This window comes from Diadema setosum, chromosome 7 (assembly GCF_964275005.1).
Source record: "Diadema setosum chromosome 7, eeDiaSeto1, whole genome shotgun sequence".
NCBI lineage: Eukaryota > Metazoa > Echinodermata > Echinoidea > Diadematoida > Diadematidae > Diadema > Diadema setosum.
This window is the reverse complement of record NC_092691.1, coordinates 16,178,211-16,318,073: the sequence shown is the minus strand read 5'-3', so window position 1 is coordinate 16,318,073 and position 139,863 is coordinate 16,178,211. Positions and strand designations below refer to the sequence as shown.

The 139,863-nt window shown below is 38.6% G+C and overlaps 1 protein-coding gene across 1 annotated transcript; it reads left to right on the top strand.

Moving 5' to 3' along the window:
- Positions 1–25,014: 25,014 nt before the first annotated feature.
- Positions 25,015–100,122, top strand: LOC140230914 (E3 ubiquitin-protein ligase RNF126-B-like). Its single transcript, XM_072311055.1, has 9 exons — positions 25,015–25,118; positions 58,011–58,099; positions 59,592–59,664; positions 61,818–62,179; positions 70,054–70,119; positions 72,120–72,195; positions 81,782–81,878; positions 97,621–97,736; positions 99,813–100,122. The coding sequence occupies exons 1-9, from the start codon at positions 25,041–25,043 to the stop codon at positions 99,876–99,878; spliced, it is 1,023 nt and encodes a 340-aa protein (XP_072167156.1). The 5' UTR covers positions 25,015–25,040; the 3' UTR covers positions 99,879–100,122.
- Positions 100,123–139,863: the final 39,741 nt, after the last annotated feature.

Genomic DNA, 139,863 nt, shown 5'->3' with positions numbered 1-139,863 from the left:
TTTTTTGAAAAAAATTACATATTCCTTCAACTCATTACTGATGTAAGTTTAAAGGGTAATATTATTCCCCCTTGTGAAAGAGGCAAGTCAAGTGCTCTTTTATCATGAGAGAAAAGTGAAAATATGTTGAATTTGTAATATTTTCTTTGTATTTTATGCATGTGGCATCACAAGCTGTAGCTCATACAGCGATGGCAGCACTGAAACTTCAAAAATTAATTACTTTTAGACGAATTGTTCAATTTCCCTCAAACTTTCAGTGATGAGTTCTACTGATATTGCTGCATTCTCTCAATCCACATGTATATTAAGGTGAACATGTCCTTTGATTTAATGACAAACACAGCAACCATGTGTATACCAAAATGAAAGTCTTCTGTTTTTCTCTTCTTTGTTTGGAGTGTGTTTACAGTCTTTAAGCATTATTCATAGGTATTGAGAACTGTGTGTGTTTATACAAGCAAGCATCAACTTACAAGATGTAGCATTACTTGCAAAGCCTTTGTTGATACGCCCGTCACACTAGAGGCGGAATGAGCCGGAATGCCAGTGGAATGAAAATTCTTCCTGCATTCCTGCATATTCAAAGTGCATACTAAAAATTCTGACAACATTCTGAATGCGTTCAAAACATTCAGGCCCATTCTTGTGACCCCCGTCATACTAGAGGCGGAATGAGCCGGAATGCCAGTGGAATGAAAATTCTTCCTGCATTCCTGCATATTTGAAGTGCATTCTAAAAATCCTGACGACATTCTGAATGCATTCCAAACATTCGGGCCCGTTCTTGTGACCGCATTTGAAATGAGTTTGTGCTGCATTTGAGGCGCTTTCTGACCATCAGACTTCGGGCAGCAATCGAACTGCGCTCATGCAGCAATCGAAGTGCTTTCTAAAAATTCTGACTGCATTCTCACAGCATTCTGAATATTCCTACAGCGTTCCAACTACATTCAAGCAGCATTCGAGAGCCAATTCATTCAGAATGTGCAAGAATGATTTGAGATGGGTTCGAGGTGCATTCCAAGTATTCGAACAGCATTCCTACCAAGCTGTTAGAATTTGAATTTTTCTCCTGAATGTGGTGCGAATTTTGAAAATCCTTAATTCCAGCTGGTTCTGCTTGATTCATGCTGATTCTGAATTAGTGTGACCAGGGTTTAAGGGTTATGATTTAAAACAAGTTCAGTAATACATAATGACAACTCGTGATGGAGATATCAAAATGCTTAAGTCTTGACTCTCGTTGTAGGATGTGCCTGATGAACATGCGTGGCCCATTTCCCCTTGAACATCTGGAAGAAAGCAAGTTGTTAAAGAATATTGAAATGACTTGAATTCATCAGTCTTTTCTTGTTCACTGCCAAGCTGAAAGATACTCTGAACAGAAAGTTTACATGAAATTATTATATTCAGATAAGAGTCTGTAGAAACTGGGAAAGCTATCGAGAGGGTAAATCGCCACTTGGTCCAACCCTACTTTGTCAAATGCCCAAGTTTTGGCGTGATCTCACATGGTCTAATCCTATTTCATCTACAGCCAATTCATCTTTGGACAGTAACCATTTGGTCTAATTGCCATTTCATCTTATTACCACTTATGCCCATTTTGTCTAATATCCAACTGGTCTATTACCACTTAGTGTATCTACCAGATCATTCAATCACCTGTTTGTCTCATGTATTATTCCCTTGTATTCATTTTGTCTACTGGTAATTTAAATTACCATTTTGTGAGATACAGTAGACTCCATTCATTTTGGCTTCTGTCTTCATACTAGGCAGTTTATCACATAGTCTGATCACCATTTTGGCAAAGTTTCATTTCATCACAAGTTGGGCTACTTCAGTTAGTCTGCTGGCCAGTTGGTCTAATGGCCTTTTTATACCCCCGCCAAACGAAGTTTGAAGGGGGTATATAGGAATCAGCGGACGGTCGGGCGGTCGGTCCGTTGCAAATCTTGCGTCGCGAACTACTTCCTCAGTTTTCAACCGAATCCCATAAAACGTGGCACAGATGTGTGCCTTGGGTTGTAGATGTGCAAGACGTATTTTTTGACAGTACCCAAAAGTACGTTGCCATGGTAACGGCATATTATGGGCAAAAATGGGTACAAATCTTGCATCGCGAACTCCTCCCACAGGTTTTGATCAATTTTTATGAAATTAGGTACAGATGTTCATCTGAATATGTTAATGTGCTTGACACATATTTCCGCAGTGGCAAAAAGTGCGTTGCCATGGTAACGGCATGTTATTGGTAAAATATAGGGCAAAATGCTTCATGGCAAAACTGCTTCATCAGTGTTCTTCCAATTCTCGTGGAATTCATATTGAATGTTTGTCTTAGGATATAGGTCAGCATGACACATTTCTTGACAGCGACAAAAAGTATGTTGCCATGGTAACAGCTCACATATTATGAGCCAAAATGATGGAAAATTTTGTGTTGCAAACTACTTCGTCAGTTTTTGCCCAATTTCCATGAAACTTGATACAGATGTGTGCCTTTGGTTGTAGATGTGCAAGACGCATTTTTCGACAGTACCCGAAAGTACGTTGTCATGGTAACGGCATATTAATGGCAGAAGATCAAGGAAAGATCTTGCAGATTTAACTACTTCCTCAGTTTTTTGACCAAAGCTTATGAAATGTTGTTTTGACCAAAGCTTAAAAAAGTCCTTGGGACCAGTAATTTTCTTTGGTTATAAAGAAATTTCATTATAACTGAACAAAGAAACATGCTGCACCCACACTGTGGAACACTGTTCCATGTTATATAAGGAAACTTTCACAGTTTTAAAGTTCAAAACTGTTCTCAAGACATTTCTATTTAGCAATATAGGCCAACATGATGCATGCAGTTTACTTTTTGTACATGATTGTTGGTCAAGTTTAAGCCAGTGTGCTGTGCAGTGCACACATACATCTATGCTACAACTGTACTTCACTTGAAGCTATTGCAGATGTAGTGGTAAAGACTTGATTGACTGCATTGAGGTGGTGCTATCTGCATAAAATTTAATTAAACTGCTAATACTGCCTTTCATTCATACTTTTTTTTTTTTTTTTTGGTGCCACTTCCAGGATTTAAAAAAAAAAAAAAGTATGGGCACCAAGTGGTTAGACCCTATCTATGTATTCCTGTGTATTATGCAATAAAGTGGGCCTGTGTTGCAAAACTAATGAGTCACGCTTGCTCAGATTTTAAATCTGCCTAGAACTTGTAACTCGTAGATGAAGCGGGTAGTCCCATCGGTAATTAGACCAAATGAAAATCAGATTAAATTGTAATTAGCCGAAACAGTGTTTGAGAAATTTAGACAAAATGATAATGCGACAAATTAACTTATACACCAGATGGAAACAAGATCTAATGGAATTGTACAAAATGGAAATGGATCAATTGAATATGAAACCTTGTGAAATTTACATTAAATAAATTAACTGCCCATAGACCAAGTAAAAAAAAAGAGACTAAACTGAGAGTTGGAGAGACTGGTAATAGATCAGATGGTATCACACAAAATGTGGGGGGGGGGGGGGAGCGGAAATGAGGTGGCAACTGGCCAGTAGACCATTCGGTCATTAGGCGCAATGACGGTTAGCCAAATTGGGTTTAAGACCAAATGCAGATTAGACCAAATGGCCATTAGACCAAATCGACAATACCAGGTAGACCAAGTGGATTTAGCTGTATTGGTGTCAGATGATCTGGGAATTAAACCAACTGGTTTTATACCTAGTGACTATAAGTCAACATTAGGAGGTGTCGGACTTGATACTGTACCTTACTCACAACCACTCATTTGGGCCTCCACACCAAATGATCTAGAAGCACTATTTAGGTAAAATCCCCCTTTTTCTGTGTACTTGTTTACATTTTGTTTTGTTTTATTCTGTATTTTCAGTTGTTGTTTTGTTTTTAATAGGGTCTATTTTGGTGGTTTCTTTCAAAATCAGTTGCAACTGGGTTGGTAACATATTGGAAGTGCAGTAATCATTTTGTACAAGATGTCTATGCAGTCACATATATGTTGTACTTACTCAAGATGAAATGAAGTATAAATACTTCATAGCTTTCTTCTGAAATGCTTATCAAATTTTATCCATGGAAATTTTATGATAAATATAGGATGACCTGTCTATTCTGTTGATGTGTCTTCACAGACCTCTATGGATATACAATTGCTATGACAGCTATTCACTCTCAAATCAAAGAATGAAACCATACTCCAGTATTAGAGCCTCAAGATGAGATAATTTGACACTCCCTTTTAAAAAGTCATTCTCTCATAGTATTACAGTGTGATGAAATTCAGCATTATTTACAGAATCTCACAAGCAAATTGATACTTTCATATGCATATATTCCACTACACAGTCAATGCATCTTCCTGTCGGCTGTGGTAAGAAGGTTTTTTTGAATAATGGACCGAGCTTCCCATGGGAGCACACCTCACCCACTTGTTATAGGAGTGGGTTTTTCAGTATAAAGACATGTAATGTGCGACAACTATTTACTCTCAGATATTTGCATTAAAACAGTGCAAACTATGAAGACAGTTACCCAGGTATATTGTATACTGTCTCTTATGACTGGTGGCAATGCACCCCTGTCGAAAAGTGCTTCATTCTTAGTTTAAGGATAGAGTCGCATATTGTAGTGTACTGTCTTGATGCCCTAATTAGGTTAATAATTCAGTTAGTAGTGCACAGTAGAACAACCTTTGTAGTGATTATCGGAAATTGTAAATAATGGTTGTTTGTGTATGAGATGGTGACTAATTTACTGAAATTCTGTCCACTAGTTTGAAGTATTACCGAAAGTGGGCAATGTGAGCATGTTCTTGATAATGGCAACTATTCATAGGCACTGGGTAGACCTACAAGCTTGTGTCTTTAGTGGGGCATACTATCCACTGGAAAGGAAGAGATGGTGAAAAGATGAAAGTTACATTGATACGTATGTGGGAAGTGATATTTTGTATGAGGGGAAATTTTGAATTGCATTATTTGATGTAAACTCTATAATGGCTCCTTCCACTGCATATTTCAAATCAGATGGGTTTGAAGACATGACAACTGTGTTTACATTGAGAATACAAGCTTTTGTATGTGATGTTATTTTCATTTGCTTTCTTGTAAATGTAAGTTGTCAGGCACTACTGCCAATTTCAGTTGGGCATCACTTAAAACTGGTCTGCTTATTGATTTGTCCGCACAATTTGCTTGCAGCCTCACAGAGGACATACTTGTGAAGTATTCATAAAGATTAACTCCCACAGCATATGCAAGTATTAGTAAGCTGGTTTTTACTTGCCTCAAAGCATCCACACATACAGAAGGCAATGTTACCCATATTCCAGTGATTATCAATGACAATTCTTTACTGGCCAATGCCACTGACAGAACCTCATGTGCTGATTATGGATCAGATAAGACACATTAGCTATTTTTAGAGTTGAAAATTTTTGTTTTGATAGTATACTCCTTTCCTTTTGCATCTGTGCACCAAAGGTGCAAAGGGCATTATTACTAAGATATTACAGATTAATATTCTTAAGATATGCTGTGTTCTGCCAAATTTACTTAAAACATTGTGTAGTTAAGTTGCATGCATACATGACACTTCATAGCTCTATGATGCCACAAGGTATTAGTGAGTTCAAACCAACATTACCGAGTGTACTTTGTGCTGCATTTTAGTAGTACAGGTTATCTGGGACCTTGGAATTTGGCCAGGATTATGACATAATTTGTAAATATTACTTGTTCTGATGACATGAATTGTAAATATTACTTGTTCTGCTGTTTTGGCCGTGAAACATCACCAGATTTCACAACCAGGGATTGAAGTCTGTTATGCTAGGCTGCTACAAAGCAAATTTAGTGTTTCCATTGGAATGACACACAACATGTAGATTGAATGCATTTATTGATGGACATGAAGACAGATTGTTGGCTGATGTAATGCATGTGTATGGGATTGAAGTGGACTTTATTGATGATAATGATAATGATATGACGATATATATATAGCGCCTCTGAATAAACAAGTTTTTAAGCACTTTACAATTAACAAGAAAAACATATAAATCAAATATGAGTCCAAATAATCCATGTATTATTAATCATCAGTATTGTTTTTGCTTTTTTAATCTTAGTTTCATGTCTGTAAGGACATCATATGGACATTATGCACAAGTCAGTTGTATGACAGAGATAATGACCCCTGGGAGATATGCTCGTGAGTGGCATGCAGCATGTCTAGTTTCTTATTCTCTGGGTAAATTTTGCTGGTGGTTGATCCATCACTAGGACAGGAATAGTTTGTAAAAATAAAAAATGGTATTCCACAAAATTGATTAAGGATACTGTCATGGTAGGTGAATGTCTGTTGTATGTATGACGCAGAGGTGCATCATGGTACAGTATATGAAAATCTGATGCACATTGAACAAGTGATGCACCATTTCAAAGTATCATGAGGTATGTCATACAGTTAACTGGTGTATTATGATGGTATGATATGCCACATGACCACAATTTAAGCATTCTTATAGCTCCAATGAATTGCTGTACAAAATAAAAGTGAAGCCCTCATAGCACATTTATCCATGCATATAAGTAATAGTAACTTTATATGTTATATCTAGCAAGATTTATGGCATTTTTTGTCTGATTGTCCATTGCAGCCTATGATAAATGGCAATTGTGGTTTCATAGTTTTAGTGGAGTGCATACGTGACCCTGCATCACGAAACCAACACACACACACAAACAAAAAAATCACCAGACATACATTTTGAAAGAGCAGGCTCTGAGCTTTATAATTATATATAACTCAGTGCAAATGGGCTTTCCGATTAAACCTATCTAAGTAATGGGAAAGTGTAAACATTCAAGAAAAATGTTTACTGAGGAAAAAAGGCTTTGAAGCTTATGGTCAATTCAAGTACTTCAACTCACCAAGTTGTGCTCTGTGCAATGAATGGGACAGAAGACAGCGTATAAAACTTCGAAGCAACCACAATGAAGGGATTGTTGGATTAAGCTGAAATTTCTCACACTGAAGAAGCACATTCAATGCATGACTAAAGCTAACTTTCAAAGCAGTGACATCATCTTTTAAAAAATTATTGAGATGAAAGTAAAGAGTGTGTAAAGGTTGTGGGTTTGTTTGTTTGTTTGATTTTTGAGAAATTATGATAAAATGCCCAAAAGACTTACCTAACCACACAATTCTACAAAACAACTGCTGTAAACAAACTGCAAAAAAAAAAAAAAAAAAAAAAAAAAAAACAACACACAACTTTCCATTCATTTTATGATCCCAAACTTTAGGATTATTTAGAAGAATTGCTCTTTCAGAAAATGTAAAAAGCTAAAGTTTAACTAGGTTGACCCCTCAGACCTTTTTTGAGTCCTCACATAAAATCAGATTGTGCAACTTTTTTGTTGGTTTTGTAATGCACGATCACATACAGTATATGAAAAGTGCACTCAGAATATTATCTAGTACACAGTTCATACTTGCTCCTTTTTTGTCACTTGTTCCTTTTTTGTCACCATATATAGCCAGAGTAATACTTTTACCATATCAGTTTCTTTCATGATTAATCAATGTGTGTGTTAGTTTAACTGTGCCAAAAAGTTAAAAGTCTGAAGCGTTGCTTTAATTTAATGATACTTGCACAAAGAAGTTGTGTCAACTGTCATTGAATTTGCATAAAATCAAATATCTTCCCACCTCTAGTGTTGACTGCCAGATTGCTTCATGCCGACAAACACACACACACACACACACACACACACACACACACACACACCTCCCTGCACACACACTCACTCACAGCTTCAGCATTACATTGCACTGAAATGGTGTTGCAAAAAGATTGTTATAAGTAAGTTATATTAGATTTTACATTTGACCTGATAAATTACAATGCTGATTGACTTGCATAGCTGTCAGTAACACCCAGCCTTAAAGGTGAAAGGCTTTCAAGTGCATCAGTACCCTAAGAATTTACTTTGTGACATGGAAGAGCACCTGAGAGTTACCTCAAATATGCTCCTCATTATTTGTCACTTTCCTCCTTAAGTTACAGAAATAATTGATTTTATACCCAGCACCCTAATACAGAGTTTATTCTCAAATGAATGCCATTATTGTTCTTTTCATGTGTACATGTTTTCCTTGTGTCTTTGTGTCCGCTTATTGCAGCTGCTATGAAATTATCAAGACCTTGCAAGCATGAACATGAATGCAGGATGCATACTGCATACATTGCATCTTGCCTCAATACCAAGGAAAAATCATATTATGTGTCATGTCTAACAAAATCCAGTGGGGTTTTCAACATCCTTTCAGGTTTTGTGCTTCCATATACATGTGCAGCTATGTCCAATATATATCCAATGTCCAATATACAGTAATAAACTGATAGCACGCATGGCTTGTGAGCAACATATACATTGTACTTCCGTACATATGTATAGCTGTCAGCATCTAGGCTTTACACATTTGATCGAGTATCAAATGTGACCGTGCATCACAAAACAAACAAAAAGTTGCATCCCTTGATTTTATGTGAGGACTCAAAAAAAGTGAAATGGGTCAACTAAGTCAATATTGAGTTTTTCATGTTTTCTAAAAGAATTGCCTTTCTTCTACATTATTTTTAAGCTTGGGATCATAAAATGAATGGGAAAGTGCATTTTCAGCAGTTTTTCTACCACTCTTTTTGTAGAGTAGTGAGATCAGATATGTCTTAGAGACCCCTTTTCTTTTCTTGATAATCCTTTGCACACTCTTCACTTTCAAGTCTGATAACTTTTGAAGGGATAATGCTACTGCTTTGAAAGTTAGCATTAATCATGGACAGAATGTGTTAATGGAACATGCTTAATTTCAACTTAATCTGACAATCCCTTCATTGTTGTTGCCCAAGTGGTTTACGTCCTGTTTTTTTTTTTTTGTTTTTTTTTGTCCCATTCATCGCACAGCTAGCACGGTTTGGTAAAGATTAACCGCTTGAATAGACAGATAGACCCTGTACTTCAGAGCCTCTTTTCTCAGTTCGCACTTTTCCAGAGTGTGTGCTTTCTTTCCAATATTTAGATAGGTTAGGAGAGTCCATTTCAATTGAGCTATACATCATTTTAAAGCTTAGAGTCTGCTCTTTCAGAATCTACCCTTAACTAAAAATCCACGTCTGGCGACTTTTTGTTTGTTTTGTGGTGCAGTGTCACAAATAGTGAGTTTGCCTGTGCCATGTTACAGAAGTTTCGAAGATGTTTAGTAAATGCATAGGAAAATGCAAGGTAGCATATAAAGCATCACATGCCTGAACCCACTCTTGGCCAATCGAGTGAGTGCAATGTACGTAGCTACATCTGGCCAAGCCATCATGCACATATGTATACTACAGTTGGTACACACAAAGATCCATACAAAAATATCCAACCTGTGCACCTATTGACCCATATCAACGCCTATCAATAGTGCTTGTCAACTAGTCTATATCCAAGACATGCATTTTTAGTGCATTTTGGAATATTCTTATTCCATTAATGAAGAGCTTCACCACTCTCATGTTGTCAGAAAACATTATTAAAACAATGCTCTTCCATGTGACAAAGTTAATATTCAGGATATTGTTCTACTCTAATGCAGCTATGTATAGCACTGACTGTGCAATGACTTTGCCAGTACCAAAACTGTTTACCTGTTCTGCATGAAAGTTTGAAGTGTGAGTGAAAATGTTATTATCAATGGTAATGGATACTGAGATTGAGGCCATGTTTGAGAATAGCACTTGCAGCAAATGACCCTCTATCAAGCTAGAAGGCATGTCAGAAAGACTCCTTCATATGGACACATGGTTCAGGGGCAGATCCAGGAATTCTGTAAAGGGGGGGGGGGGGCAATACTAATATTTCTGGTGCCACTTCTGGGTTTCATTTCATGTTTTTCTTTTTATTTCTATTGTTTTTAACAAAAAATAAAGGGGGTGCACCGGTTGCGCCCCCCTCTGGATCCGCCACTGTGGCTTATGTAGATGTCTGTTTAGTTGTGTGTGTGTGTGTGTGTGTGTGTGTGTTTGTTTGCTGTATAATGGTGATTGTATCTACAAGTGGTGGTGAAGCGAGCAAATGCTTTCAAACCATTATGTAAACACAATAACATATTAAAAACGTTCCCTAGATAAGCTGTGTTTAGTTGTACATATTGCACTTTATACCTGTAGTGTATGTGCTTCATATGTTGATTATCACAAAAGCTATTGATTTTATGTTTGTTTGTAACATTTAGGTTGTGATACACTCAAGGTCACACTTGCCTTCAACTTTACTTTACTCAGTTATGACTTGTCTTCCACAGGAATTCACTGTGTACTTTATGTTTCAATATCGGATGTACTCTTTATTTTTCATTTTGATTGTTACTGTATTAAAGTTTGCTATATTGCTTCTGTGATGCAGAGCCTACATGTGAGTGGGAAAGAGAAGATACTGCAGAATCTGAAGACAAACAGGAATAAAATCCTCCATTTTTTTTTTATTCCAAATACATCAAATGCTGTGCAGATAGTTAAAACTGAATTACTGTAATTGGTTTCTGCCTGGTCAGATTGGCATAGTATTTTTCTCGTGAAGACATATATGCATTGCCTCCAGGTTTTTTTTTGTGTTTTGTTCTTGTTTTTTTAAGGGTTATGCACAATCACATAAATTTTTATTTTTATCATTTGTACTTAGATGTCCATGTGCATTGTTTAGACACTGTTTCCATAGTTAGTTTAATACTTTGATGCTGTAATGACAGTGAAATAAATATTTGCCCATGCACTTTATTTACCATACATATGACATTGCCTCTCCTTCAGATAAAAAGATGACTTTACACATTTCATAAATATGTTGTAATTATTACAAGGTTTACTTATCATTCACATTTGTTTTTGAAGTCATATCTTGTATGACTTGTATAGATTTGTTTTTCCTTCTTTCTTTGCAACCACATTGCAACAATTCTAAGGATTTATATGATACTCAAGTACTGTGCTCCTTATATGAAAACTACAGTAAATGTTACGGGGGCTTGAGTATAAAAATGTGTTGTATTGTCAGAGTGCATGTGAAATGAAATCCACTCAGAGATATTTCACTGATATATCTTTTTCAACCAAACAATGGAGGATTAAAAAAGGTCTATCCAGTTACATTAGAGTGTCACATACATGTATATCTTCAAAGGGCTTTTCAAAGAGTGTAATTTACATTTGTCCCTTTGTCATATGTATAATTTTTAGTTTCACTGGTATGCAAATTATTTGTGAATCAACACTTGGCCCTTCTGCTCATTATTTCACATATAGAAATGTAAAACAAAATGTGATGCATTTTGTGAGCAGTGATTTGCTGCAATTCTATGTATTACAAGTCTTACTGTCCTAAAAATTGAGATCAGCGTATTGCTTTTATTGCATTCTGCGAACTTATTTCCTGGAAGTTGGCAGTGTCATGGAAATGTGCATTTTTAATACAAACACATCTGTAGAGCTATTTGCAAATGTTGAAGGGATGGTTTAGGTTTGGTTGAGATGGGGATTCAGATTTTAACTTTTTGCAAAGTAATTAGAAACCGCTTACAGGAAATATCTAAGACCATACAACTCTAAGCGGAATTAAAAGTTTATTTGATGAAAATTGCTTTTGAAATGGCTGAGATGTCCAAAAAACAAAGGAAAACAGTGGTCCCAATCAAAGGTGGGACCCTCTTTTTTCGCAAAATGTTAAAACCTGAATCCTTGTTTCAACCACAACTATACCATCCCGTTAAGGTGTTATCAAATAAGGTAATGGTGGTTAGAATGGCTCATTAGTGCATGACGTGTATTAGTATGTTAGGGGGAAAAACAACTAATAGAGGCATTATATCGCTCATGACACCCTGACAGCAATATTGCAGTTGGGTTCACCTCGATATGTCACTGAACAGAATAAGAAAAACGGTGATATCCTGTTTGGTCAGAAGGCTTTGGTATGATTGAGTTCTATCTGTGTGTTGTTAATGTCACTGTTTGTACATAGGATATGATATGTATTATAATGCAGTTTGTGCAACCATACGTAGGTAATATGTAAATGGAATGTTTCATCATGTATTTGTGTATTTATTATTTAAGGAATGATTCAAACAAGAAAATTCATGAATTAGTCTGCATTATTTAGATTTATTCATGTATTCACAAGACAGATGTGTTGGTAGGAAAATCCAACACGTGGGATTTAAAATTACTCCCGTCAAACTAGGAATGAGCTAGAAATGGAGACCAAATTCATAGCATGCTGAAGGAAAATGTAATGATAACATAAATTGATTGTAGCCAAGAGGTTGATATTATCATTGTTGCTTATAAGCCTTGCAACCTCACAAAGCATATTGTCATGTGGTGATGGTGTATTTCTGTACAAATCAGTCGCAAAACAAAATTGATTTTTTTTTTATTAAAATCCAAAGTGCCCAAGAAGTAACTTTTTTTATTCTGTCTTATTTTGAGTCTCACATTGTTGATGTTTTTGAATTATGAAATAGGTCTTGTGATCTCCTTGGTTGAATGCAAGTAGAAAGAGAGAAACCCTACTACAATCTAGTGGATAAGGATTTTTACCTCATATAATGCGGTATATAGTCTAGCAGAATAGTCAAATATTTGAGACTTATTCAATTTTGTCTAAAATCACTAAATTGGTACACATGTAGGCATCTAGACCCATCTTACCAAACATGAAGGTCACCTCAAGGTCAAAGGTCACAGGCGGGGTTAATGAACTTTAGGGCCCAATGTTAAGTTTTTACAGTGCGTTTCGATTATGGCTCATAGCTTTTGATTCATATGTTTGTTTGTGACCAAACTTGGCTGGTAAAAGTCCCTTGGGGAGTTGAAGGTCACCACAAGGTCAAAGGTCATATGCAGGGTCAATGAACTTCAGGAGTTAGAAAAACATTAATTTCTTCTACGTGAATGGTCGAGACATTTTGGCACTTGCCTTGTTTGGATATTAAGTTCAAAACAGGACATTTATTTCATTATTCCTGATAGGTATTGATAAATGCAGTATGCAAATTACATGTATTTGCATAATAGAGACAGTTTGTCTCTTTAGATGAGTCATTTTCTTTTGATCCAAGGAACATACATCCCATGCAGGAACAAATTTTGTACTGATTAGAAACATGCACAATTATGTTGTGTTGATCCAAGAGTATCTGAATACATTAAGAACTTACAAGTTTAAAGGAAACCAAGACCCAAAGAGAAATGTTGATTGAGTGAAAGCAGTAACATTAGATGAGCACATCAGTGAAAGTTTGAAGAAAATTGGACAATTGATGCAAAAGTTATGAATTTTAAAAGTTTTGGTGTTGGAACAACTGGATAAGGAGACTACTTGAGTTTTATGACATGTATGGACAACAATGTAAAGAAAATTCAACATGCTTTCACTTTTCTAGCGTAATGAAAGAGCACTTGACTAACTGCTTTTAGAAAGCAGGGGGAATAATTACTACCCTTAACATATGTCAGTATCAAGTTGATGGAATGTGTAATTTTCATGAAAAATGACTTTTTGTGGAATTCTTTATATTTTTCTTTATATTTTCCACACTTGATGTCATGAACTCTACTAGTCTCCTTATCCAGTCCTATACAACACCCAAACTTCAAAAATTAATTTTTTGCATCGATTGTCTGATTTTCCTCAAACTTTCACTGATGTGTTCTACTATAATGTTGCTACTTTCACTCAATCCACATTTCTCTTTGGGTTTGGGTTTCCATTATTAAACTCAGTCTATTTCTAACGAGAAATGTTGCTATGGTGACTGGCATGCCTCTGTCATAATTCATAGTTCTCCCAATAGGTCTATAGTACCAGTACATCTTGACAATATGAGAAAAATTTCACATAATTGGCAAAAATTAAAATGTTTGTCACAAATGTGTTGAATGTGTACTTTCCTTGAAATGCAATATTGTGGGTTTTCTTTGGATGGATGACAATAATTGCTTTTCAGGTATGTGGGGATTTGAGGATATTTGCTTGACCTTTGGCCCTTTTATTAAGTGTATGCAGTGAGTGATCTCCACAGTATGAGTAAAAAGTGTAATCTAAGCATTAGATACAAGCCCATTTTAGCATTTCAACCTGACCTTTGACCCTTGATTTTGACCCCATGATCCTGATATTCCCAAGAGAATCACTGTCAGGCAGTACATGCATATTTCCTAAGTTTCATAATAATTATGTTGAGCCATTTCCGAGATATGGAAAAAAAAAGTGAAATTTTAGCATTTTCACTTGACCTTTGACCCTATGGCCCAAAACTTTCCTGGAGAATCCTTATCTGGCAATACATTAATAGACTAAGTTTCAAGAAAATACCTTCAGGCATTGTATAGATTTGGGGATTTGACCTTGACCTTTGACCCAATGACCCAAAAGTCCCAAGAGAATCAATGTCAAGCAGAACATGCACTATGTACTAAGTGCTTATGAAGACACCTTGAATCATTTCTGAGATATGAAGAAAAACAGTGAAATTTTAGTATTTTCACTTGACCTATGACTCTGTGGCCCAATCTTTCCCTAGAGACCCCTTATAGGTAATACATTGTACATGTACAATGTATAAAGAAAATACCTGTTGGCATTGCAGAGATATGGGGGGAAATAGTGAAATTTGAGCATTTGACCTTGACCTTTGGCTTTTGGCCTTATGCATGTGCACCCACAAGATCATATAATAGGCACAACTTTGTTAACTCATACACAATAACTCAAACCATTTTTAAGTTACGTTTTCCACAAAATTGATTACGGACGAATGGGCGGACGGACGGATAACCCAAATACATAATGCCTCCGGCGACACTTCGTGGCTGAGGCATTTAAAAAAAAGTGTCCTCAGTATGAGCAGCTATGGGCGTGGAAACTGTGTGTGTGAGTTTATGCACCCTTCAAGACTTTGATAAGGCAATATAGTATGCAAAAACTATCATAATTGTGAATAGTGAAGGTGATATTAAACTTTGAGCCAAATAAATACATCTAGATCTCTAACTTGAAAACAATCAATTTCAACATTCACCATTGGTGGTGCGATAGCGATGAAATTTCGCATGCGTGAGACCCACGTCATACTCTACAAGATTGTGTCATAAGATTTTGTGAAACAATCAATTTCTAATTTTAATTAATTAATTATGCAAATTAAGCTCAAGATGATATTTTAGCCTAATTAAAAGCATTGAGAGTCTAATTTTTGATCTGTAAATCTGTTTTTGCATATTCAACAATTGTACCTCACAAAAACTTCCAAAACTCATTTCAATTCTTATTTATTTCATTGTTTTCAGAATTTCTTATGTATTTCCTTGTTTTTTAACTTTTGGGGTTTTTTGTTTTTTCATTGGAAATTGTCACTGACCACTCTTTTACCATAATTAGCACAAAATTGATAAATGAAAGTGATTAATTGTAAAAATAATCAGGTTTTTATGACTTTCATGACAGAACATTATTTTCCATAGGAAACGTACACAAAATCACAAAATTGTGCCCGTTTTGGGGCGACATTCCGTTACAAAAATGGGCGTGGCTTCGCAAAAGTATGCGCGGACGTTGCAAATTTGGTCTCAAAAGTTGCGCGAGACTTGAACAAAGAAAATGAAGAAGCCTCGCGACGAGGCCTTCTCGCGTTACAGATTACGTCGAGGGGGGGGGCGGATTCCGCCTCCCCCCCCCCCTCGCCCTTTTAGGGTTAAAGATATTGATGACAGGAGTTCACGTTTAATGGCAGATCCAGGGATGCAGGGCACGGGGACATAAGTGGGGAGGAGTCTTCAAATTGAAGCCTCAGAGTCCCTAAACTAGTGCTATGAAGACATTAATGACTGAAATTGCATGTTTGATTATGACGGATTCAGGGGTGTCCGGATCGCGGGGGAAGGGGTGAGGGGAGGAGAGGGATTTTCTCATTGTCAGTATCTTCTTGAAAAGTCTAGGACAGATTTTCCCGAAACTTGTCAGATAGCCTCATTACGGTGATATGATTTTATGAATTGAAATTGGCCCCCAATCCTCCCCCCCACCCCCGGCCGAAAAGGGGGGGGGGGGGGGGGGAGTTGAAGCCTCAGAGTCTCTAAACTCTGGATTTTTAATAGTCTTTTTCTGTCGTAAAAAAAAAGAAGAAGATAGAGCTAAGTTAGTGCCTTGTATGACTGAAATTTCATGTTTGATTATGGCAGATCCAGGGGTGCCCTGATTGGGGGTGGGGGGAGGGGAAGTGATGGAGAGGAGGGGGATTGTACACATTTACTGCATCTTCTTGATAAATCCCAAGAAGGATTTTCACCAAACTTGGCAGATACCATCTTTACGGTGATATGGCCTTATATGGTAAACTGAGCTCCACCCCCTCCCACCGCCGGGGGGGGAGGAGTTGAAGTTTTAGGTCCCTAAATTCTGGAATCTGTAATCTTCTTCTGTTGAACCGAAGAATATGGAACTATGTTATATGAAGACACTACAGTTACTAAAATTTCAGGTTTGATTATGACGGGTCCAGGAGTGCGCTGATAAGGGGTGTGAGGGGGATTTTCCACATTTTCTGCATAGTCTTGTAAAATATATGACGGATATTTGCCAAACTTGGCAGATGTTATATTTATGGTGATTCGGTCTTATTTTTTTTTTTAAATTGAATCCCCCCCCCCCCCCCCCCCGCTGACGAGGAGGGGGGGGGGGGCAGAGTCCCTATTCTCTTGATTTTTTTTTTACTTCTGTCGAACCGAAAAAGTTAGTGCTGTAAAGACATTCATGACCGAAATCTCGTGTTTGATTATGGCGGGTCTAGGTGTGCTCTGATCGGGGGTAGGTGAGGGTGAGGGGGAGGGGGTGCTGTTCGTTATTCCGAAGGTTCGCTGTTCAGAAGGTACGTTATTCCAAAGGGTCGTTATAAATCCGAAATACGCAAAGTCCCTATACCCAGAGGTTCGTTAATCCGAAAATGAAAAAGGGTTCGTTAATCCGAAAATTTGTGCCGTTATTCCGAAGGTTCGTTATTCCGAAGACTGGTTAATCCGTAAATGAAATTCGGAACAATGAACCTTCGGAATAACGAATCTTAGGAATAAAGAGCCTTCGGAATAACGAACCTTCGGAATAACGAACTGTAACCAGGGGGAGGAGGGGGATTTTCACAATTTTCTCCATCTTCTTGAAAAATCTATGACGAATTTTCACCAAACTTGGCCATAGCATCTTTATGGTGATAGTACTGTAAATACAGTTAATGCATGATGTAGGCTCAAGTTTACAATGACAGATGAAGGAATGCCCAAAAAGGTGAGTGGGTAGGAAGGAGGCTTAATTTTCACATTTTTTGTCTTTTTCCTGAAAACTCAAGACGCATCCCTCGGATAATAAAATTATATATCAGCTTAAAAAAAAAAAAAAAAAAAAAAAAAAAAAAAAAAAAAAAAAAAAAAAAAAAACCTTCTGTACAGAAATAATGGAGCTAATAGAGTGCTGGTGCCTGTTATGGTAAGTTAATTCATGAATATTAATGTTAAGTGCGGCGGAGGCGGATTTGTCACATATTCAGCTTCTTCTTGAAACCCTTATATACTAGATATTTGCCAAGCTTGAAACGCAGCGTAGCGTATTTATCTGGTGATATGACCTCAATTTGTCTAAATGAGCACTGCCCCAACTCCAAAGCGGGAGGAGATGGAACCCCCCCCCCCTCATCTCCGCCCCTTGAACTTGAAAGGGACCAACACGAGGGGGGTGGGGTCGTTTGGGTGGAATTCAGAATTTTATTGAAAACCCTATACATATGGAAAAAAAAAAAACGGAATACATACTTTTTAAAGAAATTTTCTATACAACCAAGAGTAATAGAACACAATCTTATCACATTTTTAGAAGGTAGATCTATACTTTGATGAAATTTCACTTCTGCTTACTAAATGACGTGGGGGCTACCCTGGTCTTATCCCTAGCTTTGGGGAAGGGGAACAACTTGGACTTGTTGCCCCTTCGAACAAAGTGGGATTCTATTACCCTAGAGATGCTACCTCTCACGTTCCGTGGAAATCCGTCAAAGATTTCTCAAGAGGATGCAAAATATGTGAAAATCCCCCTCCTCCCCCTCAACCCCCCCCCCCTCCCCGATAAAGACACCCCTCGATCCGCCACAATCAAACGTGAAATAAAATTTCAATGTCTTCATAGCACTAACTAAGCTCTCTTTTCCGGTTTGACAGAAGAAGATAAAAATTGAGTTTAGGGACGCCGAGGCTTCAACCCCCCCCCCCCTTAAGCAGTGTGTGTGTGTGTGTGTGTGTGTGTGTGTATGGGAGGGGGCTCATTTTAACAAATTTAACAAACCGTAAAGAGGAAATCTGCCAATTTTGGTGAAAATCTGTCGTAGATTTTTCAAGAAGATGCTGAAAATGTGGAAAATTCCTCTCTTTGCCCTCACCCCCTCGATCTGGAGACCCCTTGATCCGCGCCATAACCAAACACGAAATTTCATTCATTAACGCTGTGTCTTCATAACACTAACTTAGCTCTATCTTTATCGGTTTGACAGAAGAAGATTACATTCCAGAGTTTAGGGACGTTGAAGCTTCAACCCCCCCCCCCCCCTTCGGCGGTGGGGGAAGGGGGGGGGGGCTCATTTGAACAAATTAAGATCATAATTATTACCATAATCTTGCTATCTGTCAAGTTTGGGGAAAATCCCTCATAGATATTTCGAGAAGATGCTAAAAATGTGGAATATCCCCCGCCACCCATCACCCTCCCCCCCCCCCCCCCCCCGATCTGGGCACCCCTTGATCCGCCATAATCAAACATGAAATTTCATTCATTAATCACCTTAATGTCTTCTTAGCACTAACTTAGCTCTATCTTTTTCGGTTTGACAGAAGAAGATTAAAAAAAAAAAATCCAGATTTTTGGGATGTTAAAAGTGAAGCTTTAATTCCCCCTCCCCCCTTCGGCGATGGGGGGGGGGGGGGCATTTTAACAAATCAAGATTATATTACCATAAATATGACTGTATTTCACAAGTTGGATGAAAATCCGTCCTAGATTTTTCGAGAATGTGCTGAAAGTGTGGAAAATCCTCCTCCTCCCCCTCACCCCCGATCAGGACACCCCTGGGTCCGCCATAATCAAACATGAAATTTTAGTCATTAATGTCTTCATAGCACTAACTTAGCTCTTTCTTTTTCGGTTCGACAGATGAAGAAAAAAATCAAGCGTTTATACATGGTATAGGGACTCTGAGGCTTCAACTCCTCCCTCCCCCCCCCCCCCCCCCTTCTTAGGACTGGTGTGAGTGTGTGTGGGGGGGGGGGGCTCATTTTGACAAATTACGATCATATCACCATTAAGATGTTATCTGCCAAATCTGGTGAAAAATCGTAGGGTTTGCAAGAAAATGCTGAAAATGTAATAAAAAAATAGAAATGTCGCTATGGCGACTGATGCCTCCGCCATAATGCATGATTTTCCCAATAGGTGTATAGTACAATGTCTTCACAATGTGTGATGATAGTTTCACATAACTGGCAAAATATTGAAATGACAGGTTTGTCAGAAATATCTTGAATGTTCACTTTCCTTAAACTGGGTTTGCTATAATATTGTCTAAGAGTGTAGCTAGGTACATACGTACACATATTTAGGGAATTGAGAATTTTTACTTGACTTCTGACGGACCCATTTATAAGTTTATGCATTGAGTAATTTCCAAGGTATGAAAAAAGAATGTAATTACAGTACAAAATAGTTTTTTTTTTTTTTGGGGGGGGGGGGCATTGAAACCTGGTCCTTGACCCTTAACCTTTGACCTTTGACCTTCTGGCTGGAAATTTCCCGGAAAATCTCCATTAGGTAATGCACGTATATATTAAGTTTTAAAACTAATAATGCAAGCATTGCATATACTAGTATATGAGGGAAATAGTAAAATTTTGAGGAGTTGACCTTGACCTTTGACCCCCTGACTATTGACCCACGACCCCTAAATTCCCTAGATAATCCCTGCCAGTCAGTACATGCGTATGCACCAAGTTCCATGAAGATACATTGAACCATTTGCGAGAAAAGTGATATTGCAACATTTTCACTCACCTTTGACCTTTTGACCTTTGACCTTATGACATGAAACTCTTTGGAGAATCTTTACGCAGTAGTACATGTCTACACTAAGTTTGAAGAAAATACCTTTGGGCATTGCATAGATATGGGGGAAATAGCAACATGTTTAGCATTTGACCTTGACCTTTTGACCTTTGACCTCTTGCCAATGTCACTAAGATCTACTCAACTAATTGTCTCATCATACATCATCCTTGGACCAAGTTTGGTGAAAGCTGCTTCATCCAGTTTTGAGTTATCACGTAAACAGATAAATTTTAGGATTTGACCTTGATCTTTGACCTTTGACCTCTGTCCGATTTCACTAGAATACTTATCAAGTAATTGTCCCATCATACATCATCCTCCGACAAAGCTTGGTGAAATTTGCTCGATCCAGTCTTGAGTTATCGCGTAAACGGATACAATTTCATGATTTGACCTTGACCTTTGACCTCTGACCTTAGGCCGATTTCACCCAAAATCTTATCAAATAATTGCCCCATCATACTTTATACTTGGACCAAGTTTGGTAAAATTCCAGTGCAATATTACTCAAGTTACCGCGTAAACGAAAGCGGACGAACGTACGTACGGACGGACGGACAACCCGAAAACATAATGCCTCCGGTACCACTTCGTGGCGGAGGCATAAAAAGACAGATGGTCGTTAAGACAGGTGGTAAAGATGGTAATGGTTCGTGCGCAGCTTTGATTGAGAGTTTCTCTTCCATCTCTACATGTATTGACCGATTCTGTGACGCGCTATGTGTATTTTTGGCATGGGCAGCGCCATTACTGCGGTGTCTCAGCCGACCCCCCCCCCCCCCCTCCTCTCTCCCCACCCCTCTCACGCGCGCAGAATGAAAAACTGATGCATGGTTGTTTTAGCCAATGGGCATCTCGTACTGAGTGCGCGAATGCTTGCTTAGTGCGCGAACCTTTGTTACAGTTGCGCGATAAACATGTTGCCCGTGGGGTGGGGGAGAGCAGGGGGGGGGGGGGGGGGTCGGCTGAGACACCGCAATTTGAGCTCATGGCTGCGCCCAGTGCCATAAAACAGAGCGGGTTGATAGATAGAGTTGCGACACTGGGGTACAAAGGTCACGTCAAATAGTTCCCCCTGGTCGTCGATGTCGACGAAATATTTCTACAGGGTTTTCACATAGGCGCGCAGTCGCTACCCGGACCCAGCGGCAGTGTGAGATACCATTTTTGCTTGCGACGGGAGTGTGACTTGTTGAGAAAAATGTCCTGTTTTTACGGCAATCATGTAAACATAATGAAGTAGAGAAAGGAGTACTTACTGTCAAAGTTAAGGAAACGGATGCAAATAACCGGAAAGGATGAAATATTTTCAGAGTTGTTTTAACACTCCTGGCTGATGTTGATGGGCGAACGTCAAAATGTAAGGACGGAAATATCATGTAGTCCCACTCCTTTACAATTGTTGTTGTAATTCAAAATCCCGGGTTGTGGGTCTTTATTGTTGTTATGACGACGAGGGGAAGCTATTTTGCACTCTCGCGCAAAACCCATGCGCGGAGCGCGTAACTCTACTCTGCGCGAGCCACGGAGCAAAATAACAATGAATGCATTGTTTGCGTCATAATAGGGTACGCGGTTTTCTAAGGTCTTATCGACATCATACGACCAGGGGGAACTATTTTGAGGGATTGACCAATCAGCAAGAACTTCCGGTGTCGCAACTCTATCTATCAACCCGCTCTGCCGTAAAATGTCTGCTGCCCTCAACGAACCCGAATCGGTCAATAGGTGAAATGAATGGTTTGCACATTTCCCGGCGACGTTTTGCACATTTCCCGGTAAAATTGAACATTTGCACATTTCCCGGCGTCACGTTTGCACATTTCCCGTTGATGAAATTTAGAGATTTGCACATTTCCCGGCAAGACGTTTGCACATTTCCCGGCGAGACGTTTGCACATTTCCAGGCGTTTGCACATTTCCCGGCGTTTGCACATTTCCCGGCTCCACACAATTAAGGCCTACACGGTGATGTCGCACACTCGGAACGAGATACCACAATAAAGATTATGTCATTCAATTATCTGTGAATACATGTATTTCTTTTTCTTACTTTTTATCGAAAAAAAAAATCAAACTTTTTACCAAAGGTGTACACCAGATCGCTGACTTTCAGGTCTAAAAATGCAAAATCTTCCTCTCGTGGGAGGCCCCCCTCCCACACCCTCGCACAGATATTTTATAGTCTGGGCTCCGTCCCCTTTTCCGTGGTGCGATAAACCAAGAGAGGGCGCAAATTTTCTGATAGCGATACAGTAATCGAGAGACTGCGCGCCCATAGGGCTCACACCCATAAATATTTCCCCATAGGCAGGGATGTGTGTTAAAAATCAAATTTCAAAAAAATTCTGTAAAATAGCTGGGAGAAATGAGGTGTTTCAGCTTCACTAACCTGGATAAGTTAGATATACCCTTTCATCCATCAAATTTTCAGGGTGGATTCTTCAGTTCAAATTCTGTCCAGGGGTCCGCAAAGCCAGACTACGAGTTCTTGTCACTCAAAAAATCACCCATTTTCCGTACACGTACCCAATGAAATATAGTCCCCTCAAATTCCACCAGAAGAGCTTTCATCTTCCAACCAAAATGCAATTTGTAGAGGAATTCATACTCAATATCTACAGCTATTCAGTTTTTTGCCAAACTACATCATTGATTTTTAATGAATTTTTTTCTTCATTTATTTTGGTATCTTTGGTACGAATTTGTGAAGGGGTCTGGGACATTCCATTTTATTTACGGGTGTGAGCCTCATATCGCAGTTCTCGCTCGGCGTATCGCAATCCGCGGGTGTCACGCCCTCATACGGCTTGTCGCGTATGCTGAATCACCCCTACGAATAAAAAGAGTCCAGAAGCTAGACTAATATTTTAACTCCAAGTTCCCCTCCCCCAATCGTGAAAACGGATCGATGCCCCTGTCCCTTCCATTCCCTTCACCCTCACGGTCACTCCGCTCTCTCGGCCCCGCAGATTTTTTTTTTTTTTTTTTTATGTTTTGGCCCACCCCCATCGATTAAACTGCCGAACAATGCCCCTGGGTATTATTGCTTTAATTGACTTAAATCAAGAAAATTTAGAAACGCAGTAGGTATAAAGAAATATCTACTACATTATTACATACAAAGAAATGAATATCAATACTACTATTTTATTGAGTTCTTTTTTGCATTATGCAGGGCGAGGCTATGTTTTTAAAAGTGAGGGTGTCAAAATTGTCTTTCAAAACGAAAAGAAAAGTAAAAGGAAACAGCAATCGTGATTGTTATGTGACGGTGACTATCATCATCAATCACTATAATATAATAGTCGACTATGGCCACACTTTGAACATCATTGAGAGTTTTCCAAATATGCAACAAAATGTGTGCACCAAAACGTTTAACTGCAATTAGTCTCCCTCGTGTTGATAGGAGGGGGAATAGGGCTTATCCCCTCCCACATCCTCCTTCTTTGTCTCCTTCCACAGACTTGCACTTCTCTGATTGACAATTCCAGTAAAAGTGTGCGCCACATCGTTGAATTTCATTTCTTAAGAATGAAAAAGCTCCCTCGAATATGGGAGATGTATCTTGCCACCTTCCCATTGCTTGGTCCCCTCTATAATAGACTTAGTACACTTTGGGGAATAACAATTTCCGAAAACATGAATCCCCACCTCAACCAGTACTGTACCAAAGGTTTTGCACCAGATCGGTGAATTTCAGGTCTGAAAAGGCAAAATCATCCTCCTGTTGGAGGAGATATACTCCTCTCCTATACACCATCCGGCGTTTTCATGCTTTTTCTGTTTGCTGAATAGACAACGTTCATGATATTCATCGTAATACAAGAAATTTATCTAAATGATAACATTTTTAGGGCAAATTGTTCAATAATACTAGTAATCTATTATATCAAAACTGCTACCAGTGGGACCGTTTTAAGTTGGTAAAACACGCAAAAACTGCATCAAACTGCACCGTTTACAACATCAAAGTGCAACAAGTTCTCATTGTGTGTGTGTGTGTGTGGGGGGGGGGGGGGGAACACCCTCCTCCCATACCACCCCCTCCCCCCGTAAGATCAAATCCTGTCTCCGTCGGTGCTAATAATATAGGCTATTATAGTTACTGTGTGTAAGAGTATAGGAACCTACATACAACCCAACTTGGAAACGTGGAAATCGAAATAATGATGAACCTGTTGATGGTTTGGTGTAGCTATTGGTGCAGATTAATGCACTGCACCAATTCCTATATTTTCTCATGATTCTTTAGATCTACAGAAAATTCCTTCTTTTTTGTCTTTATAGCCTGTCTTGTATCGCGAAAGTGCATCCATGCTCAGGCACCACAGTGTGCCGGAAACTCCACCCGCTGAAATCTATCCCCGCTGAACGCTAGTTGGCGCACTCCTCGCCGACGTTTCACTTTTCGACCTAGAGTTGGCCATCTTATTCAGTGTGCGATCTTTGGTAATAGCTCTTTGGTATGTACATGTACCATACGGCACACAGAACTCCTACACAAGAGTTCTGAGATACGGCACTATGGTCACGTAATATACAATTGTACGCCCTCTATCGATTTCTTACCACAATGGCGCCTGTATTTCTCCCATGAGCGTACGCGCGTATGCGTATTGTACACGAAATCGCAGGGGTAAGCCCCAGAGGCAGTGCAGTGGTAAGCCCTCTTAGCTTCTACTAACGTAGATTCTACTCTGTTTTAACTATATAGCTGCTGCATGCATAGAATTGCAGAACCAGTCTCAGAGGGAACGATGGCAGAAGCAAGTTCTAGAGACCAACCGACATTTTTTTGTCATAAGTGTATAACCGAGATCAGACCCGTTCTACCGGTAAGTTCGAAAATCCCGTTCCAACTGTCAGTAGACAGAAAAATCCGTGTGTCCGAAGGAGTATTTTAATAGGCACTGTTTTTGACTTTATCGGTTCTCTTCCTCTCCGGTCAAAACTGTCAGCAACAGTAGCATTCTTTCTCAATTCTAACATGTTATTGTTAGATCAAACGTTACGTTAACATGTATTGTTAGATACCATTACAACGCATAGCACTAACAACGTAGCCGTAGGCCTATGCCCTAACTAACTTTGCTTTAGACCTCTAACGTTAGGCCTAACCGTTAGAGGGATCTATAAATTTACACGGCCCTATCGCTGTAAACAAGTGTTTAAGTGTCGCACTGTGCGTCTGGTCGGGCGTCTGGTCAGGCTATTAAAACGACGACAACTGTAACGTTAGAAGTTGAGCGTTAGGTGGAACTTAGGCCTAAGCTAAGTAAGGACACAAGGTCAAGGTCAACGTTTCAACAGACACTGTCACTATTAAGAGTTGTGAGACAGTCGAGAGATAGTGATGAAGGTGACTGTGACTAGATCTAGCATGTCTAGTGTGAGTGTTGCCCGACCAGACGCTGTTAATACGCTACGCGAATACAGCGTCTGACCAGCGAGCGGGCACCTTCAAAGTGGGGAACCACAACACAACTACAAAACTTAAAGAAATTTATATGTTCTTTATAAACAATGTACACGTTACCAAACGTTACTCACCTTAAGTGCATGCTTGTATTACAGAAGGTTCGTAAGTCCATTGAGAGCCCTCGTGATAAGTCCGTGGAACCAAAAAATTTTCTGGCGGATTCCCTAACACCGTCGGGGTTCATCGTTGCAGAATTCAAAATGGCGCCTTGATCTCTGCGGAAATCTTTTGCGTGCGTGCGATGCGCTTCTTGAGTGTTGGTGTAGCAGCACGGTCGACAGCGCGACCTTTTGAAAGGGCATTCAGATCATGTGACCTCCCGGATATTGGAAATGGCCTGGTGTGAAAGACGATGTACCGTTCGTGAACCATTCACACATGCTGCATATAACCATCATTTTAGGTAAGTTATTAAATCTAAATTTCAATATTCATAGCATAGATATGAAGTCTCGTTATCATTTTGTTCGTCAGATGAGTTTGAAGTGACAAAAGAATTATCTAAAGTATCAAAATTCAATCCGATCGCATGCGATTGTTGGACCCTCTTCGTGTTCGGAGCTTCGCTGGTACAGCCCTGTCGCGCTACGTATGTACAGCGGCGACTGGGCTGTGTATAGTTAGTGTGAGTGAGGTCACTGCAGTTTATTGTCTAGATCTAGATTCTAGGCCTAGACTAAGTGAAGTTGCTAGCAAGGGGATGACACTTGATTAAACCTGAGAATAGATAGGCTAGATCTAACTTTAACTTGTTAGACAACTTCTGCTTGGGACTCTTCGAGTCTTAAAGGCGCATAGTCCCGGTAGTGTAGAGGGCGCTGTTGATGATACTGCCGATCACCGTTAGCATTGATACAAAGATTACCGAAGTTGAGCTGTCATCAAGAGTAAAGTGTGTAGGTGTTGCTAAGTAACGTTGCCTTCGTTGTCTTCTCTGTGCATCGTGCAGTCTGTAGTAATTAATGCCAGGGTGCGTGTATATGTGCTTCTTACTTTTATGACATCACAAAAGAAGTTTGCTGAAGCTGTCATCCCCCTCAGCCGAATCATGAGCCGAACTGTGATTGGACCACTGACTGCAGACTACAGTGTCAGTGGATCGGACTTCTTTGGAATCGGGGAAGTGGGTCACAGCGTAAGCGCTAAAGAGGAGTCGATAGCATAGGTCTCTAGAAACTTGCACCGTGCGCCCGCGTATGCATTCGACTATTATAAACCACCGGGACCATGTGCCTTTAACAACGCACTCGACGCACAAGCATGATGACATGTATTGTAGATCACTACGGGTACACTTGTATGGTTGGGTGTCCAATAGCAATACATCAAACTGTAATGTTTTCCTACCCAATTTTTTTTTCAAACTTAAAATATCTCACAATTTGCCTGAAATTTTACTCAAGGACATGTAAAGAAAATACTGTAAATTCAGGTGCATGCTTTGAAAATGTGATTTGCGATAGATCTATACGCTCCAAGATCTGCTTTGAACGCGTTGGGTATTATTTATCTTGATGCACTCAGTTGCGCCATAATTTTAAAACCAACACCCCTAATTGGCCCTACCTTCTATTGACAATACGTGTGAAATGCACGTACCGGTAATGCTTTTCCAATGTGCATTTATAATCTACGGTATCATGGATCATTGTTTTGCTGTTGATTATGTTTGTTAGCGGGTTTTTCAGTAATATTTGGACATCTTCAAATTCCCAGTAAAGAATGCAAAACCACTGCGCGTGACCATGTTCTTTACGCGCAATGCATAGAGGGGTATCAGTTTCAGTGTACAGTGTTGATGTGTTGGACACCTACAAGCATGATTTACTGTAAAAGTGTATATTTTCGCGCGACTAATTTTTCGCGTTCGGCGGGGTTAGAAAAGTTTCGCATGTTTTTAATTCCGCGGAATCAAGACGTCAACTACTGAAACATATGATAAGCAAAAATATTCCCGTGCTTTTATTTTCGTGCTAGTTTCTGGTTGCACGAAATGCGCGAAAATTTCAACACCGCGAAAATTTCCACAGAATAACAAACTTAAAATGACACATACTGATATTTCATACTACAGACATTTTATTATATGTTTCAGCTTCTCAACGATGTCATTGTGAGTGAACTACAGCCATCAAAAAATAATTCTTGCTACAAACGCTGCCAGATTTTTGCAAGATCGCGTACTACTATTTCTGAGTCTCTTCTCCACCCTTGCTACTATTCTCCAGCTGCTGCATTGTGCAGGGCCATGTATGGGCAGTCGGCTGTATCAGGATCGTACACGAGTACGTACATGTATTTGAAGTGCGCTATTTGCGGAATCATCTGCTCTTTATGGGCAATTCCATTTGTGTCAACCAGCAGGCCAATTTTCAAATTGAACACACCAAGCTAAATGACACATCAACTGAAAGCTTATTGTATGAACTTTCAGAAATCACACATAAGAAATAATTTGTGCCAAGGTCAAGGTCACAAAATCCTTTTCAAACAAGAGAAAATATTAGGTGCATTTTGATCTCTCCAAAATGCTGTCTAATTGTTTTATTATACTTTTCTTCAGTAAATGTGAAATTACTACTTTTGGTTTTGTATATGAAGAGTTTAGTTAAGTGAACAAAAATTTGTTAGTGACAATCAATTTGACCTGTGTAATTACTCGTACTAATCGTTAATTTCAGTCCATTGGGCCATGTACATCCGTAACAAAAAAACATGTTTTTTTAAGTTTTCAAAAAAATAAAGCACTCAGTAAAAAGGAAAATTCTAATGCAAAGCAAGCAAGCTCATAACCCTCTTCTGAAAAACTTCCTCTCTGTTAAGTTAATTATTGTAACGTGTATGTCTGTAACAGACACTCGGGTAATTCCATTAAAAAGGGTCCCACTAGTTAAATGCCCCTTCTATTCGCTTCATATTGTCATTGCTTAAAAATTACATACCCTAAATCAATTTTCCTTCTGAATACTCTTATTCAGGTAAGTATCTTCCTTTTCAAAGTAAAATATAGAAATTGCTTCTTCAAAGTTCCACATGAATTTTGACAAAAAGTGCAAAATCACAACGTTTTTGGGCAAAATTGTGTGACATTTTACTGTAACACCAGTTAGACAGATTTACAGCTTGTTTTTGGATTAAACTCTATTTTAAGGGGTCAAAAATGATAAAAGACGAGCAAATTTTGAACACTATTTCATGCATCAATTGATACACATTTGCGCACGTAAATCCCAAGAAAGACGTTTCACGTGTAAGTTTTGGTGTCCCCATAATTGCTTCAATACACGAGAAACCTTAATTTATGAGTGTGGAATCCATATTAAGGACCAGTGTTGAACTGTTTGTTGTTATTTTGGTAGCAATCACGTAGTTTAAAAGATTTCAAGAGAAAATTGGGGTAAAATAGATAAATTTGAAAAAAAGACCAAATTAAAATTTTCACACACGTGGCTTTGGTGTCCCCCTAAATATTACGTCGGGGCACAGTGATAGCTATTTTTTGTGTGTCTTATCACAACAATAATCGCTGTGGTTTCTTTGTTAAAGGTATCAAAAATTAACCACTCTATTAATTTGAAAAAAAAAATGCAAAAGTAATATTTGGTGTCCCCCTTACATGATAAACATTGAAGAATCTTTTTCCTGGCCAAAATAGGGGTAGTGCCATTTTTTCAATAGCATAGTTCATTTCTTACTTCAAAATAATCACTTCTATTGAAACAAACATAGAACTAGTTTGAAATATGTGGTAAGATGCCAAAATGGATGGTTCACCGTGTAAGGGGGATACCAATGGTGTCCCCCTTTACATGGTGAACCAGTTTTTATGCCTCCGCCACGAAGTGGTGCCGGAGGCATTATGTTTTCGGGTTGTCCGTCCGTCCGTCCGTCCGTCCTTCCGTCCGTCCGTCCGTCCGTCCTTCCGTCCGTCCGTAATGAATTTTGTGGACAAGGTAACTATCAAAACCCATTGAGGTATCCTAATGAAACTTGGCATGTATGTGTATTAGGGGGTGAAGTTGTGCCTATCAACTTTTGGGTGCACATGCTCAAGGTCAAAGGTCAAAAGGTCAAGGTCAAATACATAAAATTTCACTATTTCCACCATATCTATTGAATGCCTGAAGATATTTTCTTGAAACTTAGTGTATACATGTATTACCCAATTAAGATTCTCTGGTGAAAGTTTGGGTCATGAGGTCAAAGGTCAAAGGTCAAAAGGTCAGGGTCAAATACATAAAATTTCACTATTTCCACCATATCTATTGAATGCCTGAAGATATTTTCTTGAAACTTAGTGTATACATGTATTACCCAATTAAGATTCTCTGGTGAAAGTTTGGGTCATGAGGTCAAAGGTCAAAGGTCAAAAGGTCAAGTAAAAATATTAAAACTTTTTTTTTCTCCATACCTTAGAAAATTGTTCAAGGTATCTTCAGGGAACATAGTATATACATATACTGACTGGAAGTGATTATCTAGAGAATGTAGGGTTCGTGGGGTCAAAGGTCAGGGGTCAAAGGTCAAGTGCAACACTTCAAAATGTTACTATTTCCCTCCTATCATGCAATGCCAGCAGGGGTTTTTTTTTTAACACTTGGTGTATGCATACATGTGTAACCTAATAGAAATTCTCTGGAAAGTTTTTTTTTTTTCTTCTTTTTTTGCCTCAAAGGTCAAAAGGTCAAAGATCAAGTGAAAGTGCTGAACGAACTTTTTCCTCCATATCTCGGAAGTGGCTCAAGTTATCTTGAAACTTAGTACATATTTTGCATGATCTACCTGAAAGTGATTATCTTATGAATTTTAGGGTCAAGGGCCAGATGAAAATGGTAACAATTTACTATTCAATTCAGAAATTGCACTTTTTCTCCACACCTGTACCTTGAAAATTACTCAATGCCTAAATGTATGAATAGGTCAAAGTCGAGTTAAAGTCCTTAAATCCCTAGATACATGCTCTCCTATTCATCCAATTAAACCTAGGTCAAGGAAGGTGAACATTCAACACATTTGTGACAAACTTGTCATTTCAATATTTTGCCAATTTTGTGAAAATGTAATCACACATTGTCCACATGTACTATCTAGACCTATTGGGAAAATCATGCATTATGGCGGAGGCATACCAGTCGCCAAAGCGACATTTCTAGTTCCCCATACACTGCAGTTTGATATGCTGACTTCCTTCAATTTCAGTTTAGAATGTTAATTTTCAGTCAGTTTTCAAGGGACTTACTCAATATGAATGTTTTTAAAGTTATGTTGAACAAAAATCTGATTTTCTGATTTTATTGGCAAAATAGGCATGTCACAAAGTGGGTCCCTATTTTATGGGAGTTACCCACATACAGTGTGTATGTGAGCTTTATAATTTCATGAGGATTGATTTGTTGTTTTTTTATGCCTCCGCCAAGAAGTGGTGCCGGAGGCATTATGTTTTCGGGTTGTCCGTCCGTCCGTAATGAATTTTGTGGACAAGGTAACTATCAAAACCTGTTGAGATATCCTAATGAAACTTGGCATGTATGTGTATTAGGGGGTGAAGTTGTGCCTGTCAACTTTTGGGTGCACATGCTCAAGGTCAAAGGTCAAGGTCAAATACATAAAATTTCACTCTTTCCACCATATTTATGCAATGCCTGAAGATATTTTCTTGCAACTTAGTGTATACATGTATTACCCAATTAAGATTCTCTGGTGAAAGTTTGGGTCATGAGGTCAAAGGTCAGAAGGTCAAGTAAAAACATTAAAACTTCTTTTTTTTTTCTCCGTACCTTGGAAAATTGTTCAAGGTATCTTCATGGAACATATGTGACCCGCTACAACAAAAAGGTCCTAAAGTCGCGCACGGTCGAAGCCGTGAAAATCGAGTTTGAAGTCAGAGCATCATAATTGGTCAAAACTTACGATTTTCTGATTTTGACATATTATTGGAGTCTGACATGTCTTCTATCATCTGTCGAAATTTTGAAGCAAAATGATGAAAGGAAAGACCAAAAAAAATAGCGTTTTTCTGGGCCATGTTTTTGGCGTTTCAACCAAGCAGAAACCGGTTCGAAAATTTGGATTGAGCGCCACAGATAGGCTCCGCCCCTAACAACGACCGGAGTGATCTCATTGGTCACTTTGCTGTCTGCCGCTAACCGAAGCGTGAAGCTTGCACACTGCCAAGTCGACTGGTGCGTGCGGGCGGGGTGCGCTATGCCCAGCCGCTTCTCCTGGCATCCTGGTCACTGATTGGTCGGTGAGGAGACCGCCGACGCTGTGCTTGAATGAGCATTTCGGGGGTTGCTAGGGTTTACCTTCTATTGTCCGGAGGTGAAAACTGACTTGCGTGTCCCTTGATCGCGATTGCGTGGCAGGGAAAACTTTTAGGGCGCTTTTCTCGAAACAGTGGTCTCCCATACGTCTTGACATGCTCTCTTTTAAACATCGATATCTTCGCAGCCGTTTATTTTCATAAGATGTGTTATATATCAATTTAAAGCAGAAAGATTAGGGAATTTTGTCATGCAATTTTCAAATAATCGACCTCACCCGACTTTAGGATCATTTTGTTGTAGCGGGTCACATATACTGTACATGTACTGACTGGCAGTGATTATCTAGAGAATGTACTGTAGGGTTCATGGGGTCAAAGGTCAGGGGTTCAAAGGTCAAGTGCAGCACTTCAAAATTTTACTATTTCCCTCATGTTCTTTTTTTTGCCTCAAAGGTCAAAAGGTCAAAGATCAAGTGAAAGTGCTGAACCAACTTTTTCCTCCGTATCTCAGAAGTGGCTCAAGTTATCTACATATTTATGCATGTTCTACTTGAAAGTGATTATCTTATGAATTTTAGGGTCAACGGCCAGATGAAAATGGTAACAATTTACGATTCAATACAGAAATCACACTTTTTCTCCATACCGGTACCTTGAAGATTACTCAATGCATAAATGTGTGAATGGGTCAAAGTCAAGTTAAAGTCCTTAAATCCCCAAATACATGCTCTCGTATTCATCCAATTAAACCTAGGTCAAGGAAGGTGAACATTCAACACATTTGTGACAAACTTGTCATTTTGATATTTTGCCAATTTTATGAAAATGTAATCACACATTGTCCACATGTACTATATAGACCTATTAGGAGAATCATGCATTATGGCGGAGGCATACCAGTCGCCATAGCAACATTTCTAGTTATTTTCTGATGTTTATTTGTGATTTAATTGAAAGGTACACTGTAGTATGGAACATCTTGATACCTACAATTAAATGGGAATACTTGTTAATTAAACTAATTAGCAGTGTTTTTTTTTGGTAAATTATATTGTACACATATTCAAAATTTCCGAGAAAGACCTATGAAAATGCTATAATTGCATAGATCTCTCATCTTTTGATCACGTTGTATCAGGAGACAGATAGTTAGAAGTGGCCTCTTAATGCCATAAAACAAAGAGCATTGTTACTGTCTCAGATGAGCTATACAACACAACATTGTAAGCAAACATCTATAGATCCATATGGAGCATATCTTGATTAGGATTTTAAAAACAAAAATACCCTAAACTGCCCACAGTCCATGTGGTTTCAGATGGTGCATGTACCCAGTTCAAGCCATGTCTTACTTGATATAAAAGTAAAAGGAACATATCAATGCAGATAATGATAAAGTGACTTTTTGTTACTACTACTCTTGGTAAGGGTGTACAGCGAAAGTGTATTCTAAGTGGATGGACAAGATAGAACTGTTTAAAAAAAAAAAGAAGAAAGAGCATTTTGGAGATACATGACATACTGTATGTAAAAATTGGGCAGGCAGCTACATCAACTCCACAAACCTTCTATGAGGTAGAAATACTAAGAATTCCACAAAAGATGTGATTAATAAAGGGACTAATCAACAGAGAGAGAAGTTGGATGCAAAGGCACCCCTACTTGCAAATGGCTGTACCTGTACCAAATGCTCACACAGTCATTATATAGGGAACAATAATTATATAGCATTATATAAGGAGCAAGGAGTGATTGATAAACTTGATGTTAATGTTGGGGATTTAGTGTTTTAGATGAATATCACAGGCAAACACTTCCTCATGAGGTTCTACTTATAATTGGGGCACTATGAAGGGGGATCTCAGGATCAATATCATGCATATTGCAAGTGGTCATTGGAGGTGGCCTCAGCCACCAGATCAGATATTTTCCTTAAAAAAACAAACAAACAAACAAACAAACAAAAAACCATTGCCAGAAAAATCACACTGCAAATAGTTGATGGCAATCGTGGTCAGTTTAGCTTGAGTCTGGGACTCGCATTCAAACTCTTTGCTCTGTAAATTATGTCCCTCTTTCCATTAAAGTCTCCATCATTCCGTGTTACACTATTTCAAGACAAAAAAAAAAAAGAATGTGAAATTAGTACTTCAGTTTAACCATACAAACTAGTATAATTTTGTTTTGAACATTGCTGAGAGAGAAAAGATTTTTGGAATACTTACAGTTTGTAGGACAAGAGACACTGGTGTTTTCATCATCTGCATTAAAATAGATTCATCTTGGTAATGGCTTTGTTCTCACTAATTCTGGTCATCATGATAGTTTACTGCCAATTTCTTTTTATGTACAAATGTATATTTTTTTTTTAGTTTTTTTTTTTATTACAGAACTTTGAACAGGTATAGCAACAATTCAAGATATGTTTAAAAGGATTTTGTTTAAAATGCTTGCAAAATGTAGTAGGTCTACACCATCAATTTTCATGCGTGGTGCAAACCATTTTAGCACTGCTTTGTGTGTACTGCATGTACATGAGCAATGGCTCTAGAATGCAGACTTTAGTCTTATGGTGGCAATTAATTAAATTTGATTCCAATATTAAGTGAATTCATTTTCTACAAATTAATGTCTTAGACCATAATGTGTCTGTCAAAATGATACAGGCTATTATGACCAACTGACAAGCTAATTTACCAAAATGGATATTTCTTTGGTTAACGTAATCATCCTGTTGCTCAGTGAAGCAAGAACTGTATGCAAGGTGATGATTTTGGGAAGGTATTTACAGATTTCAGTAAAAAGTGTGATTGTCATCTAAAATTATTATAAAGATTAAGACCCTACAGCATGAGAAGTCACTGAATTCTGGTAAAAGGATCGTAAAAATCCATCAAAATAATGAAATTAATAACAATTTCAAAATGTACATCTGTAACAGAAATTTTGTATGTCCGTAACTGTACGTCCGTAACACAAATTAATGCCTAATTAGAAAAGAAAATAATTCTTCATTTCTGCACTTTTGGGTTGTTTAACATCTAATTGATATGAAAAAGAATAAACTTGCAGGAAAGTGCCCCACAATTCACAGAGTTTTCCACTTTAAATTCCGATGTCAGAAAACTCAATTCGTGCGAGTATGTCTGTAATGGCACTATTTTCCATCATTTCGAGGTCAAAGTATTGATCATATTGAATATGATTTTGTGATCACTTTACCTTAGATGGATGTTAGAAATTAAAAGTATTAAAATCTTGTGAATGAAATCAGGTCTAGTTGTGAGAGCTTTTTAAAGGAGAAGTCCGGACGATTTTGAATAAATTTCACCATAATCTACATAAATCAAGGACCATAATGACTAAGTTTCATTGAAAAATACCCTCCCAACTCGTCACAATCGATTTTTTAGCATCACTAATTTTGAATCGTAGCTGTTCAATTTCTGTACGCCGGCGAGAAAGATCACGTGACGGCGTGACGTATTAGAATCACATTGCTTTTTGTTTGGAGCGTCAGCTGGCTCGGGGAGCCCTGCTTGAGCAACGGCGACACGGGCTGAGCAAGCGGTAGCGTTCCGCGTGGTTCCGGCCATGCAGCGGATGCACGCGGCATGATCGAAAATGTTGATGTGTGAGCGTTTGGGTGTTCTAATAAACCGGGCGATGGCCAGAAGAAGAGTTTTTTGCCGTTCCGAACCCAGAAAATGAGCGGGAAAGGTGTGCAAGATGGCTCTCCAATAACCGGAGATGTGTGCGCACAGAGATGTCTCTTTGTGTGTGCGCCTGTGCTGGCCGTCAATAATTCAGTGTAGCTCTTCAAGTTTCCTCTCGACCGAGTCACATTAAGTCATCAATTTGAACGGAAAAGGACTATTGGCAGAACCAAACGTTGCCCAAAGCCTGTTGTCAATACTTTAACTTTACTGTTAAGTCTTCAAATTGAAGAAATATTTCGATTTTAAGTTGATATTTATCCGCGATGCTACCCGATCATGATCCTGAATGCTACAGTACGCAGTCCCATTACGCTATGTGTATGGGGCTGCTTGTGGCAGTTACCGGCGGCAGTACTATGATGAAGCTGGCGCTGGCGTTTCTTCCGCGGTTCAAGTTATACTGTCGTAATTTACCACCGTCAGACATACTCAACAGTCTCAGACAACAAGAGAGGCAATAATTTTGAAATTGACAGACTGATTTCAGATTGTTTACACTCAGAAGTTGAAAAAAATGATCGCGGATTGTGATAGCATTTGGCAGCAGCAGACGTACATGTATGCCTGATCACTCTGATGACGACAATAGCCAATGAATTGTAAATGATGGGGTGGACTCTAATAAGTACGGCAGTATTACAATAATATATGATATTTCAATAAAATGAAAATGTTATAACATTGCAATTATTTTACATGAATCTTTGACGGATTTTATATGGATATATACCGAAGATCATTTGAATAAAGGAATACAGCATTTGGCAACAGCACTCCTAAAACAGTGTACGGACTCCTGCGGTAGCGCCAACTAGGCAGACCTCAGCAGGCATGCAGATACCGCGCCGCAGTCAGCAGTGCAATGGGAGATCGATTCGTAGCTGGGCTGCGCTCGCGGTGCTCCGCTGAGGAAAGTTAGTCTGTGACGTCACGCGCAATGCATACTGGGACAGATAGTACGAAGGGCTGCTCACGACGGATTTGAACATGAAGAATTGCCTTATTTTTCAAGAAAATCATAGTAAATGTATCTGACGGTCTTTTCTCTTCGGGAATTTTTCAAGAAAATCATAGTAAATGTATCTGACGGTCTTTTCTCTTCGGGAAAAGGGTAATAGGTTCATGAAATATTGTTCTTTACATGGGAAACGGCTGATAATCGTACGGACTTCCCCTTTAAAGTGTACGAGATGTACGTCTGTAATTATGGAAAATGCAACGCTGCACACTGGCACTGGTCTGATGGTCCCTGACCAGTGAAAAACATTGACGGACCAGTATTTTTTTCAAGAATGGACCAGTACAAAATGCAAAAACTGGGTACCTGCTGGTCCAACAGACAGGTCAGACAAGGAAAAAAAAAATGGGTTAATGTGCCGCCCTGCTTTATGCCAGCCTCAATATGAGTGTGAAATATTGTCAGATGGCATCTAAAACATTCATAAATTGTGGGATGTTCAGACAAACTTAGAAATTTTCCTGCAAAGTGTTTTGATTGAAAATTGCCACGTTTTCTATAGAGAAGTTCAAAGAAGCTTGGAGTGTGGTCGCTGCTCAGCAAATAGTCCACGCCAGTGTGACCAGCAATAGAAAAAAATGGGATTGTGCTTGAGGCGGCCTAGAATTATGTATGCTACTCGTGTGAAAATTCTGAAAATTGGAGCTTCAAGTTGTCAACTTTTCTTTTTATTTTGTGAAACATTTCAGTTATGTTAGAAATCTAGACTGAGAGCCCTGATACAATCCTATCACACTCTGACTGGAAATTACAACTTTATGTTAAAAACATATTTTTTACACATTTTCTCGATAATTGAAGGATGGTAAGTAAGAAAATGATGAGTAATATTTTTTTGTTTCAAACACTTGTATTCTAGCAAATTAACAATTTTCATGGAAAAATATGCAAAGCAGTCCCCATGACAGTAAAGAGTTATTGATCCTGAACTTCACAAGTCAGTTATACCAGATTTGTTGTACTTCCCTAATGTTAGGCACATCAAGGGTGCTTCTATAAACAGGTAAAGTGTGAATATCATACGATAAATGATTACTGAAATACGAAGTGTCAAAAAATCATTCGGAGAGGACATTTCTTATTCGGAGAGGACATTTTTTTCCTTGACAATTTGAGACAGCTGTACAGCTACACTGTACGCTTTATATACTAATTATTTTACAATTAAAGGTCCATAGTCCCGGTAGTGTAGAGGGCGCTGTTGATGATACTGCTGATCACCGTTAGCATTGATACGAAGATTAACGAAGTTGAGCTGTCATCAATCTAGAGTAAAGTGCGTAGGTGTTGCTAAGTAACGTTGTCTTCTCTGTGCATCGCGCAGTCTGTAGTAATGCCAGGGTGCGTGCATATGTGCTTGTTATTATGACATCACAAAAGAAGTTTGCTAAAGCTGTCATCCCCCTCAGCCGAATCATGAGCCGAATTGTGATCCGACCACTGACTACTGTGAATCGGACTTCTTTGGACTCGGGGGAAGCGGGCCAAAGTGTAACAGCTAAAGAGGAGTCGATAGCGTAGGTCTCTATAGGAAACTTGCGCCATGCGCCCGTGTACGCATTTGACTAAAAAACATGCATCTTTAAAGAATATTAAATTCCCTGGAAGATTTATGGACAGTATGATTATTGTGTTACATTTGAGAAAATTTTCTTTGGTATGTTTCATCCAAATTCAGAGCATATTGACGAATCTCATGCAAAAAACTCATTCAGCACCCCTAAAAAGGCCAAGTGACAGCAAAAACATAACCGGTAGGACTTAATCCTCACTCTGAACAAATCAGTCATGTCAGATTTCTTGTACTTTACAAACGCACTTCATGAGGATGGTTTTACATGTGAAGTTTGAATTTCAGGTGATGAATGGTGAAAGAGATAATTAGTTGAGATTTGAATTTTCTTCGGTTTGTCTCCCTCTATCAAATGAAATTTGTTAGAGGGAGCTTGGGTATTTGTTCCAAGTTCATCGTGTCACTGCCGGCAACCAGGGATAGCCTGGTGGTAGTGTCGCTGCCACACCCCTCCCCCCGCTTGGTCGCTTTGCTTTCTCGCCGAGGATCTCACACCATCACATAAATGTACTCCCACATGTTATATTCATAGACATTGCACTAATTTTTTTCCACTATCTTTATGTTCAATTTCCTAGACCTGCTAGAAATTTGCTTTTAAATGCTGTAAACGCGACTTTTGTACTCTGTTTTATTTTTTCAAAGTCCCTACAGTGGGAGGGGGAAACCGTTCAGTCCCTTCGCTCCCTCGCCAAGGATCTTACACCGTCACATAATGTGCCCCCATCAAGATTTTGCCCCCCCCCCCAAAAAAAAAAAGAAAAGAAAAGAAAACAGGAGTGTTCTGACGTGCTTGTTTCAGATTTTTTGTTTACACATCCAATTCCTTTGCCTAGCATAAACAGTTTAACACAAGAAGCTGCTTTCATTAAATGAAATATATTTACAATCATGCAAGATGACTTCATACAAGTACATTGTAATGACAGCATCATTTCTACCTGTGAATTCTCAAGAAACTGAACCTTGCACTCTCACACATTTGGAGGCATACAGATTGAATGTAATTGAATGTAAACCCCCCCCCCAAAAAAAAAAAAAAAAAAATCATTTCTTGAGTACAACCCAGTGGAACTGTGAAAGCAAAAGTTCTACACATGGCATCAGTTCTTTCTGTCACTTTGTAAGAAAACTCAGTCTTGCACTCTCACAAATTTTGGAACATACAGACTGAAAGTAAAGAAACATCATCATTTGTGAGCATGTATTGAATGTATAAACGTCATTCCTTAGGTAGGCCTACTAACTATGTGGATTGGAAAAACAAATTAAAGGTCTGCAGACAGTATCAGTTCTTTTTGTCACTTTAGAAGAAAATCGAGTCTTGTACTCTCATATTTTGGAGCATACAGCATGCATTGTATATTGTGTAACAAGAACCGTATGTCCAAAAAAAAAAAAAAAAAAATTACAACGGGACCCTCCGCAATGATATCTTTAAAAATAGTGAATCAGTCTAAATACAAATTCAGGGTATGAAACTATAAGTCATTAGGCATTTTCACATCAGCCCGATGTTTCGAAATAGCGCGCTATTTTCTGACTTGGGAAATTTTCCTGATAGCGAAATAGCGTGCTATTTGATAATGTGAACACAAATTAGCGCGCTAATTGTATCGCTCTGATCGAGAAAATTTCTCGACTCCAACTCGGGAAATTTCTGAAATAGTGGGATGGTAGCGCGCTAGTAAACGACTCGAGAAATTAGCGCGATGAATCCCATCATACCTAGCGTGTGTGACCAGATTGATCGAGGCAAACTGCACACAAATCATGAGGAATTTTTGAGAGGGCACACACATTACTGATGCTGTTTGCACATACTCAGCTGTCGAATTAGCTATTTTAAAATTTTGAACTATTCGGGCTACCCCCTCTTTGGGCTGATGTGAATAAGAAATGAAATAGTGCTCTAATTCGCAATCGCGGAAAATATTTCGAGCTTGGATTTTTATCGGGCTGATGTGAAAACGCCTCTTGCTCACATCTTACAGAAAACCCCATTCAGTTTGCTTCAGTGGTCAAAGAGAAATGAGGAATTTTGTAGAGGATGTCAGGAATCTCTTCCCTCCAAGTTTTATCTATTGTATTCACACACAAGAGCATTGAAGTGCTAAACTTGGAAGAATCAGACTCATGATATGCTTTACAACAATCTACATTTCTCTGTGACTGCTTAACCAAATTGAATGGGGTTTTCTGCAAAATAGAGAGCTAGAATGTTATACCTTGAAGTAGCATTTAGACAGTTTAATCATATTTGGGTGTTATCAATGCGAAAATCTGATTGTAATTTTTTTTTTTTTGGGGGGGGGGAGGGGACATATTGTATATCTTGTGATTTTGAGTGTATACTCAAAATATATGCTGTGTATATACAGCTGTATTTTTTTTTTGATACATCAACCAGTTTCTTTTTTTCATTGTGCTTGTGCATTAATCTCAGCTACTGTGTGTCTCTATTTTGTCCTAAATTCTTTTCACAATGATATGGTACACTTAAATACTGTGTCAAAATGATTGTCCTTCCTAAAATTATTGAATGAAATGTACTTACCATCAATGTCAATGAAGCTACCAGAAGGACTCTGTGTGTATTTGATATGTGATAAATATAAAAAAAGAATGTGTACCTACACCAAAAGAAAACAAGGAATGACTAGTGTTCTTCGTTATTTTCATAACACTGGAAGGAGTCATTGGGAGTTAGAAAAACAGAGATTGAAAGAAACATCTTCCCACAAAACCCTTATATCATGAGAAATTGAGTAAGTATGGTGTCGGAGAGTGTTTATTAAACAAAAGACATATTTTGGTAAGAAAATTTATTCTTTAAACCTCATATACTTGTGTTCATAAAAATACAAACTGCCTTTTGAAGCGGACATTTTTTTTTGTTTTTTTAAGCCTCTGCCAGGAAGTGTCACCGGAGGCATTATGTTTTCGGGTTGTCCGTCCGTCCGTAATCAGTTTCGTGGACAGTGTACTAGTAACTAAAAAACCGTTTGAGGCATCCTAATGAAACTTGGCATGTATATGTGTATGGGGCGAAGTTGTGCCTCTCAACATTTGGGCACACATGCTCAAGGTCAAAGGTCAAGGTCAAATGCACAAAATTTCATTATTTCCCCCATATCTATGCAATGCCTGAAGGTATTTTCTGAAACAATAGTGTGTATATATTATACATGACCTACCAAATAAAGATTCTCCAGAGAGAGTTTTGGGTCATGAGGTCAAGATCAAGTGAAAATGTTAAAATTAAACTATTTTCTCCATATGTATCTCACAAATGGTTCAAGGTATAATCATGGAACCTATTGCATATGCATGCACTGACTGGCAGTGATCAGCTAGGGAATGTAGGGGTCATGGGTCAAAGTTCAGGGTGTCAAAGGTCAAGGTCAACTCCTCAAAATTTCACCATTTCCCTCTTATCTTGTATGCTATGCCTGCAGGATTTTTTTTTGTTGAAAATTAGTGTATGCATGTACAGTCAAACCTGTCTTAGCGGCCACCTCTATATAGCGGCCACCTGCTTATAGCGGCCACTGAAAAATCCCCCGGACGAAATTCCTGTATTATGGACCCTTTATATAGCGACCACCTGCCTAACGCGGCCAGCGGTCACTCATTTTGTATCCCGTGGTGAATGTCTACCTGCGTATAGTGGCCACAAAAATTTATCGGAATGGTTTAGTTTTTGAGAAAGCCACGAATACAATGTCTTTTACGTTCATTGCGTGAATTCTTCCGAGTCCTAGCTCAGACACAATCATACAGACACGATTGACAAAATTAAGGAAGCTCTTTGCCACGAAAAGTCGTCTTACCACTAACTTGACTAGATTTGATCTAGGCTTCAGTAATGCCGCCCTCAATAGATGCTACAAAGACAAAGACAACTCCTAATAACATCTTAGAATTTCACTAAAATGCTGAGTAATTAGCGTTTGAGTTCCTTTGAATAAGGACAATGCGGTACTTGTCTGGGTATTGTTGTATAATTCAGCTTCACACATTATCAATCTCCATCGAACTCAGCACTCGTGAACCCCATTCATGCAACCGGTATGAAACAGAGCAGTTCCTCAGGCCCAAAATGTTGTTTTTAAAATCAAAAGAACAGAAGCAGGCAAAGAAAAAAAAATGAATTGAATTGTACAACAAAAATCCTGTTAGCTACACGCATGCAAACCTATTTGCTGATTGTTGTTGTTGTTTTTTCACGCAGTATTTTCTGCTATTATAAATTATGCAAGTGTTGAAATTCAAAATGGCCACCAACCTGTCTATAGCAGCCACTTTTCTTGTTTTCCTTGGATGGCCGCTATAGACAGGTTTGACTGTATTACCCAATAGAGATTCTCTAATAGAAGTTCCTTGCCAGAAGGTCAAAGGTCAAAAGGTCAAGTGAAAGTGCTACATTTCACTTCCTTAAACTTATGAAAGCGTCAAAAGTCAAGTAAATATCCTCAAATCCCCAAATACCTGCACTCTTAGACAATATAGCCATTCATCCAATTAAACCTTGTTCAAGGAAGTGAACATTCAAAACATTTATGACAAACCTGTCATTTTAGTATTCTGCCATTTACGTGAAACTCTCATCACATATTGTCAAGACATTGTACAATAGACCTATTAGGAGAACCATGCATTATGGCACAGGCATAACAGTCCCCATAGTGACATTTCTAGTTTGACGTAAATGTAGGAAAGCAAATGAATAATTTTTGACATTATATGTAAATGATAAACAACTACTGGCACTGCTAATGACATACCCAGGATCTAAAACCTTGTGTGCTATGTACTGAATAAATTTTATGTTGTTTTTCGGAGAGGATGCTTTTTGACGGAACTGCAACCATGAAAATTCATGCACTACCTGACAATTAAACAAGTGTGGGTTACACAAATACTTAGTACTATGTGTTGTTTGAAGGTTTGCATGGTGAAGTAAATGAGGGAGAAAGATTTGCGGTGACACCATGTGTATGTACGTCTGTAGTCCTTAAACCGGATCGGTGTTTGGCAGAAGAGCCTAGAAAGAAGACAATTGAAGAGGGAAGCGACATATGGGACGTTCTCCACAAAAGGGCACCAACAGGGTTGGACAAACTATAAAATTTCGGCATTAAAAAAATCATGAAACTCATTTGAATTCAGAAACTTTGAGAACACATAACAACCAACAGGTGATTTTTGACACCAACACATTTTTCAAGAAATAGCATTGAACTTGAACACATTTTTTCATAGTTTTTACCACCTGTCAGATACGTAACCATTAGGCTTTAGACAAGAAAATGGCTGTGGATGTATCATTGTGGACCATTAACTAGTGTAAATATCTATTTCAATGAAAACGTAACTAATATGCGCACATGATTAAAAAGTAATTCTTGAACTTTGATCGGTCCAGATGTAAAAAAACGATTGACGTTTGAAGCCTGTAAGTCAAAATCAGCACAAAAAATTATTTATTTTCGTGTGAAATACATAACCCTAAATTGCAATTAATATCTCTAATACACTTTGATCTTAAATTGCTTTGACACAGTAATAAAAATCATACATAAGTATTTGAATTACAAGGAAAGAGAAAAATGGTAACGTATCTGACATACTTCTTCCACAAAATTTCGTTACTGTGATTTATATCTCAAGATGACGATAAACTCAATCTTGCATTATATCTTACATCCAAATGAAGTATCAACCATGAACATTCATTATAACCCTAGTTAATCGCCTTAACACTGCTCAGTAATACAAAGTCATATATTCATCAATAGCATTATGTGCATGCATATGTATAAACAAAATTTAACGCAATAACATAATTATGTTCTGTTTGAAATGTATGACTGAAGCTTGATTACAAATGTACAATATAGTCCATTTCCTTCTATTAACTCATTGATTAGATATCTGACATTAAGGTGGAACAATATCATCAAATTTATTACCTATACGAGTGCAAGGAAGATATATACGGTAATTATATGTCGATTTTGTTATGACCAAAGTCACTCGGAGAATGATCGCACAAAAGAAACAATCAACTAATGTTCAGGCGGTTTACTGCTTAACAGTGATATTGTGGGTACAGACTCGTAATCGGTTTTCACGTCAGTACAATAATGATCAATAGAAACAATCATAAATCGGTAATGGAATCACTTACATGCATTACAGCCAAATGTTACATCACAAAGTCCATACAGTTCCCTGGTAGTGTCCAGATCCGATGTTCGATGCACAGATGAATGATCCGCGATGCACCGATGAATGACATCTGGGACTTAAATCCAAAGGCGCAGGTTGCGATAATCCTCGGTTTAAATCCAGGGTAAAGATCCAGGATATGCGTCTACGGCGAAATGTGCAGAATCCAACGTTATGACGACCACATCCAGTTGATGCGTTGAATGATGATTCACTTTATATTGTCAAGCTAGGAATCCAGCCCATCACAGCTTTGCCGCAACAATGTCCATTGACATTAAAATATGGAGTCTATCTCCGATGTGGGCAAATTAATTCTCTGCAGGCAAAATGTCTCCCAGGCCTTATCTCCACAAACATAACAGGTCAGCAGGTAACATAGGACTGACTGTAACAAGTAGCTTCAGAGCCAGAAGTGATGTAACTCTCAGAGCAGTGGTGTTAGGTACTCTGCGTACCTCATAATTTCTCCGGCTTATATACTATCCATTCACCCCTTTCTAGTACATTCTGTAATTTTCTCCAACCTGGGACTACACACTTGAATATTCTAGCAAGTCCAAGTTCCAGGAATCCTGGATGACTCACTGCCTAACTATGTGCATAATATCATTGCCAAAAATAACTGCCAATCACATTGGGCTACAGGGACAGTGCCTCACTCAGCCATATATGTAAGCACTTCCCAGAACATTCTGGAATGGGTGAAATCATTCTAGCCTGAGTGAGCCTATAATATATTTCCTGTCACATGCATGTACACCTAGAAAATTCTCCACTGATCTGGTCAGCCTGTATGTACTATATCTATATCATATAGAATGTTCTCCATTAATCTGGTCAACCTATGTGTACATACACATTAAAACAACCATGCATACAGTCGCAACATCATACATGTACATGACTACTAGTGTACATTTGTGACAATATGGTAACGTATCTGACAGACATCTACGCATACTACAAAATGTTGTTACTGTGACTTATAAAGTAACATGTTGATAAACTCACCCTTGCATATTGCCTTACATCAAAATGTTATAGCCACCTAGAACTAACTTCGGATAATCAATTTGACATAGTTCAGTTTTAATAGTAAAATTATCAATCGATAACATACACAAACAAAGTTCACCCGAGACGTAATTATAATTCTATTTCAAATATAATGACCGAAACTTTTGATTTCTAATGGATAATGTACAGCCTATTATGTAGCTCTGTCCCTCTATTAACTCATTGATTAGATATGTAACATCATTCAGTTTGGAACAACATGATGAAGTTGATTAGCTCCGAGTGTACAGACAAATATATAACTTCCAACCTATAAAGGTATAGCATATTTGACTGCTGACAGTTTAATCTGATAAATACACTGTTATTTCACTTGGGCTACATGTGTTTCGGCTCTGCTCCTAACAAAAAGACCCAAAAGAACCTTCCAAAATAGTATAAAAGATTTCATTCCCAGCAAGTAGTCACATTGCATATGGGTGTCAGAAGCTTTGTATAATGTATTAATGTATTTCCGCATGTCCTGTCATGAAATTTATTTAAAAAAAAAAAGCCACGGAGCAATACTTTAGATAATGGTGGTAATAACGTAACCAACACAACTCTCAAGTAATTAAAACTTCTTTGCAATTGCATTAACACATCTGATTCATCATCCACTCAAATATTTTGGTATATTAAAGCTTACACTACGTGTATATTGACGTATTCCACATCTTCATATTTTTGTACATTCACATAGAGCCGAGACAAAAAGACTAGATTAAGGAATCGTAAATATTCTCCTTCCACGTATCAGTTGACAATTAACATTATGTTGCCCCTGTACAAATGTGGCAAGTATTAAAGGGAAAATCCGGGTCAGAAATTAAAATGATTTAAGAAGGAAGAGAAACAAAAAAATACAAACTGAGTAACAACAAGTAAGGAAGATATTATATTTCTAAATTTCACATTTTTAGAAAACATTTCTTGACCAGTCTTTATGAATATTCTAATGAGCAAGTCGTTGATGTCATCTGCTCATAATTTGTCATTATGTTGTACATGACATTTTGGAAATTCTTATCTTTTTGCAGAATACAGGCAAAAACCATACCCTTATAATATTAAGATCTGTCAGAACAAATATCTCTCATTCATTCTGGATTAATAGAAGGAAAGCTTTATACTGTATCATATCTGATATATTAAATTTTGAGGATGTCTTAAAATAAAATGTGTAGAAAATTGTGAGGGGATTACATCATTAATTTGCTCGTTTCAAAAAAATGTTTTCCCCCCCAAAAATGGAAATTTAAACACGTCATTATTGTCCTTTTTCCAGAGTCGACATGTCTTGATCAGAAACAGGAACGCGATAATGGATTTGTCTTTTCCGCTCCTTCGCCAGAATGTGGGGTCACTCTTTTTCTTTCTCTCCCTGTAGGCCTTCTGTATCTCAGCAAGCGTTTTACCCATGTCTTTTTCTTTCTAAAGTACACGAGAGACAGACAGAGAGGGAAAATATCAGCATGGGAGTTTTATATGTACATAAGTTAATAATAAATAACATATAAAATATAATTTATATAGTCGTCGTGTACATAAGAATAGGACATTACCATCCAATAAGATTTGTTACCAGTCGGGTAAGATACGTTACTGTGCCAATGCTGGGTAATATTCTAACGTACATGCGAGCTATCACACACACGAAACAATATCATGCATACGCAAGATGTCTTTAAGCCGTATAACTGTTCCATCAACATCAAATAACTCTCAAATGTGTTATATTAGTCAAATAAATAAATGAACTATATTTGACGGTAACGTATTTGACGGCCTTAATGGTCAACCTTGTGTTTTCATGAAGTAACAACCTTTTCTTTCGTAACTCCCATGTATGAATACAAGCAATGTATGGTGCTTTAAAGAAAAATGCATTATAACTTTGTCAACAAAGTATTTTTTCTGTAATAGAGCAAAGTTTCAGTAACGTATCTTATTTTACCTTATCATAACATACACAATTGCAAACTTTGTGTCTGAATATGTTTATTATTATAGAGTTTCAGAATACACTATTTGTATTTATATAATCTTGAAATGGACTTCATTCACTACACCGAAATACAGATCACTGCTTTATTGTCTTCATATTTTTTAGGGCGTCATACAAAAAGTAACGTATCTTATGGAGATTTGGAGACACCTTTGCTATTAAAGGTCGCAGAAAAAAAATATACAAATCTTTTTTCACCAAGCATTATGCTTTTTTATTTAGGCACCGGAGGCACTATAAATTAGTGAACAAAACATAAAGTTCTGATATTACAGTAAAGAGCGGGAGGGTGAAATATAATCACAGAGTTCGCTGGAGACATGGGTAAAATCAACATATATATTTCATGCTGTCATATATAATTTTTTCATGAGGTGCTGTGACCTCAGTTGATTTTAATTTTACTCATTATATTCTCTAGTATAAATAAAAGTAAAAAAAATTGGATTCCTGATGTAAAAATCGTGCTTTATGGCCTAGAGAAGGTTGGAGACACAAAAATGCCTTTTGGCGCCCCTTTTCGGAGAATGGCCCATATGGGGGTTTTAAGGAGGGCAAAAAGTGAAGAGTGGGAGACAGTAATGGGCTAGAAGTTAGTACTAAGTACTAGTTAGTGATGTATATTACCTAAATTTCCTGGTTGCATCAATACTAATAGGCCAGCAGCACCGGCATCCATGGAAATCCACGGGTCTGAGGGCCTTTTTTTTTTTTTCATATTTGATTTTCCACGTTTTTATCGATGAAATAAAATAAATCTTTTCTCTGCACAGGATCCTGTAAATTGTGCAAAAATACAAAAAAAAAAAAAAAAAAAACGAGACATGAAACTCGTCACTGAAGACGAGTTGGTGATACACTGGGTTGATATTAGATACCGATCATCCGTGGTTGACAACGAAAAGAATGTGAATATGATAGGTTATCTGAAAAGAGTTAAACAATAATAAAAAACAAAAGTGTCCTGCAAGCATCGATCCCTCAAATGCGTGCATGCGAAACCGTTACTTTAACCACTCGGCCACGGAACATCCATGGAAATGGTAAGACAAAAAAAACAAAACAAAAAACAATGTATAGATATACCGGGGGAAAAGTCAATGCCTACTCAACAAATGTGGCCGCGTGAACATGACCGTATTTTATTGCTAGACGGAAATGCGGCCTTGTAACGACTGATGTTGGTATGCCATTTCTAACAACTTGGGAAAAATACGTCCTGCAGACATAACACGTAAAATCGGCTGATTTTGATACCTTGCCTTTAATCACAATTTTCAGTGTGATGACATCATCAAATTACAAAACACTGACATGGACTTGAAAGACAATTGTTCAAAGTACAACATATCGTACGTCGTCATTATATGCTATGATCAGTTTGACAAACCCAGCCTGCAAAATTTTGCAGCAGTCGAAGTAATGTGGTCTTCAACACAAAACAAAGGGATATTGTGTGTCTGTGTGTGTGTGTAGGTCCGTTTACATGCAAACGTGATTTCCACATGGACGAAGGTGTAATACTCCATTGAAGAAAGAAAAAGTAAAAGATATAAGTATTCTGTTTCGTGCTCTTATGGGGTTCAAACCTGCACGTGTGCAACCTCACGTCTCTGAGACGTCGCCTTTTACCTCTCGGCCATACGTCTCGACAACAAAATATGAGGAACGTAAGCTTATGTATGTGAAAGTTACAGGAATCGTTTTGTCCACATTCCATTCTCATTTTCAGTTTTAAGCTGCAAAATTGTCAACCTGATGAGGAGATTTGAAAAAAAAATAAAATGCATGATTACTGCAGCTTATTGTCTCAGCAGCAACATACTTAAGTTTCAGAGGAAATGGAGCAAAATCAGCTGAGATAAAGGTGCTTAAACTTTGTCTAGTCAATGCATGGTTTAAAAAAATATCACCTCCCATAGACATAACACGTAAACTTTTCTGATTTTGAGTCTTTACCTTTAAAGGGATGGTACAGTATTGGTGGAGACGAGAATTGGGCTTTTAACTTTTTGTGAGATACCAAGAAAACACTTATGACATTGTACAGAGCATACCATTTTAAGAGGAATTCAAAGTTTATTTGATGAATATCAGGTTTTGAATGACGGAAACATCAAAAAACAAAGTAAAACAAAGCGATTGTAATAAAGTGTGGGTCCCACACTTTATTAGAATCGCTCTTTTTGGATATCTCTGCCATTTCAAAACCAATTTTCATCAAATAAACGTTGAACTCCTCATAGAATTACATGCTCTTTCATATTTCAAAAGAGGTCTCTCACTATCTCACCAAAAAATGTTAGAAACCTGAAATTAGGTCCCAACCAAAACTGTACGATCCCTTTAATCACAATTTAAAGTATGATGACGTCATCAAATTTCAAAGTACAACAAAGTACAACATATCTGAATTTGGGATAATATTGAGCTTAAACAACAGAGATACGAGCAAATGAATGTCAGAAACAGTACCTCAAAAAATTTAATTCCACTTTTTTGATTTAAGATGACGATATGATGACGTCATAATGTATTCATGGAAATATTGATACTTGAAATGTTATTTACAATTCATATGCTTTTGTAATATGCAATAAAAACATAGGGTCAACAGATGATTTAACGAGCTATGGCAAAATAAACAAAGACATGTTTTTTTACTATATTTGCAGAAAGACTTGTGCGCTGATTTTTTACTTTGACGCCAGTGCATTCCTTTCTAATAGGTCAAAACCGATGGGAAATCAGTGGATATTGTTATTTGATATATCAGGAATCCAAATCAGTCGAAAAAGTGCATTTTCATGTTGCTTAGGCGCTGTGCGCGTGAAAATGCGCGGACGGACGCGTACGCGCGGAATTGTTTGAAACACTTAGAATTGTCTGAAACTTCGAGATTTCCCATTGGGAAGTCGTTTTAAGTGTTTTAAAATTTTGACGCGCATAATGATGATCTGGGTAATTAGCATCAAAAAGTAAGATCAAGCGTGACCATAACTTTATGTGTAGGTGATGTTATTTAACCAGTACCAAAATCACTGCTGACACCCAAAGTGCCGTTACCATGTCCAATCGAGCAAGGTTCAACCTTGGATTTAATGACAGAAATAAACAATAATAAGCATCTGCATTTCATCAAATAAATAAGTTTGACAATAACAGACAACAACATAATGTGTCATGTGTGAAATAAACTCACATGTATGCTTACTTTGTCTTGTGTATAGATTAGCAGCCTGACCAGAAGGACAACTATCTCTACTTATTTGGTCATGAAATATAAAATATTGCACTAAACTAATAAATGCGTAATTAAATTACACATGGCTGAATTGCACATGTATAAACTAAAGACAAAACAGTGTAATGTCATCCTTGCAAATCCAAGTGATCTTTGTATACAGTGGAAACTCTTTCTAACCAGGTCCTTTGAACCACAATTATTGTTTGTCAATTCCAGTGTATTTCTGCATCAATGATTAACAAGCAATATCTAAGAAAAGAAATTAACCTGGCCGTGACCAGAGAAAATAGTTTGCCATATCAGGCATTTTATCCTATTTGCTCTATAGCGGTTCCACTGTACCGAGCTCACTCTAATCATGAAACCCTTTGTCATGCTATAGATATCATAGGCCAGCTAACTCAGTGACCCTTTGACCTACTTAATACTTTCACACCTTTGTCATTCATGTATCGTTCATTTGTTACTAAATTGGCCCAAATGCAATTATATTGTACTGAATTAAATAACTAGTTAATTGCTATGAAACCTGAGTATCATTTCTTTCTTTCTCAGTCGTTTAAACCCAAAGGTGCTACGACTCTCGTGCATAATCATGTCAACAACTTCCATAAGTTAACTACACCGAAAACCGCACTGCACCGCAACCTATACACATCTCTCATTAACTTCTGTGCATTGCATTTTACTTTACTACTGCACATTATTCAGTCACATTTATAACCAATTTGTATATCAATTTTAAACCAAATATTTTAGAATTTAAAATACAGCATTTTTACCATGAATATGATTAAACAACGTATCAAACATTAAATTTTCATATCCAACCGTAATTGTCTACTTACAACATTGGGCTGACGTAGAAACAGCAAATTAACAATGACTTTTGGTGACGACACAACTCTCTCGTTTCACGTGTCTTGAGGCTGCGAAATGCAAGCGCCCTCTACTGTCCAAGCTATGTTTTGACTAATCAGAGCTAGGCTCTCGCCTATGACGTCACTGACTTAAATTAACGTCTGCTTCATCATGTCCACCAAAAATGATACAGAAATGACATTTACAGTAGTTATGAAGTTATGATCGATCACGTGACATGGTCCGAAAATCATAAAATGGCGCCAAGATGACGTCAGAGATATGTTATTGTCATGAAAAGCTTATTGTGGCTAGATATTGTCATTAGATATGTTGACTGAAAATTTCATGTTATTCCGTCATGTCATTGTTGAGATATGTAGACGACACAAAATTGTCCAGAAAGAAAGAAGAATAAAAAAAATAAAGGAAGATTTTAGCAAACACAATAGGTGATACGCTGATAGCATATCACCTAAAAAAAAATAAAGCATTCGTGGCTTTCATTTCGGTGAAACATATAGGCTCCCATGTATTACCACGGTGTGCGACACAGGCACAATACGTTGTACATCATACAGGCCACTATGCGATACCTGTACACATCTTGTGTACACTGTCTCTGCGAGCAATCTGCTAGTCGATTGAGGGAGAGTCCAGTGCAATCACTGGATATACACGTGACTGCGCACGATAGCCGAAAGAGTCCAGTACGCAGAGAGTGCACCCAAAGTCCCATGTATCGTCTGCGACACAGGTGCAATACATACACAGCTGCAGGCCACACACTCTGCACTTTTCTTTGCCACCCTCGACGTCGACGTAGAGGTGGAGCGCGGACGATACCTTATGCTATAGCACCCGTGGAAATCCACGGGTCTGAGGGCCTCATTTTTAAAATTTTTTATTCGTATTTCTCTTGCCCCGTTTTTATTAGTTAAAAAGAAAGAACTTTACTATTTTCTCCTTCCTTCATTTGCACCCTCTTCTACATGTACCCATGACCATCCCCTCCTAACACCTGAGCTGAGGACCCGGTCCATGGATTGGGACTTAAGCCCCGCTTGCTTTTATCACAGAGCTTGGGTTTTGAGATGTTAGCAGCACCTGTGAAAATCCGAAGGTTGTCATCTTGCTCCTCCCCCCCTCCCCCCCCAACCCAAATCACACAGACACTTCTGGCACCAACATGCATGTAATACCCATGGTAATCCAAGGATTGTCGTCTTGCCGCCCTCTGCCAGACACGCTTGGCTACAAAATGATAATAATTTTTTTTTAAATTTGAACAAAATTTCCCCCAAAAAACAATGCTTATGACTTCTTTTGCCCAAAGATTCTTCCCGTCGAAGCAAGGGGGTGGGGGGGGGGGGGGTTGCCCTTGACATTTGCCCTGCAGATCTCCCCCTCCCCCATGCCATTCACCCTCAGTCTCCCCAGTTGAAAAAAAAATATATACATACGTAGAATCTCCTCTGGCCCCCACGCACACACATCTTTTCTCTTCATTAGAAAGATGAAGAGGGGCTTACATGTCATGATTGATATTTCTTTGACCACGTTTTCATTTAAAAAAGAAAATAGTAATTTTTCCACTCAACGACAATCCCATCTAAGTGGGTTGTCATCCATTCCTAATGTTGGTACACTTGTTTGATGGATCATTACAGACACAGACACACTCACATACACTTTTTTGGTTCATTAAAAAGATGCAAATTGGTTATATCATCATTTATATTTTTTTTCCCATGTTTTTATTTGAAAAACAAAACTATGTTTTTCCACCCATCTGTGCCCCTTCCACCCGATGACAATCTCATCTATTGAGGGTTATGACAGGCGCGGCAATATGGTGCAATTAACTTGGCCAAAGCATATCACACACATCCACAAACACACACTCCACATACAGATGCACAATGAGGAAGAGTATGGGCCACGTGTGGGGAAGGTGACTCGCCATACTCGCATTGAAGGGGTGGTAAGTGCATGCGTAGAAGCAGACAATGCTTGACATGACTGCAAACATCCATGAATGGTTAGAAAGTAAACCTTGTAGTAAAGACATGAACTTCCTGTGATTATTTCTAAGGATTTACTTATAGTTTTAATAGAAATTAATGATGGACTGTGGAAGTGTCTCAGCTAAAATATGTCCCTATAAAGCAGTTTGTGGTTCCATAAAAAAAAAAAGTTTGTTGTGTTGAATTCTGTTGCACATTCGCAGGCTTCCTGTTACAGTGGTTCCCGAATATTGGGTGAGCACTGTACATGTCTTTGATGTCTTTTCAAACTGCCACATTTGTTCAGTTATCAAGAAAATCAACAATTTACAGGACTGCCAAAGTGGTACATCAAAAATTCATGTTTACTCATTTTATGCAAAAATGATGGGGGAATGGAAGAGGCAAAAAAAAAATTTTTTTTTGGATGGGTTTTGTCACTGTGTGTTGTCTCTGTTGTCAGTGCAAGAGATGAATGAGATGGTACAATCAGTTGTACGAGCATGGCTGCTAAACTCTGTGCCCTGCAGCGCTTCCATTCTGAATTTCCCCTAACAGTACTCAGTGGATATGATAATTTGGAAATACAGGTATTATGAACATTCACAAGCAGATGAATCGTAGCCATGCCATCAATATATTCTATTGGCATGGTTTTTGAAGCAAAATCAGATGTTCCTTTTCCTGGAGGTCCCCTTTGCAGATTTTGCCCTCAAAGTTCAATTACTGGTACAGAAACCCAATACAAAACTTTTGTTTACGTGACCTCAAATTTTTGGATGGATTTTGCAAGTACATCATGTAGTCAAATGCCGGTATTCGCAGAAACGTAAAATTTGTACTTTGTAGCTTCCAATATGAATTCGAATAAAATGCTGGATCAATATCAGTAAATGTTCCGTGATATTTAATACAATATAGGGCGTGTATTCATGAAATACTCGCATGACATGACCATTATTGTATGAGGGAATGTATCACAATACTGTAAAAAGAGGAATGTTTGTGTGCATTTTAATTTCGCGAGAGCCAAGATTCGCGAAATTAAAATGCACATAGATGAAAGTTTTTGTCTACACTACACCCATACGGTATATAGACTAGAGGCAACTCGTGAAAATTTCATGCTGAAAAAAAGGCCATCGCCTCCAATCCGCGAAAATTTCATGCCACGAAAATATATTGTTTTACAGTTACAGTACTGTCTTCAAATTCAGAACTGTGATTACTTGTAAAGAACCCTTTTTTCAGTTCAAAATAAATGTGACACACAGCTTTGCAGTTTATTTTTCTACATTTGTTTGTGTTGTCCCAGAAGCAAAAACACTACCAGGTACATGGACTCCACTCTCTGTGCTTCCTAATTTGGTGCGATATGAGGCTGACATTATACAGAAGGGTAGTTGCTATTTCACAAGACCAGAATGACAGGGGATTCCCCTTTCAAGTGTAAAACTTCCCCATTTGCGCTAGTAGCACAATTTAACAATTATGAATGCCAGTGTGTGCATGCTCGAGTTTCTGTGAATAGATCACTTGTGTAGGGCTTGCAACAAAATCATGAAGGGTGCTCTAGTTCAATGATTATGTGTGCAGCTACTAAAAATTACTCCTGTGTGTGCACCAGATGAGCTTTACAATATTCTATACTACTGTAAGACTTTGCTTTGTGATCTACTGAGTGGTTCTAATGCCTGAAGGTAAGGAAGTAATACTTTGAAGGATAATTTACATAATGCAGTAACAAAAACTCTGCACTCTGAAACATCTCATTATGCAAGCTTTTTGATAACAACAGTATTGTATTATATGCAAAAAAACTTTGTGTTAATTTACATTAACGTTCCATTAACGCATAACATTTCAGTGGAATGTTCAGAAAATTAACAGTCTCAACGATAAAATTACTGATCACTAATGCAAGTTAACTTTTGGGGAAAATTAACGGAACTAATGCAGAAAGCTATTGCGAGATATTTTGGCTTCGGAAAGACACCTGGCACATGGCAAGAGGTAGCCAAAGCTTGACATGTCAAGGAAAATTCTGGATGAAACGAGATGCCCAATGATCGGGCCGATAGTGTTTGATTACCTTTATGCTCTAGTCTAGGCCTAAGTTCATGTGCTTCTTCGATGGGGTACACCCTCAGTTTTATTCAAGTGAATCTAAGACGGTTTGTGTGTCATTTTGAGTCGATACTTACTCTATGCCCTTATCCACTTTTTGCCTTTTTTCTCACCTTGCTTCTGGATTCTACATCCTTCTATTCTTTCACTTTTATACCCAAAGCCTGAATACAATTATGTTGGGGGAGTGCTGTGTGATTTATTTTATGTTATTAAAGATGTCACTTTGCTGCAACTAAGATCGAGAGGTGAGTCTCCACTCGTAACTTGCTCAGTTGCATGCATGCTTTCTGGCGATTCGACTGGGTGGCAGCATGCACTCCTGCTCTTTAATACAATCATGCTAGCACGTGTCTATTACTGACATTGATATGTAAGTGTTAGTTAGCGAGTCTAAATTTTCGTGAAACGAGACTTCCTGACAGCTTCGCGAGTGATTAAATTAGTGATTGTCGAGTAAAGTATTGAATGGAGAAAATATATAAATGCATGCACGTACATCACATTCATGTCAGGATAAGGGTTATTGTATCCCTCACAAGTTATTTCTTGTCCTCTGATTGGTCGAGGGCATTGAAAGTGACAAATATTTCCACCATGAAAATCCTAGTCCAAAGATTTCCCTAGGGAAATAGTTAAAAAAAAAACTATCACGCTGTCATGGCAATATTTGCTAAGCGCACGCGCACCACTCTTGTCACAAGCGCATATTTTAGTGCACGAGACATCAAGTCACAGTACGGTTTTCCACCAGATGCACTGCGTCTAGGCTTCGCGAGATAAAGGACGTCGTGCAGTCATTGCATTCACTTTCACATTATAATTTTGTGCAGGAAAAAAAAAACAAAAACAAAAAAACTTTACATCAGTCAACCACCCACTTTACTTTGCTGTTACTCTTAAAGAAAACCAAAACTCTTTCTGGGCCTATTGAGGTATCTGACTGCCGCTACATTGTGGAGCATGTCTTTAATTGGTCCAAGTATCACTGTACTGTTAGCTCTTCTTGCTCAGGATCTAGCGATAATGGGGCTTTTAAAGGACAAACCCACCTTGAGAGACATGTGGGTTGAGTGAAAGCAGCAACATTAGTAGAACACATCAGTGAAAGTTTGAGGAAAATCAGACAATCGATGCAAAGGTTATTAATTTTTAAAGTTTGGGTGTTGTAATGACTGGATGAGGAGACTACTAGAGTTCATGTTGTCATGTGTGGACAACAATTTAAAGAAAATATAAAGAGAATTCCACAAAAATTCATTTTTCATGAAAATTACACATTCCATCAACTTGATACTGACATATGTTAAGGGTAGTAATTGTTTCCCCTGCTTTCTAAAAGCGGTAAGTCAGGTGCTCTGTCATTATGCTAGAAAAGTGAAAGGTTGTCTGTATATTTTCAGTATATTGTTGTCTACACATGGTGCCATAAAGTGTAAGTAGTCTCCTTACCCATTGGTTCCAACAGATACCTCAATAGAGCCATATTATCCATGAAAATGATCTTGTTTGTTGTCCGAAACAAGAAAATTGGGAAAAGGGATAGCAAAGATAATTAATACAACGACCGATGTTGAAGGATTGCTTCAGTGAAAGATAGCGCTTAATTTTGGTCATGAACACACCAAGAAAATGGAGCTGGCAATATGATAGCGCATGCGCACAGGCAGCATTCTTCGCAATGACTACGGAAACAGAATACAAGTAAAATTTATGATTTACAATTGTTAACATTTTATTTTATCCTGGCATTGAAAATATTCAATTGCTTTCCCACCTCCCTGTTGCTGCTATTTGTGAATCGAATGTCCACAACTTTATGCATCAGATTGCACTATATTAAAGCTGAGATACACAAAAGCTCCCTTCCATTTTATTGTTACTTTTTATTTTACTTTTTATGTACAATTGTAATTTCAGTTTTATCCTGGAAATGAAAATATTTACATATTGCTGCAGCTGCTAAGTGTGAATGGACACTGTATGCACTAGCTAATAAATGCCACAGCTCCCTACTGTGGGAGGGTGACACGCCGCACGCCTCCCCTCCCTCCAACCCCCCCCCCCCAGCCTTGTGTCTAATTGGTGTATACTGCTCTTCTATTGTATGATGTTATTTTCTTTCTTACAGGATTATCTGTGTCCTAATTGTAATGGAGGATTCATCGAGCAGATAGAGGACAGTACTGATCAGTCACATTCACAATCAGATGAGTCAAAGTTAGTAATGGTAATGGTAGTGGCTAATGGTTAACGGTAAAGGTAAAGGTGAAAGATAAAAGGTTTATTTAAAAATAAAGGAATAGGTATTTGCAGCGAGATAGCAGAATTGCATAATTTTTTACAGTGGGTAGTGACATACAGGAAATAATCATACAGTCATAAGTCAGTTGAAGTATAAAATGATACAATTATGCAATTAGTGTACTAAGGATCACCAGCCACTCATTAGGATAAGCACGAGTTTTAATCCATCAGCCAAGATGGTTGCAGATGTACAATATGCATCATCCATGAACTCTATCTACACTTTGTATTTTAAGCATCTCATCATGAACTCACAACATGATTTTAACCACACTTGGCAGACATCATAAGGGTAGGGATACTGAGTTGTTAAAGTGGTACAGGTGGCAGTCATGGTGACACAAGATTAGGGCACCAAAGCTATGAAATGTGCAAATTCAAACTTAATCCCTTTCAAATTCAACAGAAGTGTAGCAAAGTCCTTCCATATCTGGACAATGTTAAAAGTAGGCACAAAACTAAGAAGAATGAAGATGACAGTTCTAAAACTTGCTGATGACAATGTTGTTGGTGACACATGTTGTCCTGAGAGGTTAGCATGCTACAGTAGATGTGAACAGATTGATGAAATTTTTATTTTTTTTTTTTCATCTTTTCATGAATCCTTTATCATTGATGTTTGGAAGGAATCATTATTACATGTTGGGATTAACAAAATTACTTGAACTGTGCATGTGACACTTAGGGTCTAGGAGCCCATAAAATTTAAAGTATTAATGATTTCTTTTTTTTTTTGGAATGCCATTTTATGTGTAGATTTCTCTGTAGGGAAAGATTACTGTTCAGAATGGTTCAAAGGGTTGGCTCATTCCAAGGAAAACTTATACTAAGTTCATAATTTCATCTAAAATTCCTTTTTATCAGATTGGGCACAAAGTATACCCAGTGATATTAGCGGGGGTATTTAGGACTGATTTGCTGTCCATACATACTAATCATCTCTGTATCTTGGGAGTACAGGTGTATGTTGTATTGGGTGTAGATGCAATCATACAAAATGTAAATAACAAACAAAAATTGTTTTAGAAGAGGCAGTTACAACTCACAGACATTCCACACCACAGGGAAATTGCATCAAGATTGAGTTATTTTGAGTTCACTTGAGTGTCATCCCCAGCCCCCTGTTCCTGTATTTGTTGTTTTTGGCTGGGTAGGAAAAATGTTTAAAATAATTGACAGGAAAGACAAGGTACACAGGAATTTAAATGACAACGCACTGCACTATTGTAATTTGGATATTTACATATATGCAACAATATATTCCAGATTACATCATTCTTTGATAGTTTCCTTCTAGTGTATGTCAATCACCCAGAAACGCAACCAGAGTCATATAAAAATTTTGTGAACTGCTTGTCTCATGATTAGATATTGATCAGTTCATCACATATTTTTGTCTTCTCAGTCGTTCTGCTGATGAGCGACGCAGTTCAGTGGATTCTGAAAGTGACCCTTTGCAGACACTGTTCGTTTCAACTGTAAGTATCATCGGTTTGTACTCCTTACAAAACACTTTGAGGATGTGCATGATTTTTTAAAGGATGAAATTTAACTCCTTAAGTGATCAGCAGTTGCGATCTTAACAAATTTAATTTGTGGAGGGAGACAAAGTGAAGAAACTTGCACCTGTATGAGAACTGTTCTGCAGAAAATAGTGAAATTTCACGATGTCATAATTTCCCTAATTTTTTTTCTTATTTTGGTCAGATATTCACTGTAACAGGCCTACTTGTAAGATTTGTATCTTTCTTATCAGGCTAACTTATTTAGACTTGAATTTGTCTTTAAAACTCAATTTTTTCACGAATTCTCTAAGTTTTCTACCCTTCTGGAAGGACAAACAGGTAGGCTTGAATGCTTGCAAGCTTGGCCAGCTTGTGATCTAAGCCGAGCTGGGTTCACTCACAGTGCAGTCAAGATTTTATGAAGATACACTGCACAAAATTTGAATGAAATATGTCTATAACTGTGGCCAATAGAGTGCAGACAAGGAGACCCTAAAAAAAGAAGAAGAAATTAGCCATTTTTATATAAAGATGGAACAAGCCAGGGCGTCACCACCAAAAGTTGCAGGTGGGTGGATTTTTAAATAATACACCTCCAAATCGAATTTGAATGAAGTCATTCAAGAAATGCAGCCTGTAGGCCACACACAAGACACTGAACAAAACCCAGTAAAAGTCAGAACAACGGGGCAGCATCAATTAAAACAGTGAGGGGTCTATAAAGTTTCATCATGATGCACCTCCATACAAGTTTTGAAGAAATTCAATCAAAAAGTTTGCATGATATAACATACTTAAGTGGCTGCCTTTGACGCTGTAAAAGGCGGAACATTAGGGGCAGCATCACCAAAAAAAAAACAACAACAACAACAACAAACAAACATAGGAGTTCTGATATGACTGTGGTAAACCTCTGTTTAAAACTTTGATAAAATCAGTTAAAACAGGCCCTTAGGGGAGAAAAATCAACATTTTTGTTTAACAGTGTAAAAGAGGGAACATGCGAGAGCACTAACAAAAATTACCAGTACATGGTAGCTAGATTTTTTTTTTTTTTGTGCAGGGCAAGTTTCCTCATGTTACTATAAACTGTAGTACAGCATGAAAATTTCAGTAATTCCAGTTTTCTTGTAGTTTTTGCTTCTTTGTGTGCATGTTTGATTATATGCTTATACTGTTGTGACTAATAAGCAATTATTTGTAAAGAAGTACTGTAAAAGTGGAAATTTTCGCGTATTTCGCGCAACCAGAAGCTAGCATGATAATAAAAGCAAGTGAATATTTTTGCGTGCCGTATATTCCAGTAGTTAGCAACTGTCCTGATTCCGCCAAATGAAAAAGACACGAAATCCATCTTTTCTGGGCGAGCGCGAAAAATTACTCGCACGAAAATATCCACTTTTACAGTAGCATCCCCCTGTGAAGGAGAGTAATTCAAGAAACACTGGAGAAGGATTCACATACAGAATTTTCCCTGTAGTGATTACAAGCCAATTATGTAGAGTTTTAAGCTGCAAGAGTTCATATCCGAGATGGATGTGATTGAAAAGATCCTGCATTTTGGCAGTATGCTCACACAACTTTACAATAAATGCAGCAGACTCAGTAGTTTGGGATTTTTTAGGCCTTGAGCACACTTTAGAAAGGAAATCACCTGAGAAGATTACTCTACAGCTTTACTATGCGCAAGTAAAGTTTAACCAAGAACAGCACAGGGAGAACAAAACTATGACAGTCAATTAACTAATTGACACATTTTCAATGGAAAAGGTTATTAGATTAGTCTGCAACCTAAATATCCTGATTGTGTTGTTACTGCTCTGTACTTAAACCATACATAGGACTGATAAATTGATATCCTTAGTGGGGATTTGATTTTCCTTCAAATTGGCTTGTGTGCATGATCAGGAATGTGTAAGATTTTATGTAATCCATTACCATGAGTAAACTAAGCAGTTTTCCTGGAAATTGTATTGTTCAGGACCGAAACCATGTAACATATTATCTGGCTTTAAAAATCTATATATATGAGATACAAAATACACCAGAGCATCTTTGTTTTCATTTACTCAATGTTCATATTTGATTTGATTTTTTTTTTTTTTTTTTTTTTTTTTGCATTATAGCTACTCAATGAATTAGGTGATACCGGGAATAGATCCTCGGGGAGAAGCAATCACAGTTCACCATCATCGTCTTCTTCATCAACGTCGCAGTCACCCCTCGGTGGTGGCCCATCCTCAGCTTCAAACTCATCTAGCTCTCAGAACTCTTCTCATCATACATCAAGTATATCGAGCGCATCGGGTTCATCAAATTCTTCATCAAATATGTCATCGTCTAATGCTACATCACGGAGGAGTCCTGGAGCAGCTGATAGTAATAGGTCATTTACAATGATGCACGGCCCTGGAATTAATCGGACAACGTTAACATTTCACCGTCATGGCATGGATGGCCCTCACCCACCCTCTACGGATATGATGGCGTAAGTGCTGGCATGAGATGTGGTTAGCAGCATATGACATGTGAACACAGTCAAGTGGAAATATTTCTACATCATTTAGGACAGTATTTCATTATAATGCCGGTTTTCCCAAAGTCCTACAATGTACTGCAGTTTTGAAGTGCAGTGTATCTATACATTAGGTAATAATTTACAAATGGAAAGGAGCTTTGGTAAAGTTTGTGTCCTCTAAATATTCATAATGATTCATCTTGTAGTGGCACTCGGCATCCTTGTGGTAGTGCATACATCCATGGACAAACATAAATGATGAAAAATGGTGCTGTTCAAAGTAGATGCATGTCGTACAATGAAAGGCAAGAACCATGTGCCAGAAAGCTTCACATGCTGCTACGTTACCCCTCTCTCTATACGTCACGTGCAAGCGGGTGTGACAGCATGTATTTGAAAGGGTGTGTGTGTGCAGAAACATTTCCTGACACAGCAAAAGAGCTATGAAATGACACTCACAAATGCACATACACAGACGCACACACACACATCTATACACACACATGTACTGGCTGATTCCCATCACTGCTTATAGTAGCCTGGATTTGCCAGGTCGCATGTGGAGAGAGGTCTTCATGCTCTCCACAGATGTCTGGCATCCTACCTGTTTCTCATAACATTTTGTGTGCTAACTACTGGACATTCCTGTTGTTGAAACGAAAAAGTTTCTTGCACTACTTATGAGGACTTTCTTTTAGATTTATACCACTCCAGCACAAGTCTGGTCTTTTTTTATGAATATGATAATGATAAATCTACTTACTGCAAACGTCCCAGTTAAGTAAACTCTCAAGTTTGTTTTACAGAGCTTGGAAAATCATAAGCAATTGCTAGCAAGAACAAGCAAAAGGTCTGTTTTATGCATACCTTTATAGACAAATGCTTGGTCTCTAAGCAATTGCTTACTAGCAGCAAGCAAATGCTTGTGCTTGCGAGCAAAAGCATTTGCTCGCAGCAAGCACAAGCATTTGCTCGCAGCAAGCACAAGCATTTGCTCGCAAGCAATTGCTTGTTTTTATGCATACGGATTCAAGCAAAAGGCCAGCACAAGCAATTGTTAGCATTTATGCATCCAGCTCATTGTATCTCTTACGACGTAGCTCGTTTTCTGATGGTAGAGGAGTCATATCATTAACAAAATCTTGAAATCACTCTGACAAAAGGTCAAATGTTGTAAATCCTCTATAGGCACAATGTGCCATTTGACAAAAAAAGGGAACCTGATTTCAGTTTGATGACATGATGATATGCGCAGGTGACCTACCCACATAAAATTGTGTCTATTAACTTTCTCTTTTCCTGTTATTTGTGTCTGGATAAAAAACTGAAAATCTGATTTGCATTAACATACATGTAAGCCAGTTGATAATCTGGCAGAACATAACATGAAATTTTCAACACACCAGCTCAGTGTACTGTACACCAGAACTTTTGTAATAATCCCAGACGTGACTTCACTTTACACAGAGGAAAATAATAGTATAGTGCTCAACGCTTAATTGGGAGGGGTCAGGAGACAAGTTTTTCTCCCATTTAAGCGGTGGCTGATATTGGCCTGTGCAAAGCACACAACATAAAGCCCAATATATGGGCATTACACTAAATCATGCACAGTTAATCAAACCCGCCGATAACCACGGCAACAAGTACACATGCACTATGACACGTGTGTAGACACAAAACGGCGATAAGAAAAGACACATGCAGCATGTAATCTCATAATTCTGGCAGATGCATCATCAAAACAAACCTTCATTCATTTGATCCACAAAATAATTCTTTTTTAGTGTGCACAGTACATGTAAAATCACAATGTCTAGTACCCTATTAATGCACAGTAGTGGAGTAGAAATTTTTCAGACGTGGAAAAGTTTTTAAGTACGAGGTTTTTTTGTTGATTCATGTTCTAGAAGGGTATTGAAGTAAATTTAGTTTGGTTGCCACCTTGGCAACCTTGGGCAACTTTTTTCATTAGCCTCATTAGCATAATTATGCAATTAGCATATATGAAATATATTGCTGATTTTAATACAGGAAGCCTTAAAACAATGGAAATACAACTTTTTACGGGTTTTCTGTAACTAGGAATCCATTCAAAACAACAATTTTCAATTTCGAATGATGCAAGTGTCTCAAATATCGAATTAGCATAATGAGCTAATTTGCATACCAAGTAGTCAAACCTGCGCTCTTTCCGTCTTTTATAGGGTAAAATGCCATATTTTTGTGAATAGTTTATGTGCACTCTAGAGGTCACATTTGTTAACAGATTTTGTTCAAATTTGATATGGAGGTTTATCATGATGTAATGTGTACAAGCCTATAGATTTTGGATGTGCTGCCCCCAGTGTTTCGTCTTTTATGTGGTCAAAGTCGTATTGTTTAATGGATGGTTTGTGTGCGTGCTATAGGCTACATTTCATGACGGATTTTGTTCAAATGTGGTATGAATGTCTACCATGATATACGGTAATCTACAAGCCTATAGAATTTGAATCTGTTGCCCCCTGTGTTCCGTCTTTTATAGGGTCAAAGGTCATATTGTTGATGGATGATTTGTGTGCCCTCTGTAGGCTACATCTGTGAACAGATTTTGTTCAAATTTGGTATGGAGGTTTATCATGATGTAATCTACAAGCCTAGAGATTTTAGATGTGCTACCCTCCCCCCCCCCCCCCCCCCCCCCCCCCGTGTTCTGCTTTTGTAGGGTCAACTGTCATGTTGTAGGGGGATGGTTTGTGTGCGTTCTATAGGCTACATTTCTTGACGGATTTTGTGCAAATTTGTTATGAAGGTCTACCATGATATAATCTACAAGCCTATGGATTTTGGATCTGCTGCCCTCACTGTTCCGTCTTTTATAGGGTCAAAGACCATATTGTTGGTGGATGATTTGTGTACGCTCTATAGGCTACATTTCTTAATGGATTTTGTTCAAATTTGATACGAAGCTCTACCATGATATAATCTACAAGTGTACTGATTTTGGAAGTGCTGCCCCCAGTGTTCCGTCTTTTATAGGGTCAAAATATTACACTTTTTACGATGCAATGCCAGACACTGAGCATTGTTTGAGCAACTGTGTAACTGGGGCATTAGCGGCTATCCTGTAGACACTCTGCATGCAGGTGACATGTCTTCATAGTACTTTTGAATTTTGTATACAGATGCATTATACTCTTATCTATCATACATAAATATTGTTTTGTGAAGCTGCGCCTAGTCTTCACAATATTCACCTTTATGTTTGAAGAAGGGGAGGGATCTTTGCCCCTTGCTCAAACGTGAAGATGAAGCAAAAGCTGCTGCTCATGCTGGGGGATACAATCGCATTGCGGGGCAATGGACATATCTAGTTACTGGTACGCTAATCAGAGATAATTGCCCAAGGTTAAGAGGGTGGCAACCAAGCTTAGCTACTGCATTGTTAGTCCCCATCTAAAACACAAATCTGCAAAAACCTTGTCCATGCCAACTTTTCGAAGTCATATGCAGTACATGGCATATGGTACCATCTACTGGACTATTGTACATTCTACATACACATACATTATAAGAAGTTGTTGGATACAAGATTGACATCTTTTTTAATTATACAACAAAAAGCTATAATTTGCTTTATAGTCAGATGTTCCCACCCTCCACCCCATCAGCCACCCGCCCCCATAAAAACTGGTATCACAAATGAGATAATTAGCATATCGTTGGCCTTATTGTGCTAATTATGGTATTTAAGACAATTTCATCGTTCGGAAGTACAAACTGGTGGTATAAGTGGATTCCTGGTCATAGAAACCCCAGAAAAGATGTATTATACCTGTGTTTTCAGGCTTTCTTTAGTGAAATTAACAACATTTTGTATTACATACTGTGCTAATTAGCTGAATGCTAATGATACTAATAAGAATGATTGCTTAAGTTTGCCAAGGCACCAACCAAGCACAGTTTACTACAATACCCCTCTAAAATATGAATCTACAACAGCAACAACAACAACAGCAAAAACTTGTGCTTAAAAACATTTTCAGGTCGTGTACGTGGTATATATTACTTAACTATAGTACATGTGCATATTGCTCATGCTAATTACAATATTTAAGACACTTCCGTCATTTGAAATTGAAAATTGGAGTTGTGAATGGATTCCTCGTTATAGAAAACCCTTAAAAAGGAGTATTTCCATTGTTTTCAGGCTTCCTGCAGTAACATTAGCAATCTATTACATATTTTACATGTATGCTAATTATGTAATTGTGCTAATAAGTCAAATGAAAGAAGTTGCTCAAGGTTGCCGAGGCGGCAACCAGGCTAAATTTACTTCAATACCCTTCTAGAACATGAATCAACAACAACAAAAAAACCCTTGTATTTGTACTCTACACCATATGTCACTGTCTACTCGACTATAGAAAGAGGCAGCTATGCTAACTTCCACACGCTGTTATAATACCCGTATGTGACCCTGCATCACAAAACAAACAAAAAGTTGCCAGACATGAAATTTTAGTTCAGAGCATATTCTGAAAGAGCAGACTTTATACTTTAAAATGATGTATAACTCAAATCAAATGGACTACCCTAACCTATCTAAATATTGGAAAGAAAGCACACACTCGGGGGGAAAAGTGTGAACTGAGAAAAGAGGCTCTGAAGTACAGTGTCTATTCAAGCGCTTAATCTTTACCAAGCCGTGCTGGCTGTGCGATGAGTGGGACAAAAAACAGGATGTTAACCACCGAAACAGCAACAATGAAGGGATTATCAGATTAAACTGAAATTGAGCATGCCTTATTAACACATTCTGTCCATAGTTCATGCCAACTTTCAAAGCAGTATCATCATCCTGTCAAAAGTTATGAGAGTTGAAAGTGAAGAGTGTGTGCAAGGTCTGTAAGAAATGAAAAGGGGACTCTGAAGACACACCCAATCATGCTATTCTACCAAAAAATGCTCGAGATAATGTGCTTAAAACACACTTTCCTGCCTGTTTTATGATCCCAAACTTTAGCATAATGCAGAAGAATACTTGCCCTTTCAGAAAATATGAAAAAGTCAAGATCGGCTTGGTTGACCCATTTCACAAATTTTCAGTCCGCACACAAAATCAGTGTGTGCGACTTTTTGTTCGTTATGTGAAGCACGGTCACATATGTTAACAATGAACACATTATGACGAAACTGATGGCGATGATCGTACGAACACATATTCCTCATATTCATGCCCCCTTGTTATGCTTTCACACACAAACACACACATACTTCATGCATACTTCACACGAACAGGGAGAGTATGAGCTGCACAAGGGGGTAGTGACCTCTCCGTATCGAACAGAAGGGGTGGTACAGTGTGGAGCCCATGAGTAGAAGCTGATGATCGATACTTGATAAGATGACCACCTCTGCGCTATGTCTCACTGCCTTAGATCGGCAAATGTTTAAATTGCAATCGGCATAATCTATCAGGAACTGGATAGAAAATAATTCTTTGTGTAAAGGAAAGAAAATTCCTGCAATTATTTCGAAGGATTTACTTGTTATTTTTAGAAATAAATGACAAACAATGGAAGTGTTTCAGCCAGATTTGTCCTGATAAAGCGGTTCATGGTTCTGATTAAGCAATGGAAATAACATGAAAAATTTGTTACATCAAGTTTTGATCCACTTGTAAAGCGGGGTTCCCACTAAAGAGGTTCCCGATTAACAGGTGAGCACTGTAATGAGAATCTGGCATTAACCGGACATTGCTTTAACGGACAAGTTCACCTTCATAGACATGTGGGTTGAGTGAATGCAGCAATATTAGTAGAACACATCAGTGAGAGTTTGAGGAAAATTGGACAATCGGTTCAAAAGTTATGAATTTTTGAAGTTTCTGCTCAGTCACGGCTGGATGAAAAAACTACTATAGCTTGTGATGTCACATGTGTACAACAATACAAAGAAAGAAAATTCAACGTATTTCCATGTTTCTTGCATAACAAAAGAACACTCAACTATTCTCTTTCAGAAGGCAGGGGGAATAATATTACCCTTAATATACATCAGTAACAAGTCAAAGAAATGTGCTCTTTATTTAAAAAGTAAAGTTTTGTGAAATTCTCATTTTATTTTCCTTATTTTGTACGCATGTGACATCACACACTGTAGTAGTCTTCTCATCCAGCAGTGACTGCGCAGATACTTTAAAGAATTCATAACCTTTGATGGATTGTCCGATTTCCCCCAAACTTTCACTGATGTGTTCTGCTAATATTGTTGCCCTCACTCAATCCACATGTATATGAAGGTGGACTTGTCCTTAATAAAGCCAAATGTAATTAACAAGAATATATGATCCATGTGTCAGAGTGGACTCAAAAGTTACTGATAACAGACTTTCATCTTGATGCATTTCAGGAATTGTACTTCAATTGTACAGTGTATTATTGTACATTGACCATTGTTGGATCATGATCTCTCAGATCCGTTGAGTAACACTATGTTGTTTCTTTTTACCTGGGTTGTGATAACAATCTCGTCATTTCAGGGGGAGCCAAGAATTGGACTTGTGTCCTTCTATTACTATTACTGTCTTTGCCACTTTGTCTTTATGCCTCTGCCACAAAGTGTCTCCCCAGGCATTATGTTTATGGGCTGTCTGTCCTTCCGTCCTGTCCGTCCGTAATGAATTTGGTGGACAGCATAACTAAAAAACCGTTGGAGTTATGCTAATGAGACTTGGTATGTACATGGTGTATATATACATGAGTGGACAAAATTGTGCATATCAACTTTTGGGTGCACATGCTCAAGGTCAAAGGTCAAAATTTCAAGGTATAAATGCTCAAAATTTCACTGTTTCCCCCATATCTATGCTATGCCTGAAGGTATTTTAAAATTAGTTTATGAAACTACAGCTGTACATGTATTACCCAAGAAACATTCTTTAGAGAAAGTTTTGGAATGTGAGATCAAAGGTCATGTGCAAGTGCTAAAATTTCACTTTTTTTTTTTCCATATCTTGGAAATGGTCCAAGGTATCCTCATGGAACTTAGAACATGTGAATGTACTGCCTGACAATGTTTCTCTTTGGAATTATGGGGTTACGGGGTCAAGGATCAAAAGGTCAAGGTGAACTCCTTAAGATTTACTCTTTCCCTCATATCTATGCAATGCCTGGAGGATTTTTCTTGAAAGTCGGTGTATACATATACCACGTAGAAATTCTCTGAGAAAGTTTTAGGCTAAAAGGTCAAAGGTCAAAAGGTTGAAGGTCAAGTTCTTCCTCCATATCTCGAAGTGGCTCAAGATATCGTCATGAAACTTTGTTCATATCTATGCATGTACAGTACTGCCTGTCTGTAATTCCCTGGATAATTTTAGGGTCATGGGGTCACAGTTCAAGGTCAAAGGCCAGGTTACATTGCTAAAATTTTACTATTTAATGCTGAGATTACACTTTTTCTCCATACTTTGGAAATTAGTCAATGCATATAAAAGGGTTAAAGCTCAAGTAACAATCATCAAATCCCCTAATACCTGCTCTCTTAAACAATACAGCCATTGATCCAATTAAACCTACTTCAAGGAAAGTGAATAATCACCACATTTGTGACGAATATGTCATTTTAATTTTTTTGCCAGTTCTGTGAAACTGCCATCACACATTGTCAAGACATACTATAGACTTATTGGGAGAACCATGCATCATGGTGAAGGTATATCAGTCCCATTTCTAGTTTTAATGATTCCTTCTTTTTTATATTAATGTGAAATACCATATAATTGCTCTGTCAATATTTTTTTTTCTTTTATTAGTTTCAAAAGCTCTTCATTTTTTTCTCAATGTCTTTTGTCTTTGCAGTCTTATACAACAAATTCTAGGCATGGCCAATCCTCCTCCTGGCCCAGGAGGGGTTTATTTCCCAGTGTAAGTACCAAAAGTATACAAATTACATAACAATGGCCCAAATGAGTTCTTTTAAGTCATTGAGGATTGACTGATTTTGCTACGACACGCATTTCCCATAGACACTTGCCCGAGTATGCTCGGGATTCGTCTTCAACGGATTAAAGGACAAGTTCACCGTAATATACAATTGCACATCCTGTGTGGATTGAGAGAATGCAGCAATATTAGTAGAACACATTAGTGAAAGTTTAAAGGAAAATTAGTTTAAAAGTTTATAAGAACTTTTTAAGTTTCAGTGCTGCCATCGCTGGATGGGAAAACTATTACAGTTTGTAATGTCACATGTGTAAAACGATATGAAGAAAATACCGGTATAGAGAAAATTCAACGTACACTGTATTTTCACTTTTCTCACATAATAAAGAACATTTTACTTCCCTCTTTCAGAAGGAAGGGGGAATAATGCCCTTAACATATGTTGTTAAGAAGTCAAGGCAATGTGTACTTCGAAAAAAGAAATACTGTAAAACATGATATATTCGCGGCATGAAATTTTCGCGAATTGGAGCCGACAGCCCTTTTCGTGGCATGAAATTTTCGCGAATTGCCACTGGTGTTCAATGCATGTAGTGTAGACAAAAACTTTCGCGTGCATTTTAATTTCGCGAATTTTGGCGCTCGCGAAATTCGCGAAATTAAAATGCACGCGAAAATTCCTCGATTTACAGTAATTGTGGAATTCTCTCTATGTTTCTTTTATATATTGCTGCACTCACTCAACCCACACTATTAACCCATTGAGGACAAGTCCCGAGTATACTCTTGCAAGCGTGTATGGAAAATGTGTGTTGTAGCAAAATCAAACCCTCCTCAACAGGTTAAGGTGAACTTGTCCTTTAAATATATAATGTCTGACTAAGAAACATTTGTAGGAACTGGTCAAACTCCTCTGTGCCCTGCCCAAAATGGATGAATAAGAGGAGAACTTGAAAAAATATCAAAATGAGAATGCATAAACTGCATATTTGGATTAATAACTCATGATATCTCCTTTTTAGCTCACCTGAGCCGAAGACTCAAGTGAGCTATTGCAATCGCTCTTCATCCGGCACCCGTTGTGCTTAGCAGCTTAGTGCGTAAACTTTTAACATTTTCATCTTCTTGAAAACCCCTTGAGTGATTTTCACCAAACTTGGCAGGTAGCATACCTAGGGGGATAGGATTTCAGTTTGTTCAAATGGGCACCATGCCCCACCTGGGGGCCCCCAGGGGGGCCCAAACCCCCTAAAATTAAGGAATCTTAAAAAATCTTCTTCTCTAGAACCAAAAGTGATAGAACACATTCAAAATACACATTCCTTGTCTGTAATTCTACATGATAAAAAAACAGCTGGTGCTTCTGGATTCCTTAATGCACACATGTCTGCATACATAACATAATAAACAATCAAATGTAAGTTAACAAAGGCATTTGCCCTCCGTAATTGATTACTAGTTTTAATAGATGATAAGGTACTAGATGTATATGGGCATGGTGCTGCATGATAACTCATAATAGTGCAGTTGAAAATACAGAATACGGTGATTCGGTTTATCACAAATGGAACACATTAAGGTAATCAGACTCTAGGAGGCGCACAACTGTCATTATAACCCCTCTTTTAATTCTACCTAATCCTTGCTTTCACTATCAGTGAAAGACCATGAAGCTGATATCGTGTCTGCCGGTACTTTAGAGTGTGTGTACTGGGCATTTGGAGAAAGCAAACAAGATATTTTATACTTGCGCTTGTGCCCATAGTTGTATTACTGGCAGGCAGAGAGTTGTGCCAAAAGTAACAAGTGAGTATGGTGTCAAATTTGGTATAACTAAAAAATGATGAATGATCCAAATTACATTTCACCTTTGAAAATTCAACTGATGTGTTTTTCTTTGTGCAGTTCAGCTTGATATCGAAATGTAACACTTTTTCATTTTCTTTTCTTTTTCGTTTCTTTTTTTGCAATCGTCTTTGCAGTCAGATGTTAAACATCCATGGCAGTCCAAGGGACTATGCATGGGGTGAGGGCGGTCTTGATGCTGTAATAACACAGGTAACACATGTCTATGTTCAGTAATAGCATTTAACACTAGTTCCTGTATCTTTATCTCCGGCATGTATGCCGGAGGATACATTGGATTCAGCAGCATTATGCCGCTGCTGCCATTGCTGCGTCATGTTCTTGTGTGCACTCTAACGGCCACAAACCTTGAAGGATTTCTCTGAAATTTTGTATGGAGGTTCATATCGGTAATATCTCCACACCTATGACTTTGGGTGATGCTGCCCCCTGTGTTCTGCTTTTATAAGGGTAAAATGCCATATTTTTGTGCATAAAAGCCATAGTTTGTGTGCGCTCTAGTGGTCACATTTCTGAACGGATTTTGTTCAAATTGAGGAAATATGGAGGTTTATCATGATTTTATCTACAAGTCTATAGATTTTGGATGCGTTGTCCCCAGTGTTCTGTCTTTTATAGGGTCAAAGGTCATATTGGTGGATGGTTTGTGTGTGCTCTATAGGCTACATTTCTGAACAGATTTTGTTCAAATTTGGTAGGATGAAGGTCTACCCTGATATAATCTACATGCCTATAGATTTTGGATCTGCTGCCCCCAGTGTTCCGTCTTTCATAGGGTCAAAGGTCATATTGTTGGTGGATGGTTTGTGTGTGCTCTTTAGGCTACATTTCAATTCAATTCAATTCAATTCAATTTCAATTCAATTCGTTTATTCATTTCTACGATAAAAAACAAACAAACATGCAATGCATACATACATAAATACAAAGCATACAATAATTGATTAGAATGTATAACATAATAAATATATCAAATTAACAGAATAACACACTTACATGTAGTTATTTAACTGAGGAATACAGCCTTTGGTTAACTTAACCCTAACTAGGCCGGGGGGGGGGGGGGCCTCCGAGGCCCCCCCCCCCTCGACGTTCCGCGCGATGTATCGCTAACGTGAAAAGCTATCGCCGCGACGTTTCATGACTTTTTTCTGTCGAGTCTCCCGCATCTTTTGACACCAAATTTGCAATGCCCGGGCGCGCGGTTGCGAAGTTTTGCATAAATATGTACATGCATGTCAGACCAAAAATTGCTCAAAAACGTGAATTCGTGTACAATTTCAATGGAAATTGTGCTTGCAGTCAAATTTCATAAAAGCATGATTATTTTGGGGTTCTATTGATTAAAATCAATTAATAACATATTTTCTTGTTCGGAACAATGTCGCGGACAAGTTTCATCGAAAAAACAATGAAAAACATAAAGTCGAAAAAACGAGGAAATACATAAGAAATTCAAAAAAACAATAAAATACTTAAGAAATTTTTTCGGATAGCTCAATTTTTTTCTCTTATATTTGCTTAGGACACTGTATTTGCTTAGGACACTATTAGGACACTAAAGAATATTTACACAAAAAAATGTGCCTATTTCGAGCTTTATTTAGTGATTTATACCAAATTGTCCGATTTCAAGCATCATTATGCATAAATTAGCATAATTTAGCATAAATGACAATTTTTTTTTTTTTAAATCTAACTTCGTAGTACTTTAGATTACATCATAGGCAATGTTTGAGCCAATTTTCGTCGCGATCGCGCGGTCAACGGCCGAGATCTGGAGGGGGGGCCTGGGAGGCCCCCCCCCCCCCCCCCCCCCCCCCCCCCCCCCCCCCCCCCCGGCTCTATGATCTACCTAAATAGCCCGGCCTAGTTAGGGTTAAGTATGAAATGAAAAAAGAGAACTTGGAGGATAGCTTCAGAAGCCTTGTGAGGAAGTAAGTTCTCTTAAACCGTCTAAAGAGGTATTTTACCGGCATATGTTACAAGTCAGATTAATGAGGAAACACATTAAAAAAAAAAAAAAAACACACACACACACACACACACACATACAAAATACAAATATATCTATACAAAATAAGAGAGATCAACTTTTCATAAATGATTCAATAATTCAGTAATAATGACCTTTTGAGGGACTTTTTAAATAATCTTAATGTTTGACATGACTTAATGTTATTTGGTAATGAGTTCCAGATGACAGGAAAGCTAAATCTGACAGATCTTTGAATAAAAGTGGAGTTAACTTTAAACAATTTAATTTTATTTTATTAACAAATATTTCATTCTTCTTAAAAGGTAAATGCTTATCCAGCAAAAGCATAAACATAAAAATGTATTGTATGCATCATCAACATCAAGGGCAGAGTACACAGGGGACCAATCTGTATTACAAAGTTCATTATTGAGTGCATTTATACCCTCCATTGATATATTGCGACCGAGATTAGGTAATTTTTTTCTTTTCTCTGATAATTCTACATTAGTTGATAAAAATATAGGGCGATGATCGGTAATATCCACATATAAACACCCACAATCAAAATGAGTGTCTAAAACATTAGTAAATATATTATCAATGAGTGTAGAACTCCTTGCAGTTAAACGGGTTGGAGAATTAATCAAAGGAAATAAACCAAAACATGAATTAATATCAATAAAATTACTGACATACTGATCCAATGAACGCTTTATCAAATCAATATTAAAATCACCTAACACATAAAGATTCCTACGTTCTCTAGATACAGTTGCAAGCATTCTATGATAATATTCAAAGAAAATTTCATTATTACAACTTGGTTTTTTATAAATAACACCAACTGAATATTTCATATTTTCATCAACAAAATCAATAAACAAACTTTCACAACAATCTTTTTCCTCCTCTGTCTGAATAACATCAGTATTAATCATAAAATCTATATTATTAGATATAAATAAACCAACCCCACCCCCTCGACCACGGTATCTATTGACGTTTACAACACTATATCCTGGTAATTTAAAAGGAATCAGTGGTGTTCCTGAAATCCAGGTTTCGGAGATGGCTATAATAGAAAATGAATGTTTTAATGATAATAAAAAGTTCTTCAATTTCATCAAAATTTTTTTGAAGACTTCGTGCATGAATCAAACTAAAACCGGTGGGATTCACAAATTCAACATTAAACTCATTAGCAGTATAACAACTATGTGAATGGGAGGAATTGAATATATGTATATCTGGGTCAATATTTTCTAGGTTATTATCCATAAAAATGATATGACAGTATATTTTGTCAAAACTGGAATATCAATATATCCAACTCTTAGGTCATGAAAACAAGTAATTATATTTACCAAATAATTGTCCCCGCCGAACGAGTTCGAGCAGGGGACTATGAAACGGGCTCCGTACGTGTGTGTGTCCGTGTGTCCGTGTGTCCGTCCGTCCGTCCGTCCGTGTGTCCGTCCGTGTGTGCGTCCGTGTGTGATCAAAATCTTCAATTTGCTACTTCTCTGTCATTTATGAGCCAATTTTGATTCTGTTTGCTTTATATGATAGCACTACATGGGAGCTTTGAAACTTCTACACAGAATTTCAGTCGTGACCTTTGACCTTGACCTTTGACCTATATTGTACATTTTGCTACAAAATGCTACTCCTTCGCCATTTCTAACCCGATTTCGATTCCGTTTGCTTTATATGATGGCACGAGGTGAGGGCTTCAAAACTTCTACACAGAATTTTGACCTTTGACTTCTTTGACCTTTGACCTTGATTTTTGACCTGTATTGTACATTTTGCTACAAAATGCTACTCCTTCTCCATTTCTAACCCGATTTCGATTCCGTTTGCTTTATGTGATGGCACTAGGTGAGGGCTTCAAAACTTCTACACAGAATTTTGACCTTTGACTTCTTTGACCTTTGACCTTGATTTTTTGACCTATATTGTACATTTTGCTACAAAATGCTACTCCTTCGCCATTTCTAACCCGATTTCGATTCCGTTTGCTTTATGTGACGGCACTAGGTGAGGGCTTCAACACTTCTACACAGAATTTTGACCTTTGACTTCTTTGACCTTTGACCTTGATTTTTTGACCCGTATTGTACACTTTGCTACAAAATGCTACTCCTTCGCCATTTCTAACCCGATTTCGATTCCGTTTGCTTTTGTGATGGCACTAGGTGAGGGCTTCAACACTTCTACACAGAATTTTGACCTTTGACTTCTTTGACCTTTGACCTTGATTTTTTGGCCTGTATTGTACACTTTGCTACAAAATGCTACTCCTTCGCCATTTCTTACCTGATTTCAATTCTGTTTGATTTATGTGATGGCACTAGGTGAGGGCTTCAAAACTTCTACACAGAATTTTGACCTTTGACCTTTGACCTTAATTTTTGTCCTACATTTTGTTGTACATTTTGCTACAAAATGCTACTCCTTCGCCATTTCTAACCCAATTTCGATTCCGTGTGCTTTATGTGATGGCACTAGGTGAGCGCTTCAAAACTTCTACACAGAATTTGACCTTTGACTTCTTTGACCTTTGACCTTGATTTTTGACCTTTATTGTACATTTTGCTACAAAATGCTACTTCCGGCGGGGACATATATTACGCACCGCGTAATTTCTACTTTTCCTTGTATTCAAAGGTAACAATCATGACAGTTTTTACAGATCCCCTCGAATGTATACAGAAAGTCACATACAACATTACACAGAATAGAACACAATACATAAAAAGCAAACCAAAAAACAAATCTAATGCTCATAAAGAGAAGTACAAGTATGAACGGGATGAAACGTCAAATGAAAAAAATGTTCAAAGAGTTCAGAATGCAACAGTGATTCCACCGGGATCATAATATCAAAAGCATTGGACATTGTCATACACCAATCATTGTCAATTGAAATATTATACATATATTTCATAGCTTTTTCAGATCATCATTGTTATGTATCAATTTTGTCTGGTTGTTTTTTCCTTTGAGCAGGGCATATATTCGTCCATCCTTGCTCCATGCAGTGTCAACTTTGGCATGTGTTCGCGTTTCGTTGAGAAGTCTTTGATTCATTGCTGTGAGGTCTTCGACAATAGACATTTTCTTGCCCTTCAGTCTGCGTCTCTATGAGAGGAACTCTTGTCTCTTCCTGTAGGATTTAAACTTGATGATGATCCCTCTTGGATGGTCCTTGTTTGGGTGCTCTTTTTTCTGACCCACCCTGTGGGAGCATTCTATGTCATCAAGCTTGAGATCTACCTGGAGATGTTCGCTTGCTACCTTCAGCGCGATGACATCAGTATTTTCCCCGGCCCTTTCTGGGCAGCCAAAGAGTCAGACACAATTCCGCCGTGAGTACTGTTCCTGGGCATCAAGCTTCAGGTTCAGTGAATGAAGGTTGTCATTGTGTTTGTCCATCTGCTGTTGAAGATCTACGAGCTGCCGGGACTTGTCTTTGTTGATGATTTCCAACTCCATGATGAGAGCATTTTGTTTTTCAATTTTTCCTCCATCACTTTCAACCTTTTGGCGACAGAAGATTCCACCAGTGAAAGGAAGCACTGCTCTTACTCTGAAGAATGTCTTTTATCACCTCTTGGACAATCGCAGCATTGGCAGTGTCCACAGATTGTGATCTGGTCTTGATAGAGGATGAAACTGGGCCATTTGACATGCTGGATGAATGAGAAGCTGTCCTCAAAAGAAACTTGAATGCTCTATTGTGACAGGATTAGCAGGGAATTAACTCTGGCAGAATTCCTTCGGAAGACGCTTTGTTTAGGATGAAGAAAGCAGTTTATAGGCGTATAAAGTCCATGGTGTAAGGTGCTCTCCAAAAAGCAGGCATAAAAGTGAGCACATGGGACTGTAGCAAAAGTCTTGACACTGATAGTCAAATAAGACAGTTCAAAATATCATTGAAAATCAGGCACAGCCACAGCTCATTGAGATCATATTTCTCTCCCGGTGGATGAGAACAGTCCTCCAAGTAATTTCATGATGAGTTTAATTCCACAAAGATACATGATGAAGTTCAAATTGAAGAAATATCAAGAGCAATTTCCAGTACATGTACATCCAGCCGGTCAAGATATGTAGCCTATATGTAGCCTATAGCCTTTCTTAACAGATTTTGTTCAAATTTAGTATGAAGGTCTACCCTGATATAATCTACAAGCCTATGGATATTGGATCTTGACCCCTGTGGCTTGCACTACTTTAAATTTATTGGTATTTAAAACAACTGATCAGCAGTAACTGCAAAGGACTGAAAGGATCAGTATACCGAGTATAAATGAGAGTATGAACAATAAACAAATACATGTACAGTTTACATCCAAGCAAATATGAAATGATAGCTTTGGAAACTCTACATTTACACACAAAGACAAATTAGATACAATTGATAATCAATGATGATTGCCTCACGATACATACACCTATTGACACCGGTACATACACACATACTACATTGTACATCCTCACACATAACGCATGTGCGTATACAGACACAAATACAAACACACATGCATACACAGACGCATGAATACAAACAGTATACACATGCGTACACAGATATATAAATACTCACATGCACATATGCACACACACACATAAACAATGACTGTTGAGTAAGTAACTTTTCAGGAATGCTGTCCGACATGACCAGTAATAAATATACCTGAGTACATACAATCTTTATTAGGACCTCTTGAAAAGGTTGTTGATTTACAAATCAGCATTTGCGATCTTAACAAATTTCATTTGTAGAGGGTTACACTTACACCTGAACCTTCACCTCTCTGAATGATATCTTGCTTCCATTAAAGGGAGCGTATAGTTTTGGTTGAGGCCTAACTTCAGGTTTCTGATAGTTTTTGGTGAGATAGTGAGAAACCTCTCATGAAATATGAAAGAACATAGAATTCCAAGAGGGATTCAATGTTTATTTGATGAAAATCGGCTTTAAAATGGCTGAGATATTAAAAAAAAAGAGCATTCCTAGTAAAAAGCAGGACCCACCTTTTATTAGGATCGCTTTGTTTTACTTTCTTTTTGGATGTCTCAGCAATTTCAAACCCGATTTTCATGTAATTTTCACCTAATAAACTTTGAATTCCCCTTTTAATGGTATTCTCTGTACTATTTCAGAAGTGGTTTCTTGGTGTCTCACAAAAAGTTAAAAGCCCAATTTTCATCTCCACAAATACTATGCAATCCCTTTGATATGCCTTGTCTACCTTGGACTACTTAACATAACAATGTCGGAATTTCGGAGCTTGGGTATTTATTCCATGTACATCATGTCACTGCCAGCAACCAGGGACAGCCTGGTGGTAGTGTCACTGCCCAGAAAGCAGTAGATGACAGGTTCGAGTCCTACTGGTTCCTTTTTTCTGACATGTTTGCTAATTTACAGATCAGCAGTTGCAGTCTTAACAAATTGTATTTGTAGAGGGAGACAAATTGAAGACACTCGCACCTCTTTTAAAGTTTTACACAAGTGATCACATCAGGTTTTGTCTGGAATACAGTAGCGATCATATATGACCAGTCAGCGTCTAAATCCCACATTTTGTGCAATAATGTCATGCTGGGTGAGAGGGAAACTTTGCGCCCATGCCATGCCAGCCAGGCCAGGCTTGTGGAAATTTCTGTGAAAGCATAGTAGATTTTTACGTGCATTCCTTCAAAATGGAAAAAACTGAGTACCTATTGGTCCTACAGGGACTTGTCGGACTAATGGAAAATTTGGTAAGTGTGCAGCCCTAGCATATGGAATTAACATCTTTCTAGAAGTACTCCACTGTATAAGTATCAAGGTAAGCAAGCATCCAGAATAATGCACTTCCACACCATATAGACCCAGCATTTAGGTTTCAATTTTCCCGCCAATTGGAGTCTCGTATGATCATGGCAGCAGCTGCCACCTCCTGGGGCCAAGAAACAGCTCCAGACCCCAAAGGGGTTAGACAGTGATACCAGCTATTAAGCCGTGGGTTGAGCGACGAAAAGATGCTTAATTTTTTTATTCTTATGACACTTTCATGTAATATTGTGCTCACATAAAAAAATAGGAAAGAACATATAGGAAATTACTTGCTCCCACTTTCAAGTCTTGCACATTAAGGGCATTGTATTCCATTTGCAGATGAAACAAAAACCCAACTTTAGTGCTTCAAAATAGTTCTGAAATGTGAGTTAGGAATAGAAATAACCAGCGTTAAAAAAAAAGAAAAGAATAAGCATTATAATCAATGTTAGATATTGTTACATATACAAAATGTGAACAATAGTTAAAATGAAATTCTTGAGGTTTTTTTAATTTTCTGCAATTTGTCTCCTTCTCTAACAAACGAAATTTGTAAGATCACAACTGCTGATTGGTAATTTAACAAGGAACCATGATACTTGAACCTGTCATCTATGCATCTGGGAAGATCCTGGTATAATTGGGTTCATATTACAGCTTGAATTATACTCTTTCAGGTAAGATAAAAAAAATTTTGAGTAATTTTTAATTTTTTAAATTTGGTGCTGTTTTGTCTCAGTTGTACATCATTCAAAATTGACCCATATAAAATAGTGAACACAATCGCACAATGCAGCACATGCACAGCTTGAAAAACAAACAAAAAAATAAGAGCAAGCATGACCCTTCCAGCTCAAGCAATATTTCTGCCTTCAGGAGAGTCCCCAATGATGGAAAAAAAAAATCAACCACAATGAAAACACAATTTGTATACAAAAGAAAAGAAAGATTTGTACGATTGTGCCATATGTTCTTGTTATGTGCACACACAGGCATGGTATGTGGATGCCATTGGATAACGCATACACCATACGCATACACCATATGCATGTATACACCAGCAAGCTTGCAATTATTGATGCGCCATCTTGAAAGATGTACTGCTGGTTAACAAACCCAAGTGAAACTTATCAATTGTGTTTCAGCTCGATACGCTGAGTTCCAAGGAAGGTGCCCAGGAATTTTGACTCTCTCAGTCAGCTAGCAGATCGGTTGCTAGAGGCGGAGCTTAATCTTGATTGGCACTATTTTACGATTGGGTGATACTCACCTCACATTGCTGCTTGGACATTGCCTTTTAGCAAGAGGCGGATCTTCAAAGCCTGTATTCTTGAAATTTTTGTCAGGCTAACAAATTAAAAAGTGCATTATATTTCACTTTATATACCCATATACAGTGCCGGCAAATACACGTGTTTTTATATCAATGCAAAGCTTAGAAAATGGGCAATGTGATTCAATGAAAAAATGAATTTTCACAATTCCAGACTTTAGCATGAAACCGTTGTCACTGGTTACATTTTTATGATAGTGACAGGGTGCACCACATCCCCTTCAGTTTTCTCTCAGTGGGAGCCATACCAACTGCAGTATGGGTTGATAATAGCATCTTTAGCAGAAATCTAAAATTTTAGACCATTGATTTTACATTAGCTAATTATCACCTACATGTCAATCTACAATGTTTTTCACCTCTTCTTGTGTAGGTAAAGGTAAAGGCAACTTCTACAGTTTTGTCTAAATGTGGAAGATTTTTGGAGTTAGACAAAGAGAGATGGAACATAGGTGCTAAATTGTGGTATAGCTCTCATAGGGGTAATTTCCTTATCAGGCATGAGGCAAGAATGATACACCATACTCTAACCCTACTGAAGGAAGAGCAATTTCTTCATTATGTTATAGACTTTTACAGAGACTGTTTGGATTCCAACCTGAAATTTTGTGTTTGCCCTTTTCTATTGTAGCTGCTGAATAATGCAGAGGGTGGTCATGGGCCTCCCCCAGCTCCACAGGCAGCCATTTCTCGTCTGGAGACAATAAGAATATCCAACATCCACATTGGTAAGTAGCCATCGGGAATTTTTGAATAGTGGGCAGTGTACATTGTATTTGATTACTTTTCCTGACCATAGGCTGGCATGGAAACCTAAAGATTTGTTTTGTTTTGTTTTGTTTTGTTTTTTGTTTTTTAGCTCACCTGAGCTGAAGGCTCAAGTGAGCTAGTGCGATTGCTGTTCATCTGGCATCCATCGTTCATTGTCCATAAACTATTTACATTTTCATCTGCTCCTTGAAAACCCCATGACCGATTTTCACCAAACTTGGTAGGTAGCATCCCTAGGGAAATAGGATCTTAAGTGTTCAAATGGGCACCATACCCCACCTGGGGAGGCCCCAGGGAGCCCACCCCCCCCCCCCAAAAAAAAAATAAAAAAATAAAAAAAAATTAAGTAATCTTCAAATAAAATCTTCTTCTCTACAACCAGAACTGATAGACCTAACTTAATACTATGAGTTAGTACATTGATGACTGTAGTTTCAAGTTAGTTCATAGTGGAATCAGGGGCGCCCCCTTGGGACCCAGTAGAGGGGCAGGAGGGGTCCTAATGAGGGCCTAAATTATACATATTCATCTTCTTGAAAACCCCACGATGAATTTTCACCAAACTAGGCATGTGGCATCTCATGGGGGATAGGCTTTCAATTCCTTCAAATGGGCACCATGCCCCACTGTGGAGGAGGGGGTGGGGCCAAGGGGGCCCATCCACCTCCAATTAAGGAATGTTGAAAGATCTTCGCTAGAACCAGAAGTGATAGAGCCACATTAACTCAATGAGGTATTATATTGATGACTGTCATTTCAATTTATAGCTCACCTGAGCCGAAGGCTCAAGTGAGCTATTGCGATCGCTCTTCGTCCGGCGTCCGTTGTGTGTCATGCGTCATCCTTCGTGCGTAAACTTTTTACATTTTCATCTTCTTCTTGAAAACCCCATGACCGATTTTCACCATACTTGGCAGGTAGCATCCCTAGGGGGTTAGAATCTCAATTTTTTAAAATGGGTACCATACCCCACCCAGGGGCCCCCAATGGGCCCAAACACCCCAAAATTAAGGTATCTTTAAAAATCTTCTTCTCTAGAACCAGAAGTGATAGAGCTAAGTCAATACTGCATGTATGAGTTAGTACATTGATGACTGTAGTTTCAAGTTTGTTTGATAGCAGATCCAGGGGTGCCGCCCTTGCGGGCAGGGGAGAGGAGTGGGGAGGTCCAAATTGGGGCCTAAAATGTACATTTTCATCTTCTTCTTGAAAACCTCATGATGGATGTTCACCAAACTTGGCAGGTAGCATCCCTAGGGGGTTTGGATCAGGGGTGCCCCCTTGGGACCCTGGGGAGGGGTGGGGAGGGGTCCTTAATGGGGCCTAAATTGTACATTTTCATCTTCTTCGTGAGAACCCCATGACCCATTTTCACCAAACTTGGCAGGTAGCATCTCTAGGGGTGTAGGATCTCAATCTGTTCAAATGGGCACCATGTCCCTCCTGGAGGGCCTCAGGGGACCCAAACCTCACACAATTAATGAATCTTTGAATTTGTTCTTCAGAATCAGAATCAGAAGGGGGGGGGGGGGTAGGGATCCAAATGCATGCCTAAATTGTACATTTTCATCTTCTTCTTGAAAACAACAATCTATTTTCACCAAACTTGGCAAATAGCATTCCCAGGGGGATAGGATCTCACTGTGTTTGAATGGGCACCATGCTCCCCTTGGGGATCCCAGGGGGCCCAAACCTCCAAAAGGAATATTCGGTGATATTCTTCTTTAGAAGTTTTCTCCCAAACTCCATAGCCCAACTTTCTTGGTACAATGTACTTGGCACTGCATGGCAGGTACTCGTACGAGTGTGATGGAATATATGCAAATGGATGCCATGCCCCCACCTTTCAAAGTTGCCCCCTGCTCCAATGTTCTTAGGTAAGAGTCTGCAAAAATCATGGAATGGTGTGAACTTGTGATACTCAGGTGAGTGCAAGACCCCCTGGTCTCTTGTTTGTTTGTTTGTTGTTGTTGTTTTTTTTTTTGTTTTTTTTGGGGGGGAGAAGAATATTAAGTCTATATGATTTTTGACAATTAAACCTCCTATTCATTGACTTTTTACCAGACCAATTTTGTTGTAAATCAAGACAAGAAGTTGTACTGAATCCAAATTATAATGTTTTTTAGTTTAAGATTTTAAAGATATTATTCTGGAAAGGCTGCAAAATATGTCAATTTTCCCTTACTCATGGTCTCGGAATTTGTCTAGAATTCAGCCACTCACTTGATGACATCATTATGTGTACAATGCATTATGACGCCGACCGTTACATTGATGAGTTTGCGTGCATTTTCAGTAGCGAAGAAAGAAGTTGTAGAATACAAGCAATCTAATACTTTGTTATTGAGGCCTAAGTATCAAAAGACAATCTCGACCTGAGTAGAGAGATCTTGAAAGCAGGAGTGATGATAGCGAAAAAGATGATGGAGATTTGGGGGAGTTAGGGGACGTGGAAGACGGCGTGCAAGCGGCAAAAGTAGATGGTGCCGCAGCAGGTAGCCCTGCCGTATCAACATTGCTCCCTGGCAGGCCGGGGGATTGAGGCCAACGAGATGGGTCAGCTTGACAGAATGCACTAGACAAAGGGGCACTTATGTACTTTCGTATCCACGTAGATACAATAATGTATCTCAAATGCCGCAGAATAAAATTACACCAAATTCACAGGGTAAAGCTTATTTCCAAATACTCACTTGAATTTAAATGAAATTGTTGTGGGGAAAGTGCTGCAGAAACAAACACAACCTTCATGACAGATCGCGGCGTACGCTGCCTGCACAATCTAAAACTGAAGTTAGCCGTCTAATATTACAATGTATGTGAAAGAGGACTACCGCAGGAGCTAAAAATCAGCTGTATCCTAGCTGTGATGTGTACCGCACATGTACACACAAGCAAGGAGGTTCAGGATACTAATGTACAGTGCCTTACAAGTCATCGCAAGCAAAAAATACAGCATGTACATTGTACTTATTCAATATAAATACCGGTAAAACTATTCACAGTCCAAGAAAGTCACACTCATGTGGCTGATACACTGCCAATAATAGATTTAGGTGGATTTGTGAAGCGAAAGTACTTGGAGAGGGAGAGTTTCTTCTTCCACTATTAGGGCACCATGGTGGCTTGACCCAAGACTAATTTGGGTTTAATTTTAACAAACACCACCTGGTGTCTCACACTCAATCCGCTTTTTTACCTCATCGCAGAATAACCAACAACCTTCTTCTTCTTGAATCAGATGTCCGTAAATCCCTAATCACTAAACATTACACAGCAGCTATTTTTCTAGATCTCAGCCAAGCATTCGACACTGTCGACCACAATGCCCTCATTGCCAAACTCAAATCCATCAGACTACGAGGTAGATTCCTTGACTGGATTCGCAAATTTTTAGACTCACGGACTTTACAAGTACGCGCTGATTCTACTCTGTCAGACACTTATCACCAAAATATCGGTCTTCCTCAAGGAAGCGTTATTAGTCCAATTCTCTTTACTCTTTTCATCAACGACATCTCTTACTGCAGCAGATCCAATATATCTCTTTACGCAGATGATATAGCGATTTGGCGCACTTCCACCAACCTACGATACATCAATTTCAAATTACAGGTGGACATCGACAACATCGCCTCTTGGCTGAAACAATGGGGCCTCACTTTATCAGGCAATAAATCCAAATAATGATTTTTTATCCACGATCAGTTGCCGCCAGTAATTTCAATATACATGTATCTGATACTCCTTTAGAAATTGTGCAAAATTACAAATACCTCGATGTCATTTTTGACTCCTCGTTAACGTGGTCATCTCATGTAAATTACATACTGAATAAATGTAATAGACGGCTGAACCTTCTTCGGTCTATATCCGGCATGTCCTGGGGTGCTGATACTAAAACTTTGTTATTGTCATATCATTCATTAATTCGCCCCCACCTTGATTACTCGTGTGAAATCTACAATTCCATTTCCCCAACGCTCGCCAAGAAGCTGGACTCAGTTCAAGGCCACGCCCTACGTATTGCCACTGGTGCTCTTCCCTCCACCCCACTACACTCTCTCCAAGTGGAATGCCATGAAGCTCCTTTATACCCCTTCCCCACTGCCCCTCTCGGTGAACCACCGTTGGATTCCCCAATGAATTCACTGGGGAACCTCCCGGTGAAATTTTCAGTGCCGTCGTTTCACACCTACAGGTACGACCAATGCTCTCGGTGAATTTTGTTTGCAACTTTCCCCCTAGATGTGTTTTCTGCTTGCACCGCGGCCGATCCCAGCGGAAGTGTGTAATAATGGTGCAATATTTCGCGCGCTAATTATACCCCCGCCAAAAGAAGTTTGAAGGGGGTACATATATAGGAATCAGGTCGGGCGGTCGGGCGGTCGGTCCGTTGCAAATCTTGTGTCGCGAACTACTTCCTCAATTTTCAACCGATTCCCATAAAACTTGGCACAGAAGTGTGCCTTGGGTTGTAGATGTGCAAGACGTATTTTTTGACAGTACCCAAAAGTACGTTGCCATGGTAACGGCATATTATGGGCAAAAATGGGTACAAATCTTACGTCGCGAACTCCTCCCACAGTTTTTGATCAATTTTTATGAAATTAGGTACAGATGTTCATCTGAATATGTTAATGTGCAAGACACATATTTCCGCAGTGGCAAAAAGTGCGTTGCCATGGTAACGGCATGTTATTGGTAAAATATAGGGCAAAATGCTTCATGGCAAAACTGCTTCATCAGTGTTCTTCCAATTCTCATGGAATTCATATTGAATGTTTGTCTTAGGATATAGGTCAGCATGACACATTTCTTGACAGTGACAAAAAGTATGTTGCCATGGTAACAGCTCACATATTATGAGCCAAAATGATGGAAAATTTTGTGTTGCAAACTACTTCCTCAGTTTTTGCCCAATTTCCATGAAACTTGGTACAGATGTGTGCCTTGGGTTGTAGATGTGCAAGACGTGTTTTTTGACAGTACCCAAAAGTATGTTGCCATGGTAATGGCATATTATGGGCAAAAATGGGTACAAATCTTACGTCGCGAACTCCTCCCACAGTTTTTGATCAATTTTTATGAAATTAGGTACAGATGTTCATCTGAATATGTTAATGTGCAAGACACATATTTCCGCAGTGGCAAAAAGTGCGTTGCCATGGTAACGGCATGTTATTGGTAAAATATAGGGCAAAATGCTTCATGGCAAAACTGCTTCATCAGTGTTCTTCCAATTCTCATGGAATTCATATTGAATGTTTGTCTTAGGATATAGGTCAGCATGACACATTTCTTGACAGTGACAAAAAGTATGTTGCCATGGTAACAGCTCACATATTATGAGCCAAAATGATGGAAAATTTTGTGTTGCAAACTACTTCCTCAGTTTTTGCCCAATTTCCATGAAACTTGGTACAGATGTGTGCCTTTGGTTGTAGATGTGCAAGACGCATTTTTCGACAGTACCCGAAAGTACGTTGCCATGGTAATGGCATATTAATGGCAAAAGATCAAGGAAAGATCTTGCGGATTTAACTACTTCCTCAGTTTTTTGACCAAAGCTTATGAAATGTTGTTTGGCGGGGGTATAACCAGTCACTGTAGCGACATTTCTAGTTTGAACGTGGTCTGGTATATACTGTACTACAGTGCATAGTGGTTCGTACTCGTAACTTCTCTACCTCTATCGATCGTAATTTGCATTTTCGGAGGGCCTTCATTTTATTGCTCACAGTGTTGAAATTCGCGATATTTGCAGCTCATTATTGTGTACAAAAAAATAGAATGAAATTTGCTATCATTGTGTCACTGATGCTTCTGAATCAACTCGGACTGTTCAGAAACCGAGTGATGTTGCAATCACAGCAGTATACTAGTAGTCAAGTACAAAGACGGATGAGACTGTACCAGACTGGAAGAGGAAGAAGAAGAAGACACGGCAACTCGAGTACACTCGAACTAATCAGCTCAGTTTATTTGTATATGGCATGTGTACAATTAAACATTACAACGTGCCGTCGCGGCTGTGAACGTCACACGCATGAACGACACACTACTGTAGTCGTATGTATGTTTACATGGGTATACACGAATTACGTGTGGATTAATTTGGGAGCGCGCGCTAGCTAGCCAAAAACATGTGCATGACCAGAAACAAAACATGACCTTTGACATTATCTGCATATTTTCCCCGGTGTTTCACCGAGACGACCTTTCACGCTGGGCGTTCCTCGGTGAACCACCGGTGGTTTCCCGTTGAACTATCGGTGTTTACCCAGGACGCTTCTAGGGTAAAAATTGTCCAAAATTTAATCGGTGTTTCACCTAGGCTTCACCTAGGTTTCAACCGAGTTTCTTTCACACTGCGGGGTTACCCGGGTGCCCCCGGGTGCACCCAGGGAAGAATTCCTTCAGCGGGAAAGGGGTATTAGACATACACCGTGAGAGGGCCACTTTCAACTACTGTGCATATTTGTTTACTCTCTCCACCACTCACCAAGCCCGGGCTGCCATCTCGGACTGCTGGCAGTTTGCTACAGTCAAATGGCCTGAACACAAAGAACCGTTTGCCCTCCGTACCTCATATTTATTTCCCACTTTCAGCAAACTCATCCCGCTCTCTGACTGCCCGTGTCCGCCATGGTCAATATATCCAACAATTGATCTGTCTATTCATGACCACTTCACAAAGACTTCCCACCTTGAAATAAAAAACAAACTGCTCTCCAGATAATCAACACCACTTATGCTAATCATCTTCATCTCTACACAGACGGCTCTCACGACCCTACCAGCAACAGGGTTGGTATTGGGATTTATATCCCCCACCATGAAATCAAAATTCATGAAAGAATCTTCCGGATATCCATATGCCATGCTGAACTCACTGCAATTTTAGAAGCTCTTCCCTGGCTAGAAACTTCTTTTCCGCAGAAAGTTGCGATATTTTCAGATTCCCTCGGCGCTCTGTCTTTATTAGAAAATTACTCTTCAAATAAACACGATGTAACTTGCGATATTTTATTGAAATGTTCAAATTTATTTTCAAATGGATTTTCTCTTTCCCTAGTCTGGATCCCCTTACATTGTGGTCTAAAAGGTAATGACTGTGCAGACTTTCTTGCGAAGCAAAGTCTAAAAAAAGATTACATAACCATTATGATTCCTCCTACCGTTTCTGAAATTAGACAATTAATCTCGACAAAATGCTTGGATGCCTGGAACGAGGCCTGGCGCACATCCACCCATTGTCGTCATCTATACTTTATTCATAGTAATGTCAAACAGCTTTTCTCCATCGATTGCACTTGCCGTCGAGACGAAATTATCATTCACCGACTCAGAATCGGTCGTGCTCGACTCCCTGCTTTCCTACATTTAATTCACAAACACCCCACTGGCCTTCGTTATACCTGCAACTCTCCAGAAACTGTAGGGCACTACCTGCTATACTGCACACGATTCCTAAAACAACGTACAGCATTAGCACAAAGATTACATAAATCCACCCTGCAGCTGTCTGATCTTTTCTCGAACCAGCAGTCCATGGACTACCTGCTTCAGTATGTAAAGGACACAAATCAGTATTTCAATATTTGATGTTTCTTTCCTTCTTTCTCTATTCCACTGCCTACATTATACCTTGGCCTGATGTTCGCAGAGGTTTCTCATCGAGTGAATTCACTATTAAATTCCCAATCACTGGGAGAACTCCACACACATGTACCATCGATATACTCAACGTCGTCTCTGTTCTATACCAGTACCATCGTCATACTCAATGCTGTCCTTAGTTCTATATCTGCACTTTTCTCTCAGGTCAGGATCATCAATGGCTCGTGACCGATGGCAACGCTTCTTATGTGTGATTCATTTTGACATCCCATGCTTGTAATCTTGGTAACGGGCTGACCCTATGTCAGAGAGAGGAGCTCAGCACCCTCCACCCCCCTAGCTGTATGTTTTCTCTGTTCTGTCCTCACCCTTTCCGCTATTCTTCTATCATCCCTTCTCTTCCACGATGTCTCTGCCTACTAGGCTAATAATAATATAACACTTAGGCCGATAAGACAACTAGAGGCGCCTGCCCCCGGGAAAGGCCAAGACATCACCGGCGTCCGCGGGCGGGTCCTCTACCTGCTTTGCTGACGGGAACGGCGTATCCCTGCATTTAGGTGCAGGAGTAGGCAGGTGACATCTTTTCCGAAATCCTGTCCCCTTTCCTTCCTATGTAAATATATCACTTGTAAATACAGTCAACTTCAGATACCTCGAATTCGTCGGGACTGAAGAAAATGGTTCGAGGTACGCGTACGTACGTCGAATTTTCTTCGACTTATCCGACGTTTATCGATGTTCAACATGGTATCTGTTATAGTGCCTACCGATTGTTTGCATGCCTGTCAATTGGAATTGAATCGACTTTTGCATGAATGAATTGAACGAAAATCGGAATTGAAATCAAAATTTCAGAAATGAAGATTTTTGGTGGCCCTATCGCGCCACCAAAAAAAAGTTGGATGTTTGCCTTTACTTTTGAAAATGAACAGCGGTAACAATCGGCTCCATAAGATACTAAAATAAATGTCGGATGTTTGCCCATACTTATGGAAATGAAAAACGATAAGACTCAGCTCCGTAAGGTGCTAAAACTAATGTCAGATATTTGATTTTGCGTTCGGAAACGAATAAGGATAACATTCGGCTGCGGAAGACGCTGAAATAAATATCGAATATTTGCTTTGACGTTCGGAAATGAAAAACAATATTCAACTCCGTACGATGGTTAGATAAGTGTCGGATGTTTCCTTATACTTTCGAAAGGAGATAGCAATAACATTCGGCTCCGGAAGATGCTAAAATAAATGTCAGATGATCGCTTTTATGTTCGGAAGTTGCAGTAATATTCTGCTCCATACGATGCTAAAATAACTGTCTGATGTTTGCTTTTAAATTTCGAAATGAATAACAATAGCATTCAACTCCTTGCGATGATAAAATAAATGCTGGATGTTTGCTTTTACATTCGAAAGTAAATGGCAATAACATTCAGCTCCGGAAGATGCTGAAATACATCTCAAATGATTGCTTTTACGTTTGGCATGTTTGGAAGTGAATAGCAGTTACATTTTGCCCCATATGATGCTAAAAAAAAGATTGGATATTTGCTATTACATTTCGAAATGAATAACAATAACATTCAGCTACGTTTGATGGTAAAATAAACGTCTGATGTCAGCTTTGACGTTCAAAAATGAAAAACAGTAACATTCGGCTCCGTACGATGATAAAATAATTGTCAGATGATTCATTTCACTTTCGGAAGTGGACAGCAGTAACATTCGGCTCCGTATGATGATGAAATAAATGTATGTTTGAAATAAATAACGGTAATATTCTGCTTCGTACGATGCAAAAATAAATGACAGATTGTTGCTTTTACATTTGGAAATGATTAACGGTATTAATCCCCTCGGTTAGATGCTGAAACAAATAGCGGATGTTTGCTTTCACGTTTGGAAATGGATAAGGATAGCATTTAGCTCCGTAAGATGCTAAAATGAATGTCGGTTGTTTGCTTTTACATTTAAAAATGATTAACGGTAATATTCGGCTCCGTAAGGTGCTAACAGACTAATAAATGTTGGATGATTGCTTTTACAATAAGAAATAAATAACGGTAACTTTCGGCTCTTTACAATGCTAAAACAAATGTCGGATGCTAACAATATTTTGGTAATCGCATTGCTGAAAAAAAAATAAAAAATCAGTGCTTGCGTTCTCGAGGAAGAATAAATGAAACATACTTCGTGAAAGGCAAAAAAAAAAGTAAAAAAAAGGCACTACGCAGGAGATTGATGTTTGGACAGTGGACCGTGATTAATGCCAAAGATATACTATCAACACCTACGCAGGTGCGCCACAATGGTTAAGAAATCTGCGTGCACAGTATGACTATTATGATCAAGAATTAAAACGCAGTGGTTAAAGAAAAGAAGATGATGGGGCAGAGCGTAGTGCTATCGTAAGCACTCCACTGGCAAGGGTGCTATGTGCATACCGTGTACGTATGTGAGTATAGGTGTTGGGGATTTTTCTTGTCAGCTGTGTACCGAGTATTTCTTTGGGCGTGCGATTGTTCTAGCTGGTCGGGAATATTTACAGTCGAGTGTAAAAAGATTTTTGACATGTCTTCTTCGCTGTCCACGCGCGCTTAATCGGAGATGCTGAGTGATGTTTGCAATTTCGATTCGAGCTATGTGCTGGGAAAAACAATAAGTTAATTAAGATCGGGACAGTAGATTTCACTTCGAGGTAACCGAACTTCGAGTTATTTTCTTCGAGCTACGTGAATTTTAATACACGGAAACTCCATAGGAACAATCGGGACTTTCATTTTGCCCCCGAGGTAAGTGATATTCGGCTTATCCGACGTCGAGGTATCCGAAGTTGACTGTATTAAAAATAAGTGTGATTAGTTTTTTGTAAATAATTAGAAGTAGTGTAGGTTTTTATGCCTCCGCCACGAAGTGGTGCCGGAGGCATTATGTTTTCGGGTTGTCCGTCCGTCCTTCCGTCCGTCCGTCCGTCCTTCCGTCCGTCCGTCCGTCCGTCCGTCCGTCCTTCCGTCCGTCCGTAATGAATTTTGTGGACAAGGTAACTATCGAAACCTGTTGAGGTATCCTAATGAAACTTGGCATGTATGTGTATTAGGGGGTGAAGTTGTGCCTATCAACTTTTTGGTGCACATGCTCAAGGTCAAAGGTCAAAAGGTCATGGTCAAATACATAAAATTTCACTATTTCCACCATATCTATTGAATGCCTAAAGACATTTCCTTGAAACTTAGTGTATACATGTATTACCCAATTAAGATTCTCTGGTGAAAGTTTGGGTCATGAGGTCAAAGGTCAAAGGTCAATAGGTCAAGTAAAAATATCAAAACTTCTTTTTTTTTCTCTGTACCTTGGAAAATTGTTCAAGGTATCTTCATGGAACATAGTATATACATGTACTGACTGGAAGTGATTATCTAGAGAATGTATGGTTCATGGGGTCAAAGGTCAGGGGTCAAAGGTCAAGTGCAAGACTTCAAAATTTTACTATTACCCTCATATTTATGCAATGCCAGCAGGGTTATTTTTTTACACTTGGTGTATGCATGTGTAACCTAATAGAAATTCTCTGGAAAGTTTTTTTTTCTCTTTTTGCCTCAAAGGTCAAAAGGTCAAAGATCAAGTGAAAGTGCTGAACTAACTTTTTCCTCCATATCTCGGAAGTGGCTCGAATTACCTTGAAACTTAGTACATATTATGCATGTTCTACCTGAAAGTAATTATCTTATGAATTTTACGGTCAAGGGCCAGATGAAAATGGTAACAATTTACTATTCAATTCAGAAATTGCACTTTTTCTCCACACCTGTACCTTGAAAATTACTCAATGCCTAAATGTATGAATGGGTCAAAGTCAAGTTAAAGTCCTTAAATCCCTAGATACATGCTCTCCTATTCATTCAATTAAACCTACGTCAAGGAAGGTGAACATTCAACACATTTGTGACAAACTTGTCATTCCAATATTTTGCCAATTTTGTGAAAATGTAATCACACAGTGTCCACATGTACTATCTAGACCTATTGGGAAAATCATGCATTATGGCGGAGGCATACCAGTCGCCAAAGCGACATTTCTAGTTATAATTGAATTTAAGGGTATATTTGAATAAATATATTTTTTGGAGCAAATTGCCCACCCGGCAGAGAGCTCCACAAATCTAAAAGAACAACAACAACAAACATGAAGATCACCTCGAGTTCAAAGGTCACAGGCAGGGGTCAACGAACTTTAGGTTTTTACGCCGAACTTTTTACGGCCGAAGTTTTTACGGCACATTTTGATTATGGCTCATAACTTTTGATGTATATGTCAGTTTGTAATCAAACTTGGGTGGTAGATGTCCCTTGTGGATTTGAAGGTCACCACAAGGTCAAAGGTCACTGACAGGGGTCAACGAACTTTTAGGGCCCAATGTTAAGTTTTTATGGCGTGTTTCGATTATGGCTCATAAGTTTTGATCCCTATGTGCGTTGTTACCAAGCTTGGATGGTAGATGTCCCTTGGTTAGTTGAAGTTCATTACAAGGTCAAAGGTCACAGACAGGGGTCAACAAGCTATTAGGGCCCAAGTTTTTATGGCGCATTTCGATTATAACTTTTGATCCCTATGTTTGTTTGTGACCCAACTTGGCTGGTAAATGTCCCTTGGGGAGTTGAAAGTCACCACAAGGTCAAAGGTCATAGGTGGGTAAATGGAACTTCTGGGAGATAGAAAAACGTTAATTTCTTCTACAGTGAGACACATTTTGGCACTTTCCTTGTCTACAAAATGTGCAACTTTTACACATTATATTTTCAGGTTGTCTGTCCTTCCGTCCGTCTGTAATCAATTTTGTGGAGAGTGAAACTAAAAAACCGTTTGAGGTATCCTAATGGAACTTGGCATGTATATATATATGCATGAGTGGTTGAACATGAGCCTATCAACTTTTAGGTGCACCTTCTCAAGGGCAAAGGTCAGGGTCAAATGCTCATTTCCCCCGTATCTATGCAATGCCTGAAGGTATTTTGTTGAAACTTACATGTATACATGTATTACTCAATAAAGATGTATGTATGTATACATGTATACATGTATTACCCAATAAAGATTCTGTAGAGAGAGTTTCGGGTCATGAGGTCAAAGGTCAAAATGTGAAAATGTTAAAATTTCATTTTTTCTCCATATCTCGGTATTTGTTCAAGGTATCTTCATGGAACTTAGTACATATGCATGTTCTGACTGGCAGTGATTATCGAGGGAATTTAGGGTCATTGGGTCAATGGTCAAGGTATCAAAGGTCAAGGTCAACTCCTCAAAATTTCACTTTTTACTTCATATTTTGCAATGCCTGCAGGATTTTTCTTGTATGTATGAATTACCCAATAAAGATTCTATGGCAAGTTTTTTTGCCAAAAGGTCATAGGTCAAAAGGTCAAGTGAAAGTGCTAAATTTCACTTCTTCTTCCATGCTTGTATCTCCGAAGTGGCTCAAAGTATCATCACGAAACTTAGTTCATACTTGTATCCATGCATGTTCTGCCTGACAGTGATTCTCTTGGGAATCTTAGGGTCATAGGGTCAAAGGTCATGGGTCAAAGGCCAGGTTAGAATGCTAACAATTTATTATTCAATACTGAAATTACACTTTTTCTCCTTACCTTGAAAAATTACTTGATGCATTAATTAAAGGATGGTCAAAAGTCAAGTAAAAATCCTCAAATCCCCAAGTACGTGTACATGCTCTCTTAGAAGATATAGCCATTCATCCAATTTAAACCTAGTTCAAGGAAAGTGAACTAACATTCAACACATGCCAGTTTGATATTTTGCCAGTTATGCTAAACTGTCATTACACATTGTCAAGATGTACTACAGTATAGACCTATTAGGAGAATCATGTATTATGGCGGAGGCATACCAGTCGCCATAGCGACATTTCTAGTTTCAACTATTTCACTCGCTAAAAGATGTAGTAAGACTCCTGCAAACTGGAGGCAGGCTGTGAGATTGTCATGGATATTGCTTGTATAGACAGTATCTGGAAAAAAAATATGTTTCAACACTGAACTTTTGTGTGATGGAAATGATTAACTCCTCATATGCCACATTCACACGCCCGACTTCGCATATTTTGCTCAAACGCACAAACCTGCTCAACACGATTGATAAATTGCCAAATGCGATGATACAATGAATGTTTCACTCCCAATTCCATACCTGTCACATGTAGCATGCATTATGTGGTGATTATATATGAAGTGGTGTTCCCATATGGATTTGCGATTTACTTCTAAGCTTCCGTATCTGCTTTGTGCGCAAAAGTCATGCGTAGACAGTATAATAGTTTCTAGTCATATGAAAGAAAAATTATCACACATTTGTCTTGAACCGACTACCTGTTGAAATATCTTAAGTATGGCAAATTATACATTTAAAATAGAAAGCTAAGAGCATGCACAATGTTGATATATCAGGGCGCTGCATTATGAAGAGTTATAATTGATTATATAGTTAATTTCTATCATAAGTCTATGGCAGCCTGTGTGGTAAAGGAATTTACAATCGATTTTATCTTTTGATAAAACAGGGTGCGGTTTTGATACCCAAAGGATATCCATGACATAATCAGATGCAATTAAAAAGCTTATTGTTTTTGCTTTGCTGAGCGTGAGACTGTAACCTTTTTGGCTCCCTTTTGCATGACGTAGTTATGTGTATGAAGTACCAGCGGCCAAGTGCTTGCGGTGAACTGCGAAACAGCGTGCACATACACCCGGCCATGCACAGCAGCAGTTGATTTGAATGGCACTGTGTTTTGGAAGACAGCTGCTAGACCTGTGGCTGTGCAAGAAAAAAATAACATTAATTTTTCAGAATAATTCATAAAATCAGTAAGCCAGACATCAATTAGGAATAATGCTTCTAGATGGTCCACTAGAGCTGATTCAATGAGGCTGAATTGCCCTTTTTAGGGCATTTTTAGCTGAAAAATTTACGGATCTGTAGACCTAGTTCTGCATAGCAATAAAGTGATACAAGAAGATTTGTCTCTACTCCTGACTGACCATGTTAACATGATCAACCATGGTTAGATAAGAAGCCCAACGAGAAGAGATAGATACCATCTGTCTATTTACTAAGATGACAATTAATTTTCTATTTCAACCATACTAATCGACAACATTGCGGGTAGACCTGCCATGTAAACACTATTCAGTATCACTCTCTGGACAGCCAGTAGTTTAACATTTTTTTTTCTCCCGCATTTGAGATATCTACATGGATACAAAAGTACATAAGCGCCTGTTTGTTCAGTGCATTCACTCAAGCTGACCCATCTCGTTTGCAGTGGTTGGCCTCAACCCCTCGGCCTGCCAAGGAGCAATGATGATAAGGCCGGGCTGTGGCACCACCATCTACATTATGTACTTTTGTCTCTTGCACCCAATCTTCCACGTCCCATAACACCCCCAAATCTCCATCATCTCTGTTGTTGTCATCACTCCTGCTTTCAAGATCCTTTGAGACTTCACCCTCATGGACTTCAAAACTCTGGTCAAGATCGTCTTTACTTAGGCCATTTTGCGTTAATAACAAATCATCAGATTACTTGTACTACTTCATTCACTGTGACTAAAAATGTAAGCAAACTCATATGCGACAGCCGGCGCATTGACGCCAGTGGAATGCGTCATACACATAATGACATCATGAAGTGAGTGGTTGAATTCTAGATGAATTCTGAGGCCCTGAGTGAGGGAAAATCGACACACTTTTGCAGCCTTCTAGAACAATTTTTGAAAAGTCTTCGACTAAAAAACATCAAAAATTTGTATTCAGTACAACTTCTTGTCTTGATTTACACATATAACAAAATTGACCTGGTAAAAGGTCAAGGAATAGGAGGTGTAAGATGTAAATCATAGGAAAGCTTGACATTTTCTCTTCAGCTTAACCTATTGCATGTCTAGTGTAACAGAAATCTATGAAAAGCATGCCTACATTGCAGTTTCAGAATCATGTAGCACACAAGGGGTTTACACTGGTGCATAAAGAGTTAATCCTGTACATCTGATTGTGCATGTGTAGAACAATCTCAAGAGTGTCCTGTCTGCAAGGAAGACTTCAAGAATGAAGAGTCTGCCAAACTGCTCCCTTGCACCCACTTCTTTCATCCAGACTGCATAACCACTTGGCTAGAAATGGTAGGTACCATCATGTTTATCTCAGTTAGCCCTCATTTGCACTTTGTCACCGTAGTTTTCTTTCACCTACAATCTCAAAGGCTACTTCAGCTGGTACAATTCAGGTAATGCAATTTGTTGACCCATCAAACAGTAATATAAGGACAAGTCCACCTTCATATACATACGGATTGAGAGAATGCAGCAGTGTCAGTAGAACAGATCAGGGAAAGTTTGAGGAAAATCTGTAAAAAAAAGTTATGAAATTTTGAAGTTTCAGTGCTGCCATCACTGGATGAGAGGACTGTTACAGCTCTTGATGTCATGTGCATACAACAATGTAAGGAAAGTATAAAGAAAATTCAGCATATTTTCACTTATCTTGCATAATAATAATAATAATAATAATGAAATTTTTATAGTGCATATAACAAATGAATGTTCCCTATGCGTTTTACAATCTCATCACAAAACATACTGTAAGTAACAATTTACTTTCAATACACACACACACATATACAAAAAATATCAATTCACAAATAAATAAGTCTTTAAAGAAGATTTGAATGAGACCAATGAAGACGACTGACGGATATGTTGTGGTAATAAATTCCACAATATTTATTATTTATACAAATATATTTTTTTTCTATAAGGGCGAGAATAATCAACATTTGTTATTTAACAAGAGATGTTGTTTTTAGGAATCAGAAATGTGAAAATGTAAGGTGACAGTGACAAAGATCACGATAGTGCTAAATATTGATAAGAGGAAAAGTGTTGATAACAATACATTTTCATTTCATTTCATATCATTTATTTACTTCAGCACGGGCACATGATTCAGCCAGAAGGGCTTTTCTTATTTATGTCCGTGCATCATAACAATATATAATAAAAAGAATACCACTCATCCGTTTGGTCCATGTCAATTCAAAAGTGCAACCACAGCACAGTGAAAAGGCTCACATGTTTTCAGAGATCTACATTACCCCATCCCCAGCAGCCCCCTCTGAAAAAAAGAAAAGAAATACAAATATCCCCCACCCCAAAGAAGAAATAAGTAATGTTCTGTAGCTTTTTTGTAAAAGTCTGTGTAGAAAGGATATTTTGGCCGCCTACAATGATTTCTGTTGATTGTTCTAGGGAAAATCATATTAGCCTACATCATAAATAAAACCAACCAAGAGAAGGGCTGAGAGAGAGGGAGAGAGAGAGCTGTGAGCACCCCATGCATATCAAACACCATGGTTTAGGTATACTCCCTATCATTAGGTCATTTATATAGTTAGCTCAGTTTTTTTAGGGACTACAGATTGGATGATAAAGGGCATTTTTTCATTTATATTTCGTGATCAGGCAGGAATGGTAATTCAAAATGTTGTAATGAGGTCCGAAGTACATCTTTTACCCTGTATGCCCCCCCCCCCCCCCCCCCCCCCCCCCGAAAGGAGAAAATGAGAGCGAGGCAGATACGCAGATACCACCACAGTGACTCCATTATAGGGGCAGGAAAATACACCCTCTATCGATCACTTTGTTTCCTAAAATGGCGCCTGCACCTACCTATGAGCGTACTATGCAAAATAAAAGCATAAGCCCTCTATAACAGCGCACTGTGTGCACTTCTATACTCTGTGCTTGGTAAATACAATTTTGTACATGCATTACCACACAGTGATTACATTGTATGAAGGGAAAGTTTTGGGCCATTGGGTCAAAAAGTGAAAATGCTAAAATTTCACCTTTTTTGCATTGTTTTGAAAATGGCTCAGGGTATTGTCATGAAAATTGGTGTACAATTACGAGAATGATTATTTGCCTATCTTCCTATGAACTTGTCTCATATTGGCAATATGTACTGTAGACCTCTGTTACATGAATAATGTGATATGGCAAAGGCATACCAGTTGCCATAGCAACATGTTCATGTTTTTATTAATCTATTCATTCAGTATTCATTATTTGTTTGTTGGAATATTTGTATGAATGCGTATATTAAGTATGTTAATTTTTGAATGAGCATGTGGACTCAATCATTATTCCCCCCCCCCCCCCCCCCGGTATAACATCTAGTACATTTTCTGTTCCTTTCAGCACAACACTTGTCCCGTTTGCAGAAAGGCCATCTCAGACTCCACTTCAAGCTCACATGCGAGGTAGAGGAGGAGGCAGGCTCAGACTGTACACAACATATTGTTTTTGATAGAACTACGTTACCATGATGCTTACTGTATCTCTCACTTTTTTCTGTCTGTCATACTTTCTCTTCCTCTCAGTTTAACGTTCCCTTCATGTCATACCCATATAGGTTTGCACATCAGTATGTAAAATGCTTGCCACTGGCTCTCAAGATCAATAGCGGATGAAATTTCTTTGCAATCATATCTTAAGGACTGTGCCTACTCATATCCATCAAAATGTTGTAATGTTCTTTCTCTATTTTCTAATTTTATGTTTGTGGTTCTCTGTATGCTACACAAATTATAAAACTGAGTGGAAAAAAAAATGATTGTCAAACAGCTGTCATGGTATGGAGAAAATATATATAAATTTACATTCATCACTCATTTGGCCCACAGATAGGGGTGTTTGAATGCTATTATTCAACATAGTCTGCTGTGGGATGAATCAGTCATATACAAACTGATAAATCAGAAATGGGTTTTTCCTATTCAAGTGGATCCTTGCTATCGATTTTTTGCACGTTTCTCCTTTTATTTTTTATTTTTTGAAGTTTGAGTGCTCTATCACTTTCTCTTATTGATTGATTGATTGATCCACAGCATTTGTATAGTGCCATATATCTGTTGTAGAAACATTCAAAGGTGCAGACTCCCCCAAGAGTTTGGCAATTGAATGCCTGGTGAAAAATGTGAGTTTTGAGTGAACATATACCATTTTCTTTCCTGCACCTTGTCATTTACCAATTATGTTTTTTTTTTTTGTATTTTGTATTTTGTATTTATTTTTTTTTTTATTTTTATTTTTTTTTAGTGAAGTGTCGCAGAGATGTGCAGAGGTTTGCAAAATTTCATAGAGTTAGGACTTCGGACTGACTTAACTCTCTACCTGAAAACAGATTCGAGAGAAAAAAATGAAGAAATTATCAACATATTTCATGATTAAGCCATAGCCTCAGTGGCTGTAGATCTTGTGATGGTCTCATTGTCATGGTATCCCAGCTTACATATCATCAGCTGAGAACCAGAAGGACACTACACATATCACATTCTTAAGATTTGAGCATAGATAAGAACAAAAAAAAAAAAAAATCCCATTTTCAGGAAATAAGTTTATCTAATCAAAAGTGGATAGATTTAAATGGATTTTAAAATAGTGCCTTTGTGGTATTGATTTTTTAACATTTTTCTGAAAAAGAAAATAATTTAAAATTGACACCATTGCGTAGCAGAGATTGAGCTGTACATTGTGATACCAATAACTCAATACCCCCAAATTGTGATAAAGTCCTCCTGGTTCTCAACCGAAGATATGAGTAATGATTACTCAGCCTAGTAAAGATACAGATGGTGGAGAAAGGCAGTTGTTTGAAAGTGTCACTTTTTTACTCATTGTGTCTTGAGTCAGGGATCAAATGTCAATGTTACATTCAATTTCAACCTTGGAAGTTGTGGTTATGTCATCCCACAAAGATTTGCCAGAATAAAGTCACATACTGCTACATATGATACAGGCAAGGATACTTCATATAGTTGGGTTCTGAGATTATTGTCTCAAAGGTCAGGTCTTGAGGCCAGTGGCACAGTCAGAAGGATAAAATAGTTATGAAGTGAATTCCTTTGAATAATGCAGGCAGATCCATTTGTCATAACATTAAAACTGAACTTTCCCTGTATGCATACAAATTTCTCACATTTTTGAGTTACCTTTTCTACTCTAATTACAGATCTTTTCTTTCTGTCAGTAGGAGGGTCAAATCCTTTCACTGTATGCTGTTGTACTGCAAATGTCAGGCTACACTGTATTTGTGACCCGTCATGTCAAAAGCAGCCACAAGTCACTGGCACGTCAACCAAGAAAAATCAGATATTAGTTGAGGTACCAATAAAAAAAATTGAAATTTTGATTTTTGGCTATAGGGTTTATCTGCCACTAGCTCAAATTTCAGGGTGTCATGCTTACAAGAAAAGTGTGAAATATTCAATTATTAGTAGGCATCTTTTTTTTTTTTTTTTTTTTTTTTTTGCTTGTCAATTTTTTGCTGTACAGCCTGAGCAAGGACTTTGCTCGGCGATTTCATAAGCTCTGCCCCCTAGCAACCGCTCAAAGCTGATTGGCTGGTGATAACGTATTTTACCCAGGTCGTGTATTGGCCAAGTGCAAGTTGCAAAGCACAATTGATTGGAAATTCAGAGCGTTATTGTTTCTATTGAAGAGACGACTTGAGCATAGTTGAAGCAAACAGTAGACAGTCTGAGCCCTGTTGGCTGACGAGACGTAATCTGTTGTGGCCCTTATAATGTTGATTGCCAGGTGCGCCCCCCCCCCCCCTTACTTGGCCAATAGTTGTGAATGGCATGGCTTTTGTGCTTTTCAAAAGAGCGTCACATACGTACTCCCAGCAAACTAACAAGTGCCGTAAGCCGCTTGAGAAGCCCCTTTTTTCTTATGCTAATTAAGTCAGAATCCTGTTTCAATCTTGCTGAAATTTTATGAGTATGAAGTCTTATACATGTATATTTTGATGAATTGTGTGAATTTTCATAAGTTATGGTTCGTTGAAACTTATCGTTGCTAAGGAGTTCATGTATGTGATATTTTCCATCCTGTGTGGCGGGCAATCTCGGAGCAAAAAAGAAACCGAGAGTTAACTTGAATAGCTATTTTCTCCATATTTCCTTGTCACAGAATTCCCATGTTCGCCACATTCTATCTGAAATATCTCTGGATTTCAAGCACAGCTTTTAAGGGATTATACATGAAATGAGTGCTTAAAGAAAGTTAATATCCTGTTAACAGAAAATTTAAAGTATCCGACATGTGGCTGCTTTTTATGTGACGGGTCAGATTTTACTGGTGAACTTACAATGAAGTCAGCTCAAGTTAGATTTTCTGGTGTTGCTGCCCACATTATTTTGTAGATATATCTGAAACAATTTGTGCAAAATCCTAAAAGACCATCGATACCTAATATGCACAAGCCTAGTTTGAGAAAAGTCCAAAGTACAAGTTTTTTTTTTCCTTCTGTCTTTCTGTCTTTCTTTCTTTCTTTATTGATTTATCTATTTGTATTCATTTATTGTTTGAAGCAGGCAGAGGATATGTGTATGAAAACCTTTCAGTGTTTCTCAGGTCTCAAGTATACAGCACATAAAGTAGCTTGTTCCATTTCAAGAATACAGAACAGTGGTTGGATTTTCAGCTTAACACAGTGGATTACTGCTTGTCATACGCATTTTCCATCACATAGAAGAGGGCCATAATACTGCAATTTGCTGCATTCCCCTCATCTGGTAGCACTGTCTTACGGTGGATAATGCTGTGGACTTCTAAATAGGAGACATTGGGCTGAAATAATTCTGGATGTATACATCTTTTTCTTATTTTACCCATTGTATGCCTCCTAACCCACATATCTATATGGATACTTGACCAGTCAAACATTAGGTGATGATAAATAAGGCAAGCCTGTCTTGGACAACAGTGTATGCATTAAAAAGGTGGTGTCCTGGGTGATTCAGATCATAAGATTATATTACCACTTCTCCTGTGAGTAGCATGATAATATTCATAATATCGGCTTGTTTCTGTCATTGGGTTCATTAAGAAATACTGTCATGCTGAGAAACATAGAATATGTGACCCGTTACAACAAAAGGATCCGAAAGTCGAGGGAAGACAATTTTCTGAAAATGACATGACATTATTCCCATACTCTTCTACTTTAATTTCATACATATCACGACTCATAAAAGTACCCAGTTGCAGAGATATGGATGATTTCATTAGCGCATGTCGAGGGGTTTTTATAATAGGAAATCAGCGTTTCGAGAAAATCGCCTTCAAAGTTTTCCTTCCCACACCATCATGATCAAGGGGAGGCAAGACAGTTTTCACCTTTTGACAATAGAAGGTATGCTCCTAGCAACCTCCGCTATGTTCACTCAAGCTTAGCGCCAGCATTCTACACACGACCAATCAGTAACCAGGATTCCATGCACTGACCAATAAGATCATACCCTCATTGCTAGGGGTAGAGTCTATCTGCACAGCTAAATCCAAATCTTTGACACGTTTCTGTTCCATTGAGAGTCGGAAAATCATGGCCCAGAAAAATGCTGATTTCTTGCCTTTCCTTTGATCATTTAGCTTCAAAATTTTGGTGGATGATAGACGATACAAGATTATACCAAAAACAGAAATCTAATTGTTTTGACCAATTTCAAACTCGATTTTCTCGGCTCCGCTGTCAGCGACTGTAGGATCCTTTTGTTGTGGCATCATTGTAAATACCAGACAGTCTATATAGTATGTCAATGTGATGAGGCACAAAGCCTGTCATATTCCATGTGAGATGAGGGCAAGAGCAGTCTACTTGTACCAGAACAATTTTTCATGAGGATGTAACTTCGGAAATATGCATTACTTTGCTCATCTGCCCATACTGGTGGGGGGAGGGAGGGGATAAAATATAACAATCAATATGAAACAAGAAGTTCATTTATGTTGGAGGAAACGGGAGAGATGAACTGTCACAGCTGAAGAACATGCTGTCTGGTCTCATCTCTGCCGTTGGTGAGTAATCTTGTCAGATACTATGTAGACAAGATTGAAGTATGCAGTCCCAGTAATTGGATCCATTGAAGGAGCTGGCCTCATCTGATTATTTTTTGTATATGATAACATGTGTGCAAAGGCATCATCTCTGGCAAAGTACTGAAAGCAAGCTGAGAATGTATGAAATATTATGTGCATATTGGGTTGTTTTTTGGTTTTTTTTAATCAACAAGTTTTGTTTCCTTTTTGTTTGTCAAGGAGTGATGATACATGCGAGATTACAGAACAAGCAAGCAATTTCTTGTATGAACATAAATGTTTGTGTGTTTGTGTGTGCAAGTGTGAATTAATTTATCTACAATTGTAGGTTTGTGAGAAAATTGTTATAGCATATAAAAAAGAATTTGCTTGTATGCATATAACTCCTTTGTGTTTCCACACTTCCTTCGGTACTTCACAAATTACATCTGATTGATGAGGGGTGATATTCAGTCCATAAATCATTACCAAGAGAACATTTTATGCCAGTGTAGAAGTGCAGAAAATCTGTGTAGAGGTGTTAATGATGGCAGTCATGTATTGTAAACTCTTTTGGATAACTCTTTTGGATGACTCTGATTCTGATTTATTCTTCATATATCACCATATCGCTATCCTATGTGGTGTCAGGAAATTAAATTTGTGCCCATTTATTCCCTCCCCCCCCCCCCCCGAAAAAAAATTGCTGCTGCTTTTTTACCATTGAAAGACTTTTTTTTTTTTTTTTTTTACATGTTTTATATATTCCTCTGAGAATTCAACATAGGAAGCGCTAATAAATGTAGTTGTATAACTAGAGAAGTATACATTAGAGTAAACTGTGTTGGCCTTTGTTACTCAAATGACACTACATGTAACATCCGTCAAGTTCCTCCAGGGCATATTGGCGTAAATCCCAGGGGGATGGGGGATGGCCTGTACAAGCATCCCCCCAGAAATTAAAAAAAAAAAAAATGGAAAGAGAACTTATATGATAGTACTGATTTCAGCATATTGCATGGGGTTTGCAAGCCCACCTAGTGAGAGCTGAACAGAGCTAATTATTCTGCCTTTTAGGATTTGTATACATACTTTCCTCAAGCACTCACTTGCTCACAAATAGTAGTATCGACTTTATGGTTCTGTTGTTGAAAACATAAAATACAATACTAGAATACCTGCTATGACGTGTGCCACTCAGGACCATGTAGAAGCTACGTACGAAAAACAAAACAAAACAAGACAAAACTGGCAGAATTGCCCCTCTCCCAATTCTTGGATCATTTAGCAAATGATGTCTCAGTCAAAATACTAGTACATCTATGGGCATGCACAGGGATGATGAAGGGCAGTGATCCTGATGGGGAGGGGGCAGCAGTTGCCCCCAATGAAAATATTGGCGGTGCAAGCATATTATTTGCCCCCCCCCCATAATTCCTGAGATGTGGAAAATTTGTCTTGCTTTTTTGACAGAAAACTGAAAATATTTCATGCAGTGTTCACAGTATTACTGAATTTCAATTTTGAAAATGCAAAATCTCCCTCTTGTGGGAGGGGATTACCCCCTCCAATACCCTCCCCTGTTTGGTCCTTTTCCTATAGGCTTAGTACACTTTTAGATTATTTCATCAAATGTGTGCACCAGATCTCTCACTTCAATTACCCCTTTCACCGCTTGTCCCTCCATATATTTAGTGTACTTTGGAGATTGACAATTTCATAAATTCCTCTTTTTAAAAAATGTTTATGAGATGTTTTCAAACATGTCAATTTTCTACCCTCAATAATTACAAAATGAGGAACATTTTCTTGCTTTTTTGATAGGAAACTGTCCAAATGTATGACCCATATTGTGAATCAGATTGTTGGATTCCATTTCTGAAAATGCAAAATCTCCCTCACGTGGGAGGGGCGGTACCCCCTCCCAAGATACTTTGCAAAATTGCATGCACTGATGCAGAGCACATGTGGAGTTGACCAATTGGAAGAATCGAGTTCCCTGTAAGATTGCACTTTGGTCTCTCTATTACAAGTCAGGGTCAAGGGTAGTAATTGTTTAATGATGAGAACCAACCAAAAGGGCTGATATTCCTTTAGCAAGACTTAAGACCTGTTAGAGGGCTGAAAAGATATCTGAAAACAACTGACCGTATAAAGATTGCTCTCTTTTTCTCTCAGGTTGTGTATCACTGTTTCCATCAGAGTGACAATATAGGTGAATCTCCCTATCAGTGCTTTACTCTGTAAAGTAGTGAATGATCTTTAAGAGGCTATTTTTTTTTTTAATGTCAATTGGGGGATATTTAGTGCGTGGAGATTTCTGTGCAACATCGGGGAATATTGCAAGTTGCTTGTTTCTCTTCATTCTCTCGAGGCAATATCAAGTTTTGACCAGCACCTTCAGTCATATCAATTCCTGCTTTTGCACAAATATCTAATGGCTGGGATCAAATATATCAAGCTTATTGAATATATGGTGGCCATTTTAAATTGTGAGATGGCTGTCACTCTGCGTGACCTGGAAATGAAGGTTTAAATAGGAAATGTTTGGCATATTTGAAGCTATGAATATGGTTATTCTCTCAAGTTACTTTCATCTAAGGTGGTCATCAATGGATATATACACTGTAAGTCAGTATTATACGTTTTCAATGGTGGCCATCTTGAATTTCAAGATGGTGGCCTTAGCCATCAATTGAACCACATTTTGAAAAAAAAAAAAAGTTGAACTGGAATGGTTGGATGCCACAAGCATATGTATTCTTGATAATTGTGAGCTTCTACAAAAATGCAACTGGGAATATGGGTAAAAATACATTTAGCTATGATGGCCATTTTGCATTTCAAGATAGCTACCTATCAAAAAAAAAAAATCCACAATATGAGAAAAAAAAAATCAGAATGTGTGACATCACAAGCATGCTTTATGCACCTAAAATATGAACACTCAACAATGCTCACATTATGATATGGGCTGAAATACAGTTTGCTATGGCAGTCATTTTGAATTTGAAGATGGCAGCCTACTAAAACAATCCATAATATCAGAAAATGATGTATCAGAATGTCTGACATCACAAAATGTTTTTTTTTTTTGCAACACATTTGAATCTTCTACATTGCTCATATGAGATAAATAGCTGTGTTCAGACGGTGGCAGTTATGGTCGGAGTAACTTCGGAGGAAGGGTCGGAGGAAGCTTTAATTGGTCGGAGAAAAGGTCGGAGGAAGGTTCGAGGAAGATCGGAGGAAAGGTCGGAGTAGTGCCCGTCTGAACAAGGTCGTGGTAACTTCCTCTGGTCGCGGGAACTTACCACGACCTCTTCCTCCGACTAAGATACTCCTGAGTTTTTTTTTCCAGGAGTACTGTATCTCGCTACCACGACTAGCCGGTCGGAGTAAATTACCCGTGCGGACAAGCCCTCGGAGTATCTATGACCTTACAAAACTTATACGACCTAGGTTAAACTTCCGGAGTCAAATGTGAGTTACAATTACATGTGCGTGTGCAGTACAATTTATTCTAACCTAGTTGATCGCGACGGAAAAGCTAGCGCTCAGAAATTCTCATCAACAAGAATGGAGAAAATAATGCCGCTGGTAAAAAAACAATGGTATGGTCGATGTGCGCGGCGCTACCACTTCCGGAAGTTACACCGCGACCCTCCAAGGTGATCCCCACGAAGGCCGTGGTAAATTGGAGTTTCTTCCCACGACCGTCGTGTGGACACAGGGTCGTGGTAAGGTAAGCATAAATTTGAATTCTAATTGCTGCGCCATAAAATTTTACTCCGACTAGAAATATGTTTGAATATGGCTAATGGGTCAAAATACAGTGATGTTGTGGCCATTTTGAAATTCAAATTTGCAGCTGAAGACATGGTCGGGAATATTTTGTTTTTGTTTTTGTTTTTGTTTTTTTGATTCAGCACCCCCAACTGACAAAGTTGGACACACACACACACACACACAAATTAATTTTGGCTAGAAAATCTCACGGGATTACATAGTAGCCTCTATAACTGCGACCAGCTCGAACGCGTTCTCCCACAGTTTACAACTGTTCAAGGGACCTCGTGATAGTCGTCTCCGCCTAGACATACGAGATTATTTCATATATTTTCATGGGACATTTGATTAAACTTTCGTCATGAAGAGACGTATATATTAAACCTTTTGCATTGGCTAAGTGAACAAATGTGAACATTTCATATTCACAAATGTCTGTTCGATGTTTATCTTTCAGACCGAAAGAAAGACGAAATAGTATGATAGTACGCGCATTCCTTTGCCTGTGGTTTAGCTTGTCGACGCTCTGATTTCATGGAAATTTCCACAAGCTTGGCATGGCCTCGCTGGCATGGGTGTCAAGTTTCCCTCTCGTCATCTGTCGTCTCTTTTAGCCGTAGGGCCTACCTACATGTGTAGTTGTCTTTTCAGTAACCATTTTAATTGTCTACCGGAACACCATAACAAAGGTACAAAAATTGGAGAAAATACAGCGAATCTGTAATGGTTGGCATCTCTTGCCCCCTCCCCCCCCCCCCCCGGTTGCTAATATTTGCAAAACTGTCGCTAACAGTCGCTAATAGTCGCCACCTGTGTTTCGCAACACTTTCGCAAACATTCGCTCAAGTGTTGCTTAATTGTCGCTTAACGTCGCTAAATGTCGCTAATGGCAGAAGCGAACCCTGTTTTTTCGCAAACATTCGTCAGAAAAGTTGGCGAATCTCAAATTCGCTACGTTCGCAAACGTTCGCCGCTCAGTGAGATACCTCCTGTGGGACACAGTGATGACGCACACGCTGAACATGAGCTTCGATACTACGATTTTAGTCCGGCAGCCAAGGAGGGTAAGGTTGCATTGGAATGTTATATATATTTTTTTTTAATTGATATTGACTGTTAAGACCTTCTCTTTTAACAATCCACATGCTGGAGCTCTGTCAGCATTGAGCAATTTGAGATATACGCGGAAATCCAAAATGGCCGCCGGCGGCCATCTTGAAAATGCTATTTACTTTCTTTTAACCCCCCTAGTACATAAAAAATGGGTATTGAATGTGTTTAGGGATGGATAATTCAAATCTGATGTTAGTTTCAGGATATTACTACGTTTTGATGTCTTAAAATAAAATGGCGGCCATTTTTCAAGATGGCCGCCATATAAACATACTGTAATGTACACTACGTAGAATCGCGCAAAGACCTGACTTATCATTTAAGTTTTCCCTTTTTTTTTTTTTTGACAAGGGAGGTGCATAATGTAACAAATTTATGAAGATTAAAGGTAGGGGATACCTTTTACAGACCTCCCAAAATGCAGCAAAACATTAACTATGAACCTCAGGGGACTTATTTAGGCCACTGCTGAGAAATTTGGAAGTCAACAGTTATCTACAATTTGAATAATGCACAAAACTCAACTACTCAGTAGTTCTGTGTGTCAGCCACACTTAAGCCTTTTTGTTGCAGTCTTCTGTATTTTTTTTTTTTTTATCTATAAACACAAATCTAGTATCAGTATAAGAGCTGATGTAATAACATATAGAGTGTGTGGCAAGAATGTATATAGAAATGTTTGTAAGTTTTGATGAACTTTCTTCATAAAATATACATGATGGACACACATGCAGTGCATGGGTTTGCAAAGGTAGACTAGTAATGTACTGGAATTTACGGTGAGCCCCGAAAAAATTCAATTTAAAATGTAACGGTCATAGAAATGTACTAAATGTTACCTTCCACTTTCAGTACTTTATGGGAGTTTCTAAAATGATACTCTCTTCAACATACCACTATATTTATACAACTCTTCATTTAAGGCATGCAAATGGGATTCCCTACCTTTAAGGCCTGTAAAGCTTAGATTCATTGATAAAAAATAATACAGGTTACCTGTTATAACGAAGTCGCTTATAACGAATGACTGCTTACAACAAAGCAATGCTAGCTGAAGTCCCGATTCTCTGTACATACAAACCTATAGCACAGCGATTCACAAACAACAAAATTCACTTGTAACGAAGGGGGGGGGGGGGGCTGCAGCCCTCCCCCCCCCCCCACACACACATACTTTTGGTTCGTGAAAAAAAAGGAAATAAATCGGGGAAAAATCAAAATACCCATGAATATGAATATCCCAAGATTCCGCCCTTACAGAAAGTTCCCGTCTAAGCACCAGCATAGCAAAAACGGGGGGAGGGGGATGGGGGGGGGGGGGGGGAGGGGGATGGGGGGTGGGGGTGTGGCAGTCGCCCCCTTAGATTCTGAATAATTCTGAGTGCACAAGACTTACCACTTACATTCCGAAAAAATCAAAAGTTCCGTCATGTACAAGGGGAATATCCCCTTTTAATCAACCCTTTCCTCTCTCGGTTCCCCCGATTATTTTTTTTTTTTTTTAAATACTTTCCCAAATATTCCGTCAAATATATGTATACGGAATATAGATCTCAATTTCAATTTTAAAAAGGCAAAAGCTCCCTGCACGGGGAGGGTGAGGATAGCACTCTCCCACGCTTTCTCCCCATCTCCCCCCCCCCCCCCCCCCCCGTGCGAACAAGTAGACTATGGCTACACTTCGAGTTTTCCAAACATAATACGTGTACCACCAAATGTGTACACAAAACCGTTTAACTGCAATCAGAAAATACAGAATCTCCCTCATATAGGAGGGAGAATAGGGCTTATCCCCTCCCACATCATCCTGCTATGTCTCCTTCTGCAGACTTGCACTTCTCTATTTGACAAATTTTCAGATATGCCAACAGAAGTGTGCGCCAGATTGTTGAATTTCAGTTCTAGAAATGAAAAAAAAAAAAAAAAAAAAAAACCTCCCTCGAATATGGGAGAGGTATCTTGCCACCCTCCCGTTGATTGGTCCCCTTTATAGACTAAGTACACTTTGGGGAATGGCAATTTCCGAATTTCCCGCAAAAAGTGTGCTTCAGATCGCTTTTTTTTTTTTCAGTTTTAAAAACTCAATAGCTCCGTCGAGTGGGAGGGGGCATCCCCTTCCCACACCCTCCCCCTCTAGACTTTGTACATACACACATGTGATGCACATGCGGAATAATAGCTAAATCCCGTGATTTTGCTAGTAACACTTCCAGGAAAAAAGCCCTAATTGTTTCCATTATTTGTTTGTTTGTTTTTTTTTTTTTTGGGGGGGGGGGAGCTAGAAAAAACTCCAAGTATTGCAACAAAAGTTTGCACCAGATCGCTGAATTTCAGGTCTGAAAATGTAAAATCACCTAGCAGTGTGGAAGGAGAAATATCCCTTATGTACACCCTCGACGTGTGCATGCCTTTTCTGTTTGATTGCTTTACAAGAGACAGCGTTCATGAAATTCGTTAATTAATACAAGAAGTTTATTCAAATGCTACCACTAATGTCTTTATAGGCAAGTTGTTCAATAATAATCAACATCTAAATATCCTGCTACCTTAATTAAACAAGTGTGGCCGTTTCAAGTCCATAAGACGCGCAAAAACATCATCAAATTGCGCCATTTACAACATAAAAAATGCAAAAAGTTCTCACCCTGGGAGGGGGACACACCCTCCCCCTCTTTTCGCTCGGCTCGCTCCGCTCCGTCGCTCCGTCCCTCATGATACAGCCGCAGGGGGGGGGGGGCATGACCTTGACACCCCCCCCGTCTCGCAGCCCCCCCCCCCTAAACTGGAAAACGTTTTCAAGGTATCTTTTTGATATGATTTTTTTTTTAAATACTTGATTGTTTTGAAAGTGATCTCTTTTGAGTGATACAATATAATGATCAAACTGGAACCCTAATGACGGTTGAAGATTTTTTTTTTTTTTTTTTTTTTTTTTTTACATCACCCTGCTGTTGGAGGATCTGTCCTTGCTGAAGAGTAGTGTGAAACAATTCAACAATCCTACCTGAATGAAGTGCTTGTTCCCTTGTAGTGTCACCAGGGGTTATACTGCTACAGGCAGAGGTGATAAAACAGATCTTCTGTTCTAGCAAGAACCAAATATTTAAGTTTGTCTACTACTTTATTTGGTTCAGATGTATGGCTATCAGTCTTTTTCCTGAAGATACTGTTTATGCATCTATTTCATCTGTTTCTTCTGGATGGCTGGTAATATCTCTTGCCTCTCTCGTTTGGTCATTGTGACAAGAATAATGAGCCGTTACAGAACAGAAGTATTCAAAAAAACCATATCAAAAAGATACCTTGAAATTATGTGTATACAAATGTGTACAGAAAAGCAACATCACTATTTTGAAATACTTCTGATAATACTACAGTCGAATCCTGTTATAACGAAATGCTTGGGATCACATAAAATACTTCGTTATAAGCGAATTTCATTGTATGCGAATCGGTTGTATTTACAGAGAATCGGGACTCAGCTAGCATTGCTTCGTTGTAAGCAGTCATTCGTTTAAAGCGACTTCGTTATAACAGGATTAACCTGTATTGTTTTTATCAATGAATCTAAGCTTTAGGCCTTAATCTTCATACTTTTTTTTTTCTTACATTATGCACCTCCCTTGTCCAAAAAAAAAAAAAAAAAGGGGAAAACTTAAATAAAGTCAGGTCTTTGCGCGGGGAAAACTTAAAAAAGTCAGGTCTTTACGCGATTCTACATATAAAGACTACACTACAGCATGTTGATGGCGGCCATCTTGAAAAATGGACGCCATTTTATTTTAAGACATCAAAACATAGTAATATCCTGAAACTAACCTCAGATTTGAATTCTCCATCCCTAAAAACCTTTAATGCCCATTTGAATGTGCTAGGGGGGTTAAAAGTAAGTAAATAGCATTTTCAAGATGACCGCCGGCAGCCATCTTGGATTTCCGCATATATCTCAAATTGCTCAATGCTGACAGAGCTCCAGCATGTGGATTGATAAAATAGAAGGTCTAAACATTCAATATCACTTAAAAAAAAAAAAAAAAAAACTATAACATTCCAATGCAACCTTGGCCCCAACATCAGGGTTTGGCTGCCGGACTATTTGGAGGAAAAACCCAAACAAATGTGCCCATTCTCATTGCCTAACTTCGCAAAGTTAGCAATCGCGAAGTTATGTCCACCCGTTCACATTACAATTTTGCTAACTTCGTGAAGTTCACAATGGCAACATTCGCAAAAATTAGGAGAGATCCTGTGCATACGCAATGACTTGCAAGTTGTACGTGCTGCGCTGATGACAATTGATACATTTCAGCCCACGGGATGACTGAGATATAAATATCGCACATACGTCACAATGCTTTGTATTGTTGAAAGGGTTGGCCTGCTGGTTCTTTTCTCTTTTTTTTTTTCTCTACCAGCTGCAAAGTTCTTTGTTTGATATTTCCTCTTTGTTATAAATACTATTGTTTTGTTAGTAATTTTTACAATGTTATTTTTAGGTTCGTAAGTTTCTATTCATTTTATTGCAGCTAACTTCAGATTTAACTTGCGCATCAGAAGTACAAGCACACGGTAACAGCTCTGTTACAACTCTGATGGAGTGTTTGATTTTGAAATATTTGTTAACGATTTTCTTTTAGGTAGTTTTTGCATTCAGTGTGGAGTTCTTTCTGGACTCATTGTATAGCGTTAGCAGGCACTTAGCACGCTATATAAATACAGGCCTTATAACTTACAATAATTTGCTTTAAAGGGATCGTATAGTTTTGGTTGAGATCTAATTTCAGGTTTCTAACATTTTTGGTGAGTTAATTAGAAACCTCTTATGAAATATGAAAGAGTAAGTAATAAGGTAAACTGGGACATCACTCTCCCATTTCTCCCTTATTTATTCGAAGTTGTGATAAAAACATCACATATTTTCTTGTCATTCTGTTTAGATTTCAGGCGCTTCAATTATAATTTTCTCTGATGGACCATAATGGATAAATTGCGATGAAACTCTTCTTGTGTACATATTCGAATATTGTCTTAGTCTATCAGTCTATAGTTACTGTTTCTCCCATTATACAATAACCAATGTCCCACTTCTCTCAGGGGGTGGTCCAATTCACCCCGTTCAGAAGTTTTTCTTTGTTCGTTTGTGTGTGTGTGTGTGTGTGTGTGTGTATGTGTGTTTTTTAGAATCCAAACACGTGTGACACTTGTAGGCCAGGGAACATGAGGAATATGAAGTAATAACCAATCATATGGCCATTATATTAGAAAACTCATCAAATCACAATTTTTGCCCCACGTCACCCCACTCTTGAGATCCCCAGACACTTTTGGAAAACAGCTTAACAGTAAAATGGCCACACTTTTTGTGCACCGTACAAAGGAATACATAAGGTGTCATTACTTTGGGCCCCCGCACTTTTTTTTTTAACCCGGAAGAATGTAACTCGTACTAAAATAAAAATAGAGATCTTGAAGTGTGAGCGCGGTAAGGTCATGTTTTTCCAATGAAAACCTTTTTTGTTTTGTTTTGTTTTGTTTTGCTTGTCAGCTGAAAAAACAAACAAACAAAAAACAAACAAACCTGGAAATGGAAGGGGAGAGACGAGGTGAGGACCTTTTTTCTTTTTGCACAGTCTGAAATTTAGATTAACAAAAAAAAAAAAAAAACCCAGAATATCATTAAGTGATACGTATACTAAAAGCATGAAGAAAAGCGTCGAAATCAATATTGTGGAGTGTAAATGTGACTTTGATTGTGACTTTAGTGTAGAGGGAATTGAATAACCGGAAATAAACCTTAGAATTACATGACCCAAGTAGGGCCTATAGCAAAGATAAACCCAATAAAATCTGCATCTGAACATTATCTGTACTGACATTCCGAATAATGTATGTTTTGTACCACCAGTAGACGCATACAGTGTCTCATGAGCAGCACTGAATTGTGCGAAGAAAATAGAGCCGTAGACCGACTTACAATACTCATATATGCGCTTGTCAGTGTATGTGAATTGCGCGGGCACTGAACCCCAAGCTTAGTCACGTGATCTAACTTTGCGAAGTTAGCTAACTTTACACTTTGGTTTGCGAAGGTAGCTCGAGCTGGATTTGCAATAGTTGCTAGGTGAACTTTGCACCGACGTCACAGTTGCTGTAGTGAACTTCGCGATGGCAGTAAAATCGCGAAGTTAGACCGACAGTGGGAACGGACAGGTTAACATCGCGATATTGCTGACATCGCGAAGTTCACCAAGCACCCTCCAAACAAAAGTGCGAGAGATACTGCGAATGTATGGCTGGCCATCCCTGCCATTAACGCCATCTACCGTACGCACGCTCAAAAACAACCGTACGTATGCTTATTGACCAATCAGCGAGCTCAGTTAAGCACACGTACGCTTCTAAGAGCGTACGTACAATTAAAGCATACGTACGCTATAATTGTACGTACGCTCTATGCATACGTATGCTCAGTACCATCTGAAATTCGTTCTTGTAAATCAACCAATCATATGGCGGCTTTCATTGAATCCTGAACCCAGCCTGTTCAGTATTATTGTAATTTTTAATGTTGAATATCTAAAGTAATGAATGACGGAGTAGATTTTATAATGACAAATAAAGTTTTCCTCTTTGGCCCAAATTTCAATTGAAAATGATATTATAATTAGTGTCGCATATTTCGTTCAGGTAAAACCAAGATTATAAACGCTCGATCGATCATGCTTTCCGGTGCTGGCTTGAGCTGCGGCTGTCGTGCTTACCTATCCACCTACACCGTATGCGTGGCGGCGCTAGCATAGGGGTACATCTCTCCTGACTCTTAGGCCTGGCGGCGCGGCCTCTTCCCGGAGTGGAGGACTGTATACTGCTAACTTTAGCTGGTAGTGGTAGGTTAACCTGCAGTAGAGTCTACATGCTGTGAGTTATGCTGTACAACCATGGCGGAACTGTTTCTTCGAAGGTGCTGCGCTGTCATCAGAGACTGTTAGAGACTATGTCCGCAGATAGCTTGAATGACAAGATGACAAACTTTGTAATTGGAAGGTAAATTGAGATAATAGTTATGGATTTGATTATAAATTCAGAATTTGACCAGAATTACCAGGGTATGTGTGTACTTAAGACCAACCGCAACAAGACATGAGCTTCAGTATAAATCTGGATGAATTTATTCCTTATTTTGTGCTAAAGCCTAAAAAATCATGTTATCTTGAGAGCAGAATAAAAAAAAAAACTAATTTCCTCAATTTGTGATCATATATCACTTGAAATTTGGCACAGTTTATTGCTTAGAATGCAGAATTGCAAACTTCTTTCACCAATTGTCAATGTCAAACAGTGTGCTGCCATGGTGCATGTAACACTAACAGATGATTGAATGAAAATTATAGAGTGCAGATTGAGCTTAGTAGTCAGTTTTTGAGGATTTTGTTTAGTGATTTGTCACATGTGATTAATATGTGTTGTCAGTATTGTCCAATACAATACAATGCCAGTTTATATCATTTTTTTTTTTCAAACAAACCATACAAAAATATAGTGGCTTAACCTACATTTACAATGTACACTCCCTCACTTTTTGGTTGGGGTATAATTCACAATCAGTGATAGTTACCAATCATTTTTTTAAAGCCATAGCTAAGGTTTAGAATTCCTTTGTAACACTTAATATCTTAGAAAAATATGTAATTCAGGTCAGTCAACAATCTGTTATTTTGTTTATGTATACATAAACATACCAATATGTAGCAGTCAACATGAATCTGTAGATGCCATCTTAGGGACTTTATTGTCTTAAATGTATTTCATGCTCGATATTACAGTTTGTATCTCAGCTACGTCATGTTCTGTTAGTTGGACTAGTCACTACATGGTGTGATACTGCTTGCAATCTTTCAATTTCCCTTCCAATCAAGCAATATAGTAGGGGTACTATCACATTCAGGTTTTGAAATATAGATTAGTTAATTTCTTTTTTTTCTACTGTCTTGTAGGTCACATCGGTTATCATGCTCCTTGAATACTAGGACTCCGTGGTGCCCCAAAGAACAAGATAACTCAAGAGCACCTACAATTTTTCATCATGTGAGTATTCACCATCCCACACATGGCAGAGACACTGAAGGTTTAAAGAGAATTCATCATCAGTGAGTCAGGTACATGTATATTGAACATTATAGCAGATCAAGCAGCATGATTTGTAGTACGTGTACGTTATATGTACTAGGTGTTTTTAGAAGTTTATGCCCATTCTTTGCTTATCCATCTGTACGATTTATACTCCAAATTACCTTGTATGTGTGTTATAGGAGGTTCACAGAAAGCTTCATGAGAAAGAATGGGGCTTGACTGCTCTGTATCATAAAGGACAGCAACACCAACATGAATTTTATTTTTCACTTTTCAAATTCTATGTGCAGTGAAGTATTATGCTTCCCTCTTTATGCATGTAAGATCTCATTTCATTTTATCAAAGTCCCGCTGCGCGAACAAGTCCTGATTTCAACTCTATCGTCGGTTGAGAATGATAAGGGCGTTAAGTTGCCACTAAACCCATAGTGTTCATGACCACTTAACGCCCTTCTCATTCTCAACAGACAAAATTATCCCATGCAGTGACTATCATGTCAAGTGTTGCTGCAACATGAGTTACTTGCTGTTGGTCCAGTAGCTGACCAAAAATAGCAAGAGTTGCTGTCGATACCTGCATAGCTCAAGTAATTTTCTCTACTGCGACTCTGGCAAGTCAAAGAGGAGTGGATTATATTAATTACCTACTTTATAGGAATTCATTACAGCTTGTACATTGAAATTTATTTTCCTTTCAAGACAAATGTCCCACTGTCACATCTTTTAACTGTTTGTAAAATTATTCAGTTATTCGAGAATAATTAATCTCGCCCAATCATTCTAGTTGCTATAACAATTCATCTCTTGATAAACCATCTTTTTATGAATCTTTTCTATCATTTCATGTTCATTCTTTCCCACTTGTACTTTCAAATCATTTGTCTAGTTGTAAACACTTGTATTGTTGTTTTTTTTTCACCCCTCCTGTTCTTTCTTGCAGGGAATATGACTTGAAATAGCATCATCTTTCTCAGATTTGTTAGGCATTGAGTTTGATGAGAACATCTGTAATACCTTGCATGGAAATGCAAGAATTAGATCGAATGCTGTAAGGGCAAGATTATTAGGCATGGGAATTAAGGACCAACGGCAACGGCAACGTGTCAGAAACATCATGCTACCTCCAGACCCTCAAGGCGTTGCTGAGAGAGCAGTGTGGTCAAAATTGCAGCGCAAAAGCTACAGAAGCTACTCTTTGTAACATATACATGTAGATGGCAATCAAGAGCTAGTAAGGTATTTGCAGTGTTTGAAATGCTGTTTTTCCAGTGTTTGTAGTTTGCTGAAAGATACAACTGTACACTGTAACAATGTCTTCATTTGTCATGGCTGAAGTTAAATTGGGAAATGAGATATCACTTTGTGTTTCTGGATTACCAGAATAGTGTATGTGTGAAGGTTTTAAGTCTGAGAAGAAAAATCTACAAACCATCCAAAATACAGGGCTGATGCAGATCTGTAAAATTTGAAAAGTGAACAGTGGACAGTTTTCCTGTATTTCATATTATATGCTGTGTACATATATCTTCATGACAATAATGCTTCAATAACAACTCATGAACGGAATTAAGGACATGGCACAGTAAAATACTCTAGTAACCTGTCTGAGATTTTATTGCAATATAATTTTGTGAAAGAGAAAATCTTTGATGCCAGGGAGAAAAAAAAAAAGGAAATGTAGCATGCATCTATAAATTTCTTTATCTTGGAAAACCCATGTCAGTTACATCAATAATTATCTGCCAAAAACTCAATAATTCTTTATGAAAACAAAGCTTAATGTTTTTTTCCAGGTCATATTCTTCATAGTACATAGTATTCCACTTTGATTTCTCCTCATCTCAACTATGGGATCCTTGTAATATACTAGCATTATAGTTCCTTCTTTTTAAACAGTTAAATGACAACGGTCATTAATTTAGACAGAATCGATAGTTGATGTTGATTGTTAACAATAAGGTGTATAAGTTTGTATAATTTGACTTCCAGTAGCCACACTGTCTAAAGGGAGAATGATATAAAATTTTCATAATGCACAACTAATAAGGATAAATTTTGATGGGGTGGTGCTAAAGTGTTCTTTGTATATATAGATTATTAGAGGAAAGCACAAGATTAGAGTGGTCCTTGATAGGATACTTGCAGTCATTCCTGTCAATCTGGTGATATGATAAACTTGAAATTAACTTTGTCACAGTAAGAGTTATAGTCTTGAGGGATTTCCTTGTTTATGACATCGATAATGAAAGCGTACATTGCATGCATGATGGATGCCATTTCATCTACAATTTAGTTGCTCTTATCTTTCCTGTAGGTGACATTTTAGAAACTTGTCTTACTATGCATGTATGTTACTGCATGAATTGTAAGGTAAAATTTTTAGCACATTGATTTAATTGATGAAAATGTTCCTGCAAACTTCTGGAATGCAGAACTATTTTTTTTTTTTTTGCCACTAAATACTTCCATTTTATATACATGTATTCATAAAGTGAATATCAATGCTGAAGATTTGTTTGCAGTGCTGTATCAAGAAAATTAAGCACTGTGACAAGCACTGTAGTATGTACTTCACAAAGTAATGTGATGGAAGATAGTCTAAAGATAACCATTTGAAATGTTGCATTGTGGATCAGTACATTGTACAGTAATTAGTATTATGAGTTACAGTGAAATAGTATTTCTGTTGGCATTGTTTTGTTTTCTGCTAAAGTCAAGAGAAAGACTGGTCATGAAGAAAAATTTATCAAAGTTGAGAGAAAGTGGAATTGAGAGGGACAGACAATTTCGGACATGCCTGTAATCTCAATTTATTCAAGGCATGTTTTCTTAACTATCATGTGTCAAACGATAAGCTGATGTTGGTTTATCTCTGTCATGTTTACAGCGGTAAATTGATTTTTTCATGATAAACTAGATGAACACTCAGAGTAATAAAGTGCATTCACATGGTCATTGTATTACATGTTTCAGTGATTTACGATCATGAGCATCTAACACTATTGGTGTCATTGACAGGTATTTTCTGTTATTTTTGTTGTTTGTCGGTAATTTCTAATGTTATATAAATCCCCAAAGTCAAACTACGATGAAAACTTCAATTTTGGTTGATGAGATGTGGTGTTATCATGATTAATTTACTTTTTCCAAAATTTGGATTGTCAGTATTTTGATGTGACATTTTATTAAGAAGAATGTCTTCATATGACTTGCTTGTAACTTTCATGCGGCTTGGTTTTAAGAATATCAGACAATGATGACCATAAATTATTAAATACATTACAAATGCCTTTCAGTCAAATTCGATTGCTATGCAATTGTGCTGCGTGCGTATGTGTCTTCATGCTGAATTCAATCATGCAATCCTCAAGAAGCTGCCAGTATTACATGACTAATGAGGACAAGCTGAAAATAGAATTTAAAGTTCATACAGAAAAATGTATTTCTGGCAATGTCAAATGTGTGGATGCTTTCATTATTTCTCAAAATGTTTATGTTTGAAACTGAAAAGATGTGTAGTGAGAGAAAGAGAAATAAAGAGAGAGAGAGAGAGGGAGAGAAGGGGACGTGGCTGTGTGTGTGTTTGCGTGCATGTGTGTGTATGTGTGTGTGTGTGCAATAACTGCCTGCAAAAATGCAAAAGATCGAGAGAGAGAGAGAGAGAGAGGTACAGGTATGAGAAAAGAGGGCGACAGCAGAAGAGTGACAGTGATGAGGAAATACAAGGAAAAAAAAAAATTACTCAGTCTCTTGGAATCAACACAACGATATTTTCCATACACTTCAAGATAACTACATTAATTTCTGAACATTAAAGGGATAGTTTATAAGTATTGGCGGATATGATAATTTGACTTTAACTTTGTTCGAGATACCAGGAAACCACTTATGAAATACAATGTAGTACAGAGGATACCATTGTAGAAGGAATTCAAAGTTTATTTGATGAAAATCGGTTTTGGTATGGCTGAGGCACCCAAAAACAAAGTAAAACAAAGCGATTGTAATAAAAGCTGGGTCCCAATTTTATAGGATCGCTCTTTTTTGGATATCTCGGCCATTTTAATTCAAAACCAATTTCAAGCAAATAAACGTTGAATTCCTCTTAAAATTACATGCTCTTTCATATTTCATAAAAAGTTTATCATTATCTCACCAAAAATGTGAGAAATCTGAAGTTGGGTCTCAACCGAAACTGTACAATCCCTTTAACATGTTTCAGATGTCATTACCCCATTCCCATGTAGTTATACCAAATGACTAAAATGGTTTGCAAAGGTGTCCCGGCAAGTAATGAAAACATTTTAAGTAAAACAAGAAAAAATTTACATTTAAAGAACAATGTCTGCAATTTAAGTCCATACACTATGATGCAACAGTATGCATCACATTTCTATCACAACAGAAAAGGTGATCTAATACACAGGCAATTGCCCTAGTGTACAATTTTGAACTCAAGATGGCGCTAAACATAATTATGAAATAACTCAGAATTGTGCACTTTTTAGACTTGACGAGTTTTAGTGGTTTTTGATAAAAAAAAAATCTATATTTGTCCAAAATCTCATTTAGTTGCCACACGGTGGTCACAAAAACCAAAAATTAGAGCACTTTTTCATGTACCGGGTATGCATCTCGGCCTATTGTGAGGAAAATACTCCACCACAAGCAGTTTTAGACCAGACTCAAAAGGTGGAAGGGCGAAAAAGTCACATGTATAAAAGTGAAGCCTTTTTATTTGTGAAATACATTGTATCTATAGAACATTGGCAACAACTATTTTTTTTTAACTTTGATTAGTTTGTTATATTATATTACACGGTGTATGCGATCATGCATTCTTTTTTTATTTGTAGACAACGTAAAACCGTTCGAATGTTGAGACTTACCCAGAGGTTCATGGTCTACCTAACCATGTCTTTTGACTGCATCAGTTCTTGCCTCCCTTCTGGATCCAGAAGGGAGGCAAGAACTGATGCAGTCAAAAGACATGGTTAGGCTCCTTGAAATAGAAACCGATGACAAGAGAAGGACTGGGCAGGGTGTCAATTAGTGGAGCCGTGTTTTATAATATTAAATATGAAAAAAAAAAATTGTCTGTCAAATGTTTTTGTCAAAGCATTCAAAGGGGAGGCAGTAGCTTCACCAAATACATAATATCAGAAACACTTTCCTCTACACCCAATGAATAAAATAAAAGTGACCCCCCCAAAAAAATCGTCTTTATAAAGAAATGATGATAAAGGTTATGGACTTACTAGTAACTTTTTAGTACGTTATGAATGATGTAATGATAAATGCAACTCATTGTACAAAAAGCCTAAGATCTCAAGTATAAAATGGATAAAAATGGAGGGAGCGCCCCTGATCGTACACTTTGTAAACAGTTGTGGAACTGGGATTTCTGTTTTGTTTTGTTTTGTTTTTACGTCCCAGGGCGGGGGGGGGGGGGGTGGAATGGGGGGAATTTTGCCCATAGTGATTCCATTTCCGAGCCACCGTGGGAATGGTTTAGCCATCTACAATGTATGTATTAACATCTACTGTTGATCCGCAGTAAATCCATATAGCATTATCAGATAAAGGGGAGGATGGGGGACTATATGATAATGATAATTATATCATGATAATAGCCTAATACTAGGCCTATAGGCCTACTACGAAAAAAGGAGGTGAATGAAAATGAAAATAAGAATGATAATATTTGAATTATTGCACTGTATGCCTTCACCCGTATGTTACACTGAGCTACCACACTGCCATCCCCCATCCTCACCCCTCAAAAAGAAAAGAAAAAAAAAAAAGGAATACCTCTCTACTTTTGAAGAACTGAAAGGCTCTTTTTGAGAGTTGACACAATATTATGCAAAGCAATGTGAAAATAATTTCATAGTGGTTTAACGAAAGGTCAATTTTGCATCATATGTTATAAATCAGGAGAACGGGCCCACAGACACTCAGTACCCCTGCCATGAATTATCCGAGGACACACTGCTAAATCGGTTTGAAAATAAAAAAAAAAAAATACCCTTGAAATGTGCATTAACTGAATTAAAAAAAGAAATGAAAAACATCTTGTAATGCAAATAACAAAAAAAAAAAAAATGTCCTCTACATCAGTTACAAATCAGGAGAACGGGCACCAGACACTCAGTACCCCCTACCATGAATTATTATGGGACACATCGCCAATTCGGTGTGAAAAGAGAAAATACCCTTAAAATCTTCTTCAATGAACATGAAGTTGTCCCATACAGAGTTGTCTAATGTGCCCCCGAGGACGAGGCCAAGTTCTCCAGATAGTGTTAGACTGCGCGCAACGGAGTTTTGAACACTTCAGTCTGCAGGATTACGGAGATTTGACTGTAACGGGAATTCTGATTGGGCAGTCAACAGAAAACTGCGCATACGTACGTAAGCAAGAGTAGCCTACGTATGCTTAGAGCGTACGTATGCTTTAGAAGCGTACGAGTGCTTAACTGAGCTCGCTGATTGGTCAATAAGCTTACGTACGGTTGTTTTGAGCGTATGTACGGTAGTTTGAGCGTACGTACAGTAGATGGCGTTAATGGCAGGGATGGCCAGCCATACGCATGTACTTCAATAAACGCATATCGCATTGTACTGACTTGTATGCGAATTTTTGGATTGCGCGTGCATTGTCTCATATCTTCGCGCAGTTACAGTGCGTATAGAGCGATTCAATTTCGATGGCCTATTCACCTACCGCCGCCTAGCGGCGCTATAACGGTCGCCACAACTGGGGGCCAACGGGGGCTTCCAGCGAGCTAGCTACCCAGCGAGTTGCACGTGCAGCTCAGCAGCCTAGCGTACCCATCGCGCATAGTTAGCCGGGCCTGGCCGCTGCGCCGCGGCCGGCCACCGCCGCGCTAGTATTGTGATTGTTTACTCACTGTGGGAAAAGTCATTCAGCGGCTTTAAATGCTTTTCTTTTGGACAAATTGATATGAGTGATTCAGACATATTGATCCACTTTGAAAGCTTCAAAGGAAGGATCAGGAAAACATATTGTGCAGTTGCTGGGTGCACAAATAACAGAAAAAATGGAAATGGAAGCTGCACGGCAGTGTGTGAAATTCAGACATGGCTGACGCATGATAAATTAAGGCAAGAATTAAAGACAATTAAGTGAAATACAACGGTATAAAAATGCACAGATTTCGAAACAAACTATGTCTACTAGATTCTCTATTAACTATTTTGAGTAGGTTATCACTGCATATTCGTAAAATATGTTGTTCATCTTAGAAGACAAGTTTAGATCAAAGAATTTGATAATTCACTGATTTTCTTTTCTTATCCTTGGTGTCCTACTTGCCAAAGTTAGAATACACTTCCTGGCTAGACTTTATTATCATGACAAACATTTTACAGCCTACACTACAGCTAAATAAATGTTTCAAGATGCGTTAAATTCTTATATTGTTTTCACTTCTTCAATGTTCAGCACTGAATTGACCATAGGCCTATTCAATTTTGGCCTGGAACTCTGAATTTGACTTTTGATAAAGTGATACTTAAATATTAAACCATGGATGGTGAGAAACATATCCGTTTTATAATCATACTAAGAAAGTATGATTTAAAAATCACTTTTGTAGATTATAATATTAGGCGTTAGCGTGATGTTATGCAAGGTTACTTAGACCTAAAAATTAAAACAGTAGAAGTTTTGGTTGAAGACATCAGGCGACGTAGTCGTTAGAAACGCCTAGATTTATATTCCGTTTGGTTTACTTAGTTAGGCTTGCCTGAAGTTATCGACAACCGAAAATGATATAGGATGTAGGGTTCTAGAAGTCAATAGGTCTAGATCTAGTCTGTACTCTTGCCTAGATTTCTAGACAAGATCTAACGTTAGACAGATTCTACCTAGCCCGACCAGACGCTGTTAATATGGTATGTACAGCGGCGACTGGGCTGTGTATAATTAGATTCTACCCTGCTGGCCCGACACTCCCGAGTAAAGGCAAAAGCCTGCCCTTAAAAGATTAAGTTAACTGATATCTTGCAAATTATAGCGCCATATTTAGCTCACGATTCTTATCCATATTGTATCTAATCATATCAGTTAACTTGTCAACAGTCTAGGCTTACTAGCAAGACGTCTGCCTGCGCCTAGCAACAATTCTCCCCAGCGGTTTTTATTCTCTTACACAAATGTGAATATACGGGGCTTACATGCGAGTACCCAAGTCACCGCCAAAGAAATAGAGTCTACAAACACTCACGGATCGTACCGATATTTACCTTGAAATTCAAGTTTTGGCTACAGCCGTATGTCATCTACCCATTCGCTCATAGTCGGTACAAGTTGTTTAATTGTATTTATATTTAATCAGCTAGCGAAAAAAAAAGATATAGACTATAGTTCAGACAAAGCCAGATATGCGTCGATCGCTGCCAGCGCCAGAGATAGCTAGCTGGCCGGCTGGCGCCGGGTGGTAAAAGCACTGGCTGCCGCTGGCACCCTTGCCACGCACGCAGGGCGCTTGCCGACCCGGCCTGTTTGGCCCCCAGTTATGGCGTCGCCTTAAGAGGGCGCACTTCCATGAACAGTTGCTTGAATCGGTCTATACTAATCTTGCAGCTAACTGCGCGAAGTGAGCTAAATTTGGTTCTGCTGAACTTGCGAAAGTTACGAGGTGAACTTCGCACTGACGTCACAGTTGCTATAGTGAACTTCGCAGTGGCAGTAAATTTGCGAAGTTGGACTGGCAATGTGAATGGGCCTTGTGTCACCAAAAGTGCGCCAGATCGGTGAATTTCAGGTCTAATAATGCAATATCGCCCTCGTATAGGAAGGGACTGTACCCCTTCCAACACCATTTCCCGGCTCATTTCCCCCAATTTTATTATTTCTTTGTTTATTGATAGGAACAAAAATATTCCATTTTACCGAAAGTGGTCACCGTAACTCTGAATTTCAGGTCTGAAAATGCAAAATCTCAGTAAAGTGGAAGACGGTATCCCCCTCCCAACACTCTCCCCCGCACATTTCCTTGACTAACAGTATGTATATTTGTTATTCACTTTTTTTTTGACAGAAAAAAAAAAATCGAAAACAAAAAGAGATGCACCAGATCTTTGAATCTCAAGGCTAAAAATGCAAAATCTCCCCGTGTCACACCCCCTCACATTTCCCTGAATAAGTATTTTTGTTCTCTTAGTTTATTTCATAGGTACTAAAATCGAATGTTTCACAAAATGAGTGCACCAGATCTCTGAATTTCAGGTCTGAAAATACAAAATCTCCCTCGTGTGGGATGACCCTATAGAATATCTCCCCTCCCACACCCTCACCCCGCACATTTCCCTGAGTATAAATGTTCCCTTTTTTGTAGTAAAAAAAAAAAAGAATAATATTTTGACCAAAGGGGTGACCAGTTCTGTGAATTTGAAGTCTGAAAAATGCAAAAATGTCCCCATGTCCCACCCCTCCCCAAAACTAGTTTATATTTTTCTTACTGTTTTGATACATAGCAACTAAAATCAAATGTCTCATCAAAAATTTGGACCATACCTCTTAATTTTAGGTCTCAAATAATTATGATGCAAAATCTCCCTTGTGTGGGAGGAGGCCTATCTCCTCCCACACCCTATCCTCGCACATCTCCCTGAAATATGAATACTTCTTACTTTTTTTTTTAATAGAAACAGAAATGGAATATTTCACCGAAGGAGTTCACCAGTTCTCTGAAAACGAAAATCTCCCTCTTGTGGGATAGCCCCCTCCCCCGGCACATTTCCCTGAATACTCTATTATATATTTTTTTAATCTTGTGATAGCAACTAAAATCGAATATCTTATCAAAAGTGTGCACCATATCTCTTAATTTAAGGTTTGAAAATGCAAAATCTCCCTCATGAGGGAAGGAGCCTATCCCCCTGAATATGAATGTTATTTTTTTAAAACAAAAATCGCATATTGCACCAAAATGTCCGCACTAGATCTCTGAATAACAGGTCTGAAAATGCAAAATCGCCCCTTTGTGGGAGGGGATATCCCCTCGCACACCTTCCTCCGCTTCCTCGCACATGTCTTCAAAACTTATATAACTCGTATCATTTAAACTGACCGACGCCCCGGTTGATGATTGTTTTTATTGACTTAATTCAAGAAAATTCAGAAATACGGTAGAAATAAGGAATTATGTACATTTTAAATTATTTCATTCATTTATGCAAGACAGCTTCTCAGAAGAAAGAATACATAGATTGGCAGTTATGGCTCTTGCTTTATGCGTTTCGAGCAGACTGTTTATGTGAATCAAATAACTGTATGGTAGGATGTACCTATCACTGTTGGTTGGGTGCACAAAGGAAGAATTTACTCGAAAGGGGTTGTTGTAAGTGAAAACATTAACATCTCTGTTGAAAATCTGTGGAAATTTATGCACAATTCTACAAAAACTATGAGATTAATGGCTCTTTAAATGTTTTTGTTTGTTTTGTTTTGTTTTTGCTGTTGTAGCATCCCGCATGCTGTTCAAAATAGCCATCTTTGATATTTGACTTCACTATCACTGCATTACAAGTCCTTGTACAGTGTATACCGAAAATTACCAAAACATTATCCAGTTCTTCTGAAATAAGTGTAGATCTAGTGGGCATTTCATGAAGCATTTTGTCCGACAAAGTTGTGGGACAAATTTGCTCTCAGCCAATCAGATGCAAGGATTTCAGTAGCTTGTAACAGTTTGTCAGATAAAAAAAAAATGCTTGATTTAGGACTTATTTTTGTCCATTGATATGCGTGTAACACACAAGTTTCTCCCTGACTGCGTGTCGGCAGTGCTGATAAATGCATTGACACCATCTGTGGTTGAAATCTCTACAATTTGTCCTTCAAATTTCTTACCCATACAGAGTCAATGTGTATTTTTAATTCAAAAGGGGCAACATGTGAACAGTCTCTACCTTCTCATTTTTCTGGTTTAGGCAGTTCTTTACTCACTCTTTCCTTTGTTTTCAATGCTTTTATTCATACTTACTATTCTAACGTTACTCATTACTCTTTTCAACTACTTCTCCATTGCTTTCAGCTAAGAAATTATTTAGAAATTCAGTGTGATATAGATTTATGTGTAGAAAGAAACACTGAAAATTCCGTTCTGTTCATATTTTCTATTTAAACGTACTAATAAATCTACAAGATAAGATATTCAAGTGATAACTAACAGAGCAATGTTGCCTTTTCTGTTGATGAGTTTGTCATGAATATGAAATTTACACATTTTTATTTTTTTTTCATTTGTAGAAATGTAGTGCAGTACCTATCTTGTTCAAAGTATTGGATCAATGGTTTGTTTAGGTTCGATGCACATTTCAAAACTGTCATGTCATTTGGCCATTATGTGCAATGATGTTTAGGGAATTTTGAAAACTGAGAGGATAAAAAGTGAGCTTTAGTGATGGATCCATTTCATACAATCGTTACAACAAATACTATGCCATGGTTTGCATTTAGTAGAAGAAAATAAAATAGTACTAATAACTACGAAAACAACTGTATGGTTCTGTTACTCCAGTTTTAGTTCTTTTTTTTGGTGCTTTTTTTTTCTTCACATTTTTTTTTTTGTGTGTGCGAACGTGAATGATTGTTTTTGAGAGAGAGGGAACAAAAGTATCACCTTATTAGTTCTACATATGTAGATAAATTATCTCTAGCCCACCAGAGTTCTTGCCATTGTTTAGCTATCACAAGTCACAAAAGGGGGGGGGGGGGGGGTGGGAAGAGTTATTCTCCGGCGCAGAGGGTATATAGGAACTTTGCCAAGTGTTCCAGGTGGACACAAGTTGAGGACTCTTGTAGTCAGGTCGCTTATTAAAATTACTGTTAGAGGGCGGATAAAAGCACCACATTGGGAGAGATGATCCCTCGGCTCCAATACGCGAAAGCTTTATGCCTCGAAAGCAACACTGTATCTGAGGAAGTACAGTAACACAGAAGAGATTCAGATTTGTTGTAAGTTTTTAGCTCACCAGAGCCGAAGGCTCCGTTGTGCGCCGTGCGTCGTAAACTTTTTACATTTTCATCTTGTTCTTGAAAACCCTATGACCCATTTTCACCAAACTTGGCCATTAGCATCCTTAGGGGATAGGATCTCAATTTGTTCAGATGGGCACCATGCCTCACCCCCATATACTGACCCCTTAGGCATGCTATCTGCCAAGTTTGGTTAAAAATCCACCGAGTGGTTTTCAAGAAGAATATGAACAATATTGGACAATCTAAGTCTTCATTTGGGCCCATCCCACCCCTCCCCTGGGTCCCAAGGGGGCACCCCTGATTTCACCATGAACAGACTTGAAACAACAGCCATCAATATACTTATTCATTGTATTAGCTTCGCTTTATCACTTCTGGTTCTAGAGGTCTACAAAGCTTGCTTAATTAGGGTGCGTTGGCCTCCAGGTTGCCCACCAGGTGGCCATGGTACCTATTTGAAGGAATTGAGACGCTATGCCCCTAGGGATGCTACCTGCCATGTTTGGTGAAAATTCATAAAGAGGTTTTTCAAGAAAGAGATGATAATGTACAATTTAGGCCCTCATTAGGACACCTCCCACCCCCTCCCCTGGGTCCCAAGGGGGACACCCCTGATTCCACCATGAACAAACTTGAAACTACAGTCATCAATGTACTAACTCTTTTTCTTTTTTTTTTTTTTAAGATTCCTTAATTTCAGGGGTTTGCCCCCGGCCCCCAGGTGGGGCATGGTGCCCATTTGAGCCAAATGAGACAGTTAGAATCTGTCATAGGATTTTAGAGAGAAATTTAAAATGCTAAAGTGTTGACCCATCTCCCACGTGACACCCCCTTGGCCCGCGTGCACGGCATCCCTGGATACAGTCAGCAATGTCTCTATAGCACCAATGTAGCTCTATCTTATTTGGTTATAGAGAAGATGATTTTTAAAAACCATAGTTGTGGGACTTTGAGGTGCCCATAATGGTACCAGCTGCCCAGTTTGATGAAAATCTGTCAAGGATTTTACAAAGAAAATGTAATGGTGAAGGTTCATGCGCAGTTTTGATTACCATCTTTATACACGTGTACATAATAATCGGTGAAGTATGATTTGCACATTTCCGTGCGACGTTGCCACATTTCTCTGCAAAATTAAACTTTTGCATATTTTCCGGCGAGACCTTTGCACATTTCCCGGCTCCATAGGGTAGTATCTCAACTTGTTTAAATAGGCACCAAGTCCTGCCCCCTTGGGGCCCGGGGCCTGACCCCCCCCCCCCAAAAAAAAAACAAAACAAAAAAAACAAAAAAGAAACAACAACAACAACAACAAAAAAAACAACAACAACAACAAAAAACGAAGTTAGTGCTTCGAGTAGGTACTTTATTGACTGTAGTTTCCATTTTGTTTATGGTAGATCTGGGGGGATCAAATTTGGGCCCAATTTTCACATTTTCGTCTTTTTTAAAACGCATGGTCAGATTTTTAAAGTTGAAGGAATAATCGCTAAAGTAGGCCTATATGTTTTTTTAAATGGGCTTCTGTAAAATCAGAAGTGAAAGGCTATGTTAATACTTCGAGTAAGTACATTTTTGACTGTCGTTTCAAATTCGTTCATGCCAGATTCGGGGACTGGGAAGCGGTGGTAAATTGGTCCTTATGTTCACATTTTCATATTTTCGTAGAAAACACTTTATCACCATAATTGGCAGGCATTATCGCGAGGGTGGCACAAAACATTGTTGTTCTTTTTTTTTTTGCAACGCGCATGCCGTCACACCCGGGGGATTCCAAAAACCCAAATTATAGGATCTCATTGCAACAAAAACAAACAAACAAACAAAACTATACATGTACGTGTATTTAGGTAATGTTCAAGGTTGGCAACTAAACGGATAGGGACTTGTGTTTACTTTCTTATTACAGAAATGTCATGATTTGTAGCACGTATCGTACTTTGAAGCCAGAATGGCCCTCCATCTAATTTCATTGCAAACACGCTGGTCCCAAGTTGAACCGTCAAATCAGAGTACTCCATAGATGTACATGTATAATATATTACACGTGTGTTTGCGTGTGTGTGTGTAATATATTACATGTGTGTTTGCGTGTGTGTGTGTGTGTAATATATTACATGTGTGTTTGCGTGTGCGTGTTTGTGTGTGTGTGGGCGTGCGTACGTGTATGTGTGTTTGTTTGTGTTGGATTTCATTTGACGTCATTCCAAAGGAAGCTTAACCTGTGAGAAAGGCAAAGCATATTCCTTGAGCTGGCAGTGAAAATGCTTTGAACACGTTGAAACAGGATAATGTTCATGAATTGTGTAATATTGTGTGAATAAAGCATGAATAAAGCGAAAGTTACGCCGTAAAAGTATAGAACGGACCTGGTGAAGGAGCATGTAGGCCTACAGTTCGTTATAGCACAGGTAGGTGTACAATTTCAAAATAGAAATAGATAAAAATGTGGGGACCTACTTATTGATCAAATATTCAAATTCCAACAAGTTGAAAGATGCTCAGTCGGCACAGATTAAGATAGAGACGTACAATGTACTATGAAAGGAGGCGATTTGAATTGAATGGAATTGAATTGAAATGGTTTATTGATATCAACACCGTCACAGCCAAAGACCGAATTGTGACGTTTTTCAGCAAATGATTAAATAAGAATACATCAAAATAACTCCCCCCCCCCAAAAAAAAGTGAACTACACACACATATTCAAATTAAACTAAAATTAAATATATGACTTGTTCTGTGAAATATGAAATATTACACTTCGCGAATCACAGATAGTCAAAGGGGAATCGCGATAAATATTGCACATGATATATATTTCAGACAAAAAAAAAATATCACCTGTCTCGCCTCCCATTTCTCTCTCTCTATCTCTTTCCCTCTCTCCATGTCATTCTCTTTCTGTCTATCTCCCTCTCTTTTCTATGTTTCACTGAATCTACATATCTCCTTCTTTTTCTCCTTTTTTCCCTCCCTCTCCCACTCTCAATACACTATTCATTATAATAATATCGATATCTATATCAAATTAAAGTCACTCAATATCCCCAATATGGTAATTCTTCTAATGTTTGCATGATATTATATATAACAATAAAAGATATTTTTATATATACATAATCATAAATATGACTTAATTTTGGATGCTTCAAAAATGTACATAACCCGTGATCAAGATCAGTGACAAGAACCCGAAAGTGTGAAATAACAAAAACCCAGGATACCAAATCATAACCCGTGTATATCATGTCTATCACTTACACAAAAAACACAATATACATAAAAAAATAAGCATTATAGGTATTCACCTCTACTCTCCTTCAATATCCTCTGATATTATCGAATTCAAATTCAATTCAAATTCATATGAAGGACAACATTCTTTTAGACACGCACAAAAAAAAAATATACAAAGCTGATTAAGATTAATAAAACTGATGAACAGACTTCACTATAATCATACTCATACATGCCGTGATCACAGAGAAAACGGGGAGAAAGAAGAAGGAAATTAGGAAAAGAGTAAATGAAATTAAAGCATTATTGTATCCTTAACAAATACACTCAACTCACTACATAACCATGAAGATCAATTTTGTTGATATGGGTAGCCCTTCTTATCCATAACATAACATTTACATGTGTAATCTTACGCAAAGAAAACTTGCTGAATTTAAAATGCGTGTGAAGTGTATCGGACTGTTTCTGAATCTACTTCTTCTACACCGGGGCTCTGAGCGTTGGATGCCGCTCCTAGTGTTATGATCATGAGTTTTCATGGGTGGTAGGAGATTACTATTATGCAGTTTGGATGTTGGGCCTTGCAGTGATTTGGCAAAAGTCGTATATAGCTGCTGTCGGCGGTCGGCCAAAGATGACAGCTAGGCAGTGGCGTATCTGGGGAAAACGGCGCCCGGGGCGAGCACGAAAATTGCGCCCCTAATTTCTGAAAAAGTGTTCAACCCCAACCCCATCCCGGTATAGGGACTTTAAACAAAGTCCACATGATGCTTTTTCAAGCACTTAAAAGGGATCTTTTGAGGGTGATTTAAATGTAATGAATTGTGATAGATTTTGGCGAGCGAGCGCAGCGAGCGAGCCGAAAATTTTTGTATTTCAGCTTACAAAACATGGAATTCTTGTCATTTTTTGCTTACCAAATCTTACAATTCTAATCAAGATATAGTGACAGCCTTATAGATATCGATTTATAACAAAAAAATGAGGACTTTAAAAAATACTCTAAATTAGTGCGCGCGAGTGAGCTGAAATTTGTAAATGTCCTCGTCATCATCACGTATTGTTCTTATCTTTTTTTATATATAAATTTTGGCGAGCGAGCGCAGCGAGCGAGCCGAAAATTGTTGTATTTCAGCTCACAGAACATGGAATTTTTGTGTGAACACAATAAACATTGTCATTTTGTCCACGTCATCATCATGTTTTGTTTGCTTACAAAACATGGCATTCTTGTCATTTTTTGTTTATTAAATCTCACAATAATAGTGACGACCTTATAGATAACGATTTATACCAACAAACTGAGGACTTGAAAAAATACTCTAAATTAGTAAAAGCGAGTGAGCAGAAATTTGTATATTTCTGCGTCATCATTACGTTTTTTTCTTATCTTTTTTTGATTTTTTTTTGCGCCCCCCCCCCTCCCCCGTATGTTCGAAACCGTTGGCGTCCTCTTTTGATCAAATCGGCGATCGCTTCAGAACGAATGAAATTGCAGCCGCTGCTCCGTAAAACATTTTTCCTGCTAAATATAGAATGACATGTGTGAACACAATAGACACTGTCATTTTGTCATCATCACGTTTTGTTCTCACCTTCTTTTTTATATAAATTTTGGCGAGCGAGCGCAGCGAGCGAGCCGAAAATTGTATTTCAGCTCACAGAACATGGAATTTTTGTGTGAACACAATAAACATTGTCATTTTGTCCGCGTCATCATCATGTTTTGTTTTTATTTTGTTTGATTTGGTTTTCTGCCCCCCCCCCCCCCCCCACCATTCTCCCTCCCCCTTCCGGGCGAGTTTTTTTTTTTTTCTTCTTCTTCTTCTTCTTTTTCTTCTTCGTCGTTTTTTTTTCTTCTTCTTCTTCGTTTTTTTTTTTCGTTTTTTTTTTGCGCCCCCAAGGAGTGGCGCCCGGGGCACGTGCCCCCCTTGCCCCCCCTCCCCCCCTAGATACACCACTGCAGCTAGGTTGCACTTTACCAACGACTCAGAACACCGGGTGTATGTGTTCCCAAGAATGATGCGGCATACTCTCTTTTGAATTTGCTCGATTACCTGGCGTTGTCGCTTTGTAAGAACATTAGACCACACTGGGAAGGCGTACTCCAACCCTTGTCTCACAAAACTGACGCATACCGTAACGAGGTCACAGACAGAGATACCATGATGCTTCAGCGTGCGTAAAACATGCAGACGGCTCTTTGCTCGTTTCACCATGTACTCCACATGTGAATGTGCAGCGTCACATCGTCTAACATGAGGATGTTTGGTTCACAGCTCCTCCTTTCAAAGCACAAATCCATGGTGACACATTTTTTTTTTTTTTTTTGGGGGGGGGGGGTTGAGTCGCATCAGGTTTGTTGCAGACCACTCTTGCAATGTTTGGTGTGCTGCAGAGTGATGTGATTCGGCGTTTGCTACTCGTGTTTCTACACTGTACTAGAGTGAGGTCATCCAAATACTGGAAACGTCTGACATGTCTACCGAGGTTGCCGTTTTCGTTGATGCCGGCTGCAGCATCGTTGACAAGGACCATGAATAGAACAGGGGCCCAATTAGGTTCGAAAAGTCGGTCATGATTATCGCCGATGCAGTGGCTGGTTTATCTGCATGGCTGTGGAGCATATGCATAACGTCGACAAGGTAATGTGAAGTTGAGGCTCCTTATAATAGGTTCCCGTACTGGGCTAGGTCTAATCGATTGATCATGTAGCAGCTCAATTTTTCTCTATTTCTCTCTCCTGCACAATCTCCCTCTCTCCGCTCCGAACACGCTTTTTCGACATTCGACCACGCATCCCATCGCCTACTCCCCGACTCAACTGGTTTTATGGACTATGTTAGCCTATTCTGTCGGGGATATTCATCGCGCCCATGACGACCCGACATCTTACGACGATTTCGACCCCGCCACTTACGCTGGCACTTACGCTCATATTTTGCACTTCGCAACGCCGCGACGACATCGCCCGCCACGCAAACGGCAGTCGACTTCGAACATGCCATCGCAACGACCACGCCGTGCATGTTTTCGTCCTCCACGATGCCGCCCGCCGTCAACCGTTTAATTCACGCGCCTTACGACTCGACGGTTCCTTCGGCAGGCAGGCACGATCGACATCAACGACCGCCGCTACGCCGCGCTGACACCGACACCGCCATCATTAACCAGCCTTCATCCTCACGACTCGACCCCGAATCACTCGAACTCTCGCTCCAACATGATATACGCCGCGATACAAATCGCTCAACTCTTGCAACGCCACGAGACGACTCGACACCGCCGACCATTGCCTCATTGAACTCTCGATTGCCCTCCGCCTAACTTTCGCTCGACCTCGAACACATCGGCTTCTATACCGGCACGACTCGCTGCTGCCGCTGGCCATATCGCGTTTGTCAACTATCAACACGACATCTCCAGGCGACCTGCTGTCCTGTCGAGCGACCGTTGATAGCTGACAATCTGACATCGACATCATTGACCATCGATCATCCTGAATCTCGTTGTCCACGCCACGTCCTACTGGCCACGGTAAGTTTTCGTCAACTGCGATAGCCGGACAATCATTTCACTGTGTGTATCGTGATTACTTTTTGATGTCAAGTAAGCATCACCTTACACACTTCAATTGTACTAAAATCATGCTTTAATTCTCTAAATGTCTATGTTGCCTTTCGATATGCGATATCACCGTTCATAAACACTGCCTATAACGACACACGTCAATCTGACAGTAATTATTTTCATATCGTCAGCTCGAAACGAAAGCATGTAAATTGACGGAATTATTGTGGCCATTTCAGTAGTTCATATAATTACCATCTCAAATGCATTTAATTATACATGGTATACAGTTCGATGAGTAATTGCTTTGAAACGTTCTTAGCTCGATTCAAATTCATTCTGTTTCGCATCATATTTCATGAACCACGTTCATTTTGGCATAGTTATGTATACGATTACATGACAACGCTTCACGAAATTTAAAATAGCGAATGTTAGCATGTACATTTTCCTAACCATTCCGTACATTTTATAATTTCTGTATGTACTCTAGTCTTGCTGCATCATATTTTAACATTTTCTACCGTTCACGTCTCTCTTTCACCTTTCGAGAAGCTCACGAGGGAAAGCTACTGTAGCAGCTCAACTTTTCTCTGTTTCTCTCTCCTGTACAATCTCCCTCCCTCTCTCCGCTCCGTTCTCTCCGTCTTTCCTCACTAAAATCATAGAGCGTAGTACAGTGTACGTCCTTAGTGATGAAGTGTTCTGTGATTTTTGCGAAGTGGTCTGTGAGGGCCACTGGGCGGAAATGGTGGATAGTGGCTGGAGATGACTTTGGCACAGGAGTCACATTAGCCTGCTTCCATGGCATGGGCACCGTTGCTTTGTGCGAATGATGCATTAATGACATCTGTGAGGGGTTGGCTAAGTTCCAGAGTGAATAGACTGATGAATCTTGATGGGATTTCACCTGGGCCGCTTGCCTTCTTTGTTTTGATTTTCTTCAGTTCATTGAACACCTCCCGTGGTTGAATAGTGCGAATGGGGAGAGACGCGAGGAACGTCATCAACGCACTTCTGTCAAGAGGCATCATGTCGTCTGCAATGGAGATGAAGTGATCATTGACAGCGTTTGCGATTCCTTCGTGATCAGTCGCATCGATGTTATCAACCCGAATTTGTTGGAAACACTTACTTGGGTTGTCCTTTTTCAGATGTCGAACGCTATCGACGTACACGTAGTGATGTTCTTTTGCAGCTCTGATTTATCTTTTGACTTTGTTTCGCAGCTGAGCCCAAAGGCATCTCTTATTGTCTGAGAGTGCCCTTTGTCTTTTGGCAATAAGGTAATCCAGACTTTATTCCCTTCATGCATTTTGACTGTGCGGGAGGGGAAAAACCTGTGGAGTGTTTGGTGGAGCGTGTCATAGAGGGCAGTGCATTTTTCAGATACGTCATCGGCGGCGTAAACTTCTGACTAATTGTGGTCCTGAATACATGACCCGCATTCCCTGATCTTACTGTCTGGCATCGGGCGTACTACTCATTTTTGCGTTGTGTTACCAATCTGAATGTGGTTGTGAGGTTTGATCATCACACAGCGGTGGTCGCTCAGGCCGATCGGTGAAATAATTTGAGGGTCATCATACATGTCCGAGATGTTGCTGATGATTTTGTCAAGGATTTCGTTGTCTCGTGTATGCTGTTTCACGGTTTGTCCTAATGAGTTTGAGACAATTTCTTGCAAATCCAATCGATTGAAGTCACCAACAAGCAAGTATGATCCCTCCTGTGTTGGGCTGGATTGTAAGGAGGCTGTCAATATTGTGGAATTGATGTGTGTAACTACGGTGGCGGCATTGGGGCTGGGGGGGGGGGGTGGGGTGGGGTAATAGAATACTTCAACTGTGATATTCGACGTCTTGGGGACGGAGTGTGACCCACAAGTCTTCAACTTCATCGGGAACTTTAACACAACCACCTTTGCATTGGAGCATTGTTTAGCAAACAAAGTGACACCTCCGCCACGGCGATCTGTCCTCGGTCGAGAAAACATGTCATAGCCAGGAACGATAATCTGATCAGTTGGCATGTCAGGTGAAAACCAGGTTTCACAGATTGCTGCTACTGCTACAGAATTGTTTTCTAGCACCACACTCAGCTCATCCAGCTTATTGTTTTACAGACAGGGGTTACACAACAGCACGGCTGGCAGATTTTTCCGTTGCCTTTATTCGTTTGAGTTTCCCTTTGTGGTTACTATGTGACAAGGTTTGCAGGATTGGACGTCCGTGTAGGAGCAAACATGGCCGTTCTTCAGACAGAATTGGACGGATAGGTCGTTGCTTATGCATCCCCTTTTCGTGACCTTAGCAATGTTTAGGTCTTTCAATAAGTTCCATGTTTGTTTTGGTAGAAGTGGTTTGGCTTTCACTTTTCCAGATTGTCGTAGGGCCCGAACGGTATAGCGAATAAGTTGCGTCATTGTATCCGGTACACACTATGGAGTCATGTATGATAATGTACTGTGGTACGGAGGCAAGTCAATCACGCAAATGCGCTGCGATATACCAGTCGGTGATTTACTTACATTTCACCCAAATGGCGTTGATTCTTGCTCAAAATGTCATGAAATGGAGTCCTGACATAAGTGAAACAGCACAACTCACGAATTCCTCATATAAAAACGGTTTTGTAGCAAAATTCCACATCCTAACCAGGAGCCCTTAAAGGGACCCTGAAATCCACAAATTAGAGCTCTGAGAGCGCTAAGATGTGTTTATTCTTTGATATTCTTTCACCAGTTGTTTGTAAAAAGCACCTGTGTGAGAGAGAAACCACTTTTGCCACCCTGATGTCGCACATTTTGAAGTTCCTAAGCCCCGCCGTAAAAAAAAAAAAAAAAGTCAACTTTCGACAAACGCGAGTCACGTTACCGCATACGTCATCTCAAGAATGAAGCTTTCGTAGCAGAAGACAGCTGACAACATTTAGCCAATGTTCGAGGCACCAGTACAGCGTATACCCGGCCTTACCCGTACGCGTACCCCGCTGTTGTCGTGTGTTTATTGCTCACAAGACGTTGAGTTGTCAAACGTTTGATTGCAAGAAATGGATCTTAGCTGCACATTGCAAACCATGTCTAGATGATGCATCGTTGCAGGGTGTAGTATCACTGCAAAGGATTGGGTGAGTCTTCACTCCTTTCCCATAAGATCCAAATTTGCCGAAAATTTAGACAGCAAGAGTAAAGCTGACGAGGGCCGACTGGGATGGGCCCAGCAGCTCAAGCTTGGTATGCAGCGCCCACTTCCTTCGAAGTGGGGCTGCACACCCAGATTGTTATCAAACGAACGCATCAGAAGGCTGAAACCAAAGAGGTTCTATATGTAATAGACTAAGCGCTCACCATTCAGTGCGTACAAATAAAAACGGGGCCAATTGAACAGTGGCGCGCGCGCACGAAAGAGGTCGACTACCAGAAGCCTGAACCCGGAAGTGCCTATAGTAATATACGTAAAGTACAGCTTCGAAGATGGGGTTGGGTTTGAAAAATCATTCTAATTTTAAGGAAAATCAATATTTGTCCA

Coding starts and splice junctions, on each gene's coding strand:
- LOC140230914 (XM_072311055.1), top strand. CDS start 25,041: ATGGCAGAAGCAAGTTCTAGAGACCAACCGACATTTTTTTGTCATAAG. Junction 25,119..58,010: donor AGATCAGACCCGTTCTACCG/GTAAGTTCGAAA, acceptor TCTTTCTTACAG/GATTATCTGTGTCCTAATTG. Junction 81,879..97,620: donor AATATCCAACATCCACATTG/GTAAGTAGCCAT, acceptor GTGCATGTGTAG/AACAATCTCAAGAGTGTCCT.